This window comes from Camarhynchus parvulus, chromosome 10 (assembly GCF_901933205.1).
Source record: "Camarhynchus parvulus chromosome 10, STF_HiC, whole genome shotgun sequence".
Classification (NCBI taxonomy): domain Eukaryota; kingdom Metazoa; phylum Chordata; class Aves; order Passeriformes; family Thraupidae; genus Camarhynchus; species Camarhynchus parvulus.
Window position 1 is genome coordinate 3,467,155 of NC_044580.1, and position 135,640 is coordinate 3,602,794.

At 54.7% G+C, this 135,640-nt stretch overlaps 10 protein-coding genes across 14 annotated transcripts; 5 read left to right on the top strand and 5 right to left on the bottom strand.

Annotated features, from left to right (window-relative positions):
- Positions 1-6,712: 6,712 nt before the first annotated feature.
- On the top strand, positions 6,713-17,027 carry CSK (C-terminal Src kinase). Its single transcript, XM_030955620.1, has 13 exons — positions 6,713-6,817; positions 11,276-11,352; positions 11,565-11,678; positions 12,121-12,233; positions 12,845-13,064; positions 13,329-13,422; positions 13,502-13,567; positions 13,692-13,791; positions 13,922-14,012; positions 14,682-14,755; positions 14,854-15,049; positions 15,887-15,973; positions 16,071-17,027. The coding sequence occupies exons 2-13, from the start codon at positions 11,338-11,340 to the stop codon at positions 16,251-16,253; spliced, it is 1,353 nt and encodes a 450-aa protein (XP_030811480.1). The 5' UTR covers positions 6,713-6,817; positions 11,276-11,337; the 3' UTR covers positions 16,254-17,027.
- A 7,001-nt stretch (positions 17,028-24,028) lies between these two features.
- On the top strand, positions 24,029-28,658 carry CPLX3 (complexin 3). Its single transcript, XM_030955420.1, has 4 exons — positions 24,029-24,362; positions 25,477-25,681; positions 26,059-26,146; positions 27,381-28,658. The coding sequence occupies exons 2-4, from the start codon at positions 25,521-25,523 to the stop codon at positions 27,603-27,605; spliced, it is 474 nt and encodes a 157-aa protein (XP_030811280.1). The 5' UTR covers positions 24,029-24,362; positions 25,477-25,520; the 3' UTR covers positions 27,606-28,658.
- Positions 28,659-33,335: 4,677 nt separating this feature from the next.
- On the bottom strand, positions 33,336-37,381 carry ULK3 (unc-51 like kinase 3). Of its 2 annotated transcripts, XM_030955297.1 has the most exons (16): positions 37,195-37,381; positions 36,775-36,915; positions 36,477-36,597; positions 36,269-36,373; positions 36,047-36,190; positions 35,884-35,966; positions 35,651-35,806; positions 35,472-35,577; positions 35,316-35,356; positions 35,125-35,227; positions 34,952-35,016; positions 34,756-34,834; positions 34,632-34,672; positions 34,504-34,551; positions 34,375-34,429; positions 33,336-34,219 (listed from the first exon to the last, which is right to left on the bottom strand). In XM_030955297.1, exons 1-16 carry the CDS (start codon positions 37,294-37,296, stop codon positions 34,203-34,205), a joined length of 1,407 nt encoding a protein of 468 aa, XP_030811157.1. In that variant the 5' UTR covers positions 37,297-37,381; the 3' UTR covers positions 33,336-34,202. The 2 variants fall into 2 exon arrangements, with proteins under 2 accessions (XP_030811157.1, XP_030811156.1); XM_030955296.1 differs by having other exon boundaries at positions 36,047-36,373.
- Positions 37,382-37,542: 161 nt separating this feature from the next.
- SCAMP2 (secretory carrier membrane protein 2) lies at positions 37,543-51,900 on the bottom strand. The gene is made up of 9 exons (XM_030955459.1): positions 51,766-51,900; positions 46,363-46,443; positions 45,361-45,450; positions 44,486-44,603; positions 43,716-43,844; positions 43,131-43,290; positions 42,527-42,628; positions 39,975-40,092; positions 37,543-38,932 (listed from the first exon to the last, which is right to left on the bottom strand). Exons 1-9 carry the CDS (start codon positions 51,820-51,822, stop codon positions 38,786-38,788), a joined length of 1,002 nt encoding a protein of 333 aa, XP_030811319.1. The 5' UTR covers positions 51,823-51,900; the 3' UTR covers positions 37,543-38,785.
- Positions 51,901-52,001: 101 nt separating this feature from the next.
- MPI (mannose phosphate isomerase) lies at positions 52,002-55,558 on the top strand. Its single transcript, XM_030955458.1, has 8 exons — positions 52,002-52,044; positions 52,355-52,482; positions 52,763-52,963; positions 53,044-53,185; positions 53,637-53,819; positions 53,917-54,090; positions 54,240-54,448; positions 54,796-55,558. Exons 1-8 carry the CDS (start codon positions 52,029-52,031, stop codon positions 55,012-55,014), a joined length of 1,272 nt encoding a protein of 423 aa, XP_030811318.1. The 5' UTR covers positions 52,002-52,028; the 3' UTR covers positions 55,015-55,558.
- Positions 55,510-59,308, bottom strand: FAM219B (family with sequence similarity 219 member B). The gene is made up of 6 exons (XM_030955460.1): positions 59,212-59,308; positions 57,496-57,598; positions 57,146-57,230; positions 56,740-56,817; positions 56,422-56,470; positions 55,510-56,270 (listed from the first exon to the last, which is right to left on the bottom strand). Exons 1-6 carry the CDS (start codon positions 59,299-59,301, stop codon positions 56,112-56,114), a joined length of 564 nt encoding a protein of 187 aa, XP_030811320.1. The 5' UTR covers positions 59,302-59,308; the 3' UTR covers positions 55,510-56,111.
- A 1,261-nt stretch (positions 59,309-60,569) lies between these two features.
- On the bottom strand, positions 60,570-66,172 carry LOC115907408 (cytochrome c oxidase subunit 5A, mitochondrial). The gene is made up of 5 exons (XM_030955299.1): positions 65,885-66,172; positions 63,007-63,123; positions 61,706-61,827; positions 61,233-61,355; positions 60,570-60,733 (listed from the first exon to the last, which is right to left on the bottom strand). The coding sequence occupies exons 1-4, from the start codon at positions 65,967-65,969 to the stop codon at positions 61,242-61,244; spliced, it is 438 nt and encodes a 145-aa protein (XP_030811159.1). The 5' UTR covers positions 65,970-66,172; the 3' UTR covers positions 60,570-60,733; positions 61,233-61,241.
- Positions 66,173-68,133: 1,961 nt separating this feature from the next.
- Positions 68,134-69,459, bottom strand: RPP25 (ribonuclease P and MRP subunit p25). The gene has a single exon (XM_030955427.1). It carries the CDS (start codon positions 69,152-69,154, stop codon positions 68,531-68,533), a length of 624 nt encoding a protein of 207 aa, XP_030811287.1. The 5' UTR covers positions 69,155-69,459; the 3' UTR covers positions 68,134-68,530.
- Positions 69,460-74,666: 5,207 nt separating this feature from the next.
- On the top strand, positions 74,667-81,940 carry SCAMP5 (secretory carrier membrane protein 5). Its single transcript, XM_030955586.1, has 7 exons — positions 74,667-74,800; positions 76,312-76,388; positions 76,638-76,766; positions 78,456-78,612; positions 79,266-79,367; positions 79,528-79,645; positions 79,754-81,940. Exons 2-7 carry the CDS (start codon positions 76,382-76,384, stop codon positions 79,946-79,948), a joined length of 708 nt encoding a protein of 235 aa, XP_030811446.1. The 5' UTR covers positions 74,667-74,800; positions 76,312-76,381; the 3' UTR covers positions 79,949-81,940.
- A 1,218-nt stretch (positions 81,941-83,158) lies between these two features.
- On the top strand, positions 83,159-96,595 carry PPCDC (phosphopantothenoylcysteine decarboxylase). 4 transcript variants are annotated; one of them, XM_030955363.1, is made up of 6 exons: positions 83,159-83,380; positions 84,851-85,015; positions 88,938-89,033; positions 91,292-91,420; positions 93,196-93,364; positions 95,998-96,595. In XM_030955363.1, exons 2-6 carry the CDS (start codon positions 84,863-84,865, stop codon positions 96,081-96,083), a joined length of 633 nt encoding a protein of 210 aa, XP_030811223.1. In that variant the 5' UTR covers positions 83,159-83,380; positions 84,851-84,862; the 3' UTR covers positions 96,084-96,595. The 4 variants fall into 4 exon arrangements, with proteins under 4 accessions (XP_030811223.1, XP_030811222.1, XP_030811224.1 ...); XM_030955362.1 differs by having other exon boundaries at positions 83,159-83,370; XM_030955364.1 differs by having other exon boundaries at positions 83,159-83,333.
- The last annotated feature ends 39,045 nt before the right edge of the window (positions 96,596-135,640 follow it).

The window sequence follows — 135,640 nt, forward strand, 5'->3', positions numbered from 1 at the left end:
CCACCATGGTCAGTGGTGGCCCTGGAGAACACAAGGGAGGACACAAAGAAGGACACAAGGGAGGATACAAGGAGGGACACAAGGGAGGATACAAGGAGGGACACAAGGGAGGATGCAAGGAGGCACACAAGGGAGGACACAAGGAAGGACACAAGGGAGGACACAAGGAAGGACACAAGGGAGGACACCTTCAGCCCTGGCTGCTGGGAAAGCCGAACTGCTGCTGTTCCGGCCTGGAACAAAGGTGTTTTCACGGCAGAAAAATAATGACACCCAGGAATTGCTCCAGCTCAAACCCAAGAGTTTACATTGGCTGCCAGTCAGCCCATGCCAGCAGAGCCAGATGCCTCCTTTTCCCCAGCTTTGCACGCAAAGCCACCCCAGCCAACCCTGGCACCTGGCAGCGATGATGACACGGGGACAGGCACCACCCCGGTGCAGCACACTCTGTCCTGCGCCCATGCCAGGGGAGGGTTCTGCCCCCACAGCCCCAGACCCCGAGCAGCAGGGCTGCAGCCAGAGCTCCTGCCATGTCCAAATGCCAATCACTCATCAGGCATTGCACAAAAGCTTCCCAGAAGAGGCAGAGATGAAAGCGCGGTGGGGAAGAGAACGGGGAAGCCGATTGCCCAAGACTTCGGGGAGATCCTGGCCTGTCCAGACCTGCTAAAGCAGCCTGGGGGAAAAGCAGTGACTCTGTGTGTCCAGGCCCTGCTTGGTCACCAGTTTGTGGTGGAACACCGAGGTGACACAGCCTCAGAGCCACCCAAATTCTTTGAGTCAGCACAAGCAGCTGTTGGCATCACACCAGCTTTGTCTTCCCCACTTAACATCATGATCCCAATATCGTAGGAAAAGTACTGGAGGGAAAGGTGCAAACCTGCTGCAGGCTACAAAACACATTGGAAAATACTTGGAAGGATGCTTTAGGAAAACCCATGAGGTTTACCAGCCAAATAACAGCTCCACCAACTATGACAAGGACCCAGGTCAATGCATCAGAGTCCCAAACCCATGTCCCACAAGGGACATCCCACAGGTCAAGGCACCAAAATCCCAAACCCACTTCCCACAAGGGACATCCCACAGGTCAATGCACCAGAATCCCAAACCCACTTCCCACAAGGGACATCCCAAAGCCAGTATTCCTTTGCTGCAGGCAAGGTGGTTCCATCCACTGGAGGTGCACCTCAGTGCCTAACCTGGTGACTCAGAAGAGCAGTGAGATTGCTGGGGACTCATCAGTGCCATGCTGTCCCCATGGAGTGGACTTGGCCCCGTGGGGACACGCGATGCTGTCCTCACTGTGGGACCACAGGCCTCGTTTGCTGCAGCCATTGCGTGACTCCCCTGCCCCAAAGGCTGGCTGGGTGTGCTGATAAGGCTGCAATAAGGAGGAGCAGATAGAAAGAACAGAGGGCAATTTTTTTTCTCCCTTTGCAGATGAGAGTTTTATGGTCTCGGGGCAGATAAGCAGCTTAATATTAACAACAGTGGTGTGGAACAGCCTCTTGCTGGTGGGAGGGCTCCCCAAGATCCATTCCTGGAGAGCTGAAGAAGTCACCTCTGTGTCAGGATGGAGCAGGGGAAGGGAAGAGGCTTGAGGGGAGAGGAATGGGCAGGCAAATTATCCTTCCTTTGTCTTCATGGGGCGTGAGGCAAAGCAGCCACTTTACAACTCCCTACCTACATTTAGCACCTCTCCCTTTCTTGATGCGGATGGAACCATACCATGGACCTGTGGAAGACCTTTCCAGCCATTCTGCAGAGGCAGGAGGGACCCCTGAGACCTTGGTCTGAAATCCCTGCGTGTTCACCACTCCTTGGATATCCCTTCCAACAGGCCAGACCCCAGGAGAGGCTCCAGCTTTCTTGCTGGGCTCCATAAAATCACAGCATGGAATCTCTTCAGCTGGAAGGGACCCCAAAGATCATCAGTCCAGCCCCTGCACAGAGACCCCAACAATCCCACCCTGCACCTCAGAGCACTGTCCAAACGTTCCTGGAGCTCTTGGGGCTGTGCCCATTCAGTGCCCCACCACCCTCTGGGTGAGCAACCTTTCCTGGTCTCCAGCCTGAGCCTCCCCTTTTCACCAGGGCTGCTGTGAAAGCCTCAGCAGCTCACAGGAGGTGAGAGGCTCCCATTGCCCTATCTCTGCCTGCCCCTAATGACCTTCCTCAATTAAGCCCTCCAATTACTGCCCGGGCAGTCTGCGAGCGCCACGGTTTCGTTACTGGAATCAGGGCGCTGATAAGCGAGGGCAGCTTTGATCACTCCATGGAAAATTGCTTTTATGGTTGGTTTTAAAGTGAGTCATGAGTCCAGCCACAGCAGCAGGGCTCCAGCTCCACTTCCAAATGCTTCCAGCACCCTCATTCCTGCAGGAAAAGCTCTGGGCAGACACAGGCTTCTCCCTCTGCCTGAGGCACCTGCCTGATGCCAGCACTCGGGCTGGTGGCATCTCCTCTCTGGGGAAATCAGTCCCTAGCCCCAAAATGGGCCAGAACAACCACTTGTGACTCTCCTGGGGGGAAGAGAGGAGTTGCTCTAACACCCAATAGCCCTCCCAATTAAAATTGAACCCTATATCTCTAATTTCTGTCCTTTGGCTCTTTGAGACCTGTTATCAGGAGCCATGTCCCCATGAGGATTAATAATTCTGTGTCTCACTTTTGCTGTTTGTCCCCTGCAGTAGTGACAGAGGAAAAACCCCCCAACACCATCCTTCTCTTTGTATCTCCACAGGCACAGAACTCCACACTGGTTTCTGCCTTTTGGGAGGAATAAAAATCCCTGCTCAGCCTCCCTGAGCAGCTTTAGGGGTGCTGGAGCTGGTGGGTGAGGAAGCTGCTGGTTCTCCAACCCATCCAGGTTGGACCTGCGGGTGCAGCAGAGCTGGATCCAAAGGAGCTGGGCACATTAAACCCAGCACGTGGCTCTGCTCCAGCAGCGCTCCCAGATCAGCCTGAACCCTTTTCCCTCCTGCCACCCTGCCCTCCCTCCTCCCTGGGGGAAGGAGGCAGAGTTTGGGCTGATCGATGCTCCCGTGCCATTCTCAAGGGTGATTCACAAGGCTCCTGTGAATCACAGGGCAGGAAAGAGGGCAGGCATGGAGTTTGTCCCCAGGCTGAGATGGGAGCAGCGGAGATGCAGAGATAGCTCCTCCCTGCACGCAAAGCCCTGCTCAGGAAAAGCCCTGGGATCCCAGGAATCCCCTCAAACCTGGCTGTACACCCACCCTGGAAGGATTTTCCATGGCCTGAGAGATGGGAGCACCAGGGGCCACCAGGTCCCACAAGCAGTGTGAGCCAAAAGCCTCTGGGATGGTGGATGCTCCCCAAACTCAGCAGGATGTGGAGAGCTGGGATGCACTCGGGGCTGGCTGTCCCCTGGGTGTCCCCAAGGCTGGCCCTGGTGGCCGCGTAGCAGTGGGAGGTGGGGTCACACAGAGCCAGCGTCCCCACCCTGCTGTCCAATTAAAAACATCCCGGAACGAGGGGAACGAGGGAGAGCCCTGATATGAGGCTGCCCCCCACACCCAGCGGGGTTTGGGGTTGGCATGGGGGAAGAGGCACCCCGAGAGGCAGGACTGGGAGGGAGGGAGCAGGATCCTAACCCACTGAAGCAGTCCCTGAACGCCCTCCGGTGGCACCTGTGACACAGCTCCGCCAGTGGCACCGAGGAGCGCCGGGCGTTACCGCTCACGGGGCACTTTTTGCCAAGAGGGACATTTGGGGAGGGGGATCTGTCGGAGACGGAGCCCTCTGCAGAGCGTCCCGCATTCCCCCAGAGCCCCCGGAGCGCTGGGAGCCGCAGAACCGGCCAAACCAAACCCGGCTCCCTCCGGGGCTTTTCCGGCTGCAAGGTGAATTCTGCAGGCTGGAACGAGCCGGGAGCTGCCGCGCTGGCTTTACTCGGCTGCTCGCAGCCACCGCCTGCGCTGTCTCGTACATCCCGGCAGGATCGCTTCCCTTTCCCTGCCCGCCCGCCTCATCCCGCCCTCGGACGCTCCGAGCTCCACAAGGAGCCCATCCAACCAGCCGGGGATGCAGAGCGACGGGGCAGGCGATTTTCCATCCTTCACTCCGCCGCGATTTCACTCTCAGTTCCTCCTTTGTTGCATTTTTCCCCCCTTTCCTTTATTTTCTGTTTCCCTGCCGGTCCCAGCCGGCTGAAGGGCCCCCTCTCCTGGAGATGGAGATGGAGATGATGGAGATGGAGATGATGGAGATGGAGATGTCCATCCCAGCCTCGCTGCCCGTGAATCCATCCTTCCCTTCCATCCAGGGCATCACCCACCCTCAAACCCAGACCCTTCCAGGGAAAAAATTCCAGCCGGGACTGGAATCCCGAAGGGCTCCAGAGGGGACTGAGCCCATCCGAGGTGGCCCCAGCCTCGGGAAGATGAGGAGCTTTGTCTGCTCCATCCACTGTCTGCACCTGGAACCTGGGCTGTGGAGGAGCCAGGTGGGACCAGCAGCCAGCTGGGATCTCTATGGCCACCACAGTGGTGGCATCTCCTGTGTGGAGGAGCCAGATGGCACCAGCACCCTCCCTGTGCCCCTGCACGGTCCAGCCTCAGCCTGATCCCCGCACCAGCCCTGGGGATGCTGAGGCTCTCGGGGCTTGCGGGGCAAGAAGAAACCTCGATGCCAAAGTATTTATTTCCCCGTTCCTGGGTCGGATGGACCGGGAGCACCCGGGGCTGGGCACCGTTCCCCACCGAGCTGGGTTCGTGCCCGGTTTTCCCGCACCGAGGAGGGGGCTCCAGGATCCAGCGGTGCCATAATGAGGACTTTTGTGGAATTCTGGTTCCCAGCCACCCCAAACAGGCCGAGACCGTGCAGGCAGAGCTGGGTGCGTGCAGGGCACAGCAGAACCGGGTGGGTGCGGGGCAGAACCGGGGCGGGGTGCGTGGCTCGGTGACCGCAAGTGCATTTCTGGTGCACTTTCAGCTGCTTTCAGTTCCTCCCAGAAGGAGCCTGGGAGAGGATGGAGCCCCTTCCACATCTTCCCGAGGCCGGAGGAACACTCCAGACACCGGGGGGAACTCGGGGCTAACCCCAGTAATGCGTCCCTGGATCTTTCCTGCATGCTGTTGAATCAAGGATGTGATTCCTAAAGATGGGCTGGGCTTTGCATCCCGCTCCCGCGGCTGCTGGGACCTCCCTGGTGCTGCACCCCGACTTTCCCTGTCCCCTGCGGTCCCTTTGTCCCCATGGAATCAGGGAATGGGTTGCGTTGGAAGGTACCTTAAAGATCACCTATTAATTCTATTAATTTATTCTCTATTATGATGTCATATCACGTCGTTATATGACATTATAATATGTTATGCTCTCTGATATGTTTATGTGATGTCATGCTATATATTATTACTTATTTGAGTAAGCTTATTGCATTATTGTTACTATTAATAACAATAATTCTACATATAATATCTCCTAGGATCACAGAATCAGGGAATGGGCTAGGTTGGAAGGGACCTTAAAGATATTCTTTTTTTTTTTTTTTTTTTTTTTTTTTTTTTTTTTTTTTTTTTTTTTTTTTTTTTTTTTTTTTTTTTTTTTTTTTTTTTTTTTTTTTTTTTTTTTTTTTTTTTTTTTTTTTTTTTTTTTTTTTTTATTATATTATATTATATTATATTATATTCTATTCTATTCTATTCTATTCTATTCTATTCTATTCTATTCATTATTATATTTTTCATTGTCATTTGACCATTTTAACGTTATTTATTGTAGACTTTGTAACACTTTTTATTCTTTTACTGCCACTTTAGCATCATTTCAGTACTACTTTGGACCCATGTGAGCACACACCGGGCAGAAACCGCGGGGTCGGTCCCGCTGCCCGTGCTGCTCCTGATGCGGGTCCCGTTCCCAGTGCGGATCCCGGTGCCGGTGTCGTTCCGGTGCGGGTCCCTTTACCGGTCCCCGTGCGGGCGCCGGTGGCAGTCCCGTTGCCCGTGCGGGTCCCGCTCCCCGTGCTGTTCCCGCTGCCGTTGCCGGGCCTGTTCCATTCCCGGTCGCGGTGCGGGTCCGGCTCCCGCTGCCGCTCCCGTTTTTGTTCCCGGTGCGGGGGCCGTTCCCATTGCCGGTGCAGTGGGAACAAACCTCTGGCCCACTAGTAGGTCCCACCACCCGATGCCGGTCCCGGTGCCTGTGGGGATGCCAGTACCGACGGGGGTCCCGGTGCTGCTGCCGCTGCCGTTCCCAGTGCGGCTCCCGTTCCCGGTGCGTGTCCCGTTCCCTGTGCGTGTCCCGTCCGCGGTGCGGATCCCGCCGTCCCCGCTGTCCCCGCTGTCCCCGCCGTTCCCGCTCTCGTTCCCGCTGTCCGTCCTGCTGTCCCGCTGTCGGTCCCTCTGTTCCCTCTGTTCCCGCTGTCCCTCTGTCCCCGCTGTCGGTCCCTCTGTCCCCGCTGTCCCCGCTTTGTGGCACTGCCGGCGGTGACCGCCAGGTGGCGCCGCGCGCCTCCCGCTGCCCTCGCCCCGCCGCCGGCGCGGTGCTCTCGGCGCATGCGCGCTGCGCTCGGGGCGCTCCGGTTCCGGGCGCCGCTCCCTCCGTCCCTCCTTCCTTCCCTCCCTCCCTCGGTCCGTCCCTCCGGCCCCGCCGCCCCGGGACCCCCGCGCCCCGCCCGCCCCGCGCCCCCCGTACCCGCCGCGCTGGGCCCCGCCGCGCTCCGGCGGCGGCGGCGGCTCCGGCTTCCCCGCCCCTTCCGCCCCCCGCGCCCCCCCGCCGGCCCAGCCGAGCCCGGAGGCCCCGGCGGCGCCGCATGGAGCAGCCGGCGGCGGGCTGAGCCCCTGCCCGCACGGAGGTGAGTCACTGACGGCGGCGCCGGGAGCGGGGAACCAGCGGGGCGCGGACAATGGGCCGGGGGGGGCGCGGGTCCGGCCCCGCCTGACCCCCGGTGACCCCGCACGGCCGCTCCCGCCCCGCCGCAGTCCCCGGGGACCCCGCACCCCATTCCGTTCCGCGGGGGCACGGAGAGCGACCCCCGGCACAGCGAGGGATGCTGCGGGGGTCCGAGCCCGCCGGGGGTACCACCTCCCCCTGCCGCTGCATCCCCATCCCGTACAAAGGCCCGCGGGCTCAGCCCGGCTGCTCGCAGGGCTTGGCGGCGCCTTGTTGGGTTGAATGTTTGAAAATTTGGGGCTTTTTTTTGTTGTTGTTTTTTGTTGGGTTTTGGGGGGGGGGTTTGTTGGTTTTTTTGGGTTTTTTGTTTTTTTTTTTTTTTGGGCAATAAGGCGGCGGCGGGTTATTTATAGCCGCGGCTGTTGCTCGTTGGTTTAGCGAGAGCGAAAGGGGTTGTGCCATCGGGCGGAAAAAAAATTAAAAAAGTCCCCCTGAAAAATCAAAAAGTCCCAAAAAAAAAAAAAAAAAGGCGAATGGGAGGTGTGAGGGCTGGGGAGAGGGAGGAGGAGGAGGATGGCAGCCTTCCTCCCGGGACAGGGGTTTGTTCCCACTGGACCCACGCAGGAGCACGGCCCCATCCTGGCGAGGCAGGGAGTGTCCCGAGAGGTCCCCGGAGGGATGCGGGAGCTTTTGGGAGCATCCCCATCCTCCCTCGTGGGAGTGCTGGAGCCGTGGGGTAACCCCTGCCAAGGCAGGGAGTTTTGGGGAGTTTTGGGGCGCCTCTTTGCCCTTTGACAGCTGCCTGCCCCCAGCATTTCGGTTTTGAGTGGGTGTTTGCCAAAAAAAACCCTTCCGCGCCCCACTCCACATCCTGTCCCTGTCCCCAGGTGACAGCAGCTGGGAAAGGGGACATTGGGGTGATTTCTGGTGGAAAGTCACCCTGGTGAGGTTTGTGTAGGGTAAAGGAGGACCAGGAAATCCTCTTTGCAACGTGGGGCTGGGAGCAGCTTCTCTCCAGGCCTCCCCCTGTCCCCCAGGTGCCTCCAGTTCTCTGACCAGCAGCATCTTCTCTTTCTCTTCTAAAAGAATTTCAAAACCCCCTGAAAAAGAAGCTCCTTCCCCCCCTTTTTTGCAGCAGGGCACCCGGCCGGGGCTGGTTTGGGGGAGCAGCTCCGAAACGCTGTGATCTGGCGGGCGAGATGAAGGAGGAACATTTTTCTTTCGATTAGAGTAATCGTAGGTGTTCATTGTAATAACAGCAGATAACATCTTTCAGAGGCTGGGAGGATGTTGTCTGGTTTGGGGTGGCTTTGGGATTTTTTTTTTCCTTTGGTTGTTTTTTGAAGTTTAAAGGACTTCATTGGGAGGTGGATGCACAGGAGGGGTGGGTGTGGGTGACACCCACACACCTGTTCCCGTTGGGAATGAGGCTTCTGTGCCATCAAACTTCATTTCAACGGAGTCATCCTGGTGCTGGGCAGGTGCTGCCCCCTCCCCTGCTTGGGCTTGACCCTGAGATGCAGCATCCTTCACCCTGCCCACCCCGTGGTGATGGTGCTCCCGTGGAGGTCCCAAACTCCTCTTCCAACCTGCCCATGGCTCTGGCACAACTGGATTTTATTTTGATTCATGAGAGGAACGCTGTCCCCAGCTCATTTCCCAGTGCCCTTTGGATTCTCAGAGGTGTTGGCTGTACCTGCCCTGCCCGGCTCCTGGCTGCCAGGCCGGCCTTCCCACGGGGAAATGCAGGAGCAGGGCCGTGGGGATGGACCTGGGGGATGAGATCCATCCCTGGGGGATGAGATCCATCCCTGGGGCTCCTGCACCCAGGATGCTCCACTGGGCAAACAAGGGAGCTGGGTTTTGGTTCATCTGAGCACATCCTGAGCCCCACTTTGGGGTCTTGCAGAAGGAACAAACCCTGGCCTGGCAGGGCTGGGAACAGCCAAACCCAGCGCTGGGCTCTGCCCAATCAGCCAGGCTGCTCCCTGGCTAATTTTTTTAATGGTTATTAATTTCTTTCATGTGCTGCTGCACATCCTGCTGGAGGAGAGCAGGGGCGATGCCCGTGGTTTCCCGGCAGGCACAGGATGCTGCTTTGAAGCTGTGGATCCCCTCGGGCAGCATCTCCAGGTCCTTCTCCCAGGCCAGCATCCCCAGGGATGCGCGGGGCGGGCGGATGCGGGCGCGGGGCCGGGGCTGGCCCGGGTGACGCGGGCAGGAACCGCTGGATGTCACATGGGGCCTTCGGGGGGCTGCTTTGGCAGCTGCCCCGTGTGGTTTCCTCCTCCTCTTCCTCGGAAAGTCTCGGCTTCGAGGCAGAAATGAGGTGACAATTAAAAAGAGACTGAGGCTCAGAGGAGGAAGGCCTGTGTCGGGCTGAGGGGCAACCCCCGGTGTTGGAACCACCTCCCTCTTTAAAACTGAAAGGCAGATTTATTGTGTGTAATTATAACAATGCCACAGTCCTGTGCCATGAATATCCACGATCTGGGAAGATAAAAAAGCCTGGGCTGGCTGCAGTGTGTTCTTGGTGGGGTTTGCTCAGGCAGTTTCCTTTTTAGCTGGGAAAAAAAATTCTCTTTATGAAGGCAGGCTATGAATTTTGTATCCTTGCTGCATTTATCAAATATAAATGCTGGTGACATCCGTGAGCTGAAAGCCCAAACAAGCGGCCTTTGGGACTGGGAGGATTCAGCTCCTGCGCGGGGTGGGAAACGCGGGGTGAGCCTTTGGGCATCCCTTGCACTGGCTCCAGGGTTTTCCAGCGGGTGGAAAGCTCCATCCTGCTGATTTTGGGCTGTTTGGAAACAAGGCCTGGCCGGTGGGAAGCGCTGACTCAGGGCTTTGGGCTGGAGCTCTCCTTGAGCAACAGCCTGTGCTCGCTGTCCCACGGGACCCTGCTTGGGGAACAGGGCTGAGAGCCCCAGCCATGGGAAATCCCCTCCTTAAACCTCCTTCCAGGCTTCAGCTAAATCCCTCCACAGCCTAGAGAGTGGAGTTTATTCCCTGGATTTCTGGTGCTGCGTTTCAGAGCGGTGGGATCCAGACCCATGGCTGAAATCTTTGTTGCATGCCAGGTGTAAATCCAAAATTTAAGCAAAAATCAGCTTGGAACGGGAGGGGTTGGAGCTGGGAACATTCTGGGTTCGCAGTTGTGGATCCCAGCTGGTGCTCCCCAGCCCAGAATTGCCCTGCTCTGCCCTCCCCTGGATCCTGGCACTCCTGGCAGTGTCCCCAAGGTGCCACCAGGCTGGGTTTGGGTGCCATCTCCAGCTTTCCTCGGGCTGGCTGGCAAAGAAACCCACCCAGCACTGCGGTGATGGAAACCCCTGAGGTGCCCAGACTCTGGTTTTGGGGTGAGCACCCCAGCCTCCATTTCTGCCAAAAGCAGAGGGCCGTGTGCCGTGTCCCCGCGCTGGGGAAGGTGACAGAGGTGCTGGGGGGGCAGCGTGACGCCTTTTCCGGAAGGCTGCGGGCACGTGGTGGAAACAGGGCCACGTTCTCACCGAGCTCTTCCTCCCGCAGCTCTGCCCCTTATCTCCTTCCTCCTCCTTGCCCCTCGTTTCACTTCCTCCTTCCCAAAATACTGCCAGGCCTGACTGACGCCACGCCAGGGGAGGGGATGAATTCAACAATATTGGGGTGGGTTTTTGGGGTCGCTCTGTCTGTGTCCCTCTGTGTGCCCCCCAGCCTGGCACGACCCCGGTGCCCCAGCCCAAGAAAGCCTGGTTTGATTGTGGGGCTGGTGACTTCATCCCGTGCCGGGGGCTGGAGCGGCAGGAATAAAGCTGGGTTTGTTCCCCTCCCTCCCACACAGCCGTCCCAGAGCACAGCACCCCCGGGCAGCACATCCCCCTGGGCTTCAGGAGCTGCACGTTCCACAGTCCCAGTGGTTTCCATGCTGCAGGGAGCAGATTTGGTTTATTTCTTTTGGATCCCAGGCCTGGGAAGCTCTCAGGGCTGGATGTTTCCATGTGTGGGTCACCAGGGAGAGCAGGGCTCTGGCTGTGTAGCCTGGGAGAGGAGTGGGATGGACTTCTGGAGGTCATCTCTGTTCCCTTCCCTTCTCTGGGCATCTCCACGCTGCACTGGACTTTTCCTTGGTGCAGATGCTGCACTCAAAAACTCAGTTCTTAAGAAGCTGGATCCATGCAAATGCCTCCTAGTCCAGGTGAGCAGCTGCTCCCACCCCAACTGCAGGGGCTGAGCGGGCCCGGAGCTCCCACTTCCACCTCAGTTTGGGGATATTTTGGATGCAGGACCTGTTCTTGGAGGGAGAAGAGATGCTCACCTGGCCTGGGAGAATCTTTGGGGGAGTGCTGCATCCTCCTCTCACCTCATTCACGCCGTGCCCTGTTCTCAGCTGTGCCTCGTTCCTGCCGTGCCCCGTTCTCAGCCATCCTTTCCCCCCGTGCAGGTCTCATGGTACCAAGTGACGTGTCCCCCCTGTGAGAGTCGCTCCCCCAACCTCCTGAGAAGATGTCAGGGATGCAGGTAAGCTCTGGATGAGGAGAGGCAGGCATGGAGCCGTCCATGAGGCTGGCTCATCCATCCATGGAGCCGTGCAGAGGTGGCCCCAGCGCTCGGGAGGGACGTGGGGACACGTGGTTTAAATAGACCCCCTTTGGGTTCCCGAGGGTCAGGGGGTGCCAGGGGTGGGTGGCACGCTCGGGCAGGGCTCTGATGGCACTCCCTGCTCCTGCCAGGCCGTGTGGCCATCCGGTACAGAATGTATCGCCAAGTACAACTTCCACGGTACCGCCGAGCAGGACCTGCCCTTCAGCAAAGGAGACGTCCTCACCATCGTCGCTGTCACCAAGGTGAGCTGTCCCCTTTCCCTGTCCCTGCACCCCCTGACACATGCCAGTGGCAGCCCTTGGTCCTGCCAGTCCCTCTGGGTGTGAATCTGGCCGGGAGCTTGGTTAATTAATTCATGGCCTCGTTAGTTAAGGTTTCTCCAAAAGGCGAGTGCCTCCCGGGAGGTGGAGGAGGGATGGGAGAGGCGGCGGTGCTGGGCTCCTCTCTGGCGAAGGAAAAGAGGGGCTCAGGGTTTGGGGGGGCTCTGGGATGCCTGGCAGGTTGGGAGGGGGGGTCACAGTGAGCCCTGTAGGGCCACCAGCACCGGGGCTTGGTGGTCCCAGACCGACCCCAATGCCCTGCTCATCCCATCCTCCCTGCTGCCAGCAAGGGGAACCCCCAGAGGGCTCCTCAGGTGGGATGCAGGGACCATGGGCTCGTCGTGACATCCTGCTGTCCCCACAGGATCCCAACTGGTACAAGGCGAAGAACAAGGTGGGCAGGGAGGGCATCATTCCTGCTAACTACGTGCAGAAGCGGGAAGGGGTCAAAGCTGGCATCAAGCTCAGCCTCATGCCGTGAGTACCCAGACAGGGCTCTGGGGCTGCAGCATCCCTGTGGCCAGAGCTGTGTCCCAACAGAGGGACATTCCTCACAGGGCACAGTGTGGATTTGGGATTGGGATTTACTGCTGAGGAGAGCTCTTGAGTGTTTTGAGAGCTGCCTGCATGGCTGGCAAGGTGATTCCATAGTTGGGTTGTGTTTTAAATTGCTTTTTTTTTTACCCAAGGCTGGGGTTAGGGTTAGGCTAACCTGGGGTTTGATAAAGGCTGCTGGGAGGAAGAGGGAAGGTTGAAATGGGGTCTGTAGAGGAGGGATGGGAGACATGCAGGTTTGATGTTCCTGCTGCATCCCAGAGCTGTCAGTGACTCCCAGGCTGGAGGAGGAACCTCCTGGGAGCGTGCAGAGGGACAGAGTCCCAGCTGGGCCAGGAAGAGGGGAGCAGGAGGAGGGGAGCAGGATGCCATGGAAGGAGCTGTGTCCCAGGGTGGGTGGGGACAGCGAGGAGCAGCCCCGTGACCGTGAGGAGCACCGTCCCCACGCAGGCAGGGCCAAAAGCTGCTGCACAGCCAAGCACAGCCCCACAGGGGTGCAGGCAGCCCTCAGCCCGCCCTGCACGGCCCTGCAGGTGGTTCCACGGGAAGATCACGCGGGAGCAGGCGGAGAGGCTGCTGTACCCCCCCGAGACGGGGCTGTTCCTGGTGCGGGAGAGCACCAACTACCCCGGGGACTACACGCTGTGCGTTAGCTGCGAGGGCAAGGTGGAGCACTACCGCATCATCTACTCCTCCAGCAAGCTCAGCATCGATGAGGAGGTCTACTTTGAGAACCTCATGCAGCTGGTGGAGGTGAGGCCACCGCTGGAATGCCCTGTGGGGACATCAGAGCTTGTGGGGTTGCAGGGCTGGGGGGCGGTGGGTGCTCCTCCTTCTCTGCTGGGGTGGGGATGCTGGGGACAGAGGGAGGAGGAGGAGGAGGGACCAGAGCTCTCGGCCGCCACCAGGCCTGTCCGTGGCCTCGTGCTGCCACCTGGTGGGACCTCAGAGCCCGGCAGCACCGGGTGTCCCCCACCCCGTGCCGGGTGTCACCCGCGCTGCGCTGTGTGCCCCCAGCATTACACCACGGACGCAGACGGGCTCTGCACCCGCCTCATCAAACCCAAGCTGATGGAGGGCACGGTGGCAGCACAGGACGAGTTCTCCCGCAGTGAGTGGCCGTGGCACCCCCTCCCCTGCCCCTGGGCACCCCCCAGCACTCCCTCACTCCCCCTTCTCCCCCCGTGCAGGCGGCTGGGCCCTCAACATGAAGGACCTCAAGTTGCTACAGATTATTGGCAAAGGGGAATTCGGAGGTGAGCCCGCTGTCCCCAGCCTGTGGTGGCCCTGAATGGTGGGGGGGCTCCTGTGGTGCTGTGGGGCCCCAGGAGGCTGGGATGCTTCCCAGTGCCTCCTGTGCCCGTCTCTCCTGGCCTGCAGACGTGATGCTGGGGGATTACCGGGGGAACAAAGTCGCCGTGAAGTGCATTAAAAACGACGCCACAGCGCAGGCCTTCCTGGCGGAGGCGTCCGTCATGACGTGAGTGTCACCCTCACTGGGGGGGCAGCGTGAGGGAGGGGGCACCTCTGTCCCTGCCAACAGCGCTGGATGGCCCCTGACACCCCTGTTGTCCCCAAACCCCTGCCCTGAGCCCTCCTGTGCCGTGCAGGCAGCTCCGACACAGCAACCTGGTGCAGCTGCTGGGGGTGATTGTGGAGGAGAAGAGTGGCCTTTACATCGTCACCGAGTACATGGCCAAGGTGAGACCCCCCCCACGCAGCCACCTGCCCTCCCCCTCTGTCCCCTTGTCCCCCCCACGCTCCTGGGGCTTCACCCTGGCACGGCTGGGTCATGCAAGCTTGGGCTGCATCTCGCTGGGGACACGGGGGGCTGCAGGTGGCATGTCCCTTGTCCCATGTTGGCTCCCAGCGGGGGTGGCATCCCCAGATCTGCCCCTTGAGGGAGGGACATCATCCTTGTGTCCTGCCCCTCCTTTAAAGGACATCTCCTCTGGTCCTGCCCCATCCTAAAGGAACATCATCCTTGTGTCCTGCCCCATGAGGGAGGGACATCATCCTTGTGTCCTGCACCTCGTTTGAAGGGACATCTCCCTTGGTCCTGCCCCATAGGGAGGGACATCATTCCTGAGTCCTGCCCTATCTTAAAGGGACATCATCTCCAGATCTGCCCCATCTTAAAGGGACATCATCCCTGGATCCCGCCCCATGAGGGAGGGACATCATCCCCTGGATCCTATCCCACAAGAGAGGGACATCCTCCCTGGGTCCTGCCCTATCTTAAAGAGACATCTCCCCTGGGCCTGTCCCACAAGGGAGGGGTGTCATCCCCTTGTCCTGCCCTGTGAGAGAGGGGCAGCAGGGGGGCTGCTGGCCCTGCTGACCCCTCTCTCTGCCCATCCCTGCCTCCAGGGCAGCCTAGTAGACTACCTGCGGTCGCGCGGGCGGTCGGTGCTCGGGGCAGACTGTCTGCTCAAGTTCTCCTTGTAAGTACCAGGCAAGGCCATGCCCACCCCCCTGACCCGCCCCACCCGTGCTTTGGGGCCACTCTGCGAACCCCCTTTGTGCCTCCCACCCCTCCCAGAGATGTCTGTGAAGCCATGGAGTACCTGGAGGCCAACAACTTCGTGCACCGGGACCTGGCGGCCAGGAACGTGCTGGTCTCGGAGGACAACATCGCCAAGGTCAGCGACTTCGGGCTCACCAAGGAAGCCTCCTCCACACAGGACACAGGCAAGCTGCCTGTCAAGTGGACAGCACCAGAAGCACTTAGAGAAAAGGTGGGTGAGCAGAGCAGAGGGGAGGCTTGGGTGTGGTGGAAGCTGCAGGAAGGGGGAGCATTCCAGGCTGTCCCAGAGATGGTGCTTGAGTGCCTGTCTGACCCCCAGAGCAGCTGCCCTGAGGGTGGGGAAGATCCCTTGCCACCCTTGGTCCTGTGATGTGTGCTGGGATAGCTGGCCAAGCCCTGTCTCCACAAATGAAAAACATTCCACCAGGTAATTGGAAGGAAATATTAAATGCTGATTGAATTAAAGAAGTATAGTTGCACCATGAGGTCTGATTTTTAAATATGCTGTGGAAGGGAGTAACATCTTTAATTAAAGATCCATCTTTTTTTGTATCATTAAATTTGACCCAATAGGTCATGTACATAGAGCCAAGGATCTCTAATTCTTGAGGCTCAGAAGATGCCTTGGGAAGGTGAGGAGCCCACTCTTCCCATGCATCCACAAGATTATTTGGGGATGATCCCATAAATGTTCCTGATACAGCATTTTGAATATCTTTTGGGATTGGCCAGACATCTACTGGCACATCAACCAAACAGGTGGAAAATGGTTTCTTGGGGGCCACGTTGGACAAACATATGGTATCTAAACCTGAAGCATTAGCTAAAGTCACCCAAACATTTGTTTTAGGTTGGCAAATCTGCATGGCTAAAATCAAGCAAAGCAGAAAAGCATAAGAATAACTTTCGATTGAGCTCCATATTTTTCTTTAACTCTTATCCAACACAAGAATTCTCTAACACTACTGATTCCCACACCCAAAGTCCACAATCTTCTGTGGAGCTGTAGATCCCACACCCTTGCCTGAGCCTGCTTCTCCCCCTGCAGAAATTCTCCACCAAGTCGGACGTGTGGAGCTTCGGGATCCTCCTCTGGGAAATCTACTCCTTCGGGCGAGTGCCTTATCCGAGAATTGTGAGTGATGAGCACCCCCAGGGGCTGGATTTTGTGGGGGGAGCTGAGCCCAGATTTTTGGGGAGAGCCCCTCCCTGACACCCTGAATTCCCCACAGCCCCTGAAGGACGTGGTGCCCCGCGTGGAGAAGGGCTACAAGATGGATGCTCCGGACGGGTGTCCGGCCGTCGTCTACGAGGTGATGAAGAAGTGCTGGACGCTGGACCCCGGCCACCGGCCGTCCTTCCACCAGCTCCGTGAACAGCTAGTGCATATCAAAGAGAAGGAGCTCTACCTGTGAGGGGGGGCTCTGCCACCCCACAGCCGCAGGGGACCCACGCTGAGGGGGGGAACCGGGGTGTGCTCAGCCCCCCTGCCCCACCACAGCACCAGGAGGGAGCCCCGGGGGTGTGGTGCCCCCCTCCAATTCCCCCGGTTGCTTCCAAACTTCCAAATCTGTCAGTTTGGTTTTTTTTTTATTTTCCAGGTTTGGGTTTTTTGTTTTCATTTTTGTCTCCCATGCTGTTTTGTTTTTTTTTTTTTAATTTTTGTGGGGTATTTTTGTTATTTTCTCAGTTTTGGGGGGAGCGTTTATTGTTTTGGGTTTCTTTTGGTTTTTGTTTTTTTGTCGTTGTTTTTTTATTGTTTCGAGCAAGGGCCCAGCTGAGCGTTGGGCATTTTACTAAAGTACGAATCTTATTTTTTAATGTAATTAAAAGAAGAAAAAAAAAAAAAAAAAAAAAAAAGAAAGAAAGAAAGAGAGAAGAAGGTTGTTCAAAGGAGAATAATAATAAATAAACCAATGAAACGGACACATGAAAAGGAAACCCCCAGCGACAGAAGTGATGGTTGACGGGGAGACGCTGGACTCGCCACCCAGTCGGGAGAGCGCGGCCGTGTCCCCGCCAGACGCTTTTTCTTTTTTGGGTTGTTTTGCTTTAAACTCGTTGCAATGTTTGCATGCTGTCTCCAGAGGCCTTTTTTTCCAGTCCTGTCCAGTGCTTTATTCTCATGTAATGCTACCGACTGTGAGATTAAAAACTGTAATAAAAAACCATTCCATACGGACGCGGCACACCCCGCCTCGGCCCCCCTCTGTTGCCAGCGGCTCCGGGGGTCCCCTGGCAGGGGAAAAAGCGGGGGTGGACCCCTCATCTCCTCCCCAAATCAGTGAGGATGAGCAGCCTGGGCAGCACTTGGCTCCATCCTGCCTGTTGAGATCTGGCTGTGACAGGGATGAAGTGATGCCAAAGCTCCCCTTTAGTCCAGGCTTTACTTTTTACTTTCTGATGCTTTGGGGCTGATTATTGAACCTCGCTGCTTTCCCTGCTTATCCCACCTGTGCAGGTGAGACTCCGATGTCCCGGGCCCCGTCCCCACGGTTGGAATCCCTGGAGGGAGCCGGGTGGAGGTGGCGTCTGGCGGGTTTAGAATAGTTCCGCTCCTCCGCAGGGAATTATTCAGCGTTAAACGGCGCGGAGCAGCGGCTCTGCCGGCTGCCGGCTTGGCAAGCCCCGGGCGGGAGCTCTCCGCCTGCTTCGGGCCGGGATCGAGACCGAGATTCCTCTTGGAGCGGGGTTAAAGGGGAAAAAAAGGGAGTGGTGGGACACGGGCACAGCTCAGGGGTGTGGGATGGAGCTTGCAGAGGGGAGATTTGCTGCTGACCCCATTCCCTGAGACCTCAGGGTGTCAGGAGGGGATGGGATGGGGATGAGGGATGTGCTGGAGCTCCTCTGTGTGGGGTTTCCTCTCCCCTGGACTGACCCCCCTCCTCTTGTCCACGTCCCCCCCCCCCGTTCCTGCCAGTGCTCCAGCAGGGCCCAGCCCGATAAGCAGCTTTACTTTTTGGGCTTATGAAGATTAAAGTCATTTACAGGCAAAGCCTGCAAGAAACGGCTTTGGGAATGGAGAGAAATACCCAGAACCTTCACGTGATGGGAGACAGCAGGGAGGGCTCTGCTCCTGTCCCCCACTGTGTCCTCCCCTTGCCCTGGGTTACTGCCAGCTACTGCCAAAAAAGGGGAGGAAACTCACCCCAAAATTATTGAGATCTTCGATTATTTAGATTTTTGGTTTTCCTCCAAATGGCACCACACTTCCCATGTGGTCTCAGGGGTGGCGTTTGGTGCCTCAGCATCCTCTGGGATGTAGTTGAAGGATGCTGAGAGATCTGCTGGAAGAAACTGTGTTCTTCACTACAAATCAGGGAATTTAACCCTGATTTGCCGGGGTCCTGCCCCTACTGCCACCACCATGCCTCAGTTTCCCCACATGGAGTCTCTGGGTCTCTCTCACTCTGGGCCTGCAGCTGCTCATCCTGGATCCCTCCAGGGATTTATCCCAAGGGATTTTGGGGCTCTGTCCTTCAGGAGCAGCGTGGGCAGAGGGGACAGGCTGAGTGACACCCAGAGTGCTGGCTCACGTCACGTCCCCTTCCTCCTGCTCCTCCTCCTCCTCCCTCGGGCACCGAGTCGGGCACAGGGCCCGGCTGTGTCAGCTCCCATCCTGCCTCGAATCCCTGGTGTGAATCAGCGTGCAGGGCGTTATTCCCATGGCACACGGGGCCCTCTCCCCGCCGTGCCAGGAGGGAACACGGCGAAGGGAACAGGAACACGGGGTTTCAAAAAGCTCAAAAGGATTGAGCTTTTCAAAAAGGAAAATCCAGCTGGAACATCTCCTCTCCACACCACTCAGCTTGGGATCCCAGCTGGACAGGGCTGGGGACAGCTGGGGTTTGTTTGGGGTGTGGAAAGGGCCATTTCCAAAGCCACACATCCTTTGCTTTTCCATCCCTACCCATCACCTGCACCTCACATGGACTCCTGAGCCAAATTATCCTTTCCTGGCTCCCCCCTCTCCCTGCAGATCCTTTCTCTTCTCCATTAGGGAATATATAATTTTTCATATATACATTAGGGCTCCTTCTACGAGCTTTGGCCCTTCCCCATGTCCCCACACCCTGGCTGCCTTCTCCCCACTACCAACAGCGCTGCACAGAGCTTTCCTCACCCTAAACACCCAAAATCCCCTCAAAGGACCCCAATTCCTGCTGCACAGAACCTTCACCGCCCTAAACACCCAAAAATCCCCTCAAAGGACCCCAATTCCAGCTGCACAGAACCTTCACCGCCCTAAACACCCCAAAATCCCCTCAAAGGACCCCAATTCCAGCAGGCTCCTCATTCCCCCGGGTGGCAAAGCCTCCATCCCGAGCACAGGGGTGCAATGAGCCCCCACAAGCGCTCTCTCAGTGCTGCTTGGGGCTAATTAGCAGCTCTAATTAGGGCCCATCCTCACCATCCTCGGAGCACGGGCTTCCCAAGCGCTGGCATCCCTCCCCCTCCGCGATCGACTTTATCACCAGGACTATTTTTAGCGTGATGTACAAAGCCATTCCCATCACCGTTCCGTGCCGTTCACCTCTCCTCTCTCTCTTTCTCGCTCTATTTTTTTTGTGATTTTTTTAAAATGTTTTTGGTTTTGTTTTTTTTTCCTTCTGGGCACTCCAGGAATGAAGGCAAGGCTGGGAAGATCCCCCGTGGGAATGCTGCGTGTGTGTGCGGCCGTGTGTGTGCGAGCGCCTTTGCTCGGGGCTCGCTCTCCACCAGCGGCACGGAGCAGCACATGCTCGCCCCATGTGCCTGTTTACATGCTCTGTATGTCTGTCCGGCCGCATTTGTGTCACGGCTCGGCTGCAGACACCGCTGTGGGAGCCCCCCACCGCCGCCCCCAGCACCTCCCTCCTCTTCCTCACCTCGCACAGCCCCCACTTCCTCCCGGCGGGAATTGCAGCCGCTGATCTGCTGCTGGGAGCTGCTGCCCCTCCTGCTCTGGCAAAGCACTCGGGGCACCCCACAACTTCTCTGTGCCCTGGGGAGGGGCTGTGTGTCCTGTGGGACAGGACAGTTCCCACCCCAAACCACATCCCTTGGGACCAGGGCTCTGTCCTGTGTGACCAATCCTACACCAATCCAATCCTTCAGGATGGATGTTCTGGATGACAGGGCCATTCCCAACCCAAAACCCCATCCCTTGGGCCAGGCTGTTGTCTTCTCCCCCCCCCCCCTCAGGAGATTCTGGATACAGGAACACCACCCCAAATCCCCATCCCTGGGGCGGGGGTTGTGACCAATCCCCATCCCTTGGGACCAGGGCTCTGTCCTGTGTTACCAAACCCACCCAATCCCCATCCCTTGGGATGGATGTTCTGAATTATAAAACCATTCCCATCCCAAATCCCCATCCCTGGGATCAGGGGCTGTGTGTCCTGTGTGACCATTCCCACCCCACATCCCCATCCCTCAGGAGGGATGTTCTGGATGACAGGACCATTCTCATCCCACATCCCCATCCCTCAGGAGGGATGTTCTGGATGACAGGGCCATTCCCAACCCAAAACCCCCATCCCTGGGGATGGATATTCTGGATTATAAAACCATTCCCACCCCAAATCCCCATCTCTCAGGATGGATGTTCTGGATGACAGGACCATTCCCACCCCAAACCCCACCATGGTGACTCTGGGCAGCCCCGTGCTCAGTGACACAAAGATGAGAACAGGGAATTCTGAGGGAATTGGGGGGACACACCAGCAGCATTCCCCACTCCTGGCTTCCCTTCCCAGCAGCACTCAGGGGCTCCCAGGGGCTCTCCCAGGGCACCTCAAGATGAGGAGGGGTGCACTGGGATTTTTTCATCCTGTGGAGATGATGTTAGGCTTTGGGAACTCAGAGGCTTGGTTCTATAGGAGTGGGGAGGCTTTCCATGGGAATACCTCCCTAGGACAGGGAAATCTTTGGTTTCACTTCCATGACAAGCTGAGCTGCAGTCCCTCTTCTTCAGCCAAGGCAAATTCCAGCTTTATGGAGTTGAGTAAATGACAGAAACTATTTCATTTGGTAATTTACCACACCCTTATCCTAAAGTTTCTTTATTCCCTCTGTCAGTGACACGGCAGCACTTCGATCCCTCCAGAGGATCTCCAGCGGGGATCCCACTGAAGGGATGTTCTTCTCAAGACCTTCAGGATATTTTCCCTCAAACTCCTGCGAGCTGGTGGTCCCTAACAGCAGCGGGACTCTCTGCATTGATGTCCCCGGGGTGTCCCTGTCCCCATCCCAGGTGGCAGAGCGAAGGTGACCCTGCCCTGCGCCCGGGGTCAGAGCCGAGCGCGGCGGCACCCGAGGTGGCGGTGCCTGTCCCCATCAGCAGAAGTGGCAATCAGCTGCCAAGTGCCGGCCTGACTTCCCCACCAGCAGCAGCAGCAGCAGCAGCAGCAGCAGCAGCAGCAGCAGCAGTGGGCTGCCTGCCTGCTCTGGAAACGCCTTCTCATTTCCCTCCCGTGGCGGCTCCAGCGCGCACACACACGGCTTTCCAGGATTCCTTCACCTACTCCTATGGGGTCTCTAAAGGTTAAAAAAGGCTCATGTTCCCTGCATTTCAGGCTGACAAGGATCAGGCCTTCTGATGGCCTTATTGCCATGGCCCTGCAGGTCGAGGTCACTGAGCCTTCCCCTCTACAATCCACAGAACCAGCCACTCCTGGGCCATTTGTAGGCCTCTGGAGCATCCTCTGGAGCCCGGGCTGTGGTAACTGCGCCTTTGGAGCCAGTTACCTGGAAAGAAGAGCTGGAATGATCCCTCTCAGCATGGCAGAGGGAGCTGCTTGCTTCCAATTTAAATCAGGTGTCAACGCTGAGAGAGGATCCTCTTAACTTCCACCGTCTTGTCTGCGGCTGCGGCGGGGGGACGTCTCATCTCGCTGCCGTCTAATCCGTGGAGATGTGTGATATAGCATAAGCTAATATAATAGGTCATGCAAGGATTTACATCTCATTACGGCAGGTTAGAGTCCTGGCAGGAAGGATGACTCATCCTCACTTGAATATATTTCAGGGATGAGGAACGGTTCAGCTGCCCGAGGAAAGGCAAATGGGGAAATCAACCACCTCGCAGCGTCATTTCCCAGCTCACTGCACCCTCTGATTGTCCCCCCGGCTCTGCCTCCAGGTGGGCCACCGGCCTCTCCAGGAAAAGCTGAGGGGATGGCAGAGCTGCAAAACCTCTCTGGAGGTCTTTGCCTTTGCCTTTTGCTCCTTCCCTGTAAAACTCGGGCTGCAAGAGGCTGCGGCGTCCGAGCCGAGCGAGCATCCCCGGCACGAGGGGCAGGATCCGAGGCGCTGCCCGGCTTGTTTTCACCTACTTGCCTTGGCCCGGCGGTTCTGCTCGTCAGGAGCTGTTTGCTCTTAGTTCCTCAGACAGGGAGCCTCCGTGGGAGCTGACCCATCTAACCCAGCTGGAAAAAATCGGTCCTGACTTCCAGTCTCTTATTGTTAATGGATGCTCGCAGCGAAATCCAGAGTGAGCGGAGCTCCCAGGACCAGCCACGTCTGAAATCTGCTCTGAGCCCACACGAGGCTCGGGCCAGCACCCAGGGACACAACCAGGGGTGCTGGTCCTTCTCCCTGCCCCTCTTTCCAGCCAGACTGACAGCCAGAATGTGACCACGCTGCTGGCAATGGGACATCTGCGGGGTGCCCGGGGCTCCCAGCCTGTTTCTCAGCAAGGCTGTGCCAGCTCATTGTGGGTTAAAATTAATTTTCCATGGGTTCTCCATGGGAAAGCGCTTAGGAGAGCCTGCAGATCGGTGTGAAAAGCAAAAATCATCACTTCAAAAAGCTGTTGAGGCTCCTGAGCTGCCAGCTCGGGGTGAGCAGCAGGAGCAGGGGCACCTGCCTGGCGAGGGATGCTGGGGGTGATGCTGGAGTTGTGCCAAACAGAGGGACCTCCTTCACCCCAGCATCAGTTTGCACTGATTTGGGTGGACTCCAGGGAACTGCTGGCATCAATCAGGGGGCTCTGCTCTGCCAGGAGAGCCCTCAGCAGGACAAATCCCCCGTTGTCATCTCCAAGAGCGTGTCCCAGTCCCTAAGAGCAGCACACTGCCAAGCTGCTGGCCAGATTATTACCCTAGAAAAATGCATTATTTTTTAGTCTGTTTTCCTCTTAAGACATAATTTTACCTTGGGTGGGGGGATGGGAGGAGATGGGCCGATTCCCCCTCCCTCTGTCACTTTGTTCTGTCGCTTCACAGCTGTTCCATCATTTTAATCTGCAGAGATTGTCTTTATATTTCGGGAACGAAATGATTTCCCGCAAGCCGGGATTGGGGTTTGGATCTGCGCTCATTTTTCAGGAGCAGAGAAGAAAAAAGGGAGAAATGTCTGTTAAAGCCAGGCTGGCCATCTGGAAGGGAGGTGCATTGCTGATGCCATTAATTGCTCACTCCCCAAGGCCTGGAATGAGGCTGCAGTCAAAGGGAAGAGCAGGAGTGGGAGTGGGGCTGGAGAGAGCCAGGGAATGATGCAACACAATCAATGCCTGCTCCATCCTCCTCATTTAGGTGATCAATGAACGCCCTCGTGCCTGTGTTCTGGGGGCTGAGAGCAGTTTCAGTATTAATTAATATCATAAAATCACAGGATCACAGAATGGCTGGAGTCAGAAGGAGCCATAAAGCTCCTCCAAGCTCCAAGCCCTGCCATGGGCAGAGACACCTTCCACTACCCCAGGTTGCTCCAAGCCCTGTCCAGCCTGGCCTCAGACACTTCCAGACATGGGAATACTTCCAGGGATATCATTAACAGGATAGAGGGGAGGGAACTTTTGGGCACCAGCCCTTGGATGGATGAGCAAACAACAGTTGTGACTGGTGCTGGTACATATGGCTTGTTCCGAGCGTCAAGCCTGGCTTTTCCCCCTGCCAGACCCCAAGGACGGGGAACAGAGTGGGAGAAAGAGCTCTGGGTTGGGTTTGCTCCTCGGTGGGATGGAGCAGCCGGGAATCACGGAGGGAAGGGTGGTCGGGGGGCTCCCCGCAGCCCCCACCGTGCCTCCATCCACCCCGGTGTCCCCGGGGAGCTCTGGGGCTCCTGCTCCTTCCCGCGGGGGTGGTGGCACTCGCGGTGCCCCGGGGCGGGTCGGGACGGCGGCGGCTCCGCCCGGCGGAGGGCGGCGGGGCCGGGGGGAGGCGGCGGGGCCGGGGGGAGGCGGTGCCGCCGCCGCCGTGCAGGACCGGCACACACCGGAGCTGTGCGAGCCCCGGCGCTGCAGCGCCCGCTCCGCTCCCGGCCGGGACCGCTCCGCCATGGGCGGCCAGGCAGCGCGGCCCCGCTGACCCCGCACACTCCGACATCCCGGTACTCCCGGCATCCCGGCAGTTCGGCACTCCAGCATCCCGGCAACTCCGCTCTGCTGACCCCGGAGCTCCGGACTCCGCCGTCCCGGGAACTCTATTCCATTGAGCCCGACTCCTCCATCTCTCAGCACTCCGGCATCCCGGGAACTCCGTGCTCCACCGTGCCGGGAACTCCACTGCGCTGACCGCTGGTCCCGGCTCCTCGGGAATTCGGTACTCTGTCATCTCGGGAATTCATCTCCGCTGACCCCATCTGCTCCATAACCCCGTGCCCCAGCTCCCCGGGAACCCATCTCCCCGTCCCTGGCTCCTCCACCTCCCGGTACCCACCACCCCGGGCGCTCCCTTCTCCGCCATCCCGGCAATTCATCCCCGCCTGTCCCCTCTCCTCCGTGACCCCGGGGACTCAGCTCTGCTGACCCCGGCTCCTCATCACTCGGTATTCCGCCTCCCGGGAAATTAACTCTGCTGATCCCGGCTCCTCAGGAATTCGGTACCGTGTGAGCTTGGCTCTGCTGATCCCGCATCCTCCATAACCCCGTATCCCCGCTCCGCGCGAGCCCGACTCTGCTGACCGCGGCTCCTCCCCGGGATCTCATCTCCCCTGTCCCCACGTCCTCCTAACCCGGTGCCTTGCTCCCAGGAGCCCAGCTCCGCTCATCCCGGCCCATTCACCGCCCGGTGCCCCAGCTCCCCGGGCTCCAGCTGCCTCGGAGCTCACCGCCCCCCCACCCTGCCCAGCTCCCAGCACCCGTGCCCAGCTCGACTCCCGTGCTCCAGCTGCCTCGGAGCTCACCCCGGTGTCCCAGCTCCCCGGACTCCCGGTGCTCCAGCTGTCCCGGAGCTCATCCCGGTGTCCCAGCTCCCCGGACTCTCGGCGCTCCAGCTGTCCCGGAGCTCATCCCGGTGTCCCAGCTCCCCGGGCTCTCAGCGCTCCGGCTGTCCCGGAGCTCACCCCGGTGTCCCAGCTCCCCGGGCTCTCAGTGCTCCAGCTGTCCCGGAGCTCATCCCGGTGTCCCAGCTCCCCGGGTTCTCAGCGCTCCAGCTGTCCCGGAGCTCATCCCGGTGTCCCCAGCTGCTCCCTAACCCGGCGCTCCGGGTCTCCAGGAGCTCCCATCCACAGCATCCCGCAGATTCCTTGTCCCGGCTCTCCAGGAGCTCCCATCCATAGCATCCCGCTGATTCCCTATCCCGGCACCCCAGCACCGACCATTTCCCGGTTCCCTGGCGCTCCAGCTCATCCTTAGCCCCGTTCCTCGGGGGGTCCCCACATCCCACCCCCACCCTGCCCGGAGCCCCCCGGTGACCGCGGCTGTCCCGGCTGCAGATCCGCGCTGCCCCCCGGCCCCCGGGCCCCCCGGAGGTGCGGCCATGGCGTTCATGGTGAAGAGCATGGTGGGGGGGCAGCTGAAGAACCTCACGGGCGGCCTGGGCGGCGAGGAGAAGAGCGAGGGCGAGAAGTCTCCGGCCGAGGCGCAGGGCATGACCCGCGAGGAGTACGAGGAGTACCAGCGGCAGCTGGTGGAGGAGAAGTGAGTGCGGGCTGCACCGGCACCGGCACCGGCAGCGGCACGGGCACCGGCACCGGCACCGGCACGGGCTGAGCCCCGGGGTCCCTGCGGGAAGGGGGTGCTCCCGCTGCGCTCCCACATCCCGTGCATGGGAGATGGGGGCAGCCGGCGCTGGGGACAGCAGGACCGTGAGGGGGTTTGATGAGCCCCCTAATCCCTTAATCCGCTTCCTCGCCCGGGAGATGGGATTGTTTTCTCCTTCCAGGCTGCGCTGGGGGGAGGAAATTGTGGGAAAACGGGACTTTTCAGAGAAAATGGGGGGTGCTGAGGTTGGGAGGAAGAGCAAACCCCGGGATGGGGGACAGGGGCTGTTGGTGATTGCCCCGTGTGCTTCGCAGGATGGAGAGAGATGCTCAGTTTGCCCAGCGCAAGGCGGAGAGAGCCACGGTCAGGTCCCACTTCCGAGAAAAGTACAGGCTGCCCAAGGTACGGCTGCCCTGGAACGGGGCCACGAGGGGAGCCCAGATCCAGATGGAGCTCTGGAGGGAGGGGAAGGGACAAGGACTCCCTTGGCTGGCTAGGGTTTGAGCCTCAAAGCCCAAACACAAATAATTTCCCCTCAAAACCATCCTTCTTCCCAAACTTTGGCCACTTTCCTTCCCCCTGAGCACCACAGCCCACCAGCCCGAGTCATTGGGACTCCCAGCCTTGCTTGATCCCCTTCTCCCTCGCTTTTGCCCCCCAAAATCCAGCTGGGTGAGGGAAAACCACCTTCACCCCAGACTCCCTGGAGCTGGGAGTGCAGCCAGGGTTGCACCTTCCTGGCTGGATTAGCCAGCTCAGCTCCTCTCCCTGGATTATTTGGCGAACGTCTCCCCCCTAAACTCCGATTTTGGAATTTCCGCACGATGAACCATTCACCGAAAACAATTTAATCAAGGGATAATTCAGCCTTTCTTGGAATTGTCACAAGCTTCTCTCCCTCCAAACCCACCCTGTATTCAGGAAGAGTCGCTCAGTGGTGAATACCCCAAATTGGAGCTGGGCTAATATTAGTTCCGAAGGGTCAGCTAAGCCAAGTGAGATTGCTCTGATTGTGTGGTGTTGTTCAGGCAGCCTGGATTCACCCCCCTGCTTCCCACCCCCCTTTTACATCCGAAATAAACAGCTGGAGAATTTCTTTTACCCCCTGCCAAAAGCCAGAAAAGGCAGAAAAAGAAGAGATGGAGATTTTTTTTTAAACTCTCATGGAGAAACTGGGATTTGTTTGGATCTGGCCCCACCGTCCTTTCACTGCCTTCTCGTGCTTGAGATGTCCCTTCTCATCTTTTGACAAGTTTCTTCTGCTCATTACTGATCCCACTTGGCAGCCGGGCTGCCTCATCCCGAGTCTCCCCGTGGCTCCGGGCTCGGAGCTGATCCCGACCGCCGCTGGGAGCAGTCGTTAAGCATAAGCCCAGCTTAATTAGGCGCCTAACCCCCCGCAGTGCGAGCTGGAAACCAGTTTGTACCGGTGCCGCGCGTGGGTTTCCATCTCGCCTCTCGCTGTGAGTGCCCAGGCGCACCTCAGGCTGCATCAGCATCCCACCCCCACCCCCCGGGACCTTCCCACATGGTCCTGGAAGTGGGAGGACAGCCCCAAGCCCCCCCTGTGGCGCTTCCAGGAGCCCCCTTCCCGCTGTGCCATCCCCCCTCCTGACTCTCTCCCGACCCCTTCCAGAACGAGACGGATGACAACCAGATCCAGCTGGTGGGAGGCGACGTGGAGCTGCCCAAGGAGCTGGCCAAGATGATCGAGCAGGACAACGAGGAGGAGGAGGAGAAGAACTCGGTGATCGGCCAGCTCAGTAACATCCAGAACCTGGACCTTGATTCCTTGAAGGACAAAGCCTCGGCCACGCTAGAGGACCTGAAGCAATCGGCGGAGAAGTGCTCCGTGATGTGATGGGGCTGAGCAGGGAGGGGACGCAGCGCAGGCTCTGGCGGGGGCTGCTGCCTGCAGCGGGGACCCCAGCCACGCTGTCACCCTTGCCGTGTGTCACTGGGCTCCTCCTGAGCCGCCTGACCCCTCGAGCCCCTGACCCAGATGTCCCTGATGTGTGGCTTTCGTTTCGTTCTCCGGGCTGAGGTTAGAGCCAGGAGCCAGCATGTCCCCCCCGTACCCCACGGCCTCCCCCGTGCCCGGGCAGGGGGTGTCTGCAGGCAGAGCTGGGGAGGCGGCAGGAAGGAGAGTGACCTTGGAGTGTGCGTGACCTGGAATGTGATTGGAGTGACGGACCTTGGAGAGTGACTGACCTTGGGGTGTGAGTGACCTTGGGGTGTGACACTGGGACTCCCAGCCTTGCTTGATCCCCCTCTCCATCGCTTTCGCCCCCTAAATCCAGCTGGGTGAGGGTAAACCACCTTCACCCCAGACTAACCCTAACCCACACTGACCTTGCAGTGTGACTGACCTCGGGGTGTGACTGACCTGGGAGTGTGACTGACCTTGCAGCGGTGGCCCCACGCTGCGGCTCTGCCTCCACTCAGCCTCCCGGGAACGAGCAGGAGGCTCGGATTTGCCTCGCAAGGACGAGGCAGGGTGTGGAGCACCCCCCTCCCTGCATCCCATCCCCATCACCTGAGAAACAGCATCCCATCCCTGCCAGGAACACCAGCCCTGTGCCCTTGAGGGCCCCTCTGGAGGAGCCAGCCGGGAAGGACCTGCCATACGATCCCTGTGGGAAGGGGGGTGCTGAAGCCTGAATTGACACCAGAGAGGGACAAAAGCCCTCCCTGGTGCTGAGCTGAGCCCGCAGCAGCCCTTCCCCGGAGCAGTGGCGTCCCTCTCCTGGGATGGGATCCTGTCCTTGTTCCTTCCAGGAGAAGAACAAAGCCATGAGGGAATATCTCCCCGTCCTCCCGCTCGTCGTGCTGTAGTCGTGCCGTGCTCGGTTGAGTGTCCCTCCCTCCTGTGCTGTCCCTGTGCCATGGTACTGTTATAACCGGTGGAATAAATACCAGGAGATGTCTATGCATTTACTTTTCTCCCCCAGCTCTGTTTTCCTGGGCAAATTTTCCTATTTTCCTGGTTTTGGGAAAAAAAAATCCTATTTTCCTGGCAGCAGAATCCCAAAGAAAGCTCCTCTCCTGGCTGCACTCATATTTGGGACTAAGGGGATGCTATGAGCAGCTCATTGGCCACAGTCAGGTTTAAAGCAAACAAAATTCCCATTTTTCTGCAGGTTTTTTGGCTGTTTCAATACAAAACCTTAGAACACTCAGTCTCAGGGGCACTGCAGGATGCCCAGTGCACTGCTCCAAGTAAGGACACTCTGCAGGGATGAGCCTGAGCTCATGCAGGTGTGACCCAGCCCTGGTGACATCCCAGCAGGCAGGAGGCTCCTGTGGTGAGGCTTCCTGGAAAAACTTGGCATGGGCTGGGAATTTATCGCTCCAAATCCCGTGGGAGCTGATTAGCTGCAGTTTGGTTTTGCGAGGAAGGATGGGTCATCCAGGAAAACACAGGAGAGGGTGCTGGGAAACCGATATTATATTATTATTATTATTATTATTATTATTATTATTATTATTATTATTATTATTATTATTATTATTATTGGTGTTGGATCAAGCCATGCTGCACCAAGAGATTCCTTTCTGCCCCCAGCCCGCTGATAATCCTGTGCCAGGGCCAGGTAGTTCTGGGAAAATCCTGATGTCCATTCCCAAGAGGACAGACAGACAGACAGACAGACAGACAGAGGCAGCTCAGGCGTGGACACACATCCTGCCAGCCCTCCAGCCCCCGGGAGCAGGGGATTCCAGCAGCTCCAGGGACCTGTGCTCCCATCAGATCCCCAGCCCAGCGCTGGGAGCCGGGAGCCGCGAGAGGGGAGATCGGCTGGAGCAGCTTCAGCTCCGCAAGGAGATCATACCTGATGAGGATCAGCCCGAGCTGATCAAATCCCCCACCAGGAAAGGGATAGCAGGGAGCAGGCACGGCCGCAGCCCAGCCCTCGCTGCTTAAATCCCAGCCCCGAGGCTCAGCCCGAGGGAGAGAGCGGGATCCGGACCGGGGCGGGGAGCACGGGGCTGGGATGGAGGGGGGAGAGGCTGGGATGGGGGTGAGAGGTCGGGATGGAGGAAGGAGAGGATGGGATGGAGGAAGGAGAGGATGGGATGGAGGGGGAAGAGGCTGGGATGGGGGCAGTGGGGGCAGGTTCCCCCTCCTGCCCTTTCCCTGCCCACCAAGGATGCATCAATGCCCACACCACGGGAGAGCAGGATCCCAGCCGGAGCAGGGAAGCGCGGAGCAGGGGATGCAGCCCCGCGGTTCATCCCCCCAGAACCAGCCAGGATCCGCTCCCGCACCTTTTCCTGCCCCCTCCCCTTGCCCTGCCCCCCGTGCCCGACCCCTGCGCTGCGCTCGGCGCTCTCCCGGCCCACGTGAGGCGCGCAAAGGCCGCGTGAAGCTCAGCGGGTTTATTTTAGGAGGCACCATGACCCCCAGGCATGTGGAAAGGCAGGCAGGCAGCCCCCGCTGCCCCCGCCCCGCTCCCGAGACGTGTTAAGCCTCAGCAGAGCGTTCCCGGCAGAGCCGAGCGGCGGCAGCGCCGAGGATGCTGCTGCCCCTGCTGCCCCTGCTGTCCCTGCTGTCCCTGCTGCCATCGCTGGGTCACAGCCCGCACTGGGGAGGAGAGGCTGGGATGAGGGCGAGAGGTTGGGATGGAAGGAGGAGAGGCTGGGATGGAGGGAAGATGGGCTGGGATGGGGGGATGAGGCTGGGATGGAGGAAGGAGAGGTCGGGATGGAGGGATGAGTCTGGGATGGGGGGATGAGAGGCTGGGATGGAGGGATGAGAAGTCAGGATGGAGGGAGGAGAGGTGAGGATGGAGGAATGAGAGGCTGGGATGAAGAGAGGAGAGGCTGGGATGGAGGGAGGAGAGGTCAGGATGGAGGGATGAGTCTGGGATTGGGGGATGAGAGGTTGGGATGGAGGGATGAGAAGTCAGGATGGAGGGAGGAGAGGCTGGGATGGAAAGAAGAGAGGTGGGGATGGGGGTGAGAGGTTGGGATGGAGGTGAGAGGTTGGGATGGAGGGATGAGGTCAGAATGGGGGCAGCAGGGGCAGGCAGCCCCTCCTGCCTTTTCCCTGCCCACCAAGGGACGCATCCCAGTTTCCAGCAGTTCCTGCTGCTGTATCCTGAGCATCCCTGCACCCTCCGCACCGTACGACTGCTCCGGGCATCAACACGCAGGCTGAAAATCTTAAAGCAAAGAATAAGTGTGGATTAAAGCAGAAAATTGGTTTTTTCTCTCTTTTACAGGTCTTATATCATTTCCTCTCCTATGGGGCTGGGATTGGGATAGGTTTGTCCAAGCAAGCCCTTGCTGGTTGCTGGAAGACGCTGGCAGTAACGAATTTTGTCAATAAAATAAAATAACCTTTATTGATCAAATAACATAAATTTTACTGACAAAACTCCTGCCCTCCTGCACCAGCCCATTGCTCAGCTGGCTGCAGGATCTTCCTCCTTCCCAGTGGTGAGTGTGGGACGAGTGAGTGGTTTCCCCAATGGATAAAGCGTTAGATGAGCAATTGTTAAAGTGCTGAAACAAATGAGCTGCCACGGAAGGCTGGGGAATCTCCCTTCTCCTTTTTGCAGGCAATTAAACTTCCCTGAGAGCGGCTGTGGGAAGGGATGGCCCATCCATCCACCCACTGCTGGTCCAACAGCCAGGATTAATCCAGATTACAGAGCCCTGGGGAAGCCCAAGGCTGGCTGCACACACTGACCCAGCCCTCCCCAGCCCATCGTGTGCCTGGCCTCACGTCACCCCACGCGCTGGCACCGCCAGGGTGACAGCCCAGCTGCCACTCCCCACCTCTCTGGGTGACAATCTGGCCCCAAGAGCCACCCTGTGAGGGTGGGAGAGCCCTTTGGAAGGGCTGAGTGGTGGCAAGGATGGGACTGGAGGGGAGCAGCTCCTCCCTGAGCAGAAGAGTGACAAAGGCCACGCTGCCAGGCTGGACACTGCTCCCTTCATGCCACCCTCCTGTGGGAAATCCAGGACTCTTGGACAACTAATCTATATATACATATATAAATATATAAGTAGAATCCATTTCATGTTTATATTATGTATTTATTTATACATTTTAACTCTACCGTACACCCTGATCACACATTTCTTATTGGTGTCTTTGCTTGTCCGTGTATTCTGCATGCACTTCTCAGAATATGTGATTGGTTACAGTCCAGGTGGCTCACAGCTCTGTGTTACCTCTTTCTTGTAGTCTTGGAATTCAGTTTCTTTTCTTCTTTCTTATTTTAGCACAGTTTATATCTTAGTAACATTGATGAATTCTAGAGAGCCCTGAGAAAATCCTGGTAGGAGCAGTTACAAGCGAAACAACCGGTGCACCCTGTTGTCGCAGACATCTTTTCATGAAAAATCCTTTCCTTGGGATTTTTCCTCCTGAGAAGCTGAGAGGCCTCAGGAACAAAATGTAAACAATAATTATCTGCTGCTATGGAATGCAACAGGTAGATCTGTGATTGGTCTCATGTTAGTTTGTTTGTAATTAATGGCCAATCACAGTCAGCTGGCTCAGACTCTCTGTCCGAGACAGAAGCTTTGTTATCATTCTTTCCTTGCTATTCTTAGCTAGCCTTCTGATGAAACCTTTTCTTCTATTCTTTTAGTATAGTTTTAATGTAGTATATATATCATAAAACAATAAATCAAGCCCTCTGAAACACGGATTCAGATCCTTGTCTCTTCCCTCATCCAAGAACGCCTGTGAACACCGTCACACCCTGTCACTGCTCAGGCACATCGCTCACCTTCCCTCGGTGACATTTGGGCAGCCACAAACCCCGGTGCAGGTGACACTGACACCCACCCCGACCCCATCAGCCCCAGGGGAGCAGCCAGAGCCTTGTCCTGCTCCCAGGGCTGGGGGGGGCTGGGGCTGGGCCGTGCTGGCGGCCGAGCGTGAAGGCAGATGCGATTATCCGCGCCGGCTGCCGCAGCCGCCACGGGCTGGGGGAGGACACGGGCTGGGAAAGCACTTTAAAGCCTCAGGGTATAATCTCTGCTCTGAATAATAATGATAATAAGAGTAAAAAGAGATAAAAAAGAGTTAAAAAAGATACAGAAGTGCATCGTCGCATCTGCCCGGGAAGCTCCGCGCCGCTTTGAGCAAGGAGCAGCCGGCACTGGGTGGGATGTGGGGGGAGGCTGTCTTGGGAAGAGGCCGTGGCTCAGAATATCTGTGGGACACCCCAAAAATCCCCCTGTTGCTCGCCTCAGCCCTTCTGCTTTCCCTCATGGCCCAGCCCGGCCCTTCCTCACCCGCCACAAAAATCTATTGGAGAAAACAGGATTTTACGTAATGGTTCGTGTTGTTCTGCTCCGTGTTTTCCACACACACACACAAAAAAATAAAAAGATGGGAAGTGAAAACAAGGTCAAACCTTGCTTTGGCTGCCTCGTGTCCCTGGGGAGCACAGGAAGGGAGAGCACTGCTGGAGCAGAGGAGGGGACACCCCAGCTCTGCTCCTGGGGGAACAGGGACCAGGGTCTCCTGCCTGCCTCAATGGCTCCAGGACCCCAGGCAGCCTCTGGGTCCTGGGCTTGCCTGGGGACCCTTCTTAGGATTAAATCACAAACCCGAGTGCAGAGGAGGTGGAGAAATCAAAATTAAAGTTTATTAAAGACAATAAATTACATTCCCTTGAGATACAGTAGATTTTGAGACAAGTACCTTGTTTTGCAGGACAGGCAACATCAGCACCCTGTAACAATGACTTCTGGGAGCATGATTTGGATGTTGGGGGTGCCAGGGCCCTGAGGAGTGGAGCAGGGCAGGCAGGATGCTAAGAGTGTCTCCCTGAAGGTGACTGACTGCTGCTCGTGCCCAACTCAATCGGTCCCCGCTGAGCACTGCTCACGGTTGTGACACTGATGATGCAGCCAGTACCTGTCAGGCTCCAGGTTTAGGAAGGAAAAGCCTCATTCCCAGTGCTCCAGCAGCGAGAGGCAGGGAGGTATGGCCGGGCTGGGCCAGTGCAGTGGCTGCTGGGTGGAGGCTGGACGAGCAGCAGTGGATGCAGAGGTAGATGCTGGGCGAGCAAGGCACAGCGGAGCATCCCTGCCCACCCTCAGCTCCCGGCCGGATTTGTGGGCTCCCCCAGAATTTGGGAGGTGGAAGAACCACCCAGCTGAAAAAGCAGGGGGGATGTCCTGCCAGAGCCCAGTGCCAGGATAAAAATACCCTTCCCGTGGAGCCAGCGGAGGGAATTAGAGTGGAATAACCCGCCCGCTGTGCCAGGGGAGGCTGCGGCAGCAGACGGCCGAGGCAGGGCTGGCAGGGAAATGAGCCAGCGCCTGCGAGAGGGGCAGATGGCCCTGCTGACCCCCCCGGGGCTGGGATCCCGAGAGTGACCCCCCAGGAGGCACCCCTGGGGTGGGGGGACGGAAGCCAAAGCCTTCCCTTGGTGCTGGTGTCTCCTGCCAGGGCAGCGAGCAGCATCCCGCGGGGCAGCTCCGGGGGTCACTGCAAGGTACAGGCTGTGCCGGGGCACAGGGGGGCACTCACCGGGCTGCCCCCGCCCCTGCCACCCCCTGGGCAGGCTCCCGGGGGCACAGGGCCCGTGCTGGGTGGGGTTGGGATCAGCCTCGGGCTGGGGAATATTCCCCAGTCCCCGTGGCAAAGGGCGACTCACCGCTCCGGACGGACTCTGCCAGTGCCTCTTTGCCCATGGATTGTGCCTCCCGCATCTGCCAGGGGAGAGGGGGATTTTCCAGCCTCCATCCTCCCCCAGCACCCTCCAGAGCCCCCCCAGACATCATACCTTGATCTGATCCTTCAGGTACTCAGCTCGAGACATCAGGGTCTGGATCTGGTGGGGAGAGAGAGAGAGGACACAGTCCCTCGGGGCCAGGCCAGCGGGGACAGCAGTGTCCCAGGGTTGGCACTCACCTCTGCGTGGAGCAGCTCCCGCCGCCGTCCCGCTGGCTCCGCTGCAGGGGAAACGTGCCAGGGCATGAGGGACGGGAGCAGGACCCATCCTTGCCCTAAAAGCCCGGCCTCAGTCCCAACTCACCGGCCAGCAGCAGCAGCAGCTCCCCCAGGCTCTGCTGGTACAGCTCCAGGGCGTCACTGTCATCCCTGCCCTCCTCCTCCTGCAAGAGGCCCCGGGGGCTGGCTGTGGTTGGTGGGGTCCAGCAGCCCCCTCCCCACCAGGTCTGCACCTTCCCCTTCCCTCAAGGGGTGAGGGGACCCCCAGGGCCACCCCTCACCTTGGCAATGGCAGCTGAGGCCACTTCCAGCGCCGCGCAGAGCCGAGGTTTGTCCTTGGCCATCTCTGCAAGGGGACACGGGGATTGCCCAAAACCTCCACCCTTCAGCCCAAAACCCCACCACGGCCCCTGCCAGCTCTGACACCGGGGGATGGGCAGAAATCACTCACTACCTTTAAGGAGCTCTCTGGCCGGGTTTCCTTTCTCCAGGAGGTTCTTGTTGCTGGAGGTGACCAACACCTTCAGCTCCTCTGCTCTGGAGATGTACTGCCTCACCTGTGCACATTTTGGGGGTCAGGAGACCCCCGATACGGGGTGCAGAGGATAGGGGTGCTGCCCCCACCCCCCCAGGATTTTGGCTCACCTTGGCCCGGATGGCTTCTTTGCGCCGCATGTCGCTCTCATCTAAGGGGGAGAACAACCAAACACAGGGGTGGGTGGGCTAAAAAGTGGCCTCCCTTGGGGTGCTGCCCCCCCAGAAATACAGCCAGACCCCACACAGGCCCCAGGGGGGACTCACAGTGCAGTGCTGGCACGAAATACTCCAGGGCTTTGCGGTAGAGGGAGAAGGCAGCAGCGGCGTCTCCCTCCTGATCCTTCCTCACCGCCTCCACCACCAGGTCGGTCTGGGGGACACAGGGGGGGTCTCAGGGCTTGGAACGGCCCCGTTGCCAGGCAGCAGCCCCCAGCCCCGCTCACCGCCTTGCCCAGGCTCTCGGGGCCGGGCACGTGCTCCATGTCCACGAAGGGGTGGGCAAAGAAGCACTCGAAGGAGATGCGCTTCCGAGGGTCCCTCTCCAGCAGCTGTCCCAAGAGATCCCGGCATTCCAGAGAGAGCTGGGGCCGGCTGGGAAGCTAGGGAGGGAAGGGGCTGAGCTCACTGAAGGCTGTGAGACTCCCCCACAGCCCCATCCCATCCCACCCCATGTTACCTCCACAGCCCGGTCGCTGCGGATCTTCTCCTCCAGCTCGGCGAAGGAGCGGGAAGCGAAGGGCGGCTTCCCAAAAAGTGCTTCTGCAAGGAGAAAAGGGGAGATGGAGAGGGGGGAACCAGCCCTGAGTAGAGCCCCCTGGAGCAATAAAAGCCAAACCCACCATAAAGGATGACACCCACAGACCAGAGGTCTACGCGGGCGTCGTAGTGCTGCCGACACACCATCTCGGGGGCCATGTAGAGCGGGGAGCCACGCAGCACGTGCTTCTCGTCCCACGGGGACATGTACTGAGCAAAGCCGAAATCTGCCGGGCAGAGAGCTCGTGGGGGCACAGGGAGAAGGGATTTGCCCCCTGCCAGCCCCTGCCAGGGGCTGCTCTGACCTGCCAGCTTCAGCTGAGGGTTCTCCGGGGCGCTCAGGAGGATGTTCTGCGGCTTCAGGTCTAGGTGGGAGATGTTGTGGTCGTGGAGGAACTTCAGGGCACAGGCTGGGCGGGTGGATGGCCACGTGAGAGCACAGCCCTGCGCCCCAAAACCCTGGGGGAGGGTCCCCAGCAGAGGCAGGGTGGGAGCCAGGCGGGGTGGCCTCACCGAGCTGCTGCAGGAAGACGCGTGCCACCTTCTCAGGGAGCATCCGGCGCATCCGGATGAAGCGGGACAGGTCCCCCCCGGCACAGAACTCCATGATCAGGTAGATGTGGTCACTGTCCCACTGCGAGGCAATGAGACCCCGCCGTGCCACCCCAGCCAGTCCCACCCACACAGCTTCACCTGGACCAGTTTGCCCAGTTGCTGGCACCAAACCCCACGGACACACCCGTGGGAAGTGGGGATGGATCCAAGACGGAGTAGCTCTGGCTCAGAGCCCCCCGGGAAGCCTTCAGCCCACCTGGAAGTCCTTGAGCTCCACGATGTTGGGATGGCGGATCGTCTTGAGGATCTCGATCTCTGTCAGCAGGTTCTCCACCGATGCCCGGTTCAGGCTCCTCTTGTTGACACACTTGATGGCCACCACCTCACGTGTGTCCCTCTGTCAGGAGGGGGGGAAACGCTGGACCCCCACCCAAACAGCCACCGCGGGTGGGGAGTGAAGGGAAGGAACCCCTGCAAGGGGGTGGCAGGTGCCAGGCGAGGGCTATGGGGGTGGTAGCCCATGTGGAGGGCTGGAAAATGGGGGGGATACCCCATGTGGAGGGCTGGAAAATGGGGGGGATACCCCATGTGGAAGGCTGGAAAACGGGTGTCCCACACGAGTGGGGGGGCAGATTCAGGAGCAAAAAGGCGACCCCCGCGGCGGGCTCGGCCCTACCTTCCTGTAGGCCTTGTAGACGGTGGCGTAGGTGCCGGAGCCGAGGGGCTCGGTGAGGATGAACTCGTCGAGGCGCGGCGGGGCCCAGGCGGGCCCGGCCATGGCTCCTCCGGAGCCCCGGTCCCGGCACTCGGGGCCCGGGAGCCGCTTCCGCCTTCCCGGCGCGCCGCGGCACAGGCCACGCCCACAGCCACGCCCCCATATAACACAAGCCACGCCCACAGCAACCATGGCCACGCCCACGCATTTCATCTCCACGCCCTTGGCTCCACCTCGTCAATATTGGACACGCCCCCAACCCGCCAATCACAACAGGCCACGCCCCCCCGCCGCTGCACGGGCGCCGTGTCTGGACCACATGAACAATTTTTTATTAATAATTTTTTAAACATTAAAAGATCAGACGCAGGGGGAAAAAAATCCAATGATACAGGAGGAAAAGGGTGTAAAAATACCGATTTCTGTATCCCAGCGCCCCCCGCCGCCCCTCACCGGCACAGGAGGGCGGTCTGATACAACCCCAGCCCGGTAAAGGGGCACCGCAAAGCCAAATCTGCTTAATTAAACCCCCTCCCACCACCCAAACCACGGGGCTGAGGGAGGGAGAGGTGGGAACCTGCCTCCATCCGCCCTCTGCGCCCCAAGGGATATCCCATCTTGGGATGCAGCTGAACACACATGGAAACAGTTCCTTCCCAGCTAAAAAATAAAACTTAAACTCGTCGGGAGGAAGGCAGGGAGGAGCCTTCCCTGGAGAAAGACTCATTCGAGGTTAGCTGGAGAAGGGCGTCACAGGCACTGTGTGACCCGGCATCCTCAGCTGCCCCAAGCCTGAGCTGGGATCCAAACCAAAATCCCTTTTCCCCTCCCTCTCCTTGGTCTCAAGTCACTGAGAAGACTCCGCCTCCACCGATCCCTTCTCCCCCTCTCCGTGCCCAGGGCTGGCACCTGCAGGATCCTCCTGGAAGCAAGGGATGTGCCCTGGGGGGACCAGGGGAAACACATCCCCCCCCCACAAACTCCCCCCTGCTCCCAGATTTTCCTTCGTGGCTCTCAGGAAGCCCAGCAGTTATGAGGTCAAAATACAGCATTGTGTGAGTGTAATAAACCAAAAGTACAGTTTCTGTTCTTAAAATTAACGACATCAACTACATGCACGTTACAAAACCCTCCCGAAACAGCAGATAATCAAATTCTTCATAGCAAAGGCCAAGAGAAGAGAGAGTAAAATCAAAAACCTGCTTCCCCTCATCTTCCTGCTACAGACAGAGTGAGGGGAGGAAGAGACAAACACCTGGAAGGTCCTGGAGAGAGGAATATTTGCCTCAGAGAATGTCTTCCCCCATCTCCCCACACCCTAAAACAAGACAGGGAAAAGGAATCATCATCCAAACCGTAGCTCAGCTGAAGCCAAAAAAAAACCTCTTCTCATCAGGAGTGTCGGCATCACAGAGCTCACATGGTACCCCCAAAAAAAGTGCATTTTCAGAAAAAAAAAAAACAAAAACAAAAATAGAAGGTTGGGGAGATGAGGGCAGAGGAAACAAGAGGGAGGCAGCCCAGGAAGAAAGGCTGGATTTGCTGGGCAGGGTTAGTTCCCTCTGAAAGCACTCTGTGCAGCTGAGGAGGCTGCCCCAGCTGCTGCGTTCTGGAAGCTCCTGTTGGTGAGGATGCCTTGGGAAAACTCCTCCTGGGCCCTCTGGAAGCTGGCTCCTGTGCGCCGATACAGGGAATGCACCTGGGGACGACAGGGGAGGGAAAGAGGGATTGAAATCAGCCCGTGGCTGTGGGATTGCTGCACACACGCAGCTTGTCCTTGGCTAAGCAGCTCCCTGGACAGCTGCAGAGCATGGGCTGCAGCCAGTGGCTCCATGGCAGATTTCAGGAGAGCCTCATTTGCTGAAAAATGTGGAGCTCTCAGCAAAATTAGTGGTTTCAGTCCCAAAACTCCCCACACCATGATGGCTCAGGCTTAACTCAGTATTTACTGCAGGGCAGGACCTGAAGGTGCCAACAGCATCAGGTGTTTCCTTCAAGATAAAGCCAGGAGAGCAGAAGGAAGTACCAACAGAAAGAGGATGAGTCCAGCCTGTCCTTGGCTTCCCCCAAGCTCCATTTCTGCTGTTCCTGCAGAAATCCAGCCCTGCTGTTGGCAGGCAGGAGGAGGGAGGAGGGCTGGGTTTAGAACCAGTGGGAAGGCACTCACTGGGATCCCACCAGGCTTTGAAAGGCCCCACAATGCTGGGGGAGCAGTGACTGAAAATCCCTGGGTGCTGAACAGAGCCAAGGCCACCTCTGCTCTGCCAGCTCCAGGCATGACAAGGGGCAATGGCTTTAAACTGCCAGAGGGCAGGGTTACATGGGATACCTGGAAAAAAATCCTTCTCTGTGAGGGTGGGCAGGCCCTGGCACAGGTTGCCCAGAGAAGCTGTGGCTGCCCCTGGATCCCTGGAAATGTTCCAGGCCAGGTTGGACAGGGCTTGGAGCACCCTGGGATAGTGGAAAGCGTCCCTGCCTTTGGCAGGACGTAAGATGAGCTCCAAGGTCCCTTCCCAAATCATTTCATGATTCTATGACTCCAAAGGGAGGCTACTTCCCACTTCAAGACTGTCCAAAAAGTTTGGCATCACTGCAGGAGGCACAAGCAAAAACACTTTAATTAAAACCTCCTGACCCACCAATGCCCCCATCCCACCATCATTCCCAGGTGAGTGAAGGGAGGCATCAAACCCAGGAGCCCTGGGGGCAGCCTGAGCTCTGCTGGCCCCCGAGGAACTCACCTGCTTGAGGAGGAAGAGGGAGAGCACGGCGCAGAGCGTGAAGAAGGCTGCCACCACCATCATGATCACCACCACGGCCACGTTGCCGTGCACCTCCGACAGCGCCGCGATCCAGCCGCTGCCAGGGACAGGAGAGAGAGGGGCTGGGCATGGACAGCATTCCAGCACAGCTGGAGCACGGCAGGGAGCACAGCCAGCCGTGCTGCAGGGGAAGGTTACAGGGCAGCACAAAACCAAGCAGCTGTGGAAACGGGAGCCTGGAGCTCGTCCAGGCCTTTGTTTTGGGGATAGAGTTTCCATTAGCATTTTTAGAGGAGGATTGTGCTCATCCCACCCACATTCCAGCCCTGTGCCCTCCCCTCAGGCAGCAAAATCAATACCCTTGGCGCCAACAGTGACTTCCATGGGCACCTTCTCAAAATTCAGCCAAGTGGGGTAAAGATAGGCTGGAACAGCTGAACTGGGAGAGATCAGCTGGCAGGTCTGGAGCCTGGACATAAGTGTGACCCTGACAGGGATGAAAGGGTCGGGAGCAGGAGGGAGAGGCAGGAAGGGATGGAGGTGGTGAAACCCTGGCTGCTGTGGCTGCTCCATCCCTGGAAGTGCCCCAGGCCAGGCTGGATGGGGACTGGAGCAACCTGGGATAGTGGAAGGTGTCCCTGCCCATGGTCCTTCCAACCCAAAGCATTCTGTGATTCCACCATTCTAAGTTCCAGACACTGGGAGTTGTTGAAGGGAAGGGACAGGGAAAATTCACAGAGTTACCAGCACTTGGCTGTGGCTGAAAATACCAAGACACCTCACTCAGAACACCTTCCTGGGTGCTGGAGAAAGGAACCTTTCCAAGTGCTCCACCAACACACCGTGTGCCAGCAGCAGCAGGAGGGATGGGTCCCATCCCATGTGTGGCACCGCTCCTGGCAGCACAGTGAAGCAGAAAGGCACACCACACACTGCAGCCAAAAATACCCATGCTGGCTGGCAGCCGGGAACTGAGCAGAGAGCTGCAGGCAGCCTCTCCAGGGCAGACTGAACCCTCTCCCCATCCCCCGTGACTCGGGCAGGGGGGAGGCAGGGACAGCGCTGCCCACGGGCCCTTCTGCAGGCACAGGGCAGAAATAGACAGCAGCTCCTGCCTGGAGGCTGCCCTGGGACAGGCACCACGGGCTGCTGACCTTCCCTGAGCTCCCTGACTCCAGAACAGGCTGCTGACCTTCCCTTCCCGGAGCTCCCTGATTCCAGAATGGGAGCTGCTAACCTCACCCCGAGCTCCCTGATTCCAGAACAGGCTGCTGACCTTCCCCTGAGCTCCCTGATTCCAGAACAGGCTGCTAACCTTCCCTGAGCTCCAGAATGTACTGCCAACCTTCCCTGAGCTCCAGAACAGGCTGCTAACTTTCCCTGAGCTCCAGAACAGGCTGCTGACCTTCCCTGAGCTCCAGAATGTACTGCCAACCTTCCCTGAGCTCCAGAATGGACTGCTAACCTTCCCTGAGCTCCAGAACAGGCTGCCAACCTTCCCTGAGCTCCAGAACAGGCTGCTGACCTTCCCTGAGCTCCAGAATGTACTGCCAACCTTCTCTGAGCTCCAGAATGTACTGCCAACCTTCTCTGAGCTCCAGAATGGACTGCTAACCTTCCCTGAGCTCCAGAACATGCTGCTAACTTTCCCTGAGCTCCAGAACAGGCTGCTGACCTCCCCCTGAGCTCCAGAATGGACTGCCAACCTTCCCTGAGCTCCCTGACTCCAGAACAGCAGCTGCAGCAGGGGCAGCAAGGTGACAGGAAAGGCTGTGCTCTCCCTGCAGGGCACAGCTGCTGGCATGAGGCTGCTGGATCTGCTCCAAAAGCCCAAGCTCACCCTTCTGGACAATGTCACTGAGAAAGGGAGAGGCTAAAAGCCTCTCTGCTTATCTCAGCCCACCAAGCACACGCTCCAGAGGGATTCAGGAAGAGTTTGGGGACAGAGTTGGGGTGGTAGCAGCAGTATGAGGCTGAGCAGTACCCAGATTTCAGGTCAGAGATCCCTCAGCCCCACACTGCTGTCAGGGAAGGCTCCAGTTTGAACAAGGCAGATCTGGTTCACACCAGAGGAGCAAATATGATCTGTACTGAGTGAGGGAAAAGAGGCACAGAAGAGTTCTCAAAGAATCACAGAACAGTTTGGGTCAGAAGGGGCCTCCAAACTCATCACATTCCACCTCCCTGCCATGGGCAGGGACAATTCCCACTATGCCAGCGTGCTCCAAGTCCCATCCAACCCAGCCTTGGACACTGCCAGGGATCCAGGGGCAGCCACAGCTGCTCTGGGCACCCTGTGAGGGAAAGATTCCTGCCCAATATCCAGTAATTCACATCCTCCCCTTCACACACTGGGATTAGGATGGGAAGAGCAGAGAAGGGAGGCAGCTGAGACCTGCCATGAGCTGAGAGAGGAAAAACACAGCAGAAAGAACAGGCAGCTGTCAGAAGCAGGTCCCAAAGCTCCTGCCAGTCACAGCCCCAGTGAGAAAAAGGATGTGTGACATGGCAGGCAGCAAAGCCAAGCTCACCTGTCTCCCCAGCCAGGAATTCCAACAGCCTGGATGATGTAGATTGCTATTTGGCAGAAGAAGATGAAAAAGAAGACGAAGAAGCTGAAGGAGCTGTCAGACCTGCGAGAGAGATGGCAACAGGAGTGAAACCTGTGATCCTTGCACTGAGCCTCTGCTCTGAGAGGAGAGGAACAGCTTCAGTGAACTTCTTTCTCCAGGGAAGAGCTGTTGAGGGGAGGAATTTGGGCACCTAAATGTGTCCACTGCAGATGCAGTGCTCTGCCCAGAGCAAGATGGGGTGAAGGCAGCTCCCTCAACAAACACAGTGTGCTCGACATCAGTGTACCAAACAGTGTCTTAGGAATGAATAAAGTGAATAAAAAATGAATTCAAAGTGTCCTCTGTCTGCCTAGGCTTGGATTTCAGGATGAAAAAGGATCACCATAATTAAGTTCTATCAGACAGATCTAATATGTTTAGCAACACAGTGGTTTGGGTTTATCTAATGATGCAAAGAGCTGGAAAAATCCTGAGGGCAAAACACGATGGGAACAGATAAACCCAAAGCTCCTCCCACTAAGAGATACATCCCTGTTACAGAAAAAACCAACCCAGTACTTGCCTGAAAGCCTTGTAAATTGGTCGGTACCAACAGAGAAAGGCACAAGGGGTGAATAAAATTAACCACAGAATGGAGAGCCCAAAGTCCACTCCTCTGCTGTTGTCCACTGTGAACCACGCCAGGCAAGCCAGCAGGTTTAGGAGCAGGGTGATGGAATGCACTGTTTGGGGTGGGAGAGAGAGAAAAACAACATCAGCAAGCTCTTGGAAACTCCAAAGCATCTCCAGTGTCTCACTGAACACAGGGAGAGATGCAGAAATTAAGGTGACTTTGGGCCATCTCATTTCCCTGCCTCCCTCAGAAGGGAAACAGAGCTTGACCTAAGAAGCTCATCTGATCCTGCTGCTCACGGCCAAATCTTAAATAGGTGCTCAAGCCTCCATTAAACAATTAAAATTTTGTCATGAATGAGCTATTCCCAAAGCATAAACTCGAGGTTCTTCACATTTACCTTCATAAGTAAGAGGGAAACCTGACTTTAGCCTTGCAGACAACACCGACAGCATTTACAGTGTGACAGAGCTCAGCTTTGCACACAGAACCTCCTCCAAAAGAATTGTGACTGCAGGTGAGGCCATTACTTACACATCCACAAGTAATAGAGCATCTTGCATATCCGCTGGTAGTCAGCTGGGATGTCTGCAGAGAAGTCCTGATAGAAGCAGGGCTTGATGGGACACCTCTTGGGGAGAGGAGGCCAGTTGTTCTGCCTCGCTGTGGGAGGGAGGAAGGAGCAGCTCTTCACTTGCTCTTCTCTCATTCAAAGACTAATTCCCAGCTCAGAATTTCCAAGCAGTTGTTCAGCTATTGTTTAATTCATGCATTAAAACCTTGGCAGAGCCCAGGGGTTGGGCAGCTCCTACATCTGAGCAGGCAGCACAGCAGGAATGGGATAAACTGCTGGCACAGCAGCTGTGTGCAGGGGTTTTCCCTTGAAAAAGGCAGAATTCCCCTGCACTGGCCAAAGGGCCATCACAGCCACCATCACTCAGCCCTGCAAGCCCAGATTCAGCCACTTCAAACCAAGATTAGGGGAAAAATATTGGGTTCCTGTGGTTAAAAGAGTGTTGAGGCTGAGGAGAAGAGCTTTGCTGCTGTCAGTGAGAAGCCTCAGCGTGGCAGAGTCACTCACCAGCTCTGACACGGGCACACATCAGTGCTTGAGAGCTTTTGGTGGTGAAATGCAGCTGCTTGAGGGCAGGGACCCAGCAGAGCTGGCCTCCAGCATCCCACCTTCCCATCTTGGAAGCTGTGGGATGCCAGGCACTGTCCCAGAAGGGTTGCCACAGGGAGTTTTCCTGAAATCCTGGCAAACCAAGGGACCCAGGCTGCCCTGGGCAGGAGTCAGTACTCACGGTCGATGCTGGCTGCGTGGCTCTGCAGTTCCCTTTCCTTCTTCTCCAGCTCAGCTGCCTTCCTCTCTAGCTCTGCCTGCTGCTGGAGCAGCCCTGCCTGTGCTGCTGCAGCCACGGCCTGGGGAGGGGACAAACATCAGAGAGGTCAGCCCTGGCCTGCCCTGGGCTGTGGTGGCACCACTGGGTGCCAGGCTGGGAAGGAAGCAGGACATAGGGTGACATGAAAGCTCAGCCCCTGACACCTTGGGCACAGGGTGGCGTGAAAGCTCAGCCCCTGACATCTTGATTCTGCCACTGGAGGACAAAATCAAGTTATCCTACAGGAAGTTAGGGCTGGCAGGAGGAGCTTATCCACAGCTTCTTCTACCTCACACTTCACCTGACTGCTCTGAGCTCATCACTCCAGAGTGGTGAGCAGGGCTCCTGGGCTTACCAGGACAATCCCCTTCCCAGCTGCCTACCACACGTCTTAAGGATCACTTCTACCTGTTTTGTATTCTGAGAAATTATTCTTTCTCCCAGCTCTTTGGATGAGGTGGTGCTGGCAGCTGGGTACTTGCATTTATTCTCCTGGCACTGAGCGTGTCTGACCAGACACCAGAACTAAGCTAAAAGCATTAGCAGGATTCATTCCAGGATTTCCAGAGGGAAGCCAGAGCCAACAGGACACAACGCAAAGCAAGCTCTGCCACCAGAGGGACAGGGAAGGAGATAGAAGAAGAACTCTAGGCGCGTATTCCCTACAAAGATCTGCCTCAGAAATACAAGTTGAAAAGCCCACCTGCAGCTTCCCAGTGCCCACCCCAGGGAATGCTGTGCTCCCAGAGGCCCTGGGAGCTGGAGGAGGCTGGGAGGGCAGCCCAGAGGGGCTGTACCTGTGGTGTGGGCTCCACAGATGTCTGCAGCACAGCAGGCTGCGAGTGGCCCGAGGGCTGCACCGCCGGCGTCGTCCGCGCCGCATTCGTCTGCGAGAGACAGGGGCCAGGAAAAACAGGGCAGGAGAAACACAAAGGGCTCTTGGTGAATTGTTTAAAGCACAAATCTCGCCTTCCTGCCCTCCTTCTCCCACCTGGCTCATGGCAGCAGCCAGGGAATAAGAGTGAGGCTCTCCCAGCCATCCCTCAGTGGCCAGGGCAGCTCAGCTCCCAGCCCAGGGAGGAAATAAATGCTACAGTGCCCTGGCCACAAACCATCTTCCCCTTCACACTTCACGGGGCTTCCCTGGGAGCCAGCAGCCAGCTGGAGAGGAGCTGTTCCATGCCTGTGGAGAGCTCCAGCTGGGAGCTCATTACTGCTCCAGTGCAGGAGCAATTTCCCTCTCCTGCACACCATGAGCCACATCCACGGGGAAATCTAGAGTTGTGCTGTGATGGCCCCAATGAGGGGAGAGAATGATGCACCTGACTCCATTGATATTAGAAGGTTAATTCATTACTTTATTATACTATATTATTCTATAAATCTAAAACTGAATCTGCCCAGCACTCACTCTGCACACACTGCTTACCTTGCCCTGTATCTCATGACTGTCATTCAACAGCCCTGACACACACACACACACTCTTGGCCCTGATAGCCAAGGAAACAAAACACCATCACTTTGGGTAAAAAAATCTCTATGTTGTATTCTACTTCTGCACAAACACAGGGAGAAAAAATGATAAGATTTGTGTTTTCTTTCTCTGAGGTTCAGAGAATGTGAGCCCCAGAAATATTCTTGGGAAGAATTGTGCTTTGCTTTTCTCTGTGAAGAGAAATGTGGGGCTACAGAAATCAGCCGTGAATTCCTCTTTTTTTAAGCTGCACCTATCAAGGGACCTTCTACACCACTAAAAGCAGCACCAGGCACACAGAGCACAAGGACACGTGGCACTTACCCGCTGGGAGCTCTCAGAAAAGGGGTTGAATTCATCCAAGCCACTTTGGCTGGTGTTTGTGAGCTGTGTCACCGAGGGGTCCTGCAGGGACAGAGCACAAGGAGAAATCAGCACTGGATATGGGCTATCACCACTGATAGCACTGAATTGTTCAGTTTGGAAAAGGCCTTTAAGAACACCAAGTCCATCTTATCCATGCTGCCTGCTTTCCATCTGCTTGGTAGCTGGGAATTTGAGGGCGTGAAACATATCCCTGCCACAGGGAGATGGCCCTGGCTGGCATGGAATTTAAATATCCAAGGAGATGACTACCAGCAAGGCAAGACTTGTCAGAAGAAATAATCTCCTGTTCAGCCAAGAGGGATGTCTGAACAACCACAACTTGCTTTTGGCACAGGAATACCTTGTGCAGGTTACTTCTGCTCACCTACAGCGAGTTATTCCTAATTTCCAGGGATTTGGATTCATCCACCCATGGTCAGGATGCTGCTGGGCCTCACAAAGCAAGCATGGAGCCACATAAAATGAGGTTTTAGACACAGCTGATCGTGGCTGAGAGAGGCTGGCAAGCTAAAATGCCGATGATTGCTCTGGATAAGTGAAACACTCAGGAAAATTGAGCTGGAGGTGTGACACCAATTATTTTAGGAGGTTTTAATGCTGCTGGCATAACAGCTCTCACTTCCACTCGCAGCACCTCCCACTCGTCTTTTAAACATCCTCTGATGTTTTAAAACAGGCTCTGTGCACTTCAGAACACCTCCCTCCCCTCACCTGCAGGGTTTTTACACAGCTGTTTTTATCTCCTCTTTTCCACCTACTCCTTTGCAAGCAGAGGTTCCTCTTGGGCAGCCAAGTGCCACCCTCTGGAGAACTCTTCTCCCACTTATCCCAGCAACGAGGCCCTTTTTGAACTCGGAAATCCTCCCGGCCTGGCAACCCGAGAGCTGGGCGGGGCTCAGAAAATTAAAAAGTGGCTTCTCCTCCCTCCCTGAGCACCTCGTGCGTCCAGACCAGCCCTTCTAATTTGGTGCTCCACGGGGGGAGAAGGAACCGAGGCTGCCCCGGGGCGTGCGGGGCTGACGGAGCCGGGGCACGGAGGAAAATCCCTCTGGAGCCATTCCCGAGTGTGAAAAATGCCTTTTTTCTGATTGGTTTTTCGCAAATATTAAAATTAATATTATATGTGTCATGTTAGAAAGTTATGCTGCATTAATTTTCTTAAGTAGTGGGTTAAATATAGTTTTAGGTTACAACATAATGTTAAAATAGAAACTATGCTATGTAGGATACTTTTTTTAAAGAGAGGACTCCTAGCGAGACAGCAGCCACAGGACACCTAAATCTTTCAGAAAAAAAGAATTTATTGCCCTCTTATCAGAAGAAACGAACTTCTTCCTGCCTTGCTCAGCCCTGAGATGCCGTCAGGATTCAGAGGAAGAAGCTGACACCGACCAGACAGAATCCTGTGTTTGAATGGAATTTATGCATCATGTATGAGGTGTATGAATATGCAACAGGTTATTGTTTTTAAGGGTTAATCCTGTTAATGTGTGTCCTTTTTCGGGCTTATGCTGACCAGAAAAAGGCACCCAGACATCCATAACTCTTTGTTTCTATTGTCTCATATTGTCCTAATTCAAACTGTACAACATTTTTATTACTCTAATTATATCGCTATTTTTATAACCATTTTATTACTATTAAACTTTTAAAATTTTAAAAAGAAGCGATTGGCGTTTTTCACACGGGGCTCTAGCGCAGCCTGGTGCTGAGCAGGAGGCACAGGGAGCAGTTAATGAGTAACTGCAGAGCTCCTGCAGGGCAGGCACTCCCCACCAACAGGTCACACTCGTTTGTGAATCACCTCTCATTCTCCGATGCTGCTGCTCGGGGAAGTTCAGCTCCCCAGCGAGGAAAGGCTGCAACAAGTGGGAAGAAGCAGCAGGACTGCCAGGCCGCAGATAAAAAGGGCTTTTATTTAATTCCTGACTCCTCTGGAATCTCCAGCTGTGCAGAGATAAGGGCTGTCAGCACAAGTTTACACTTCCCCTCACGCACAGCAGCGCTGCCCATCAGCACAAACCCTTTAGTCCAGACTAAAGTCCAGCAGAAAACAACTGCACAAGGAAGGGAAACTCCCTTCAAGGTGTGGGAAGCGGAAAGTGAGAGCTGCACAACCCTCCAGAGACCCTGGGTGGGCAGGCTGGGAACAAGGAAAAATGCTACAGTACCACCATGAAATACACATTTTACTTCCCTTGGCTCATCTGCACCCAAAAGAAAGCTGGAGGCTCTCCAAGGGCAGGGAGAGCAGCACCACGGCTCCAGCTGCACCACAGTTTGATTCCCAAGGTAGACAAGCTGTCATCTCACTGCACAGCTTTAAAAAAATCACTTAATTAGGCTGTAAGGCCAAGGCTGAACTTGCCTGCTATTGTGCAAGCGTGTCTAAAATAGGAACCCAAAGAGCAGGGAATTTGCAACAAAGCTGAAGTGTTCGGACACGTGCCTGGGGAGGGCAGGAAGGAAAGCAGAGGGTGAAACACGGGCAGCAGCTCCTGTGAGCCTGGAGCAGGCAGCGAGGGATGAGGGAGCACCAGGAATGCAGAGATCAGCGAGGAGCTGCCCACAAACTTCATGTTTTACAGCTATTTTCTGCCAGCCAGCAGCAAAAGGCAGCTGACCCTCTCAGAAACAAGCCTTAGAAAGGAGCAGGAGACAAAGATTTAATTCAGAACCTCTTGGAGCCACAATAAGGGCGACAAGCCACAAAGCTTGTGCTCACAGATCAACAATTGGCTCGGCCTTCAGGGTGCCACGGGCAGATCCCATTTGCTGCCCTTCCAACCATCACTTCCTCGAGTGCCAGGGATGTGTGATGCTGTTTTTCATGGCTTCAGATGCCCCCAGCACAGAATAACTCCACATCTGGACCAAACTGCACTGCCAGGAATATTAAAACTATTTTCAAACGCAGCTTTAATGCAAATACAAAGTTGCTGTCATGCTGCTGAAAGGTTTGGGTACAACAGGTTTGTGCAAGGAATTCTATTTTTCCTTTTCTTTCTCTTCTCACAGATTAAAGAAACAAAATGAGAGGCCTCTCTAAATGAGATCAAGGAAAAAGAGCTCAACCTAGAATCACCTGGAACTTAACACAGTTGTCAAAATATCACAGTATTGCCCCAAATATAACCAGTCCTGTAGACTGAGGGTGCTGCCACTGCCTGGGAAATGCACTGAGAGAAATCTTGAGGATTTTGTTTTTGATATCTCTGGAAAGGACGGAACTTTCCAGCTCTGTCTGAAGCTGGAATCAAAGTTTTGGAGGCAGCTGCCACTTCCAGCAGGTTACTAGATAAAGGAAGGAAGTTAATCATCTCTCATTAACTGGTAACAATAAGTAACAGAGCAGCCAGAGATATTTTTAACAGGACCAAAGCAGCTTATTTCACACAAAGCTTGAAGAACATCATGAACAAAGCCGCCTGAAAAGGCAGAAACCCTGGTCACACCAGGATTTGAGGAGGATGAAGCAGTGAACTGGGAGCTCCAGCAAGGAGGGACAACCCTGGTGCTGTGGCAGGAGAGATCCACGGGCTGGGACACTGTCAGTGGGACACTGTCACCCCAGCACAGAGCCAGCACCTGGATCCAGCCCCTGGCAGGGAACAGGCTGTCCCACAGGCTGGGATTCCATTTCAAACCTGACCAACGAGGCTCCAGGAAGCAGCAGTCAAAAATTCCTCTCAACCAGCAGCTGGGGACTGGGGAATTTTTCTTGGGAAAAAAAAAAAAAAGGTAAGACAAAAACTTGCAGTCCCAAGAGGAGGGTACAGAACCTTCCACAAGGACCAGATGAGCTGCAAAGAGCTCTCACAGGGGAATCCACGGTGGGACATGTGTCAATCCTTGTTAAGTGAGCCAGACATGGGAGTTACTGCCTGGAAATCACCTTCAACCTTTTTTTGTTTGATCAGTGAATAAAGAGTGAGCACAGCCCTGTTCTGCCAGATACCAGGAGAGCTTTAATGTGCACAAAGCAGCTGAAGGGAGATGACAAGAAAGATGGAGACAGACTTTTTACAAGGGCCCAAAGTGACAGGAGAACAGAGAATGGCTTCAAACTGACAGAGATTAGATTGGATATTAGGAAATTCTTCCCTGTGAAGGTGGGGAGGCCCTGGTACAAGGTGCCCAGAGAAGTTTTGGCTATCCCTGAATCCCTGGAAATGTTTCAGGCCAGGTTGGACGGGGCTTGGAGCGGCCTGGGACAGTGGAAGTGTCCCTGCCCGTGGCAGAGGGTGGGACTGGATAAGCTTTAATTTCCCTTCTAACCCAAACCACTCTGTGATTCTAGGAATATTTACTTCCTCAAAGCCAAAGCAACAAATCCCATGTCCATGAACAGCAATATATTCCACTCCCCAGAAGGAACATCAGAGGAACACGATCATCCCAACTCTTCCCATTCCTGAGTCACGGGACCGTGTCAAAATGAAAGCGAGGAAGAAGAGAAAGAATTTTTTCACTCTGATTCCTCAAAAGACTCAGCTCTATCAACAAACAACTTCTGTTTGGCTCAGCCCTGAGATCCAAGGTCAGGAAAGCAGTCTTTCCTGTGCTCACATCCCAGGCAGGCAGCAGAGGTGAGGCTGGGCACCAGACCCTGACTGTCACACCACGGCACAGGGCCGTGCCAGGCCAGCTCCCTGCATCGGTGACCCCAATTTCCAGAGGTTAATCCCAGAGAGGAGAAACCCAGCGAGCACACACCAAGTCCTCAGTGACCTTAACAGCAATCCTCTGCTTTGAGCCACGAAATCCACAGCTGTGCCACGGGAACTCACTTCAAAGCTGAACCGCCTTAAAAACAAGCCCAGAGAGACACAGCGGACAACCAGCCCGGCACGCAGCACGGCCCAGAGAGCTCCAGCGATGGATTATTTTGAATAAGCCCTCAGAGCAGGCATTCCCAGCTGTGTGGGAGAGCCCCCCTCGAGGTGAGAGCAGCCGAGTGCGGGGACACAGCGGGAGGGACCCGGGGGGGGCACAGCGCTGCGGAAGGGGTTCGGGACCCCCGGCCGTGGCGGCGCGGGGAGCTGGGGAAGGAGCTGCAGAGAGGGGAGGAGATGGGACCGTGACCCGCGGGCAGACGGGAGTGCAGGGACCGGGAGCGGGACCTCGGGCTCGGGTCCAGGCCGCCCTCAGGGCCGGGGGTCGCGGCCGCCTCACGCCCCCCTGGTCCCGCCCCCTCTCTCTGATTGGCCGAGGCGCGGAGGAGCGGCTCCGCCATTGGCCGGCGGCGCTTCACTCAGTGCCACGTCCCGGCGTGCGGGGCACGGGGGCCCCGGCCGGGCCGGGCCGCGCCGGGGGAGGCCGCCCGCAACCCGCGCCCACCTGGAAGGGGTTGATGTCCACCGGGTCGGCGAACGGGTTGGTGTCGAAGCCCGACATGGGCGCGGTCCGCTCCTGCTCCGCTCCCGCCGCCGCCGCTCCTGGCGCTTCCGGGGCACCCGCGTGACCGGGAGCCGCGTGACGTCACGGCGGCGCGCTCAGCTCGCGCGGGGTTAACCCGGTGGGCGTGGCCGCGTGACGTCAGGCGCGGCGGCGGCGTGGGGGGGGGCGGTGAGGGAGGGGGCCAGGTCCTGCCCGGCCGAGCCATGGCGGAGATCCGCGGTGAGCGGGGCACGGGCACCGGGCACCACCGCCCGCCCGCCCGGGGATGGGCTCCGCGATGGGACACCGGGACCCCCTCGGGGACCCCCCAGCGCGATGGGGAGGAGGGCCCGTGAGTCGCGCCCCCAGCCCGGGCACCCCCAGATCGCCGTGTGATGGTTGAAAATCGTCCGTACAGTGTCCCCTGCCAAGGCCGTGGTGCTCTCCCTCTCTGACATCCTGTCACCTGCCCCGCGGGCTCTGTGCGTGTCCGGGAGGGTTTCCGGGCGTTCTTTCTGTGCCCCGCTAACACTTGACTTCCCTCCCGCAGTGTTCCCCCTGTCCTGCGTGGTGCAGAACTATTCCTGGGGGAAGGTGGGCCTGGAGAGCGAGGTGGCCAAGCTGGTGGCCAGCGGCGACCCCCTGGTCCAGATCCAGCCTGACCAGCCCTACGCTGAGGTGAGTGTGTCTCTGTGTCCATTCTGTCCGTGTGTCCATCCATGTGTTCATCCCACCCCGCGGCCGTGGTGGCTCTCACCATCCTGTGTCCTGCCGGGACACGATGCTGCCCCTCAGCTGTCCCGTGTCCCCTGGGGGGTGCCTGGCTTGCAGGGAAGCCCGGCATGACTCAGCCCCCGAGGGAACTGCCAGGGATCACCTCCCTGGAAAAGCCCAAGTCATCCGTGCTGGCTGCCCGGCTCGGCTCGGCGTGCCAGCTGTGTGTGTTGGTGTCTGGCAGCTGTGGATGGGCACACATCCCCGGGGCGATGCCCTCATCCGGGATAACCGCATCCCCCAAAAGACCCTGGGCCAGTGGATCGCCGACAACCCCGCCTGCCTGGGGGCCAAGGTGAAGGATGCCTTCCAGGGACACCTGCCCTTCCTGTTCAAGGTGCTGTCGGTCAACACCGCCCTGTCTGTCCAAGCACACCCCAACAAGGTAGGGAGAGCCTGACATGGGCAGCCCAGCTGGGCCCCGTGTCCTGGGGAGCTCAGGCAGCTCCTGTCCCCTCTCTGCAGGAGCTGGCAGCGAAGCTCCACGCCCAGTTCCCTGAGCACTATCCCGATGCCAACCACAAGCCCGAAATGGCCATCGCCCTCACCCCCTTCGAGGGCATGTGTGGCTTCCGGCCCGTGGAGGAGATTGTCTCCTTCCTCCAGAGTAAGGGTGGAGGAGGGGGCATGGTCAGACCCTGGGGTGGGGATGGTGGCCATGTTCCCTTGGGATGGGCTTTGGGGTGTGGATGGTGGCCATGCTCCCTTGGGATGGGCTTCAGGATGGGGATGGTGGCTCTGTTCCCTTGGAATGAGGTTTGGCGTGGGGATGGGGGCTATGCTCCCTTGGGATGGAGTTTGGGGTGGGAATGAGGGCCCTGCTCCCTTGGGATGGGGCTTGGGGTGGGGATGGTGGCCCTGCTCCCTTGGGATGGGGCTTGGGGTGGGGATGGGGGCTGTGCTCCCTTGGGATGGGGTTCAGGGTGCGGGCAGCACTCCCAGGGATGGGATTTGCTGTGGGGATGGTGACTCTGCTCTCCTGGGATGGGGGTGCTGCTCCTGGCCGGGGCTGCTCTCCCCTGGCCTGGGGCCGGCTCTCAGTGGCGCTGGCCCCACAGATGTCCCCGAGCTGCGGGCCCTGATCGGGGAGGTGGCCGCGGAGCAGCTGGAGCGCAGCGGCAGTGATGACCCGCGCGGGGTCTCGGCCGCGCTCCGCGTGTGCTTCACCCGCCTCATGAAGAGCGAGAAGAAGTTCTTCGTGGACCAGCTGAACATGCTGGTGAAGAGGATCTCCCAGGAAGGTGGGTGCTGGCTGTGACACCCCAAACCAGTTCGGGGGGCTGTGTTTGGGGAGAGGCTGAGGCTCTCCCCACACTGGGCCTGGTCTGTCCTGCGCAGCGGCGGAAGGGAAGGACACGTCGGGCAGCAACGGGGAGCTGCTCCTGAGGCTGCACTCCCAGTACCCGGGGGACATCGGCTGCTTCACCATTTATTTCCTGAACCTGGTGAGGCTGGAGCCAGGGGAGGCCATGTTCCTGGGAGCCAACGAGCCCCACGCCTACCTGCACGGAGGTGAGCGTCAGGGGGGCTCTCCTAGCCCGGCATCCTGCAAGGCTATGGGGACAGGAGGAGGGGCTGGGCTGGGCTGGGCTGGGCCGGGGCTGGTCCGAGGGCTGGGCTGAGGGCTGGGCTGGGCTGACGGCACTGCCCCGTGCCCACAGACTGCGTGGAGGTGATGGCGTGCTCGGACAACACGGTGCGTGCCGGGCTAACGCCCAAATTCATTGATGTGCTCACCTTGTGTGAGATGCTCAACTACACACCAGCACCCAGCAGCTCCAAGATCCTCCCGGCAGTGCAGAGCCAGCTCGATCCTCACGTCTACCTCTATGACCCACCCGTGCCAGACTTCACCATCATGAGGATAGAGGTGAGAGGTGACAGCTCCGTGCTGGGGACACCGGGTGGGACACACCAGCGCTGGCTGGAGCTCGCTCACCTGTGTAATCAGTGTCCTGGCAAGGTGGGAGGGATGTTTGGGCATAATGGGGTGCTGGTCTCTTTATCCTTCCCTGGAGCTTGTTCACCTTCTCCAGCAGCTCTGGGCAGAGAGAGAACCAGGAAGAGGTCTTGGGTGCCCTCAGCCAAGCTGAGGTCTCCAGGCTTGGGCTGCTGCAGGCACAGCAAAGGGGTGGGAGTGGGGACAAGCCCCTTCCAGCTCTGCAGAGAGGAGGAAAGCTGAGGGACACTCCAGCACAGTGACATTTCCTTTGGCAGATCCCTGCCTCCATCAAGCTGTACCTCATCTCTGCCATGGACTCTGCCAGCATCCTGCTGGTGATCCAAGGGACAGCCGTGGGCACCTCCACAGCAGCAGCCTCCGAGATGTCCCTGCGCCGCGGCTCCGTGCTCTTCATCTCGGCCAACGAGAGCATCTCCCTGCACCTCTCCTCACCCGATGGGATGCTGCTCTTCCGAGCCTGCTGCCTCCTCTGAGCAGCGCCTGGGACACTTCCACCGCGACACTCCATGTTTGAGTAGATAGAAACTGCTGTGGGCAAAGTCTTCTCGCTTGAAAGGTCTCCCTCCACCTGTTAAACCCCCAAAGCAGCCCTGAGGTATAGAAAGAGCAGTTCCGTGGATCGACTCCTTGGAGGTGGTGCAGACCACAGGCTTTCTGCTGCTTCTGGTGGGCTCTTCCCAAGCCTGGCCAGTGTCCCCCTTCCCTGGCTGTAAAAGGGGTCTGCCTAGGGGATGATGGAGCAGGAGAGCCTCTGCTGCTGTGAATAAAGAAGTGACTTTGTCCCTGGCGAAGGGCAGCGTGGTGGAGGGAGCAGGAGGATGGAGGGGGACAGAGAGGCTGGGAGCAGCTCCAGCATCCCCCCAACGCTGGCTGTGATTCCCCCCCTTGCTCCTCAGGCACAGGAAAAGAGTAAAATGTGATGAGAGAACACAGGAGTCCCCCTCACAGCACCAGCACCCCTTCTGAGTAATGAGATCCAGTTTATTAAGTGCTCCCTTTTACAAGTAAGATACAAAAACAAACAAACATGCCCCCCACCCAACCAGTTCATGTCTCTTGACATGAAATATTTAAATAAGGTTTCTGTATAAGAAGCTGATTGTCCTCTATGTCATAGAGCAGGACCATGGTTTAAGGCAGCGTTTATGGTTTGCAGCCGGGAGGCTCTCCAGCCCCCCAAATCCAAGCCCTGTGCAGAGCTGGGATGGGGGGCCTGGGCTGTGCCTCACCTGCATTAAAGCAGCGTTGAGGAGAATGGGAATAAGCCATTAGCTCCAACCCCAGAAACTCCCAATTCCTTCCCTTTATACCCCTGTGGAGGTGCCAGGCCCTGCCTGTCCTCTCTTCCCACCCCAGCCAAGTGCCAGGTCCCATGCAGGTCACCAAAATGTCACTGTGCCACCTCCCCCTGATATTGCTGAGTGTAATGAGAAGTCTTTTGGAGTCAGTTGGTCTCTGCCACGAGCAGCATCGTTCAGTCCTTGTGTCACCGTCCTGGCGTGGGACCTGGACACCACCAGCCATCCCACGGGACAAAGAAAGTGCTGGATTTTGACCTGTTTTTGTGCAGCTACTGGATCACACAGGAGAGATTTTCTCCAAAACAACAGGGGCAAGAAGAGGAGGCAGCAGGTTTTGGGGGTATGAGATCCAGGTCTTCATCATCGGGGACCTCATCGAGGTGGTACCCGTCCTGCAGCAGCTGCCGGCTCAGGTCCTGGGTCACCTGCTGCAGGGGACAAAGCAGAGCTCTGCAGGATGGACACACATCCACGCCCTGGGGGGTGATGCTTCCAGCCCCAGCCAGAGCCTCGAGGGGTCAGGGGGACAAGGGAGCCCCTGGGGACCCCACAGTGTCACAGTCAGAGCCCCGCACTTGCCTCAGCGGAGGAGTATCCCGAGGAACACCTGGATCCTGGCTCCCCGTCACTGAGGGGAGAAAGAAACAGAGCTGGCCAGGAAATGGGGGCTTTAGGGTGCAGATAAGGGGAATTTGAGGGGGAAAAGGAGCTGGCAGTGCCACCCCAAGGGGTATTTGAAATCTGGGACAGCAGGAGCGTTTCACTGCCCTGAGGTGCCCAGTGCCATCAGGGATGCTCTACAAGTGACAAGGAAAATCAAGCTTCCCAAAAAGCCATCTGGGAGCACCCCCAACCTCAAAATCGTGGGATATTTACCAAAAATCCTGGGCTATTCACCTGTCTGAGTCGAGGGAGACCAGGTTTTCATCAGCTGTCTGGCTGAGCGCTGTGTAGCCCTTGTTGAACTTCACAGACCTGGCAGGAAACGCAGGAGGGAGACCAGCACAGATGTTTCATGTGCAAACACATCTATGGAGCTGACAGGATGAGAAACCAGGGCAGGAATCCCATTCCTTCCCACCCAGGCCCTGTCCAGGGTGGCCAGCATACCCAAATAAATCCATACCAGCAAATCATCCCCAAAATAGAGAGAACAGCAGTATATTTTAATATACTGGGTGTTCCTGGCCAAACAGAGCCAGCAGAATAAGGTCCCAAACTCTTCTTTTTAATCCTCTGAGTTTCTCAGTCTCCCCAAGAAAAGTGCAAAAGGCATTTTGAAAAGAGGAGGAGGGGATCAGACCTTTTAGGAGTTGGTTTCAGGGCAGTGGGTGCCCCCAGCAGCCCCTGCCTTCGCAGCGCTGCCTTTGCCAGCTCCCGCTGCCTCTCTGCAAGCCAAGCACAGGGACACAGAGAAAAATCCCCAAGTGCTCCCAAAGGGGTTCTTCTTCTGGGGAATGGGTGAGGAGAGTGGTGCAGGTGAGCCTGGGTGCAGTGCAGTGCTTTCCCAAAGGCATCCCTATGGGGTTTTAATGGGGTTTTATAAAGGTTTTATCCCACCAAGGAATAAAAGGGCTTTTGGTAACCCCAGCTCTGGGAGAGAGGTGGAAATGACACCCAAAATCCCAGCAGAGTGCACCAAGCATCACTTACTCAGCTTGGCCTGGATGGAGGGAGGTTTGCTCATGATGTATGGACCTCTTTTCTCCACCACATCTGTCCCTTTGTTCAGCCTCTTCTTTTCAGCCCAAATCAGCTAAAAAAAGAGTGGAAGAATCATTTAGCACCTCTCCACAGGGATGAAGTAAAGCAGAGTCACCTCAGAGCATCTGATCCTTCCTGGGAGCTCAAGGTCAGCAGGGAAATCTGTCCCCAGGGAAATCTGTCCCCAGGGACAGCTCCTCCTCCCCAGCCCGGGAGGAGGGAGAGGAAAAGGAATAAGCAGATCTGATAGCAGATGAGAGGATTATTTGGGAATGGTGATGCTAATTCAAAGCACAGGTAGTCACCATCAGCTCCTGTGCAAACCTGGCTGCAGTAATACTTGGGAGAAGGTGGTAGAGGAGATTTCCTGAGAGGTTAATAAAATAGAAATGTAAGGATTGTGTATTTTAATTTGGGGTTTCCAAGCTTCTCCTTTTATCCAATTATTGTCAAGGAGAACCTACGCTCCTAAGGACAAGGGGGAGGGAAAAACCTCCACAAACACAAGAAGTAATGAAGAAAATAGAGGGAAAATCAGAGAGAGTTGGCACAGGAGGGACATGGAATTAAAGGAACACAGCAGAGGACTGGGAATGGTGATTGGAGAGCACAGCCAGGATTAGCCTCAGTGTCTTAAGCTGGAATTAGCAGGACAGAGCTTTACAGTGGGAATGACCAGGCAGGCAGTGCCCCCCCAGATCCCTCTGGATGTGCCATACCCTTTCCTAGCCAGCTGATGCTGTGCTGATACACCTCTGTGTGTGTACATATATATATATTTATTTTATATTTATACTTATACACTGTATACAGTACTGTGCCTCCCTGTCTGCAGCTCTGAGAGATGAACTGTCCCACTGTATTGCTCCTATACTGCCCCACGCACCTACCCCACACTGCCCCATGGACATACCCCAGCCCCATAACCCCTGTGCACACACCCCACACTGCCCTACAAATAACCCCAGCCCCATAACCCCTGTGCACACACCCCACACTGCCCTACAGACACCCCCAGCCCCATAACCTCTGTGCACACACCCCACACTGCCCTACAAATAACCCCAGCCCCATGCACACACCCCACACTGCCCCATGGACATACCCCAGCCCTATACCCCCTGTGCACACACCCTATAGCACCCTACAATAGCTGCCATCCCTATACCACCCCCGTGCACACACCCCACACTGCCCCATGGACATACCGAATACACCACCCCTGTTCACATACCCCACACTGCACCACGCTCTCCTCAGCCCCATAGCCCCATACAGATATCCCACACAGCCCCATGCAGATATCCCACACAGCCCCATAGCCCCACGCAGATATCCCACACAGCCCCACAGCCCCATGCAATATCCCACACAGCCCCATACAGATACCCCACACAGCCCCACGCAGATATCCCACACAGCCACACAGCCCCGTGCAAATATCCCACACAGCCCCATAGCCCCGTGCATATCCCCCACAGCCCCATGCAATATCCCACACAGCCCCATGCAGATACCCCACACAGCCCCATGCAGATACCCCACACAGCCCCATAGCCCCGTGCAATATCCCACACAGCCCCATAACCCCACGCACATACCCCTTCCAGCCCCACGCTCGCCTCCCAGCCCCGCAGCCCCAGCAGGCCCGTACACCGCACGTACCCCCGGGCCCCGCCGGCTGCCGGCTCCGCTGGCAGCGGCACCGGGACCGGCACCGGGACCTGGCCCGGCTCCGCCGCCGCCCGTCGCCATAGCCGCCCCTGGCCCCGCCCCATGGCCCGCCCGCCAATGGCAGCGCGGGGCCGGCGGGGTTCAGCCAATGGGAGGCGGGGAAAGGGCGCGCCCCTCTGCCGCGCATGCGGGGTGGGACAGGACGGGACCGCGGGACGGGACTGCGGGTTGGGACACCCGGACGGGACAAAGAGACGGGAGATGGGACTGCGGGACAGGACCATGGATTGAAAATTGAAATAGGAGTCTTGTCGAGCCAGGTCCCATAAGCTCTTGGAAGTCTATTTCACACCCAAGATAGCTCAGCTACTTTTGGAGGTCTAAAATCAGCAGGATGGCTTCTGTTGCAGTGTTGGAAACAAAAAGGTTTTAATAAAAGGCAAAATAACAAACTCTTTACAGAGAAAAACCAAGCCAGGTGCAAGAGGTTCTTGCCCCAGATAAAACATCTCACAAAAAACCATTTGTTTGTTCTCTTCTTTTTCTAGTTAATTGCTCAGGAGGGACTTTTCGGCTCCTGTCCCATTGGCTATCCTTAAGTTTGAGGTGAAGTCCCCCAAGCCTATGAGATGCCTTTTTCACCTAATTGAGGAGAGAAACTTCTGGGTTTCTTTCCTTTTTGAAGGGGACAGAGGATGGTTTTGTCACTCCGTCAACAGGGGACACATTCCTGTATCTCTCACCCTTTCTATACATCTAAAAAGAAAGAGGAGAAAGAACAGGAACTGAAAAAGTCTTACAATGGATGACACAGCAGGATGGCACAGGACTGTGGGACACAACAGCAGGGCATCCTGCCCTGCACAGCTCTTGCCCCGAGCCCGCTGTGCAGAAACAAATTCCTGTTTTCCCAAAAAATTCCCCTCTTCTAGGAGGAAAATAACAGAATTAAGATATTTCCCTTCTCCGCCCACTCACTTCTGTTGGTTTACTTTCTTTCCCAACCCCTTGCCTGGGCCAGAGCTGAGTGGAAACAGGGACAGTATCCACCCCAGAACAGATCCCCTCCCTGGTGAGGACACGACCCTTGCAAACAGGAGCCCCCAACCCACATCAGAGGCTTTGGACATGATTTCAGGGAAATGCCTCCTCCCCAAAGCTGTGCATACAGGAACCATGCTCTCCACACAACTCCTGCTCGTCCCCTGCCAGAGCCACGTGCTTGGGAAGGCTCTGGGCATGAGCTTTGAAGAGAAAGCAACAATTTAGAAGCTCCTACGAGCACATTTATGGTTTGTTCCTTCTTTTTCCCTACAAAAGCAACAGGAAATGATCACACGAGGCACTGGTACCACATGAGTCAAACCAGTTTTTCCTTTATTAGGCCCAACTCCACAGCACTTCCACTGTGACTCAATAAAGGAAGAAGTTATGTCAAGTAAGATTTGAAGTTTGTCTCTCCAACTGACGGTGTACAATCTGGTAGCATCAGCAGAACGCTTGAATGATCCACCTGGCATAGAAAATAACAGGGGAAAAATAAAAAAAAGCCATTAAAGAAGCAGCCTAGAAGCTCCACAAAGTTTCCATGAGGTCCCAAATGAGTTCTTTTCATCCCTTTTACCTTCAAAGCCTTGTTTAACCATGCTCAGCTCAAAAATGCAGGTACTGCATTCCCAGCACAGCTGATTCAGGACCCCTGGCACCAAGACATTGTATCCCAGGGCAAGGAGGAGGAAAAGGACTTAAAATATCCAGAATCATGCACTGTTTGCAGCAGTCTGACACACAGTATCCTATTCTAGGCATAATATTTAAAAAAAGAGTATGACACTGGTCATCTCCTGAGGAAACTGAGTTAAGAGGCTTCACTTCCATGAGGATTTTTATTTAGGGCTTTATTTTAGTCTGGGATTAGGGCACATTAGGTTTTGCCTATGCTGTCTTTGCCAAGGGGTTTGGTGTACAGGACTCCCGTGCCAAGAGTCTGGGAAAGCAACACCAAATCTTACCAACAAGGTTTATGCTTTGTCCAGGCCCAGTTCCTCTGGAGTGGAGATTCCAAGTTCACTCAAAGTTGGTCTAAGCTCCTGGATAACGTAAGGATAGATTTCCTTGTGGGGTCCTGCCTTGTCCTGGAAAAAAAAAAAAAAAAAACAACCAAAAAACAAAGAATGGAGTTACTTCAAAACACACATTTCCAAAGCCTCCCTCTCCTGCCTGTGGCAGAGCAGAGCTCCTGGCCTCTAGGGCTGAAATAAAAGTCCTGGCTTCTCTGAACTCCCTGGCCAGGCTGGATTCAGGTTGCAAGGAGCTGGTTTCAGGTGATCCCCAAGAGAGCTTTCTGAATTACTTCTCTCAGTTCCCCAAGAAACCAGCAAGCCTCGTGCTCATCATGGAGCCACTGATGGTGGTTTCCCTTTGCAGCAGGGAAAACTGCCCTGCTGGCAGGCTCTGGCCATGGGAACAGGGCAGTTCCACCCACCTTTACAACCTCCAGGATGCGGACAGCGCTGGCAAAGTCGTTTAACCGTCTGCAGGCCCTCAGAGCCGCGTCGATGATCTTGGGCTCTGGGACCAGGTCGTAGCCCACCAGTGTGTTGATGCCTGTGGAGGCAAGGAAACACCAAGGAGAACTTGGAACCAGCTTGTCATCATCTCAAAAGGAGCCCCTTGCTGTCTGCTCCCTTCCTTCTGACAGAAAAACTCAGCACCTCATCAGGCAGGTGCTGCTGGAAGGATCCCTCTGGCTGCAATTATCTGCTATGAAATCACATTTTTAGGGCATAATTGGCCTTAAAAGATGAACTCTACCACTGCATTGCTCCTATACTACCCCACACTGCCCCATGGACCTATCCCAGCCCCATAACCCCTGTGCACACACCCCACACTGCCCTACAGACACCCCCAGCCCCATAACCCCTGTGCACACACCCCACACTGCCCTACAGATACCTTCAGTCCTATACCACCCCAAGAAATGGGGTAAGTTTAATAAAACTTGGCAATTCCACAGCAAAAAACTGGAGACAGCCACACAAAAAGTCTGCAGGGAGTTATGGCCAAGCCATTAGCCAAAGTCCAAAGAAAAATGAGCACAGCAGAGCTCAAAAACATTATCCTTGGAGCAAATGCTACTGTCCCTCTCATGCAGGTGTTAAAATCATAAAATCATGGAATGATTTGGGTTGGAAGGACCTCAGAGATCATCTAGCCCACCATTCTGTCATGGGCAGGTGTCACAGACATATTTTATGAAAAATCCTTTTGCTAAGATTTTTCTCCTGAGAAGCTGAGAGGCCTCAGGATGTAAACAATAATTATCTGCTGCTGTGGAATGCAACAGGTGCATCTTTGATTGGTCTCATGTGGTTGTTTTTAATTAATGACCAATCCCAGTCTGGCTGTTTCAGACTCTCTGGTCAGTCACAAGATTTTATTACCATTCCTTTTCTTTTCCTCGCTAGCTTTCTGATGAAATCCTTTCTTCTATTCTTTTAGTATAGTTTTAGTATATAATTTTCTTTTAATATAATATATATCATAAAATAATAAATCAACCTTCTGAAACATAAAGTCAAGATTCTCATCTCTTCTCTCTTCCTAAGACCCCTACAAACACCACCACAGGCAAGGACACCTTCCACTAGACCAGGTTACTCCAAGCCCTGGCCTTGGACACTTCCAGGGATGAGGAGTCCACAGAACACCAACTAAAGTTGTTATTTCTGGTCAGAAAACTTCTATTTACTCCAGGTTATGCCTCCCTGGTCTCCAACTTACCTTTCCTGAGCTCCCAGGCATCAATATCTGGCTTGTTGAAATATGTCACCCAGCGAGCATCGAATTCTTCATCTGACTCTTGTGACCCGTGAGAGTAGCAGCGGGCAGGAAGCACAGCTGAGTGCAGGAAAAAAGGAACAAACTTGGAGCAAAAGGAACATAACACTGCTTCAGGCCTGACCAAGAGGCCAGAAGCCATCAAATATGGATTGCCTTTGTTACAGTCAGTCATTGATGAGCCCTGGGTGGATGTAACTTATTAAATATCTTATTAAATATCGTGGTTTATGTTGTAGCAAAGTGTCTGCTTTTTTCCATATCAGATTTCCAAAGTGTTCCCAGAGCAGTGGTCAGAGCAGGGCAAAGACACACAAAAACCTACTCTGGATACCAGTCCTGAAGAGGTTTTCTGGCATTCCTTCTTCTGTAAAATACAGGAATTCTTCCTCTTCCCACAGCCAAGTGAGACTGAGAAGCTTTAACATGCACATTCCTCACCAACAAAATTCCATGCAATTCCTAGAGAGGCTCTCAAAAGCAAAGGGATGAGAGATATTCCTTCCAACAGAAGGGCTGGAGGAGGAAAAAAAAAGATCACAAGATATCTATCCAAGAGAAAACTATCCAAGAGAAAAACCCCTGGATCTCAAGGTTGCAATTGCATTAATATTTGATAACTAATCACAAAAGCAGATTGTATGCTAATGCACAAATTAGTCTGACAGGATCACTGTTTCTTCACTCAGCACTATCACAAATTTCAGTTTTTTGGATGAACCTGTCTTTCTTTACCCCACAAAGGTTGGAACAGTTTTCTAAGGGAACTAAACTGAAGGACCACAAGCCTGGTGCTTCCTTTCCCCACTGCTAATCTCACTCCACTAATATTTGCAGAGAGGTCACACACCAGATACGACCCTGGAGCTCAAAGCTCTGCTTCACACAAGTCAAATTTAGCTCCTGACTTTTTCTTTCTTAACCCAGCATGAACCACTCACAGTGATCAACTACAGGGTTTTATTTAAAAACAAAACAGAAAAACCCAACCCCACAACTGGGCTGTATTTTTGCTAATATACTTCTCTTTGGTTTCACTAATGGCAGCCTAATTAGCAGGCAATTTGCTTTTTTAACAAAATTTAACCTGGTGCAACATTTCAGCTGCAATACTGGTTTATGCAATGGAAGCATGAAAATAGCTTTATTTATTTTAGCTATGGAAAAGTAAACAACAGGCCAAGACAGAATTAAAACGCTCTTTTGGTTCCTTTTAGGGAATTTCCCCAGCTCCAAAGCAGACCTTTGACCCTGTCTCTGCAACAAATCACCTGCACAGCTGAGCTCAGAGCAAGAGCAGGGCTCTGGAAATGCTCCTGCTCCCAGGACACTGCTGAAAACCCTCCAGGTTTCAGCTGGCTGAAGGAGAATCCTTATTCTTCCTACACACAAAAAAAACCCAAACAAAAAAAATCCTACAGAGAAACAGCAAATCTCAGCTGGAGAAAAGCCTAAATTGAAGCACTCAAATACCATCTTTAAGTCAAAATCTGAAGTCTTTCCTCAACAAAACCATTCCCTGGATGCAGGAGGCAAATACAGACCATAAGAATTTAAGCTCTGGCTTTCCAGGGTGTGTTTCTCAATTGCTGCTATGTTTCTTTTCCACATTAATGTTTATTTCTGTGTCTGCAGAGTCCCTGTGGCCTGAGTTTCAGCAGGGTCCATCAAGGTCACTGTCACACACATGACGTGTGTGTGACAGCCAACCTATCCAGGCAGAGATTCCCAGCCCAAGGAAGAACCAAAGGGCAAGCACCTTTGCTTTAAAGTGAACTTAATAGGAATTAAGCCTAAAATCACCTAATATAACACAAAAACATGTTAAAGCTTCTCTGTGAGGGCCAGAATTGGGCAGTTTTCTCCAGTAATGAGCACAGAAGAAAAGCACATGTGAAGAAAAACATTAATTTACTGAAAATCTGAGAACGAGGAGCCCAGGGGAGGTTTTGCAGCCACAGAACCCTGCTGCAAAAGGGTGGCAGCAGTGTTAAGTGGGGTGTTTGAAACGCAAGAGCTTGGAAAAGAAGAACACAGAGCCTCCTGGAAACAAGGCCCAGGAGCAGCCGGGGTTCAGCAAATCAAAGGAACAGCGAGCAAAGACTTTAGTGGATTTAAAATAACAAAAGATCAAAGGTGTTGAGCAGCGCCTAAGAAATCCTGTGCTTATTATTTCAAAAGACGCAGTGACAGGCTCCTTAAGGCAGCTGTTTAACTCACACGTGCCGCAGCAGAGGCACACACAAAGTCTCCGAGCATAAGTGTCTGTTAATTAGGTATTAATTGCGACGCAGAAGATAATTAGCTATTAATTGCGATGCACAGGCAGTATGTTCTCTGCAGCCTCCGTCTTCCAGCCCTGCCACCCTGGCTACCATCACAGAACGCTGCCTGGGGCTGGTCCTCCTACTCTCCCTATTAACTGGAGCGTTAATATAATAAATAAAATTAATTGGGATGTTAATTAGGATGGTGAGGGCTGGCGCGGAGCTGCAGCGGAGCGGGGCTGGCCGGCGCCCCGGCGCTGCGGAGGTCACCGCCGCCCTCCATCAATGTCACCTTGGCGGGGGGCGCAGGGAAAGCGCCGCCACCCCTCGCTGCAGCCCCCGGGCGGTGCCCGGTGCCCGCTGAGGCGGTGCCGGCGGGGGGGTCCCGGTGGACCGGCGGGGGTGGCGGGGGTGGCGGGGGGGCGGGGGCGGCCCGCGCTAGGCCGCGGGGTCACCGCAAGGACGCGCCGGGCCTCGCGGCCTCGCTCCCCGCCGCGCCGGGAAGCCGGACGCCAACCGCGGCGGGAGCGACGGAGACGAGTGCGGCCGCTCACCTGCTGGGCCGGCGGGCCGGCGGACGGCGGCGCGGAGGCCGGAGACGGCGCAGCGGCGGAGGAGAGAGGCGCTGGCGGCCAGCATGGCGGCGGGCTGTGAAGGGGGAGACAGCACCAGCAACCGGGGGGCGCGCGCCGCTGGCTCCCGCACCGCACCGGGAAGGAGGGACGGAGGTGAGGGCCGGGGGGCCGCTGAGGCGGGTACGGCGGCGCGGCGGGGACGGGCCGGCAGCGTGGAAGGGCGGGAGGCCGCGGGGACGCGCTGGCGGCGCGGCGGGGATGGACGGGAGGCGCGGCGGGGCGGGACCGCCGCCATCTTGGGGCGGGGCCGGCCGCCATTTTGTGCGTGAGGGGGGCGGCCATGGGGGTCCTTCAGGTCACTGAGGCGGTTTTCAGGAGTGTTTGAGCTCGTTTATGAGGGGTTCGGGCTCACTTTGGAGGGGTTCAGGTTGCTGCTGTCTCCATTTAGCCGAGCCCGCGCAGCCCCAGCGCAGCCTCCCCGTCCCTGTCAATGGACAGCCGCCGCACTCGGTCCCTGTGAGGGGAATGGGCTCGCACCGGCTCAGTTGCCAGCTCCGCAGTTCTCTGAGAGTGTCCCTGTCCCCTCAGCGGGGGCTGCTGCCCTCAGCCGCCGTCGCACCGGCCTGGGCACGAAATCGCTCCAAAACTCGTCCCTGGGGCTGTGCCTTAGCAGTGCTGCACAAAACCACAAAACCATCGTGATTATTCCACTCACCATGTTCCCCGGTATCATCATCCTGTTTTAATTTTTTTTTTCAGTAATTTTTTTATTATTTTCTCATGCAGGAAGCCATTACCCAGCAAAGCAATGAGGGTAAGATCCCCAGTGCTGCCTCTGTGATTGGAAACTACCTGCCTATGAAATCCAATAAAAACATCTTGCGAGTTAACAAAATAAGGAGAAATAAGTGGGTTTTATAATTTTTTCCCCTTGCTCAGAGAAATGTGAGGTGCCAGCAGTGGAGGTGAAGGGCTATAAGTGTTTAACTGTGTGGCTCTCATAGTCTTCTGGCTCTGATCAGGGTGTTTACGGAGGCATTTATTAATTACAGCGTTTTAAATTATTTTATTAGTGATTTTTGATGCATTTGGGGTAGGTGCCTGTACCTAGTGCTACTTGTGTGGGGTGGAGGGTTGATCCTGAATGGGGTCTGCACTGGAGAAAGGAACTGGGAAGAGCTGGATGGGACAGAGCCCAGAGATTTACCATCCCCAAACCCACCAAAAAATGATCATTAACATAAAAAAATCAGTTGGAAATTAATGTTCGAGTGAAGGGAATCAATCTGCAGTAGGACAGATAAGCACGAGCCTCTGGCCCGAGGAGCAGCTGCCTGCTGAGGGAGATAACAAGGTCACTGCCTCACAAAACAGCCCCTGCTTCCTCCTCTTCCTCCTCCTCTCCTTTCATTCCCGCTCCCAGCCAAGCAAGCTTTTGACAAAGAGAGAGCGCTGACTGTCCCTGTAGAGCGGGAGTGAGGCAGGGAGATAAGGCAGCTGCAGCCAGAGAATCCCTCACATGTGGATTTTGGGAAGGGTTTGCTCTTAATACTGATTAATTCATCCCGCAGTGCTGCTGGGCGCTGGGCAGAGGGGACCTGGTGGATCAGGGCTTGGCATCCCATAACCTGTCCCCCAAATCTCCCCTGTCCCCACTGGAACTGGGGCTTTGCCAGGTGCTGCTGTGCTGGCACAGGAGACCCCAATCCCATTCTTCCAAGGGACAGAGTTTGGCTGGGATTCCCTTGTTGTGAGCTGGCAGCAGCCTTCACTGTGCTGATCCATGCCACAGCCAGCAGCCAAGATGATCCCCCCATTTTCCCACAGACATATCTCAACTATTTCTAAAGAGCTTTTATTTTCCATTCATTTCTCTTTATCCCCTGGAAGTAGCAGGGATTTTGCTCCAAAGCATTTGGCAGCCAAGGCATGACCCCAAAACCTCCTCATCCTGTGCTGGGCGTTGCATCCAGTCACAATAACCCCCCACCCAACACTTCCACTGCCTCCAGCTCCCCGCACCGTGGTTTCCCCCCACTCCAGACCAGAGTATCTGATGTGAGTTGTTTTATTTCCTTGTGCTGTCCCACAGGCAGGCAGCACAGTGCAGTGCTTGGATCTGGGGATGCAGGAGGGAGCACCCCCTGTGCTTGTTTTTTTTGGGATGAATCACGGCCTCACAGGATGCTGAGCCTGGCTTTAATGACTCCAACAGCTCCTCAGCAGCAGGTTTGATAATGAAGGTTTTATTCCAACAAGCCTGGGGCAAACCCATCTCTCCTGATGGATGAGGCATTGCAGTGGGGAACGGTTGTGGTGGTCCAGGCACCCCTCGGCTGCTCTGGCTCCCTGGGAGTCACTGCAGGATGTGGCTGGTGGTCACAGTGTCCCTGGGTGGCTGAATTAGAGGTCACCAGCTCCCCCCCCCACATGCTCACCTGCTTCAATCCATAACCAAGACATGGTGGGTTTAACCCTCACGCCAAATCTGGGGACCCCCATCCACAGGGGTCACGGAGCAGCAAGTGAGGACAGGTCAGGGGCAGCCTGCAGCCCACCAGTGACCCCGGAATGAGTGGCTATTCCTGCCTCCATACCTGGCAGGTGGGGTGGGAGGCACTGGGGTCAGGGGACCTGCTGGCCAGCGGTGGTCCCCGTGCCCCTGGGGCTGTCAGACACCTGTACCTGCAGCTTCTTGGGCAGCAGCTCCTCGCAGGGAGGCGGCAGCGGCCGCTTCAGCCCCTTGCTGGAGGATCCCAATGTGTCTTCTCCCGCCTCGTGCCGGGGCTCGGGGGGCTGGTATCCCGTCTGGTTGGGATCCAGGGGGTCCCGGGAGAGCAGGATGCAGATGGAGGGGACGTTCTTGTGGACAGTCAGGTTCTGTGCGGGGCCGTGGGGCGGCGGGTCCTGGCTCTCCCAGACCTCCAGCACGGTTTTGTAGCGTACCTTGGTGACCTGGTGGAGCCCTCCCAGCTTGCGCTTCATGATCTCCACGCAGGTGATGGTCTTGGTGACCGCCCTGCCGCAGCCGCTGAACACGATCTGCCGCCTGCCCTTCAGCTCCATCTGGGCCATGGCGAAGTTCATCAGGTTCCTGATCTTGCTGCCCTCCTTCACTTTCATCTCCACCACGTCCGGGGGCAGGTCTGGGAAGGGTAATGGCATCTCCTCCTCTGAGGTCCTCACCTTTCGGAAGTTCTCCATCCTGGACTGGGCAAGGGGCTTGGCTCTCCCTCCTTCAGCAGCCATCCTTCACCTCTTCCCGGTGGATGCACACAGGCTCCTAGCCCCCCACGACCATAGCAGGGCTGACCTCGCTGCCCTCCAGCCCAGCCCTGCGTGCTGCAACCACCAGTCCCCTCTCCTCGGCTCTCCGGGGGCTGGCAGTGGGCTCGGTGGTAGTGCCAGAGGCTGTCTCCTGTGGGAGACAGGGCTGCAGGATCCCCTGGGTGCTCCCAGTTGTTCCCAGCAGGGATAACAGCCGGCTTCAGCTCTCGGTGACGCTTGGGCTCCTCCGCTCCCACTGCAGCACTCGCTTCTGCTGCTCTTTGCTTCATTCTGGACTTCAGCAGCCCCCAGAGCTGTTCTGTGTAATTAGCAGATCCTCCCCCTCTCCCTCCCCTTCCTCCCCTCCTCCTCCTCCTCCTCCCCTGCTCAGCCGCCCATCCCAGCACCCAGCTCCTGCCTTCATCCCTGCCAGGCAAAGGGAAGGGCAGGGAACCCGGCTCTCTGTCCCGGAACAGAGAAGGGAAGGAGGGGACGGTGGAAGGCAGAGGGAGAAGCTCACTCTTGCCTTCATAATGTTCCCAAAGTCCTGCCCCCTTAAAGAGAACCTGGTCCCTTCTCTCGGCGCTCGCTCCTCTCAAGGACACCCTCTGCTAACTGCAAATGTCACCCTGCCTGCCTGCCCTGCAGCATTCCCAGAGGGATGCGGAATCCCGGCCACGCTGTGTCCAGGGATGGCACGAAGATGCAGCAGGTACTTCGGGAAGTACTTTGGAGTCTGAGCTCGACCCTTATTAGCCATGAGAGAAGCCACTGGAGCCCGCAGCCAGGAGAAAGCCTGGCAGATGGCATTGAGTGTGAATTGAGTGTGCCAGGGCTCTGCTCCCCCCAGCACCCTGCAGCCTCAGCCCCGGCTCTGCCGGCAGGGAAATCTCTCAATTCCCAAAGCTCCGAGGAGCAGATGCCGTGGCAGAGCTGGTTTTCACGGGCAATTTCTCTCCCTCTCCCCTGCTCCTCCTCCTTCTCTATCCCTCTCCCCACTGCTCTCCCAGTCCCTGTCCCTCATTCACCTCCCAGTGTCGAGCTGCCCACTCTGGGCTCACCATTACATGTACTGGCAACAAATTTCAGAAAATCCCTGTTGCAGGCTAGGAGATGTCCCCTTCCTGCCCCCAATCCCTTCCTGGAGCAGAGGCGACGACGTCCCTGCCCCAGGCTGGCCCTCTGCCCGCCCCTGTCACCTGCCTGTCCCCTCCCGCCCTGCTGGCCAGGGGATCATTGCACAGTGGAAAGACATGTGAGTATTGACTTGCAGTCAAATCTTATCGGCCTCTGGAGGCCCCTGGATTGGTTTCACTCCTAGCAGGGCTTGAAAAAAAAAAAAAACAAACCATAAATAAATCGATCTCCCATGTCCGTGGAGGTGAAGGCAGGATGTGGCTGTCACCTCCTATCCAGGGAGGATGCCACATCCCTGTGGTTCCCAAAGCAGCTTTCTGTGGATCCCACTGCCTAAATGGGGGTAGATTTTGGACACCCCCCCAATCCAAACACTGGACTGGGGTCTGGGTGGGTCTGTGGGATGGGATGGGATGGGATGGGATGGGATGGGATGGGATGGGATCCTCCATGCACAAGCAGTGTGCTGGAAAACCCCTGTAGGTGCAGAGCACTGTTTCCCAATCTGTCTAACCCTCCCTGGGGCTCCTTGGGCACACAGAGGGAAACTGAGGTAGGGCAGGCAATGCTCCCAGGCTCACCCCCAGCACCAGATCCAGGCTTTGAGCATTCCCAACTCCCTTGTGGTGCTCTGCAGTAGTGAGCAAACCTATTCCCTGTGCTCCCACTGTGAATTCCTCACTGCTATGAGACAAAACAATGACATTTCTCCACCTTTCAATTTGACAATTCATGGAATCTGTGCAGAAGCCACTTGGTTCCTTCCTTGGGCAGGCAGGGATGAATTAAACCCATCAGGGAAAGCCCTGCCTTCAAAATGTGCTAAACCCCTGAGGAAATAATGGGGAGGGATTTTAGTGACTGAGAAATCCCTCAGGGTCATTATCCACATAGCCTGGGAGGGTTACATGGACACGGAGGGCTGACAGCTCCAGGGCTCTGGGCAAGCCACGTGAGTCCCTGGTGCTGCCTGAAGCATCCAGCCCTTCTTTCCTGGCCCAGAACCAGCTCCTGCCTCCCGTGGCCCATTTTCCATGGCATCGTGGCGCTTCCCCACCATCGGATGATGGAAGCAGCAGCAGCTTCTCCCCCCCTCCATCACTAATTGCTGCTTAATGAACTCTGCCTATCACAGCCTCCGAAATGGAGGCAGGAGAGGTGCAATCACAGAAAGGCTTGCAGAGGGTGCATTCCCCCCAAGGCCAAGGCTGTGCTGGGAGCAGGGAGGGCATTAACGACAGGCATTATTTTCCCTCTGCAGCGCTTAAAATGTAAATGAAATTCATTATTAGCAACTCCATTGCTAATTACCATCTGAAGCTATTCATTAGCCTGTCAGCTTATTTGTTGGAGGACAGCAGAGTGAATGGGTTACTCCAAGCCAAGGAATAGCTGAAATGAGCTCAGTGGGGTGGGAGAGGAAAAGCAGGGATGGGAGACAAAGGCACAGACAGCTCCAGCCATAGGGGGTCAGGCAAACAAAAGCTGGAAAAGAGAATGAGGAGTCCTTTTTAAAATGGAGAAGAAGCAAATGGGAAAGGCAGGAGTGATGAAAAAATAAGAGTAAAGGAATTACACACTGAGTATTTTCCATCTGTCCTTCTTGAGCAGCCACTGTGGTTACAGTAGGACCCACCCCCAGGGAGTGGTTTCTGCTTCCCCTTTCCCATTACAGTTTCTCTCTGAGCATTCCAATGCCATCCCAACCCCAAGCCAGAGGACTTCCAAATCCCTGTGGGACCCTCTTGCCTGGTCCCAACCCCACAGGAGGTTGGAAGAGCTGCTTGGGACAGCAGCCAAGAGGAGAGCTGGTGGTGGCAAGAATGGAGAGGGCTGCTGGACACAGCACGGAGCCCAGACAAACCTGGGAAAATGGGGAAAAAAACCCAGAAACATATTCCTAACAGAGACCAGGGCAGCTGGAGAGGAGCAGTAACTTGAGCCCCTGTCCTCCACCTGCCCTCTCCATATTTTCTTTCATGCAAGGTGGCCCTGCTTGGGAACAGGACGGAAAGTGGGAGCATCCGATACAAGGAAAGTCTGGGTGCCATTGCCCATCTCTGCGTCACATCGGCGCGGCTCAGGTCTCAGCCTCTCATCACGTTGCACTCAGCAGCAGGCTGATGCCAGGGTGGATTGTAACCCTGGCAAAAGGGGTGCAGAGGGACCTCCAGGATGCCACAGCAGCAGGGATCCCCTGTCCCCACCCCAATCACGGTCCTGGAGCTGCTGCTTCCCAGGAGCAGCCCCCTGAGGATGCAGCCCAGGGTGCAGGGGCTGTGCCAAGATGCCAGAGGAACCCTTGGAGCATCCTGGGGTGGCACCAGCTCTCTGCTGAGGTCTTATCCCTGCCGTAAGCAGAAAATTACAGAGCTCAAGATAATCCTCATTTTGAATAGCCCGACAGTAAAAGAAAAGGGAAAAATCCCTTCCATAAGACAAATCCCTTTGCAGAGCTCCAGCATGATAAGCAGAGGGATGTTGTAAGGACCCTGAGGGCATTAATAAACCTGAATGTTCCTCACCAACCCCACCTGGGACCCCAATTCCCCCCTCACCCATGGCCCAGGAGCTCCTTTTAAGCTCAAACCAAGGGTCTCAGTCCTAGTCTCAGCTATGTCAGGACTGGTCTCTGGGTCAGCTGCAGCTGGTCTGGACTCCAACCGACAGACTGATGCTAAACTGGACCTGTGGATTGATTTCCTTGGATTTGAACCTGTTTTCTTGCTGGGAATTTGCTACTTTTCTTTGGCCTTGTCCTTCCTCCCCAGCCTGCCCTGCTTAGGGAGTGTGGGATGGGCAGGGATGTTCTTCCCCCTGTTATCCTTTGGCTCTGCAGGCATTCCCTGGGAAGGAGGGGAGCACACATCCATTTGATCCCTGAATATCCCTGGCTGGAAAATCTGCAGGCAGACAGGAATGTGGTAGTGCCAAGGGCAAGGATCAGCTCTGTAGGTGACCATTCCCAAAGCCTTAGTGGCATGGGAAGGTGCTGAGGCAGCAGAGATGCAGATGGGGAGGAAATTTAGGTGTGAGAAAGCTTGGAGAGAAAGAAAGAAATAAAGGACAAGAATCCAGCCCCAAATCTGCAGTGTGCTCAGTGCCCACAGGCAGAGCCAGAGCAGCTCTCCAAGGCACTGAGCATCCCCAGTGCTTGGCAGGAGTTGGAATCCATGATCCCATCCCTCCCCACCTTTCCTTCCCTGCTGCTGGGCAGGACATGGAGCTGGGTGTGCAGGGGTCCCTGCTCTCTGAGGGGATCAGCTCAGGCTCCAAGACCCAGAGAGGGGTCAGAGTGGACAGCTGGGCCCCCTGCTATGGGGTCATCTGTGGCACGCTGGTTTTCCTGCTTCTCTCTATTTTACCATCTGTGAAGCAGGCATTTTCCCTGATTCTGCCAGGCTTCCTTCCTTGCATCCCCACAGCAACGCTTTTCCCCTGCCGAAGGGATTTGGCCACCAGGGCTCACTGGTGTAAAGAGATTTTGCTGCTTCCTTACCCAGCTGTTCTCATCTTCCCCTGGTGGGATGTTGTCCTTGCTGCCCCTCTGTGACCTTCGAGGCTGGACCCTGGGAAGGGAGGATGATTTAGCTGTCAAAAAAAAATAATTTTCACAACATTTCACTGATATTCTCACAAGCTCTAAGGCAGGAGTGCACTGAGAACAAGGGACACAGCCTATGGAGCTCTCAGGCTGATTTGGGATTTATATCCCTGTCCTGTCTGTAAATCAGTCCAGTCCCTTCCCCTGCCCTCCACATCCCAACCTTGGCATCACTGGCAAAAGCAATTAACATGTCCTCTGCCCTTTATGCAAGCCATTCATTAATTACTGCTCCCAGAATGAAGCACATCAGGGTATGGACATGGAGTACCCCCAACTTGGCACTGCTGGGGGGGAGCTGCTGGTTTCCCATTGCCTCCTGGATAGAGGGAGCCTGTGTGCTGTGCCAGGGGCTGTCCCCAAGAGCCCCTGCCCTTCTGAGGGCGGTCTTCTACCCACATAATGCTTGCCATACCCTGGGTAGGGGTCACTGCACCCCTGCCCCACAGAGCCCCCATTCCTGTAAAGTCCCCCAAGCCCCATAGAACACTCCCAGCCCCATGGAGCCCTGAGCCCTATAGAGCCCCCCAAGCCCCATAGAGCACTCCCAGCCCCATGGAGTCCTCAGCCTGATAGGGCCCCCCAGGCCCCATAGAGCACTCCCAGCCCCATGGAACCCCCAGCCCTATATAGCCCTCCATAAAGGCCCCGCCCCCTTCCATAGGCCCCGCCTTTTCCCCATGGCCCCGCCCCTCCATCCGGCGGCATCAGGACCCTGGACAGCGGCAGGCGCTCTCGCGAGATCCCGGCGCTGCCCATAGCCCGGGTGGCGGCGGCGCCGCAGTCTCGCGAGAGCGCAGTCGCTGCGGCAGGAGCAGCACCGGGCGGGCGGGCGGCCGCCGCCACCCGCCGGGGACCGGAGGGGACGGGACGGGTCACGCCACGTGGTGAGTCCCGGGAGTGTGGAGAGGGGAAACGCCTCGGCGTGAGGGCTCTGGATGCTGCCCCCGAGGGGGCTGACCGCCCTTTGCACCGACCTCCCTCTCTGCATCCTCTTGCGGGGGGGGATGCGCGGCGTGGGGAGAGCCGCGGTGACCCTGCACATGCGTGGGTGCACCGGGGACCGAGCGGGGCTTGGGCCGCCCTTCTCCCCGATCCAGGCCGCTGCTGGGAGGCTGCGCCGGCTTTGAGGTGGGGATGCGTGGGGCACGCAGCCCTTCACGCGTGGAAACGCAGAGGCAGCGATGCCGAGCCCTGCCTGCCCTCCCCAAACGCACCCCGCGCACCAGAGGGGTTTCTTCTCGGTGCCATCACCTGTGCGATCCCCCGTCCTTTTTCCATCCACTCCACCATATTCCGAATTTTGCAAAAAAACCCCACCCGAATGTCTCGCTGTCCCGGTGCTTTCCCCCACGGTGGCGGGGCCGGGGGGTGCCGGGCCGTGTGTCCCCGCTCCCGGCACACGTGGGTAGGGCCGGGTGAGCGTCACCGCGCCCGAGGAGCTCGTATTTATAGCACTGGCGGGATGGAAGCATCCGGGGGCTGCCGGCGGATGTCGGGCACGGCGAGCGCAGGGGGGTGCGAAAAGACCCCTAGACAGAGCCCCCAAATCCCCCCAGGAGCCCCAGGCACAAACTGCCGGGACCCCCTGTCCTGGGAAATGTGTTGGTCGCTGCCTGGATAGCTGGGAAAGGGCAAAACATGCAGGCAGGTTGCGGGGATACGCCATCTTCACCCTTCTGTTTAAAACCTCAGGTAATAATTTTTTGCTTTAATTCGCCGTAATTTTCACATCTGGCACAGAGCTGAGCATGGAATGGTCTGGGATGGTCCTGGGATGCCGAGCTCCCCCCCTTTCCCACCTGCATGCTCTGCGATGAGGTGCCAAATGACATGAGTAATTGTTAAGCCAGGCACTCAAGTGACTCATTAGTGACAATCGCCACTGATTTATTTTTTTTTCCAGCTGGTTTCTCTGCTCTGATTTTCTGCTCCCTTTTTGGGCTTGTTTTTGGCTTAGGCTTGCAGAGATGGCAGCTACGAGGCCGCCAGGTAGTCCCCTGTGCTGGAATTCAGCAAAAAATAACAACAATTATACATTTTTTTAATTAATTATTTTGGGGCCAGGTCATGAACTTTAAGGTTTCAAACTGCCCACAACCACCTCCTTTCCCTGCTGCCCTACCTGGCCCTCTCCTGGATGTAGGTCAGTTGGGAGTGGGAGGCCCCACATCACTGGATCCTCTCGTAATCTTCTGCCTTAACTGGCACATAAGCCTGAGCCAGAGGAGCCAGGATTTATCAGCCAGGTGCCAGCCTGCATGTGATAGTCCAGAGTGTCACAGAAGTGAAGCCAACTGCTGTCCTTGAGTTGTTTGGGAATGGGGGGGAAGGTGAAGGCTTTTGCAGACGTCCCTGACCACTTCAATCAACCTTTTTTTCTCTCGTTCTCCTCCAGCTTTGCTGAAGCTCCCACGTTTTTCCCAAGTATTTTTCCCGAGGAGCAGAGAGGCTGAGCGTGTGCCAGCATGGCAGGTACGGGGGCCTCTGGAGATCCTTGTGGGGCCATAATGTCACCTTGTTAGTCACCAGTGGGGTGGTGGGTGTCCATGGCTGCAGGATCTGTGTGGCCAGTGAGGGCTGAATTTGATTCTTTTGGGTGAGTTGGTGGCAGTTTCCATGGGAAATCTTTAACTCCTGTATAAAATTTGACTGTTCTTGGGGTCATTTAGGAAGCCTCCTGGTTTTTGTTCAGCCTGACACCAGTGAAACTTTCCCTTGCAGAAAAGGTGAACAACTTCCCTCCCCTGCCCAAGTTCATCCCCCTGAAGCCATGTTTCTACCAGGACTTCGATGCGGAGATCCCGCCGCAGCACCGCACCATGGCCAAGCGGCTTTACTACCTCTGGATGCGTGAGTGGCCCTGTGGGAATGGCTCCAGTGGGATCTGTTTGCCTCTCCAAAGGCTGCTCCTCTGGGAGCTGCCAGCTGAAAGGGCAGGGCAAGGTCAGGGGAAGCCCTTCTCCCCCTCCAGGCCTCGGTGTCTCCTGTTAAAAGTCAGGAATGAGAGGTGGGCTGCAGCATCCCATGGATCCCAGCCCTTCCAGCCTCCAGGATGGAGCTGTGCAGCTGGCTCAGTGTCCCAGGGTCACTGGTGGTGCTGTTGATGTCCTGCTGTAAGGAGGAGACAGCTCAGACTGGAGGGTTGGTGTGCCTGCTCCCCAAAACGTGGAGCTTGAGGCTTCCTGGAGCTTGCCTGTTCCTCTTGCATGCCTCTGTGTGCCGTGCTGTGCTAACAGAGCTGTCACCAGCTTCCAGCTCTTCCAGCTATCCTGGATCTCTCTTCTTCACCAAACATGGGCAGGGAACAGAGCCAGAGGGACAGGTCACACCCCAGCATAGGTGGAAATGTGCACAGCTCAGGGCAAGTTGGCACCAGCATTTCATTTCCTTCTAGAAGAACTCAGTTCCTTATCAGGCATTTCCCCTGAACTTTGGAAGCAGCAGTGCCCAGGGAGTGCCCTGTGCTTTAGGGGCAGGTTAGGACGAGCTGAGCTAACACCACAGAGGTTGTGGTGTGTTCCTGCTTTTGCCATGGCACCAGGCTGGCATCCCTGGGGCTGTGTCCCATCAGGAGGGTGACCCTGGGGTAGCTTCATCATGTCAGGAGGGTTTAAGGCATGGGAGGAAAAAAGCTGTGCTTCCCTGGGGAAGCTCTCTTGGGGGTGTTCAGTTCCCTCCCCATCCCAAACAGGATGTTCTTCCTCTTAATGTAGCAGACCTTGGTCCTTGCTCCTCAGCACCAGCACCACCTCCTAGAGCCAGTCACTGTCCCTTGGGTTTTGCCTCTGGAGCTCCTCTCTGGGTCATTTTCTCCCCAGCAGCCCCTCAGACACCCAGCACAGAGTGGCTGGAAGGTCCCTCATGTCCTTTAGGGCAGCTGAGCTCCTTGCCTTGCCAGCTGCAGCTCTCAGGCAGGCGGTGGTGGGAGGGCTCTCGTTCTCGTCGAAATAATGAATCATTCTCCGAACTCGGAGGCGTCAGAATGCAGCTGAGCCTTCTCTGCTTTGTCCTGTGTCTGCTGAGCTGGGACTCATAGTCAGAGCCCTTGTGTGCCCTGATCCCAAGCAGGGGTGGGTGAGGGAAATGTGTCACCCCCTGAACCGGCGAGGCAGGGTCAGGAGTTCAGGATTTGGGCTCTCAGTGGGGCTCGGGGAGCTCCTGCACAAGCTCCTTCAGCAAAGATGTATCTGGAGCAAGCAAAAAACTTCACCACAATTCCTCCAGTTTCCTTCTGTTAGTGGAAATGTGTCCTGGCTCAATAGGAGCGGGAGGATGCGACTCCTGCCAATCTTCAGAGCCCAGGAACTGCTTAGGGAATTACAACTCTGAGTGATACATTGATTTTCCTCCTGTTACACTCAGCTGAGGCCTGACCCCCTTCGGCCCAGCCAGCCTGGGAATGTGCTCCCAGCTTAATTGAAGGGAAATCCAGCTAGGGCAGGACTCTGAGGCCACGTCCCTGGGGTTGGGGTCCTTGGTGTCTCAGTGCCACCCTTGCATCCGTGCTACTCTGCTCTGTGTGTGTGTGTGTGTTTGCAGTGAACAGCATCACCTTGGCGGTGAATCTCGTGGGCTGCCTCGCGTGGCTCATTGGAGGCGGCGGAGCTGTAAATTTTGGACTGGCAATTCTCTGGCTCATTCTCTTTACGCCCTGCTCCTATGTCTGCTGGTTTAGACCTATTTACAAAGCTTTCAAGTAAGTGGTCGCACCTGAGCCTGGCTTCTTTCTGCCTTGTTTTCCTTCGTAAACGGTCAGTGTTTAGCTTGGGGCGTTGCCTGACTAATTGGGGGAATTCCTTTCTGTGCAGCCCTTTAGCTTTACTTTCTAACCTTCAAAACCAGAGTGTTTGGGATTTCCTGGGGGGCCAAACCCCCGATCAGGTGTTGTAAGGACACTTTCCTTGTGCCTCTGTGCAGTGGCGGGGGACAGTGGTGAGGATGCAGCTGGGCTGCCGCTTTCCCTCTCATCCCTGAGGCATCTGTTATATTTTTCCACAAATTCTCGAGGTGTTTGTACGGATTACCCATGGTGCTGAGGTCAGTCCCCAGATCTAGAGAACTAGGGGTGTATTTATTCCCCATGTGGGGTGGTGTGAGCTGAGAGCTGTGTCCCAACACAGACGTCCTCAAGCCCATTTGACTGAGCCATAGGGAGTGTCTGGTGCCCCGTGGCTTTCCCAGGTGCCCCTTGACTACCTCCAGCCTCTTGCAGTTTCTCCTTTGCCTTTAATTTTTCTTTCCATCACTCTCCTGCTGAACCACGGCCAGGTCTGATACGTTGGAGCATCTCCCTTCCCATGGAGTGCAGTGGGGATGGAGGTGCAGGCGTGACTGAACCTTCTCTTGCAGGACAGACAGTTCCTTCAGCTTCATGGCCTTCTTCTTCACCTTCATGGCCCAGCTGGTGATCAGCATTATCCAGGCAGTGGGGATCCCTGGATGGGGGGTCTGGTAAGGAAAATGCTGCTGTGTTGGGTACAAGGGTGGTCACTGTGGTGTTTTAGCGTCCTTACTGGTTCTCTCCTTGGTGAAGATGGTTTGAGGAGCTGGGAGGGCTGCTGGCAGTCTGGGAGAGCTGGTGAATGAACCAGTTGTTTCCATCTCCTTGCAGTGGCTGGATTGCAGCGATTTCCTTCTTTGGGACCAACGTGGGCTCAGCTGTGGTGATGCTGATCCCCACCGTGCTCTTCACAGCCATGGCAGTCTTCTCCTTCATTGCTCTCACCATGGTATGGCAGGAAGAACAGGGGTTGCACATGGCTTTGGGTGGCCCTCCTGCCACCCCGGGAGCTCCGTGCCGGCCGCGGGCGCTCAGCCCCTCTGGATTTTCCCTGCAGGTGCACAAGTTTTACCGGGGCAGCGGCGGGAGCTTCAGCAAAGCGCAGGAGGAGTGGACCACGGGGGCCTGGAAGAATCCCCACGTGCAGCAGGCGGCGCAGAACGCGGCCATGGGGGCGGCGCAGGGCGCCATGATGCAGCACGAGACGCAGTACTCGGCCACCCCCAACTACACCTACTCCAACGAGATGTGAGCAGCAGCTGGACTCTGTCCTCGGGAGGAAGAGCTGGGGGGGAAAAAGGGAGGAGGAAGCCTGAGCCGAGTTTCTGCAGCTGTCTCAGAAAGTCAGAGTGTACCATAATGGTGGTTCTTTTCCCGTCTTTGTAACGAGATCCTTTGGGATTTTTTTCTTTCCTTTTTTTTTTTTTTTCCTGTTTTTCTTGTCTTGAGCTCTTCTTTTCTCCTTTCTTTTTCATTCTGAAGAGGCCGTGAGTTGACCTGCAGGGCTCTTGTTGTGCGTGGTAGTCAGTGTCCGTTCACGTGTCTTCTTTTTCCCTGTGGAATAGTGTACGGTGGTGGTTTTTTAATTACTGTGGTGATAGGTGTATGTTAGAACCTCATCAGCCAAAAGCCCCCCCATGCCCCCAAAAAGGGAAAAAGAGCAACCAGCACCCATCTTCCCTCTTGGAATAAGCCCCAAACCTCGGGTTTTTGACGTGTGTGAGTTTTCTCTTTCAGTTGGTAGTGTCCAGCCACTTGCCACTGTCTCAGCAAGGGCAAGCAATCCTGGGAATTCTCCTTTTTTCTTTTGCTTTTTAACTAGCAGGTGGCTGGCTGATTTAGGATTAAAAAGAAAAAAAAAGAAAAAAAAAAGAAAAAAAGGGAAAAAAATATAAGAAACCCTCAATCCTGCTGTTGATATGCTGGAAGCCAAGAGATTCCTAATCTACACCCTGGCTCAGGATCTGCAACTTCTCTCAGTGTGTGGTGTTGTGAGTAGTTTACACTTCAACGTGGAGGACCAGTGTGTGTGTGTGCACGTGTGTGTGTGTGTTGGGGAGCAAGGACAGGTTTTCCCTGTGGGATACAACCATCCCATTCCAGATTCTGCATCCTGAGTCTGTTTTTTTTTAAGGCTTCTGTTCTGAAAAGCAGCTGTAAAAGCGACAGAGCATTCCTCAGAGGACTGACCCTTGGGCAAGGCTGCGGGTCAAATCTTGCCACCCCGAATCCCAGCACATCCAAGCAGTCTCCCTGCTCATGGAAATAGCCAGGCCAAGGTTTGTCCCCGTTAGTTTTGGAGGTTTGTGCTAATTAAGTCTCTTAAGGAAACCTCCAGGCTGGAAGGAAGGACTCCTGCTCACTTGCACTCCTGAAAAGCCTGGTGAGATGTGGCCCTGTGTTTTCCTGGTGCAGAAGTCCCTGTCAGGCCCAAATCCCTGCCCAATTTGGGGATGTTTGACATTAAATAATGATCCTGCACCCTAGCAGGAGGCAGCTGAGCTCAGACCAACACTTCTTGGGGAAGGTGACTGGCACAGCCTAGACAAGATTATGAGTGGGAGCATAAATGGGATGGATGCTGCAGGGCAGGAGTAGGGAAAGCTACTTCTCTGAGATGCTTTTCAACTCTAAATGCACTTTAAATAAGCCAAATTTTTCTCCAAGTCCTCGAAAAGCAGCCCAAACAGAATCCAATCCAGCCCTTTGGCTCCAGTATCTCCTGCCTGGCACAGGGAAGGAGCTCAGTGTGCCACCAGCCAGGACTGTGCGAGTCCCCAGCCCTGTATCTGTCCCCTCCAGCCCTCCAGTGATGCTTGGATGTGACCTCTACCCCTGAGAATCACCCCAAAAAGGACCTTCTCTTCTCCAGCAAAGCACACCAAGACTAGTTTCCTTTTTAAGGGTGTCACTCCAGTCATTCTGCAATAGGCAGTCGTCTCTTGACCAGACTAAAATGCAGCTACTGATAAAATGCCTGTCTCTGTGTGTGTGTGTATATATTTATGTATAAAATGTCAGGAGAAAAGTAATCCTTTGCTAAGCCTATTATGTACTTAATCAGGTTTAAATATTGTGCAATCCATTTCTAGCTCGCCTAAAACTTACTCTGCCAAACCACGTGCTCTGTCATCCGTGTCTGAGAAATGATGGATTAAGTGACTTCACCTCTTGCATTGACAATAAGATGCATCAATAATAACTGTAACGAGCTGTAACTAACAGACATTGCTTCAGCACCTAACCCTCCTCTCCGATGTGTCTCCTGAGTGTGTGAGCACTGAAACGTTGTCCCTGTGGCTCCAGCCAGGTGGGAAACTCGACCCCTCGTTCTCACCTTGGTTATTTGTAAGCTGTCCCTCCTCCAGGTGGGGCTGATGTGGGTGTGATCAAAGCGTGGTGCTCCTGAAGCCCACGGGGTGGGAGAGATGGGCTGTTCCTGCTGCTGGGCAAGAGGCCTCTCACAGAACACACCTGGGCTTCTCCTGAGGTGTCCCTGTCGCCTTCTACATCCTGCAGTCAGCAGGGCACAGCTCTCTCTGCCTCTTGCTGTCCTTGCTGCTTGTTTGTAGCCAATATCAGAGGGATGTCCAAATAACTGCTGCTTTTGAGCTGGATCTGCACAGGGCTGGGCACCACAGGCTGCCCCAGGTCGGTCATGCCCACATAATCATGGGATGGTTTAGGGGGGAAGGGACCTTACAGCTCCTCTAGCAGGGACACCTTCCACTGTCCCAGGCTGCTCCAAACCCCATCCAGCCTGGCCCTGGACACTTCCAGGGATCCACGGGCAGCCATAGGGGACCCTCTGCCAGGGCACAATTCCTTCCCAGTATCTCACCTCACCCTGCCCTCTGGCATGGGAAGCCATTCCCCTCATCCTGTCTGGGCCTCAGACAATGAATACTCGGCCATTTAATCCACTTTCCCCTGCCAGCTCTGTGTGGCTGCCCTGAATCCCATAGGAAAGGTTTCACTCCTTATCTCTAGCACTTTCCTAGGCTCAGATATCACCCCTGTCACTTGAGGGGCCCTCAGACCCTCTCCTCGACCCCGTTCCCCCGAGTTTCTTTGGCTTTTGTTACATTCCAAAACCTTGCCACAAGCCACAATCCCAGTTAAGACTGCTTCCTGAGCAGCCTGAAGCCACCCGCCCTTGGCGAGATCCCCCGCGTGAGCACTACTGGGGCACAGAGTGGCACAGAGCCCTCCCGGGTGGCAGCACAGCCGCCATAACCCGGGACGGGGCCGTGAGGGTCCGCCATGACACCCTTTCCTCCTGCTGGCCGCGCTTGCACACCAATCAGCGCCGCGGGCGGGAGCGGCGCGCACCAATCAGCGCCGAGGGCGGGAGCGGCGCGCACCAATCAGCGCCGTGCGTGCGCCGGTTCCCGGCACCCCGCAGTTCCGGTCCGCCCGCTGGCCGCGGCCCCGCTCCCCTCGCGGCCCCGGTCCCCGCGGCCCCGGTCCCCTCACGGCCCCGCTCCCCTCGCGGCCCTGCCCGGAGCGGTGTCGGGGCGCTGTTTGTCACCTCCTGGGGGCCCCTGCGGCTTCTCGGTGCTGGCGTGCGGCCTTTTGGAGTCGTTTTCAGCACCGCTACCGCATTAAAAGTCGATTTAATTAACCCTTAAGGGCCTGTAAGTTGCTTGTTTTCTGGTGGCTGCTTCCCCACAGGTGTGTTTGGGTAAGAGGAAAGCGCGGCCCCGCAGTTTTTTTATCGTTAGGTTACATATATTATTATACATACAGCTTTTTACTATAATATTTTGCCGTTATTTTATTTTTTACCACGATTGTGCTGTTTTTGCCGCTATTTTTACATTTGTACTACTTAAAAATTTCACCTTTTTACCATTGGTTTACCGTATTTATTATTCTTTTACCATTTTAAAAATTGTTCTATAATTTTATCATTTTTATCCTTTTTATCATTACTCTGTAATTTATAAGAATTTTGAAAGTTTCCTACTTAAAAATTTATGTTTTAATACCCAGGCTTTAATTTGTAGATGCTTCGGTGGTATTAATTGTGGACGTTTTGGAAACATCCTAAGGGTGCTTTAAGTAGATAATAATTTTAATTATTTATAAATGATCATCATAATTATCTGATTTTAATTAGATGTAGATAAATATGCAAAGCATGGTGGTAGCATTAAAATCTCTCAGCCAATGTCCTGCCACCTCTTAATTACCCCTGCTAATCAGCAAAGCTGAAATTGGGTTTTTAGTGGAACGTGTCCCTGCCCATGACAGGGAGTGGGATTTGTTCACTTTCATTTATTTTCCAACCCAAACCAGGCTGTGACCCTGTGAAATTCCTCTCTCCAACCTGCAAGCTGCTCCCAAAAATCAGGACAGCCTGTGTCCATCTTCTTCTTTCCACCCAAAGTGATTCCAAACAGTTGGAACAACAAGGACATCACTAAAATGGAACGAGCTTTACTGGTTGCAGTGATTTTTCAGGAACTGAATTTGCTCTTTGCTGCTTAATCATTAATTGATTATATTTGAGTTACTTGTGTCAGTTTCCCCACCAAAACATTAATTTCTGTTTTTTATCAGTGTGGCAGCAGCATAGGGAGGCCAGGAGGAAGCAGCAGACCTGAATTAGAGCTGCTAGGGAATTATTTGTAGTGCTGCTGTTAATATTTAGGGACACAGTGAGAAACAAGATGGTTGTGCATGCAGTGAGGCCCCACAGTTTTAATTATTAAGACATCCCTGTGCATTTATTAATCACCAGAGAGTACAGAGGGAAAGCATCTCAGCAGGGGTTTGTTTGCCTTTAGAGAACTTGCTGTAAGATTTTATCCCAAATTGATTTATTTATCTGCCCTAAATTCTGGACCATGTTCAACATTTGGGAGTCTTCATTTTGGAGGGCATGAACTTTACCAGGGCACTTTTGTGGCCTCTCTGCTCAAGTTCTGGGAGTCTTGTTTCCCAGTATCTGTGAGAAAAACGTAATTAAACATTGAGCTGCCCTTAAAGTTCTGCTGGTGCTTGAAATCCCTGTGGGATGGGGGATGACCCAGAGCCATCCCATATTCCTGGGTCCTGCAGAGTCCAGGTCAGATCCCCCTCTGTTGGGAATGTGTTGGGGTTGGAGGCTCTGTTAGCCCAGTGTCTTTGTTTCCCTGTACCTGCACAGCTGGATTGGAGCATGGAGCCCATCTTCCTGCCAGAGCCTGGCATTCCTGCAGGAAACAGCTCATCTGTGGCACAGGAAAAATTCCATGTGCTGCTGGGAGTGACTGGAAGCGTGGCTGCCCTCAAGCTGCCCCTGCTGGTGGCAGAATTGCTGAAAATCCCTGGGGTGAGTGAATCTCTTGGTGGAGCTTTGTGAAGTTGGAGTTACCCTGGTTTTGGGGAGTGATCACGTGCCTTCTGCTGAAATAACAAGTTCCTCCTTGGGGGCCACTTAGTTCAAAAATGTCTGTGAGGAGGATTCCACCTGTTTTAAAAATTTTTAATTTTTTTCCTTTCTTCTTTCTTACCATTTCATACTTGAAACAATCTTTGCTTTGGGTATTTTTTTTCTGGAGTTTGTCCTTGTCAGACAAGTTCTCAGATGCGGTTGCAGACAGGGGTGATGCTTCTGAAACTTGAAATCTCCAGGGTATTGCAGTTTTCCAGGGGTGGGATATGGCTTTTCCAAGTGTGATCCAGAAAGGGAAAACAGACTACTTTGTAAAACCAGAAATGGAGAACACAAGCTGCTATATGTGTTTCTGTAGTATTTTTTTTACTATTTGTTGTCTGGAGTAACAGAGGTGCCCAGCAGGGGCCACTGGTGCCTGATCAGGGAGGGAAATGTGCTATTTTTGCTGTAGGATGAAATTTAACATAGAAAGCTTTTAGGATTTTAGAAAAGGAAGGAATATTTTGGAGCAGTGAAAGAAAAAAGTGGCAGGGGCAAGAAGGGTGCACTGAAATCTGCAGATTTATTGATGAGATTGCTGCTTGAATTTCCTTTGGGAGGCTGTACCTCGTGGGTGTCTTGAGCAGAGGCAGAGGAGGTGCTGGTTTATCTCGTTGGTGTTGTCACCCGAGGTGGAAAGGGAGCTGGAGGTGAGGCAAAGGGAGGCCTCAGTTAATTTATGACTTGGCCTGATGTGATTAGTGAGGTCAAAGGTCCCAGCCTGAAATAAGAAGGACAAAGAAAAATGACATTAAGGAATGGGGTGACCAGCCCAGAGCCAGAGATCTTCTAATCCTCTCCCTCTTGAATTAACTTGGCCGTTGTCCATTTTCCTTTGCTCCTGAAGCTTTCTGTCACCTGCATCCTTCTGTGCAGGTGACAGGCAGAATGCAAATTCCTACCAGACCCGTGGTAGGAACGTGGCTCAAGCCCTTTGCTTCTCTCTGAGTGTTTGTTTCATAATTAAAAGCTGCAGACAGCTGGACTCAAACTCTCTGTGCAGCCCCAGAGGTCTGTGACATCCAGTGCAGATTGTGACCACTGGTTTTAGGGCAGAAAAAGCAAAAGTGAGACATCCAGGAATTTATAAAAGCTTAATAATCAAAGTTATTTACTAATTTCTGCTGTGATTTCAAGGCCTGCTGAGTCAGTGTGACTTTCCCATGGCATTTATTGATCCTGCACCAGGCTGTTGCATCAATTCCTTTACTGCTGGAGCAGAACTTTACAAAGCAGGCAGGGCAGGAGCAGAATATGGCTTTGATACCACAGGAGATGTGGTCACAGGCTTGCAACCAGAGTGGTTAGTTTAAATTGGTGTTTTGCCTGAAATGGTCTGTGGTGAACGACTTGGCAGAGTGATTTTGCTGCGCATTAAACTTTAACACTTCCTCAGGGGTGCCAGTGGATGTGACAGCTCACTGCCTTTTGCTTGAATTGTCCTTGACTCGTCCTGGAAGTGTCCAAGGCCAGGTTGGATGGGACTTGGAGCTCCCTGGGATAGTGGAAGGTGTCCCTGCCCATGGCAGGGGGTGGCATTGGAATATCTTTAATTTCCTTTCCAATCCAAACCAGTCTGTGATCCTAGGTTAAAGAAGGGCAAGGACAGACTTTTTGGCGGGCAGAATGTTTTGCTCTTGAAGCTCCAGGATGTCACCTGGACTTCAGGTTTAAATCACACCCTGTCAGTTCATTGTGCAGCTGCCAGGCAGCCTCTGCCTCAGCCTGTAGGTGCCATTTAACAGAGGAGCTCGTGTGCTCAGGCTGTCTGGAAAGATTTTGCTGTCAGACCTAAGAAAACCATTAAAAAAATAAAATAACCACGTGCACCTCCTTACCCTGAGCACAAAGGGCTGTGCCAGGAGAATCCTCTATCAGAGATCAGCAGTGTTGCCTGAACATAGGCTGTGTGGTAAAGTTTGTTTTGGAGATTTGGCTTAAGCCAAAGACCTTTAACTAATCTAAACTGTCTCCAGTGAGGGAGTTTGAGTGTGGCCAAACTGCCTTTGCTGTTGAACATATCCACAGGCAAACAGAGGGTGTGCCAGGTAAATAGAATAAACTGTGCAGGCTGAGAACACTGGGCTCTTCCCATTCTAGCTGGAGGGACTTGCTGAGAACAAGGGAACCAGGAGCCCACCCCAGCAGAAAATCTTCATTAGGGAGAATATTTAACTCACAGAACAACTTTCTTGGGGGCTGGTGAGATTTCAGCCACCAGCACTCAGATTCCTTCAACATCCCTCTGGAATGTTCTAGCCTGGAATGGTTGAATGCAGTGCTCGACAGCCAGAACTCTTGCCTAGTTGTGGGCTTATGCTTGGAAGAAATAAATATTTTTTTTCAATGGCAGCATTTCAGAGAGCAGCCATCTCCTTCAAACTGCACAGTGGCCTTCAAACCCCCCAAATAAATAAATAAATTTTTTGCAGACTGAGGTTAACACCTTGCCCGAAGCCTGCGGCGCAGCGGAGCGGCGATAGCACCTTTGTGGGTGTCGCTGCTTGGCTCGAGCAGCTTCCTGTGGGGTGAGGTTAGCATGGAAATAATACAGTTAGCTAATGCCTGGGAGTGTGATCTTCATGCTCAAAAACACTATGAACACCTGGCATTCCCAGTCAGGGGTGTTTCAAGAAAAACAAACATTTAGAAGAGGCAGAAAAGCAAATGTACAGTACCAAAAATGTGTCGTGCAGCTGTATTATCCTGTCACTTTTCCTTCAGAAATTGGGGGAAATTACCAGTGGGCACAATATGCCGAGGCTGGGATTTTCCACTGCTCCCAGCTGTTATCCCAGTCTCATAGGATGCATGGAGCCAACACTGCCTCGTTCCCAGTGGAATAAATGGTGCTGGGAGCTGGATTCATGTGCTCTGTCACATCACTGCTGCTGTTGCAGAGAATTTCTTGGAGCATGGAGGTTTTCAGCAGTTGATTGTAGCAAGGAGTGCACACACCAAGCACCTCCTCAGTTTTCTACCTCAAGGCACTCTTTTCCAGCAGGAGGGAGCTGCTGGTGGGGCTGATTTCTCCCCATCTCACTGTCAGATCAACAGAACCATGCAGTGGGTTCTGGGAGTTGCTGGAAGGAGCAGGTAGTGGCCAATACCATGGTAAAGGGGTATTTTTCACTGTAATCAGCAGCCTGAGGTTCATCTTCCTCATTACCAGTCTTCAGAGTGCTTCATCCATGTGTTTTGATGTTGATGGGTTTTAGGAAGATCCTTGGGAGGAATTCAGCTGGAAATTCAGCTCCATGTCCCACATGGGCAGTCAGGGCATGCAGAGCTGACGCTGGCTGACCCTGGTATGTGGAGGACACCTCTGGTTCACTGCCTGTAGCAGGAGCTGTTGGCAACGTTTATCAGAGCTGCAGGACACATAGAAAACACACAGGGAAAAGGCCCCTTTTCCACTTGGGAAGATTTCTGCAGGAGGAAACAAGAGGCTCACCTTAGCACCTTTTGTAAGTGTGTACCAGATAAACACCTGAAGGATGGGATAGGCTGTCCCCAATAAATGAAGGTGCCAGTGGCTTTGCAGGTTTATCTGGGATTTCAGAGAGAACCCTCCTGTGTTCACCCAGTCATAGCACAGAAACCCTGTGCTATGGACACAGCTGCACAGAGGTTTTCCCTTGTGCTTGGCAGGTGAGGATCTGCCTGTTTTAGGTAGACATGAAATGAGTTTCTGGTTCCTGCAGATGCCTGTGGTGGCCTGGCCTTTCAGCTATGAACAGGGGAGGTTCTCTGAGAAGCCACAAAACCTTCAAAATTGTCCTCAAGTCTAACCAGTGGTCTTTTTCTTTCTGCTTAGCTCGAAGTGAAGGTGGTCACTACTGAGAGAGCAAAACATTTCTACAATGCCCAGGAGATTCCTGTGACCCTCTATGGTGATGAAGAGGAGTGGCAGGTGAGTTGTCCTTGCAAATAGAAGCATTCCTCTTACGTTTTCTTGCAAGAAATCACACTTAATTATTTTTTAAACCTGAGCCAAGACTCACCCCTTGGTCTAGTAATATTTGTTTGGAATGTGGCTTTTGAAGAATGTGCTGTAAAGGAGGAGGAAGAGAGAGGCTGCCCTGATGCAGTGCAGGATTTTGTCCTGCAGCAGGCAGGGAGGGCAGAGTGGTCTCTCTCCACCCTGGGCTCAGCTACTCTGAGTGTCAGGAAATGTCAAGACAGCCACTGCAGAGCCATGGTGAGCAAGTTTGGTGCTTGTCATGAGTCATACTTGTCATGCAGGCTGCAGCTTCATTCTCCTTAGCTCAGCTGTCAGGGCTGTGAACATCTCTGCTCCCTGTGAAACGGCTTTTTCTCCTGACTGCAGTTTTACTGACACACTTTGAGAGTCTTTGAGTATGAAGAGGTTCGTTGTACAAGCATCAAGATTTGTTTTCCCATACATTTCATCCCTGCTTTGCAGTGCTGATCTGAGCACAAGGTGCTCTCTCCTTACCCCTATTCCTGCTCACATGTGAGCATCACTTTTAAGTGGACACACAAACACCAATGGTAATGGCCAGGAAGCTTTCTGGCTGGTCCCAGGGATTGGTGGTACCTACTGGATCCCAAGGTGCTACAGCCTCAGGCAGTTATTTCTGAGGAGCCCTCAGTGGGGTGATAGAAGAGCTGCAGGTCAGGCTTTGAGGTCTGCTGGCACACTGGAGAGCAGGCGCGGAGCCCTTGTGGTGGGAAATAATCACAGAATGGTTTGGGTTGGAAGGGACCTCAAACTCATCCAGTTCTACCCTCTGCCATGGGCAGGGACACCTTCCACTATCCCAGGTTGCTCCAAGCCCCATCCGACCTGGCCTGGAGCGTTTCCAGGGATGGGGCAGCCACAGATTCTCTGGGCAACCTGTGCCAGGTCCTCAGCACCCTCACAGGGAACAATTTCTTCCACTATCCCATCTAACCCTGCCCTCTGGCAGCTGGAAGCCATTTCCCCTTGTTCTGTTGCTCTAGGTCCTTTTAAATAGCCTCCCTCCATCTTGCTGGCTCCTTCAGGCACTGGAAGGACACAATAAGGTCATCCCAAAGCCTTCCTTCTCTTCTCCAGGCTGAGCACTGCCAGCTCTGTCAGCCTTTTCCTCATGGGAGAGCTGCTCCATCCCTCTGATCAGCTTGATGGCCTCCTCTGGGCTCAGTGTGACAGCCTGCTCAGCTTCTCTTTGTGAGATCCTTCACTCTGACAATAATATGGCCAGAAAGGACAGAAGTGAGTGGAGGAGGTGGAAAGGTGTTCAGGAAGCCCCAGCTTTTCAGGTGCTGCCTTTTTGTTGTGGCTTCCCGTGACTCAGAGGAGGAGCAGTTTGTGGCCCTGACACAGCCCATGCTGGCCTGTGGTTGGGTTTCCTCTGGGGAATAAGCACCTGATGCTCTTTGCTGCTTCTCAGGGCTCTTTCCCAGTTAACTGAGGTCTTAAAACCAGGGTTCTCTTGAGCAATTCAGGGCTTTAGAGAAAACAAAAATAATCACTCAAGAGTGTGTCAAGGAGAAGCTGTGGCTGCCCCATCCCTGGAAGTGTTCAGGGGTGGGATGAGGCTTGGAACAACCTGGTCAAGTGGAAGATGTCCCTGCCCATGGGACAAGGTGAGCTTTAAGGTCCCTCCCAGGCCAAACCATTCTGTGACTCAGAGAGCCAAGAGAGAAGTGCCAAACTGGATAAACCTCATCCATCATGGAGAAAGGCAACAGAACACTGTTCCCTGCAGGACTTAGGAGGGTTCTCTTTGCTGCTTTCAGTGTGAGTAGTGTTGTGCATCCTAATTAAAAGTGACATGTTCAGTTAGGGGTCTGTACCTCATGAGAAGCCATTGGGCAGCTTCACATCAATGTGGAACTTATGAATCACATGGATTCCCCAGGAAATGTACCCCTGGTTGTGGCCTGCCTGGCTCAGCTGGCTGAGGGATGGAGCTCTTAGGAATAATTACAAAGCTAAGGAATGCCATGGATGGGGACAGCTCTTTGCTGTGAGGTAAAACCTGTGGTTGTCACATGTGGGAATTTCTTGTGGGGAAAGGATCTCCCCATCCTCGGATCTGCTGCTGTCCCTTAAATTCCATAAGCATAATCCTATAGGAATTCCATCAGGAATTGTGTTTCCTGGGTGGGATGGATGAGGTGTGTGAGGGTTTGGTGCTGCCCTCCTCATGTCCCCCACAGCTGTGGAAGGGCCGCTCGGACCCCGTCCTGCACATTGAGCTCCGGCGCTGGGCTGACCTCATGGTGGTGGCACCTCTGGATGCCAACACACTGGCAAAGGTCGCCAATGGCATCTGTGACAACCTGCTGGTGAGTATCCAGGCTCTGCCTGCCACTGCTGCCACCCCTCAGCACTGCCCGACCTTGCCTCCATGGAACCTTGGTGCTTCTGCAGCATCACCAGCAGTGGGATTTGCACATTCTGCTCCCCTTTCATCTGCTTGTCTCTCTCTTCCCCAGCATGGTTCCCCTGCTCCTTCTCCTTCCTTCTCTGAAATCTGCTCCCCTTTCATCTCCTTGTCTCTCCTCCCCAGCATGGTTCCTCTGCTCCTTCTCTTTCCTTCCCTGAAATCTGTTCCCACTCCTCAATTCTCTCTGTCCCTCGTCTCATTTCCCAGCCCTGCTTTGTGTTCCCTGCTTTTTCTGGAGGGTGGTATTTCTTTCTGCCTCCGTCCTCTCTCTCTCTCACTCGTACACACAAACACACACTCACTCCCTTTTGAGTTTCTCTACATTTTTTTCAATGCAATCTGGAAAGACACCTGTGAGATCAGATAAAACTGTTTACTTCCTGCTACTTCACCACCTCCCTCACCTAACATAGCACAGACTTTCAGACATGCTCATGCCCACTTACCTCCCAGCCTCAGCTACAGAGGATTTTGCTTGTTCAGGCTTGTTTTTTGGTATTTAAAGGGCTCTTGAGGGTCTTCAGCCTAATCAAAAGTGTTTTTAAAGGGAGTGTGCTTCTTTGTTGGGCACTGGGGACCTTCAGTGGGGCTAAACAGTTTGTGGCCAGGCAGTAACCACACAAAAGATCTCAGGAAGCTGCAGATCTGTGTGACCTACAGCCTTTTGGGTAAGAAGTGCATATAAATGAACAAAATCCACCCAGAGCAGATCACTGGGGATCTGAGAGAAGCCCGAAAGAGCTGTAGGAGGTTCAAGCAATGTCTTGTCCTTCTGGGTCCCTTGTGGGTTTGCTGAGGGAAGAGCTCAGGATGGATGTCAGGGATGTGTGGCTTCACAGGCTCTTGCCAATCTTTGGAAGCCTTGTGAAGGGAAGAGGCAGCTCCAGGAAAGAGAAGTGAGTGCTGGAGGTGCTGGTTGGCAGTTCAGAACAGATTCCATCAGATTTCCTTGTGCTGGGGAGGGTTCAAGTCACAGGGTATCAAAAAGGATGGGCAGGGTTCCTGTAAGGACTCTGTGATCAGAGCTGCTCCCTTGGAAGCTCCTTTGTTTGAAATGCTGCAAGGCCTGGGGAATCCGATGGACACTGCACTAAGAACAGCCAGCATTATCTTTCCAAGGGGATGAGGTGATCCTGGGATATCTGGAAGCACACTGCTTCCAGGAGCTGCCAGGTGCCTTGTAACCTGCCAGCATCTCCTGCAGCAGCCCATATGTGCTCGTGCTCTCCTCTGTTGTATCCTGGAAGCAGCACTGCTTCCCTTACAGGGAGTTATGGATCCAGCTGGCATTTCATGTCAGAAAGACTCATTGCCAACTTTCAGTGTTCAGCTTTGTTATCTGAAGTGTTGCCCTGGGGGTGTCTTTGTAGTCAGTGAGATCTGTGGCCACCTCTCAGCTCTTCTGTGTCCCACACAGTCTGTACACATCCTCTTCCAGCTTGGTCTGCTCCAGCCTGGGCTGCTGGCTGGAGCAGGGTGGGATTCATCCTCTGCCTAGCCTCCCTCATCTTTCCTGCCTGTCAGAGATGAGCTTGGCTGGAATGTGCTACAAATTAATCTCAGCCCATGGGTTAATCCAGCTGCACTGACAAGACAACAGGCAGGCTGGAAAGGTGCAGCAAAGGGATGGGAAGGAGTGAGGAGATCCCAGCCCTGCCATGGCTTCTCCTGCAGACATGTGTGATCCGCGCGTGGGACCTGAGCAAGCCCCTGCTCTTCTGCCCAGCCATGAACACGGCCATGTGGGAGCATCCCATCACAGCTCGCCACGTGGAGCAGCTCAAGGCCTTTGGCTACACGGAGATCCCCTGTGTGGTGAAGAAACTGGTGTGTGGAGATGAAGGTCAGTCCTTTTCCTGGCTCCTGCCCCTTCCCCTGCCCTGTCCTGGAGGGATGTGCTGCCTTTTGCTGTGTGGCCACAGAGATGTTGAACTGCCACGGTTTGTACAAACAGCCTGAAGCTTTGCCCTGTGTTATCCCTCCTCATTAATTTTTTAAATAGCCTTAAGAGCTTCCAGCTGAGCCTGGTACTGAAGAAAGATGCTCATTCAGGAAGAGAGGAGATCAAAGAGAAGGAAGGTTCCTGTGGCAAGATTTACCAGCCTGGGATTTGGGTGTCCTGACTTTGCCCTCTGCTGGGACTGGGGGCTGTTTTCATTTCGCCTCAGTTCCTCAGCTCCATCATTGAGATTAAATCTTGTCCCGGAGTGCAGACAGTGAGAAAAGCCCTTTGCAGATGTGGCTGGGGGTGTAGCTGGACACACATTTAACATTTGTTGTTGTTGTTGCCTGGGTTACATTTTAGCCTCCCAAACGAGCTGTGATTTGGGGTTTCAACACCAGAGTTCTGTGAAGTGAAAGAGGGGTGTGGAGGAAGTGCAGACTGAATACATTTAGGTTGCAGTGCTAAGAAATAATGGTCTCATTTGAGTTTTAGTAGCTTGCTTTAAATTGAGGTATTTTGACTTTTGGGAAGGGTTTTGATACAAACCACTTGGATGAATGGATTTGCTTTTTTATTAAAATTTCATTGAGCAAATCTCTGTAAAACATGCCTTAGTTCCAGCCACAGCCTGGACCTACTTCTGTGTAACAGCCCTGGCTCCAGCAGGATTTTAACCACCCTCTCAGTCCAATAAACAGTCTGTGACAAAGTTAGGCTGTTAAAATGTCCCTTGCAATTAAATTCTAGGCCTGGCTTGGTTTTGGAATCCTTAGGTAGGTGCAATGCCTCCATGGCATTGCATTTTGGAACTGAAAACTAAAAAATATTTACAATTAGGTAAGTGTAGTCAAGTAACTGAGACATCAGTTGAAACATCCTAGATGATTAGCCTTCCACTGGGATTTGAGACACGATGACATCAAATTTCTTCATGTCCAGCTCAGCTGTCTCAGCTGTGAGAGCAAACTCCTGAAGGAGCTTGGAGGAGAGGGATGCAGGGATGGCAGGAGCAGCCTCATCTGACTGGACTCCACTTGTGCTCATGAGTCAATTCCAAACAAGATCTTCCTGATGGCAAACACCAGCGCTTCTCCTGGCAGCCTGTGGGGAGATTATGGCAGGGTGGCAGGGCACTAATGGATTCCATCTCTCTGAAGACCAAACTTGTCTCCACAACTGACTTTTTTTCACCCCTTCCCCTTTTCTCAGGCCTTTCACCCCACAGCCTCTTCCACACTCATTTTGGTTTTGTGGCTTCCATCCACGCAGGGGTTTCCCTGGTTTCCACACAAGCAGCATGTAGCAAAGCTCACACGTGTGGTGCAGGAGAGACTCAGTTTGCACCAGCTTTGTCTGTTGATGTTGTGGTTTGTTTTGCTCTAGGAGGTTTCTCTTCCTCACCCTGTGTGGTTGAGTCTCACCTGAAATGCACCAGATCCTTACTGCCCTCAAGTTTTATCTGATGAATTTTTCTCCTTTAGTAAAGTGTGAGTTTAGACAAAATCCAGCTAAAAGAGTTAGAATACCAAACTGAGTTTCTTGACTGGATAGTTTCCATACTGCCATTGTCTTCATCATCCTTGGCTGGATTTCTAGAGCCTGGCAGATTTCCACCTGTAGGCCTGAGCTGTTCTGTAAGAGTTTGCTTTGCTAAACCTCAAAATCCAGCACTGAATTGCCAGAGGTGTTGGAGTAGTGGATGGTGGGGGAAGAAAGCAGGCCTTGGAAGTGTTCTGGAAGGGTGTAGCTCTGCCAAAGCATGCAGAGGGAGTGTCTCTTGTCAGGTGCAGCTCTTCTCCCTGAGCTTAGGAGGGCAGAAGGGTCCAAATCTGCCTGCAGCTTGTCCACAGGATGCTCCAGACATCCTGGGATTTATAGGTCTGAAAAAGACGAAAACAGCATTTCCCAGAACTAATTTCTGCTGAGCGGTAATTTATGAGATCAATTAGCCAGCAGGATAAAATACCAAGAGAAACTCCTTTTCAGTCTTCTAAGAGACAAATACCTGTGGGAGAAGCATCTTTCCTCAGCTCCAGGCAAATTAGAAGAGTGAATGGCCTCAGTTGCCAGTGCTGAGTTGAGCACACAAGGTTAGACAAGATGATTTAATAATCTCAGGCTTTAAAATTCTGAACCTGAGTTTAAAACTTCTTCGAAGGAAAGCAGCAGCACAACATAGATTAGATGTTCATCTGGCAGATAACCAGGCCCAAAGGAAAAGCCTTTCCATTTTGTTCTGTCCAGCACTCAGCCTTCTCCAAGAGTTGCTCCCAGGATTCAGGCTGGTGGGAATCCACAGCAGCTTTCTCTAATGGAGGTCCTTTCTCACAGGCAGAGTCATGGGAGTGGTATGGATTTGTCAAGTCCTTTGTGTAGGCAAAAACTATTTCAGAAAGATTCTGAAACCACACAATTTTGAATTGAAATACACCCTGGAGAAAGGAGGTGAGATAGGGAATTTTGCTCCACACACTTTCTTTAGGTTGCCCCCACCCTGGATTTCACCATGTGGTTTTGCTCTTGCCCTGCAGGCCGAGGTGCCATGGCAGAAGTGTGGACCATCGTGGAAAGAGTTAAAAGGATCCTTGAAGAACGGGATGTGCCAAGGCAGAGCTGATGTTTTGGCATGTAAATGGTGGTTTTGTGCCTTCCTGATGGTTTGGAGATAAAGCCAGCAGGAAGCTGGGCTCAGCTGCCCTGGTACCATGGCATGCATACCTTTAGCTGCTCTCCAACAGCAGGAGCCAACGGTTGTCTTCCAGTTGGTGCCAAACTGAAATGTGGTACCTCACCACAGACTTTCAAAAACCAGAGCCAAGAATGTGCTGCTTTAGTGTGGAAAACCCTCTGGTATTTTGGGAGTAACTGTTCCTGAGGCTGCTCAGCCCCCAGTGCTTCACACCTGCTCTGTTCTGGGCAGGCTGCAGAAGGTGTTTGAGCTCCTGTGGTTCTAAAGAGGAAAAGGCCCTGCAAATTCTGGTGCAGGGTAATTGCAGTCCCTTCTAGCAAGTGTCTTCTGGACCATTCCTGCTCTCCATAGCTGTGCTGGCTGCATGTTCCTCCCAGCAGGAGTCACTGTCCAAACAGATTTTCCCTCTGGGAACTTAATAAAAAAGAGTTTTTAATCCTTCCCCTGATGAGTTGGCTCTTGTAAGTGCTTTGGCCAGTATCTTTGCTAAGTTGTGTCTGCTTAGGGTTTTTATCAGAGAAAAAATTGGCTGAAAGGAGCTCTGCAGTCCTTTTGCCCTTTTGCAGCTGTTTGGAGAGGGATGCAGGTATCAACCTCATTCCAAAGTGCCTCCTGCCTGAGCATCTGGGTGCCCCAGCCAGGAAACAAGCAGGCCAGACCCTCATGGAAAGCCAAGGCTGCGTGTTTCCCATGGGAATGAAGTGAAACTTCACTTTAATGACCTTTTCAGCTTGAAAATTTATTGCCTGGCATGAATAAATTGGGAAATCCTGTGCCCTTGCGGGCCAGACCAGGAAGGGCTCCCCCAGTCCATCCTTTCTTGGGAACATGATCTTGCTCCTGAGGGGACTGGGAGCTGTGGAACATACTGCTCCAGCAGAGCACTGCTGACATACAGAGTTCATTTTTGACTAAACCCAAACAAATTTGAGGCCTTGGGTACAGCATGTGCATCCTGCCAGTGAGGGAAACCTCCAGCCTGCTATGCATGAGGGAAGAGGTCACTAGGTTAGGTTTGCTTAACTTACCCATCCCACACAAATAAAACCTCTGAACCGTCCCTGTTTTGGCTCTTCCACTGACAGAAATCCACGTTGTCACAATTTCTGAGAAGGATCTTGGTGTGAGCAGAGCTTGTGGCTCACATAGAGGGCTGGAGTGGTGGTGTGGCTGTGACTTCTGCATTTTGCCAGGATTTATGGAGTGACCTGCATCATTTGCTCATGTTCTCAGCCTCTCAGAGGAGGCTTAAGCCTTAAGTGAGCTCCCTTAAGCTCACTGACAGTAGCAGAGATGTTTCTGGCTTCCATGACTTCTGATGTGAATGGTGTTTCTTCTGCTCACAGGACAATGTGTGTTTTGGCTGCTACAACTGGCACTTGTCCTTGGGATCTGTCATAGCTATCTCCTGTGCCTGGAGTTGTTTATCCTTCCTCCTGTTCCCTGACTTGGCAGCACAGAAAATCCAACAGAGATTCCTCTATCCCAGGGCAAAACACCACATTCCTGATAAGAGCCTTCCTCTCTTCCAAGCCTGCTTTGCTGCCTTCAGCTGCTCCAGAAATGTTGACAAGTGATCTTCTGCACAATTGCTGTGCTTTTTCATTGGCAGCAGGTTGTGATAGCTTTCCAGACTGGGATAAACCTGTGCCCAAACCACCTTTCCTTCAGGGCAAATAGAAGAAACAGTTAAGCTCCTTCTGGGAGGCAGGAGCAGCTTCCAGCCTGGCACAGGTAGAGGTCCCCACACGTGGCCAGGGAGACGCAGCAGCCCTTAGGCAGGAGCTGCTCCCTGTGGAAAAGGAGCAGGGATAGAACTGGGGAAAGCCCTGTCTGCTTGAGGAGGTGACTTTGGGACAGTGTTATTGTAGGATGAGGCTTGGGTGGTGATGGAGGACCTGATTCCAAACAGGGGCTCTGTGCCAGCTTGGGCAATAGGCACTGCCAGACTCTCCTTAGTCAGTGAGGTCACCAAGAGGTGTTGAGGGATGGATCCCTCAGGGCATTCAGGCTTCCACCTCCATTCCTCACGGCTCTATGTGTGACCCAGGTTCACAGGGCAGGCCCAAGACACTTCCCATGAGCTTTTTCTTTTCCTTCAGCTCTTCTTTTTGAGCCACATGCTGATTTTTTGTTTCGCTTTCCCATGAAACTGTGGGATGACTGAGGCAGCACTCCCATGAATCCTGCTGTGTTGCAATTTCATTCATCCTGCTTAAAACTGTTTCTCTCAGCATGGCTTGGGAGTGATAAAGAGCCAGGACAAAAGCTGAGCAAAGGGAGCAGCCCACCTCCTTTCCTGGACTTGCACATGCCTCTCATCCCTGGCTCTGGCTGCTTCCCCCCATCCCAAACTCCATGGGATTCCTTTGCTGCTTGGATTTGGGGAGCACCAGAGGAGGATGGAGATGCTGTGGTGCTCTTTTGGTCTGGCTTTGATCAGTAGTTGACTCCCCAGCCTGACTTGGGATGGGAATTGCATCATCTCACCTGCCTGTTCCATCCCACTCCTCCATCTTGGGAGCCTACAGCAGGAAAAGAACATCTGAAAAAAGTGACAAACCTCTCCACATTGAGCCTTTGAGCAGTGGTGTCTCTGTGGTGCACCTGGTGCAGTGGCTTTGCACCCCAGGGCTCCGGATTTGACACCTCTACCCCCTGGGCATGGGGATGCCACCCACTCCAGATCCCCAAAGCACGTGAGGTGGCAGGAAGTGGCTTTGTCCCCAGCCACAGCCCAGCCAGGCACTGAGGGAGGCCAGGGGTTGCCACAGGGTGACAGATCAGCAGTGGCAAGTGAGAACAGGAGGTGTTGGGAGGTTTTTTCCTTTCCTTGCACTGGCAGGGTTCAAAACAACACCATGAGACACAGATCTTCCTCCTGTAAGAGGAGTGACAGTGGAAAAGGGACATGATCCAAAGGGATAGTGGTGGTTCCAACCTCTGCCCTCATGTTTTGCTTTCCATGTGCTTAATTCTTTTGTCTGGCCAGCCCTCCTGACTTGGGAGATGCTGGGAAGCAGCTGCATGACCCTGACTGGTGATAAGGTGGTTGCCAAAAGACCAGCAGGGCTGGGCACAGACTCCTTGGCACCAGCAACACAGATAGCTTAACTTTGGTGGGGCAACCTCCCAATTAAAATTTGCAGGTGCTGGGTTCTTCTCCTGGCCACCTGCCTCCGTGGGTACTTGAAAAATTGTTTCCAGGAGTAATTGAGCTTAATTAGAGCTTGAATTCTCTGGAGCTGGGATGCTCAGAGATGCACAGGGGACTGAAATAATCTGATGGGGCAGTTCCCTGCTAGGTCTCACTCTATCTGAGGTTTTATTAATGGGATCTCATGTTGTCCTTTAGATGGAGATGGAGTTTTTTCTCTGGGGATGCTGGCTTTGGTGTTGTACCTCACTTTTCTGACTCTCTGGGAAAATGGGATAAAGGGGATGCAATGACCAAAAAGCCTTTGTGCTGTCCAAGGAGATGGGGAATAAAGGTCACTTTAGTCATCACAGTAAAGATAAAATTAATATACTCTTGACCACAGGTTCCTGGGATCCTAAAGGGAAATGGGCTCTGCATGGAGACTCCTAAAATGGGGCTCAAAATCAGACTCCAGCAAGTGTGATCACAAAGACCCCTCAGTCTGAAATTGAGGAGTGCCTGGGTACTCCCTGTCCCATTGCTTTCAGCCCCTGGCATGTCATCATTGCCCACTGCCAGCTGTGGGGGGAGAGCACCCCAGTGACTCTTTGTCCCTCTGGTCCCACAGGAGTATCCAGAAAATTCCCCCCCATCCTTCTTCCAGCACTGGGTGAGCATGCCAGGAGAGGCAGTGCCAAAACAAGCTGGGGGAGGGCCAGCACAGCGATAAAAGCTTTATAAAAGTATTTATTCCTCCGTGGCTCCTTGGATGGCTGGAAGAGCCTTTCCCCAGGAGAGCTGTACCCCCAAGAGCAGCCTGAGCCCCCAGGCCTGGCTCTGCTCTGTCTCGCTTGATTTCCACAGGGTGCTTGGGTGGTTTATAGTTTAGGAGAAATATGATTCATGAACTCCAGCGTGATAAGGATGAGGGAGGAAAGAAAAGCCACGTCAACCTGAAGGAATGTGGCTGGTAGAGAGCCCAGCCTGTGGCTGGCAAAAGCTCTGGGAGAGAGGATCAGGCATAAAAAGGGACAAGATGAGAACATGCGCCTGAAAAAATAGCTGAAAGCTTCCCATCCCTGCTTCAGGGGCTCTTGTCCCCCAAATGCACTGCAGCCTGAGGCCATGGGATGGCTCCAGATAAACTCCATGGACATGGGTCAGCCAGACTTCCTAACTGGGGATAATTGATGGCTCAAGCTGCTGTGTTTGCACTGGGCTGACTGTGCTCCCAAGGCTCCAGGCCACTGCTCTGCTTCCCTGAGGATCAGGAACCAGCCTGGGTTCTGGGAGCCGTGGCAGCCATCCCAAAGCAAGCTCCTGAGGGGAGCATTGTCCCTTTGTCCCCCTGCTCTGCTGGGCAGCTCCCTGTGCCTGCTGGGCACATGGCTTGGGCAGCCAATGCCATGCCGAGATTTCCTTCACCAGTGGGAATGAGGGTGGCAGGGAAAGCCCTGACCTGGTTCTTGCTGCCCCCTGTGCAAACACACCACGTTTGCCATCCTGGCAAACACAGCTCCTTTATAAAGGCAGCAAAATTTGGCTGTGATGAGAGAACACGGCCATTGTCAGAAAGAATTCCAGCTCTGGGATGTGCCAAGGCACACACAGGCAGACCTCTGCCCCCTGTTCCCATCCAGAATATCCTTCCTGAGGGCGGGGAGCTCCTGCTCTCCCAGCAGCATCCCCAGGGAGTCTGTATCCTGCATACCCTCGGGGTGAGTGTGCTCTGAGATGTGCAGGGTGGATGTTATTTACAGCAGCAGTTTTGATAGCAAATCGCTCTTGGTGCCGGGAAAAAGCTGCTGAGGTGCTGGCAGGGTGCGGGCAGGGTGCAGCCGGAGCACCCAGATGCCTGCAGCCCGGGTACCCCGCCAGTTGCCTCGGCACAAAGTCAATATTGACCCAAAGCAGAACAAAGCCCAGCGCGTCCCTCCAGCACCGCCTCTCTGGGCCGGCTCTTTAAAAGTAATCAGCATTAAATTATTGGGTCTGCTGGGGCTTTGTTGGAAGTCAAATACCTGGGAAAAGCCGTGGAGAAAGAGAGCTCCAGCTGCTCTGCTTCTTACTCCTCACCCTTCTCTCCCTCCCCTGACCCAGCATCCATCGTCTCCCAGAGCACCCATCCAAGCTGGATCACTGCAGGGAAGAGACATCACTTCACATCCCTGTCACATCCTCAGCTCCTCGGAGGGCACTGTCGTGCCAGAGCCGGGACATGGGAACTGGCAGCACCCCAGGGAAATAAAAACTGAAGTGCTTTGAAGGCTTGGCCTCCGAAGGGGGAGGGTGGTGGGGTAGCGGAGAGGAACCAAAACCCAGCGGCAGAGGAACAGGCGGAGGGCGAAGGGGAAGTGAAAGCAGCTGTGATTACTGAAAGCTCAGATGTGAAAGAGTGGGAGCACTATCTCTGGGGCTCTCACTTCCCTGTCTGTGCAGGTTTTCTTGGCTTGAGGCTATTTTTAACCCCGTTCCTGTCTTTGCTCATAAATTCCACCCTGGGGTGGGTGGGGAGGTGAGTGCCACATGTGCCACCAGATTTTGGAGTCTGGGGACTGCTGAGCATCTCTGTGTGGTGAGGTTTGGGGGGGGGTCACCCAGCACTCCTGGTCTGCTGAGTTTTGGGTCTGTTCCCTGCCAGGGATGCAGATATATCCAAGCTGCATCACCTCTCTCCATCCCCTTTCCATCCCATGGCACCCTGGGCTGTATCTGCATGTTTGGCCTCCAGATAAGGAGGTATTTTAGTCTTTTAAGCAGACTCACAAATATGTGGTCCCTGTCCCCAAATATTTTCTGCAGGACTGAGTACCTGGTGGTGGGGCAGCCTGTGGTGTTTGGGTACATCAAGCACCTCAGTAAAAGCCTTTTTAACGTGGAACACTGTCACCAGGGGTTGAAAGAGCTCCTAATCTGGTGTGAAGCAAGGGTTTTCTTTCTCAAAAACTAACTAGTGATGCTTCCTCTAAATGGTCCTTATCCCTGCAGCCTCCATGCTTAGTTTTGGTTAACAAAATTCTGCAGGGGTGTGGATTTAAGCGATTTAACAGCACTAATTAAAACCGTGCACACCCACACACACCCACACACACCCCACCCTTCCCCATCCCTGGAAAGAGTCAGCATAACTCAGCGGTGACCTCGGCTGGGCTGTGTGACTACTGTCCTCTGTGGGACCCCAAACCTGGGCCTAAAGTTAAGCCTGGGATTAGAGGCTGTGCTGAAGCCAGCAGGGCGAGTCCCTCCCTGTCCTGAATCAGCAGTGGCTGCACAGGGAAGCCCCAGAGCAGGCAGGAGGGAGTCTGGCAGCTCCTGGGGTGTTGGATGCTCCAAGGAGAGAGCTGGCCAAGGGTCCCCTGAGCTGCAGGGGACAGAAACCTCAGTGAAATTAACACCACTGCAACTTGGTTTTAACCCACTTAAACCTCTGTGCCTTGTCCTGTTGTGGAAGAAGCATCCTCATTCTCCCCCAAAATTCTCCCAGGGCTGTCTGCCTTCCTTTTAAAGCCTGGTTTTTCTCTTCCCTCTGCTCTTTGGATGCGGCTGGGTCGATTTACCGCAGTTTAAGGACGGTATAGTTTCCTCTATACCATCCTAAAATTCCATAATTAACAGGTCAATGCAGTCAGTCCTGTTCCAGGGATGGGGAGGGAGGCAGCTCCTGCTCCGTGCTGAGGACGGGATGCAGAAGTGTTAAAAACGGGATCACACTCCCGGTTGTAAAGTGATTTCAGCATTTATTTTAATAAAAATAAAGGCCTAAAGCAGAGGGGCCCGAGCAGGAGCGTTCCCTCGAGGATGCTGCAGCGCTGGGATTGCTCAGCAGTGATGGCCCCGGTGTTCCCGGTGGAGCAGCAGGGGTTCAGCGGGTCAGACACCCCTTTTTATCCTGTTTTTTGTCCCTTTGGATTGGTTTCTTTTTGGATCCTTCATTTGCATGAAGGTTTAAGGCGCTTGATTGGCCATTGCAGTTCTGTCCAGGCTGGCTCGTTTCGCTTGGGGGGTGGTGCACTTTACTGAGGTGTGTTATGGTACTTTTTATAACTACCCTTTTAACCCCTTTTACAATATAATAACCAAACTAACAGTACGTGTTTAACAATTATCAACTATTTTACAACAGTTTCTAACCTATTTTTAACAGAAGGAAACATCTGGGGACTTTCCATTTGAAATAAACCAACACAAGAAAGAAAGGATAATATAATTAAGTGGGGGAAGAGGCAGAAGAACAGTCACTCCCTGAAACCCAGCCCCTTTCATCCCGCAGGGAGATCACAGGCGAAGCTGGGTCAGATGTGCTGGAACACTTCCAGGCCTGGAGTGTTTAAATAGAAAGGTTATGTATTTGGGAGATTCATTTCATCTCTTAATTGGTTGTTTGTTTGTTTACATGACTCGGGAGCTCTTTTCTGGTGTTTGCTTTGCTGGCTCACTCAGCTGCTGAAAATCCCGGCCGGCCGCGTCCCCACCCGGCCAGTGGCGAGCACGGGGCTGTCCTTCGCTCCGGCTCCTCCCCATGACCCCTTCCCATGCTCCCGGAGCCAGCGGCCCTCCCGTGGAACCCAGGTGTGCCGCTGGGATGCTCCAGCTGAGGCTCCACCGTGCCAGCATCTCCTCTTCCCTTGTGGAAATCAGGAGATGGTGGGGATGGACCCCTCTGAGCCAGGATTTGAAGCTCTCCCTCTCCCGAGCATCCTCCCAGGCCCAGCAGAGGATGAGATGCAAAACGCCACGGGTTTGGGGTTGGTTTTCTCCCTGGTTTTGGTTCTCAGCTGGCTTCAGCCTGCACAAAATTTTGAAGCAAAATCAGCTTTCTCCTACCATGGCTCTGGAGAGGAGTTTTAGAAATACCTGGAGAAGTGCAACAGCTTCTCTCTCACCCTCCTCTCTTAGCTGTATATGCATTTTATGCTAATTTTCTCCTGGTTTTATCTCGGTTTATGTTAATTTCCCCGTATCCAGGCGTGCCCAGACAATGAGCACAAGGTGCCCTGGGGCTCTTTGGCCCAGCGGGTGTCCTGGTGGCAGATTGTCCCCTCCACCTCGTGCTTGGATGGGACAACCTCTTTCCATCCCCCTCCCTGGAGCCAGTGGATCTTTATCTCAGCCTGGCATCCATCCCTGGAGGGGAGAGGGGAAGCTGCTCCTGGTTGGGCAGATAAGGAGCAGCCACCCAGATGGATCAGTGGGATGACCTTGGGAGGAGCAGCCTCGGGGCGATGGGGAAGCCGACGATAAAGGAGGGCATCGTGCCCAAGATGAGCTGGCACCACCACCCTCGAAATGAGGGAAGTGTTTCCAAAACAGGCGGGCTGGCCCCAAAACACCTCCCAGCTCCTGCGGCTCTCCTGGAACTGATGTCAGCAGTGGCCACGTGTGTTTGGGAGGAGCTGATGGGCGTCAGTGCAGGAATGTGAGGAGCTGGGGCTTTTTTTCCCATGGGTTTTTGGGTTGCAAATGTGTTAACATCTGGTTTTGGTTTTTTTTTTTTTTTCTTTCCAAAATCAATCCCTTTCTCAATCGTTGCTGGATGCAGAGGAATACACATTGCTAAGAGCTAAATCAGAGCCTCTGCTCCTCCTCCTCCTCCTCTCTCCTTCCTCCCTTTGAAGTCTACATCAACACTGATAATTAAAACCACGTTGGGAGACGTTTATTGATTTATTCTCTGGAATTTCTTTTTCCTTCTGGACTTGTGAAATGCTGTCATGGAAAAGGACTTCTCCATGTGCTGCCCACACGTTTTTGTGGGGATATGATGGAGATTTTAGGGAAGGCACTGTGAAAAATGCCATTTGTTTTTGTTAAAATTTTAGAAGTTTAATAGTAATGAAAATAGTAATAACAATTAGGACAGCAAGAGACAATAAAAAGCAAAGAATTACGGGCATGGGGTGCCTGGCACTCTGCCACAAAGCACACTTTGCCAGCAAAGGATTACCCCTTAAAAGCAATAGCCTATTGCATATTCATAGATCTCATACATGATGCAAACATTCCTTTCAAACTAGGGGGTTTCTGCTTAATTTCAGCTTCCCCCGCATCTTGTAAATCGACCTTCTTGGTTCCTCGAAGTCTGAGCTTTCCTGATAAGGAGGCAATAATTCTTCTCTTGGGATCTTGGTGTCTGTTGCTGTTATCTCTATCCACATAGGATAATGTGAAGAATTTCTTGATTATCTTTTCCATTCCTTGAGCTAGGAATGGGAAAGTACACAAAATAATACAAAAAGTATCTTGCATCACATAGTTTCTATTTTAATATTATGCTATAGCCTAAAAACCATATTTACCACACTACTTAAAAGAGATTAATACAGCACTACTTAAAAGAGATTAATACAGCATAACTTTCCAACATAACACATCTAGTATTCATTTTAATATTTGCAAAGAGCCAGTCATATAATATGCATTTTTCACAGCACCAACTTACAACCATCCTAGTGATGGTGTCTCCAAGCTTTGAGGCTGTGAGAGCATCCTGTGCTGCCTCCCCAGTCTGTCCCCAACCCCTTGGAGTCAAATCCAGCAGGACACAGCCCCAGGCCATCCCCTGAGCCCCATGAGATGTTTGGAGCAGCAAGGAGGTCAGGAAAGCAGGAAGCCTCCAAGCTGGTGCTGGCCTGAGGTGGTAGGATGGGAGGACAAAAGGCTGTGGGGGATTTTTCCCTTTTGCTGCAGGGTGTTGGGGAAAAAAATGTGTCAGGATGTGGTGATGGGATTACCCAGCCAGGGCCACCGCTGGGTAATGGAGCCTTCTCCAAAAATTCATCATTGTTTGGGGCTGAAAATTCCTGCTGGGGCTAGAAGGCCCAAGCTGGAATTGTGAGCTGGGAATCACCTTCTGGAGAGCAGATGGGACCCTGCCCTGAGCATGGTTCTTCTGCTGGTGCTGAGCTTTGATGAGAAAGTGCTCAGTGGGTTTTGGGACTGTGGAGAACAACGAAGGCTCATCCAGGATTTTCCTGGGCTGGGATTTATGTATGCCACTGGCCAGCTGATGAAAAGTCTGGAAAACCCAGGACCTGCCATGTCTTGCAGAGCCACTGGCTTGGCGTAGGCAAAGCCCAAGCCACTAATTACCTGCCTGAGGACAAAAAACTTGTGGATTTGTGTTTTCTTAGTGTCTGATCCAAGGAGGTCCCCATGCAAGTGGCACCAAGAGTGCCCCAGGGAGATCTGGCGTCCTTCTGGAGAACATGCAAAGCAGGAAAAGCTTTGAAAGCCAAGAGAAGGAGGAAGAGATCCCTGAGTGTCACTGAGCATCTCCTCCAGGCCTGGCTGATGCAATGTGAGCCCTTCCAAAGGCTGAGAAGCCCTGGGAAGTCCCCAGGAACTTTGGTGGCATCAAGGCCAGCTGCCAACTGGGGCTGGGGAGTCCCCAGCCCAGGGGCAGATGCTGAACTGGAGCCAAGCTGTGGTTCCCTGTGGGAAGGGCTGATCCAGCTGCTGTGGATCAGATGGCATCAGATATCCCTGAGGGAGGGTCAGCCAGGAGTAAACCTCCTTTTAACAGGTTTCCATGAGCTGCAAGATGATGAGGACGTGGAGCTGGGTTGGGGAAGAGCAAGGCAGGGGGTCATTTCAGCCCTTACCCTGAGCAGCCACTCCTCTCCTCTCCCTGGCATGATAAAGCCATCCCTGAACTGGCAGTGGGGTTTATCCACCACCTCCTCATTCCCAGCCCTATTTCCTGTGGGTTTCCACAATAAAAACCCTGCTGAGGGAACTGGGGTCAGCCCCAACATCAGTGTCCCCGTAACAGAGGGATGGAAAAGGACAGATTGTGCATCCAAGCAGTCAGCTGGGGGATGTCCTGTCCCACACTGGGCTGGAGAAGGTCCTGCAGCCCCATCCAGGGATTCTGCAGCAGGCACAGCCAAGAGCCTCACTCATTTATTGTTATTTTCTTTTCCTTTGCAGGCACTGAAAATTGCTGCGTGGGAAGAGAGGTGTCTGAAGGTGATGAATGGCTTTGCTATGTTTGCCAAGGAGACGTTTTCCTTTGATGGGCACCAAAACACCTGGGCTTGCCCTTCCTGGCTGGAAGAGTGAAATTCCCTAAAACAGCTCAAAAATACAGGCCAAATCAGTAGTTTCAGGAGAAGAGGAAGGCTGGAGGTGCCATTGCAGAGGTGGGGAGAGGCCAGGCTCAGCAGTCTGAGGTATGTGATGTCCATGTGCTGCTTCTGTCCCAGCCAAGGGGATTTTCCAGTGACCTGGATGTGAGCAGGGCACACTCCATCCCTCCCACCAGTCCTGGCTCAGGGGAACTGGGTTAGATAAGCATCCCTGAGCCTGGAGGAGGAGAACCAGACTGGGATGGAGGCTCGCAGGTCCCAGGGATGCAGCACCCCAACCTCAGCTCCTTGGTTTGCGTGTTGAAGTCGGGGTTTTCCCATAACAGGAAGATTGTGGTGTTGCCTCTGCTTCCTTGGAGGAGGAGCATGTGGGCTGTGAATCATGCCTTGGATAGCAGGAGATCTTCAGGGCTTGCTCCCTGCTCCTCTAAACATCCATCCATCCATCCATCCATCCATCCATCCATCCATCCATCCATCCATCCATCCATCCATCCATCCATCCAAAGCCACCCCACCACACCAAACCCAGGTGCTCCCTGTCATCCCAAGCTCTCTGCCACTGCTGCTTTCCTCCCTGAGGGTGGCATCACAGGGATTTGGGGCTGTGGATGTTGGTGCACATCATTTATCCTGGTTTATCTGCTCTGCTTGGGATGTATTTTTACTTTCTTATGGTATTTCTGAGGAGCAGAACCCAGACAGCTGTTGGGCTGCAAAAACTTCAGTGATCTGGCATGGATGGATTTCTTCAGAGAAATATTTTTAAGCAGGGAAAAAAAAAGAGACATATTTATAATATTTATTTATTTTTAATAGCTTTCTTTTTGTTTTTTTAAACTTCTTAGCTGGTTCTTCAAGGCATTCCAGCCCCAGCAGCATCCCGTGGTGAGAAGTTCCCTGGATGAGCATGCAGCCTTAGCTCACCTCTGCCAGGGCAGGGACCTGGCACTGGAGCATCACCAGTAATTTTCCACCCGTCTCCACGCTGTGGAAATACACCCAGGCATGGAAAAAGCCTAGAAGGGAATAAAGACACTTGGCCAGTAGAGCTTGGCCAGCTCCCAGCTCAAGGAACAGCTTCAGGTTCATCCCCAGCTCTCCAGTGCTTGGCAGGCTTGGCTGTCTCAGCTCCTACAAACGGGACAGGCCAGCAATATTCCTGCCAAAAGCCCGGGTGCTCCTGCTCCAACAGCTCCCTGCACCCACGGGTTAGCTGCAAGACAAAAAGGGGGGAAAGTGGCCTTTTTCTGGGGTTTGGTTGGGATTTTTTCCTTCTCACCGCAGAGAAAAGGAGAAGGAAATACTTGGCACGGAGGGCGGAGCGCAGCGAGGGGGAGCTTGGGGACAGCGGGGATGTGGCAGTGGGAGGCGAGTGGGCCCTTTATGAGGCTCTAATTACTCCAGCCAAAACCCACATTAGCCTGATGAGTGAAAAGAGGTTTTTACGAGGGCAATAAGATGTCCCAGCCTGCCGGGGCGGTGATTGCCAGCCCGTGGCCTCGGGCTCTCCGAGGAGCCGCTGGTGCTCCTGCTGCAATTCGACTCCAGCTCGGCAAGAGGGTCCGGCCGTTTCCCAACCTCGCGGTGCTAATCCCTCTTACCTCAGTGGTGCAGCAATAACCCCAGGAGCCACCACCACCTCCCACTGCCGGCGGCTGCAGAGCACACCGTGTTCCCAGACAAGGCTCCTCACACCCTGCACAGCCCCAGCAAACAAGGGCGGCTTCCCAAATCCCACGAGGATTCTTCCCCCAGCAGCTTTCCTTGGAAAACACCCTCGAAGAGTCACTGTCCCAAGCCCACTTCCTTGAAAACTCAGGTTGCTGTGAAAATGGTGGTGAAATAGGCTGGGAAGGGGGCACCAAGGGCAGAGTGACCGAGGTCTGTGATATCCTCATGAGTCCACAGAAGATAAGTGATGAGAGGGTGATGACTCACTGCCTCTTGTACAAAATCCAATGCATCCAGCATGTCCAAAGATGTTTCACCATAGGATTTCTCCTGACAGGAGAGGATGAGGGTGGCTTCAAAAAGCAATTCCTGGAAGAGGAAGCCACCCAGGACACCAAGACCACTCACTCTGCTGGGTGTAGAAGCTCACTGAGGTCTGATCTGATGTTTTCCTGGGATCCTCTGCTTCAGCCGATGGTTGTGGAGGAAGGAAACCCATCAGCAAGGGTTGCTCCCACATCCAAGGGACAGGGAGTTCCTGGGGAGAGGCTGGCCAAGGGTTGGCCAAGCTGCAGGGTCAGGACTGGCAGGCCTGAGCAGAGGCAGGAGGGGGTTATTTGGAAGAGGTAGTTATGAAGGAAACAAGATATCTGCTTTCCTAAGGTGCCTGAAGGGAGCTGAAGACACCAGGATTTAGTCCCTGGGAAGAATGAGTCAGTCACAGGGGTGACCACAAGGATCTGTTATCACAAGGATCTGTTATCGGTGGAAAATCTGTGTCATGAGGGCATCAAAACAGCTCCTTGTGTGCCAGAAAGAAGGGGGAAGGGGAGGAAAAGAGGACAAATATCCTCAGTGCCAGGCAAGGAGAGTTCTCTGTCCCCTAGCCCCTCTGGGATGGTGGAGGAGGGGGTTCAAAGCTCTGTGTCCTTCCATCTGAGAGCTTCTTCAGCCCATCCTGGCAGCCCAGGGGCTGGGGGAGCTGCGAGGGGAAGGTCTCACGCTGACAGCACCACGGAGCCAGAGCTGGGCCCAGTGTGTGTTACTCACCTTGAAACTATGTGAGTAAACAGAGAAGGCTCCTCTTCCTGGTCCCACCTGCAATTAGGCTGCAGACTGGAGCAGAGGAGCCTGAATCCACCCTGGCAGATCATGGGGATGCTCTGCTCTCTCCTCTGCTGAACCCTCAGGCCAAGCCACCCAGGAGAGGAGGATGATGAAGCTCCAGTTGGCCTCCTGGAGCATCCCCTCCTATATGGAGCTTCTTGGAGATGTCCCACCAGGAGGAAAACACCCGTTTCCCATCACTTCTGGTGTTTTTATATGGGAATAAATCACATGGGACTCAATTTTCTTCATGGTGGAAAAAGCCCATTCTTTATTCACATAACTCCCATTTATACAGTTTTACAGACCTCGTGTGTGACTCCAGTGGGTTAGTAGCTTTCTTGTCAATTATTGGTTAGTAACAAGTTGTTATTCTGTATTGATTAGTCACTCAAACCCCGGGGTGTACGGGGTGTACGTGCAGGAAAGCTGTTAGTGAGAGATACTTTTCATTTTTCTATCTAATGGTGTAAAAACAGTTTATACAGGTGCCAGTTGTTTTTCAGCCAGGAATAGATTGTTATGCTAACAAACTGCTCACAACAGGATTGCTTTCACATGGGAACTTGCAAAGTGCCTTAGAAGAAATGACAGACTAGCCAGAGCAGGCCTGATTTTATGAAGCCTTTGTTTATGATTTTTCTACATTACTGCAACATTTTTATAACTTGTATCACTATTTTTTGTTACTGAGCAGCAGCTACACTCGTGGCTCCCTGTGACATGGAGGAAGTGGAGCCAGCTGGGAAGAACCCAGTTGAGAGACTCAGCACCAGCCGGGAGGAAGAAGAGATGATCCCACAGGAAGGGACCTCCCTGCTGGCACAGCAAAAGCCTCTGAGCTCCAGGGATTTGGTGGCCACCACTGCAATCATGAGTCCCATTGGATCCTGACACCTTCCACTTTGGTCCTTGGGGTTCCCAGAGGGGCTTGGCTCTTCTCTGTGGAAAACCTTCATCCATCTTGGTGTCCTCTTCCCCACCAGTGCCTAGAGGAAGAGGAGGGACCACCCTGGACCATCCCCTAGAGGGAGGAGAGCAGCCTGCAGAGCAGCACTGGAGCCAGCCCAGGGCCAGGGAGTCTTGCAGAAGACTGAAGGGTTTCCAGGATTGACAGTGGTTTCTGCAGGCAGGAGAGGGAATAAAATGGTCAAATTGCTCACAATTCCATGCCTGTCCTCCCACACAGAGTAAAGGAATGCGGGAGATACCACAGCAATGCCATGCAAACACCCTGGAGAGGTGAACCTCCTCCTGACCCCAGCTAGGAGAGAAAAAAACTGTTTTAAAGACTTTTGGAGCATCTTGATGCATCCGTGGGAGGTTTGTGGGCACTGGATGTGTGGGAAGCAGCTGATGGGTCGATAGCCTGCAGGAACACCAAACACGTGGACATCAGAGATAACTGGTGGAGACAGTCCAGAGATGTTACAGAGACTGTAGCCATTCCCACACTGGGAATCATGTAGAAATAAATTCATTAACCATTCCAGACTTTAGGTACAGGCAGCAGCATCTGTGCTGGCACAGACACAGGGATTCTCTTTGGGAATAAGGCCACAGATGGGAAGAGAAGGGGAAGAAGGTGCATGTGTTGCTGAGGTTCAGACTGGGTGACCTCAACCAGAGCAGAAGCAAAGGGAGGAGGAAAAAAGAGGTAAGAAATGGCAGCTTCCTCAGGCTGATGCCTTGCAAGACTTACTCAGAGTTACATCATGGTGCTTATTAGGATGCAGATCCCTGAGAGCCAGGGCTCCAGAGCCTCTGGAAGGATCCCTGGAGATGTGGGCATCCCTGCCAGCAGCCTGGGCAGTAGGGATGGCACCCCACTCCCAGCTGTGCCACTGAGGCCAGCTTCCCAAACACGGGCACTGCTGCTGTCCCCACAGAGGGACTCAGCTTCGTTTGGGAGCCCAGGGAGGTGAGGGGTGTTTGGGCACGGGGCTGCCTCCTTTTAGTGCTCCTCCCGGTGTTCTGTGGCTGGGACTGCACAGCTGCTGCTGGCCAGAGCTTCCCTGAGTCGGCTGTCACCACACCCAAGGCTTTCCCAAGACCACAGGGCTATTCCTCAGCACACAGCACTAAGCAAGGTGTTTCCCTGCCCTGGCTGCTCTCCTCCTCTCAACCAGGAATGCTGGGGTGTCCCTGGAGGTGGCCAGGGAGCAAACCTGGGTAGGGCGCTGCTTCGCCCTGGAAGGGCAGGATGTGGAGGTGGGGTTCACAGGGGAATCCCAGCCCAGGAATCTCTGCTCCTGGGTGTGAGATTCCTGCTGAAGGTCTTCTCTCATGTCCCAGGATGCTCATGAGAAACTGTGCCGTGGGACTGGCCTGGATGTTCCATGGGTATCCATCCTTGGGTTTGGGGGTGTTTCCTTCCTGCAGGGAGCAGATGAGCCCCCCCAGTGCCTGCATCCTGCTTGCTGAGAGAGCAGGGAGCTTATCAGGAGCATCCCCAGTGCTGCCACCATGCCAGGACTTCCCACAGAGGAACATCCAAACGTGCCAAGCTTAGCAAGTCCAGCCAGGAATTCAGTGCTGGAGCCGTGGACTCCAGGCCTGTGTCCCGATGCACAAGTGGCTTTCCTCAGCTTTGGATGGGTTCCATCAGCCTGCAGGCTGCTCCAAGGAGCTTCTCCCTCCCTGCATCCTCCCCCAGGGTTTTGCAGGATTTCACGTCCTGTACTGGGAAACAAAAGCAAAAAGAAACACCACGGCTTTTTATAATGAAGTGCAGGAACGGCGTGTGAATGCCTGGGCAGTAATTCAAGTGGGGACATGGAGCTGGAAAGCTTTCAGCTCCCAAACTCAACCCAAGCCTTAGCACTTGGCTTTGTGCTGCTCATTCATCCACAGGGTTATTTTTGGATTCCACCTCCTGGGAGAACAGGATTAGTTTTGTTTTCAGTGTTCCTTGGAGAGCAGCTTGCTGAGGGAATGGCTTAGCAGAGAAAAACCCTCTTGGCTGGTGGGGTCTGCTCGATTCCATGATTCTGGGTGGGAATGTGATGATCTGTCATGTCCCTTGGGGATTTATTCCCACTCTGTTCTTGCTTGGGGCTTGGGTATCTCATTACCTACGGATAATTATCTAGAGATAATGAGGTACCTGCATCTCTGGGTTGCTGGGCCTTGTCTTTATTGCTTTCCTGGGGCAACAAGCAGAATAAGTTGGGATTTTTATTTATTTACCAATAACTGTAGGCCCTGGCAGGATCCAAATCGAAGTTTTGACGGAGATAAAGCTGGAAAAATGTTGGATGAGCAACCAGACTTGCCCATGCCATATTTTCTCAGAATCATAGAATGGTTTTGGTTGTAAGGGACTTTAAAAATCATCCAGTTCCAGACTTAATTTTCTCCTAGTTCAGCCTAAAAGGAGATCTTAGAAGAGAGGAGAGAATAGAAGGAGAATATCTCCCATAGAAGGAGATACAGAGCAAAGAGAGGTGGGAGAAGCTGTAAAGACCCACCCCAAAAATTCTTAGAGTGTGGGATCTGACTTCCAGGACAGGGGAAGATATGGGAGAGGGTATTTCAGAGGATATTTGGGTCACCTTTTCTCACTGCCAGCAGTCATTTGGAGGTTTGGAAGGAGCTGGCAGCTTCCAAGGCTTCAACTCCTTCTTGGCTCCAGAAGAAATGAGTGGGATGAGGAAACCTGGATCCCTCTCTTAACAATAATTGTACTTTAAATTTAACCACAATGGCAGCTGTTGGGAGCCCTCCCTATAATCCTCCTTAATCTTCCCCCCACCTCTCCATCCCTTCATCCCTCTTTTCCTCTGTCCCTCTCCTGCAGCAGGCTGTGCATTGGGACTGTCTGTACAGCTCTCTTATTCCAATTAGCTCGCTAATTAGAGCCTCATCAGGGGTGCTGCTGCCACCAAGGATGTCTCCAAGGCAAGAGCTGCTAACGAGGCTGGGAAGTCCCTGGCAGGAGCCCTGGGGATGGTGGGGTGGGATAAAGCTCCCTCTTGTCCTCTTGGACAGAGCAACAGATGCTGGTGTCCCAAATTCCTTGTGGTGGGGTGGAATTGGGGGATTTCTTGGGGGGGACCAAGGGGATTTGCCTTCATTCCGTTTATGGGATGTGTTTAATCTGTAGAGGAGGGCCCCATCCATCTCCCACTCCCCTCCAAATGGCTCCTGAGCCAAAGAAACCATCTCTGTCTTGTCTCTGCTGGATAATCTGGGGGACTGCCCGATGATTTGAGGTGTGGAGAGGGGTTCTCTGGTCCCTAGGAGCAAACCCAAGGTCATTTTGGAGGGCTGCTGTGTTTGAAACTAGGGAAGCTGCGGGGTTTGTGGCAGCAGGTGACCTTTAAATGGCACCTCTCCCTGTCACCAGGGGATCAGTTGAGTAGCTCATCTCTCCTGAACCTAAAGCATGACTTTATGGGGAAGCAAATCAAAGAGAAGAAAGGAAAAAAGGGGGGAAAGGAATGAAGGTAGATGTTCCTGGACAGATCTGCCACAGGCCTGTGAGCTGGGGACCACCCACCTTTCTCCATCACTCGAGCCCCTGGCCAGCATCACTCTGGGTTCTGCCCTCCTAGGGGGGGTTAAATCCTTCTGGGGGCTGAATTAGCACCGGGACAAATTGGGGAGCAAAAGCTGGGACAAGAACCGACTCTTTTTGGGGAATGGAGAGGTGGTGTGGCTGTGGAGCAGCAAGGAACTCCAAGTGCTGCCTGGATGCCCATAATCCCACCTGGAGCCCCCAGATCCCTGTGTCTGCCAGGGTGAACCCCAGGATGGGTGTCCCACAGGGACATGGAATTTGGGGACCCTGCAGGCAGTGACAGTGTGAAGCCTGCAGGTTTCCTGAGCACTTAGGGGGAGCCACAGCCCAGAAAACAAGAGATTGAACAGGGATGCTGAAAAGCCTCAAAGAGAGAATTGAAAACCACACGGCCAAAATTTGACTGAATCAGTCAAATCCTCACCTCCCCGGCAAGCCTGTGGGGATTCCCATCACTGGGTACCAAACAGAGAGGATGCTGATTGCTGGAGAGGCAAAAAGGGTGGGAATGGCCATGCCCTGAGTGGGAATCACCACCCACCTTTCCCCCAAAGACACACTCCCAAGTCTTTAAAATTTTATATAAAAATTAAAACAATTAAAGTTAAATAACGAGGATTTTTTTTTGAAGTTGGTGTCTCCTGTTCCAGCAGGTTTGATGCCTCAGCAAGGAGCAGCTCAGATCATCTGAGTCGCCAAGGCAGAGAGGAACCACACAGGGGGCTGAGAGAAGGAAATTCACAGGAGAAAGAACAAAACAGCAGGTATTTGCTGAGACAGCAGGTAGAAACTCCGCTCTCTGCACCAGAGAAATGTAAGATTGAGAAAATGCTGTTGCAATTTAGCTTTCAGAGTCCAGCTGGATGCCTGGCAGCAGGGATGTGGGCAAACCAGTATGAGGAAAGGTGTTTCTTGAGTAAAGTTATGTAAATGTACGAGCCAAGTCAAGCTTAAAGGGATTATCTGCCATTTTGAGGGAACTGTGATTCTGTTCAGTCAGGTCAACATTAACACTGATAATTTTAATGCCCATAACTCTAAATAACAACCTGTATTATCCACCCATTTGCTTGTTTTAATATATATTAACTATTCTGTGTTGCACACTAATCTATAACATTTCATAATTGAATGCAATAACTATTCTCTAATTGCATTACCATTTGACCAAAGAGAATATTAATGGCAGCACCTGATCGATGAGCTCCAGACAAAGCAGTGTGTGTAAACTTTGGAGCCAACGGACTGGGAATTCCACGCCTGCTCCTCCTAGATCCTTGTTTTCTTTGCTGCCGCCACAAAACTGCTATAAATTAAAGCTGTAAGTGGAAAATAATGCTTGTGAGGCCAAGGAAAGGAGAATTTAAACCCTGCTTTCTCGGTCTTTGTTCAATGAAGTAACGAAAAAGGGGAATTATTTCTTTTTCACTTAGAAATCTTTATTTCTCACTGCCTGAGGGAGCTGAGCTTCTGCCACTGCTTCACTCCACGGCCTTGGGCAACACACTTAATCTCCCAGGATCTGTGTCACTGGGTTAATCATATTTACGTGCCTTTTATGAGGGTTAATGATTAGTCTGGGAATGTTTGCGTGGACTTTTCCAGACGCGACTCCTTAGATAAACGCTCCGTGTTAATGCTCGTGGCTGGCAGGGGTTAAATGCAGGAGGAGGGGCTCTGCTTTGGGGTGGGGAGTGACTCTGAGGGGGCTCAGAAGCCATCCCCAGCCCACCCCAGGCGGTCCGCGGATCGCTGGCTCTGCAGACGGAATGGGAAAGCGATTTTTTTGTGGGTACAGGGAGTTGTGTCCGGCCAGAGCCGGACCTCCGGCCGCATCCCGGGAAGGCTCCTCTGTGCTCGGTAAAGGAGGAGCTCCTGTTTCACAGGAACCCCCACAATGCATGGGCTGCAATGGGGGATCCTCTTCATGGGGACTGCCGGTGTCACGAAATTAGGAAATAAAACTCCTTAACACCGGTGGAGGTGTAAGAAGCGCACGGTATTACCCACCCGGATACAGGGCGGGTGATTCCGCCTAAGGTGCACTCGTGGCTCGAGATGATACACGCCTTTATTAAGCGGCGCCAATTCGACAGAAAATGTTACATATGAAGGTCTTTGCTGTCAGGGTGAGCTGTGTGCGTGTTTTTGAACCATTTGTTACTCAGGCAGCCGTGGAGCCCCTAAACTGGATTGGGCGGCACGGAATTATTACCGATCCCTCGATGTCTCACAGCCACATCACCTTCCGTGAGCCGGGACTTCGCCGTCAACACCTGCACCGGGGGTCCCCTCGATGGGGGTCCTCTCTTATGGGGGTTCCTGTAATTGGGGGCACCTCCCTAATGGGCACTGCCTGTAAGTGAGGGGTCCTTCAGGGGTCCCTCCCTAATGGGGACTGCCTGTAACGAGAGTGCCCTTAACGTCGCTCCTCCCAAATGGGGTCGCCCCTTAGTGGGAGGGCAGTTCCTAATGGGTACTGCCTGAAATGGTGGCCCCTTCACTGGGGGCTCCACAAAATGGGGGTCCCCTTATAAGTCACCGTAAAATGAGGGCTGCCGTTAAAAACGCTTCCCTGCACACCGTGGGCTGCCCGTGCGGCGCCTCCTCTATAATGGGGTCTCTGTAACGGGGACCCCTCCGTGCAGCGGCTCCCGGGCTGCGGGTGACCCCCGTAACGCGGGGGGATGTTCCTGTCCCGAGAGACCCCGCTCCGAGCGCAGGGGCACAGCCCAGACCAGCTCAGCGCACATGTGGCTGGGCTGTCCTCTGCTGCGCCGTCCCGTCCCCTCCCCTCCTCCGGCCGGCCCACACGCACACCCAGCCCTCCTCCTCCTCCTCCTTCTCCACCTCCTCCTCCCACTTCCTCCGCACAAGGCGGGCTGCCGGCCGACCAGGGGCAGCGGCCCCCCCATTCCCCCGTCCGCGCCGAGCCCCCAGGCGAGCCCGTAGCGATGCGCCGGGGGAGGCACCGCGCCGCAGCCGCAGGTGAGTGCGGGCCCGGAGGGATGCGCGTCCCGCAGGAGCCGCGGGGCAGCGGAGGGATGCGGGGGCAGCGGGCCGGGGGGACCCCCAGCCAGCGCCGCGCCTGCCTTGGGCTCCCTGTGCGGCTGAAACCCTCGAGCGGGGGGAAGCCTTGCACTCCTTCCTCGGGATCGGCTGCTTCTCCTCGGGCCGTGCGAGGAAAAACGGGTTGCGGGCTCCGCATCCCGGGATTTTACCCATTTATGGGCACTTTGGATCATGCGGCTGATTCGCAGCGTGAGTGCGCTCAAGCTCCTGCCAGAGGTTTCTTTGGGGCTCGCCGGAGTGTTGCCCACCCTGATGCGGTGGCCGTGGCTGTGCGGAGGGGACAGAAGGACGGCCACGGCCACCCAGCCCTGCCACATCCACACCTCGTGTCCTGGCAAGGGCCTGCCAGCACCGAGGGGGTCCCAGCCGTGACCGTGGCCAGCCTTGGTGTGAGTGACATCGATGGGCCGGGATGGGATCAATGCCTTTTGGAGGGGTTTTAATTCCTCAGGGAAAAGGGGACGCAGTCACTGAGCCATTCTGGTGACTGCTCATTGCCCCGTGAAGTTTTGGGGTTTTCAAATAAAAGTGGGTGTTCCTTGGGGGAGAGGGGGGTTTCAGCTTGAATCGCAGACCAGCCGTGGCTCGGTGCATGCATTCCACAGGGATACTGCCTTAAAAAGCAGCGGGCTTGGTCCATGGGAAGGCTCCGGCTGGGCTTTTGCCCGCCTGGGAGAAGCTGGGGAGCTGCAAACTTTGTGGAAAAGGGACAAGATGTGGAATGAGAGAGCCGGGACCGCTGAGGCCGCTTGCTTGTTCCCTCAAATGCCCGAAGTTTGGGGGAGCGATGCCGGTGAGCTCATCCGAGCCCGCCGGCCATGGGAATGGTGACCTCCAGGGCAGGATCCCAAAGTCCCCGAGGTTGTGAAACCAGGATTGCAGCCGGCCGGGGGAATCCGCCTCCTTCCTGCTGGAGTGCGGGGAGAGCCCGGGACCCCCCCGTGCCGCAGCACCTCGGGGGGCTGGGCTTGCTGGGTGCCAGCGGCTCTAGGAGCTTTTATTGCTCGATTCCTGCGGCTTGGCCGCGAGCTGGCGGCTGCTTTTGGCGTCACGTGGCGATGGAGGAGGCGGGAGAGTGCGGAGAGAAGCTCCCGCTCCGGGCATCGCATCCCGGGGAGGAAATTCCGGGCAGCCAGCGTGCCCCGCTGATAACACCCACGGGCGCATTGCTGGCAGCTGTCGGGGCGAAAAGAGACGTGTGAGGTGTTCCCCACGGCCTTGGCAGGCCGGGGAGGAGCGGGAGCCCTCCCGTGTCCTTTGGACACCCAAAACACGGCAGATAAGGCTCCCCCCGGAGCTTATCAGGGAGGTTTCGCTGCTGCTGGCACGTGTTCCCTCTGAGCTTGGTTTTACTTTTACTCCCTCCCGGCCAAGCGGCCCCGTGTGGGGAAAAGTCCTGAGAAGAGAGAAGGGGTGGAAAAGGGAAAAGAACACTAAAAAAGAGGAATATGGGGTTGTGTTTATTCCACCCGCTGCTTTTGCCAGCTGTAGGGTTTCGGAATGACAGGCTGCATGTGTTGGGGTTCTTGCAAGCACCCCCCCTCCCCCAGCGCTGATTCCCACATGTCCCTCTCCTCCCCCGCTGGCTGGGACAGTCCCCGAGGGAAAAGGCTGATGGTGGCAGCAAAAGCAGAGCAGTTTTCCTGGCCTGGCACAGGTGTGGGGATGGCACAGGTTGGACAAAGTCCCTGTAGATTTCATGGAGAGAGGGGGCCCCTCTCCCGAATTTGGTTCATGAGCTCAGGCCTATCTGACAATCCCTGTGCCGGCTCCGGCCCTGCGCTGGGATCACTCGTCCTGCCCTGCAGCCCTCCAGCCAGAATTTCACTCGGAGCTGGGTGAAACAGGGCGGCTGCATCGTGCCCGGTGGCGTCACGCGATCCCGTGGTGGCAGCGGGGCCGGTGTCACAACGTCCCCACGGTTGCAGGGACATTGGGAGTTGCAGATTCCCGGGGCTTTGGGAAAGGGAAGCAGCAGTGGGGAAACATCGGGACTCACAAGATCCTGGATTTCTGTCCCAGCTTGTCCTCCCCTAACCTTGTCCCAGCTGGGAAGGGATCCCATGCCTGCATGGCCCCCCCAAGCAGCATCTCCCAGGGAGATGGATTGAAACACCACCCTCCCAAGAGATCCCTTTTGGAAGGAAAAGAACCCAGCTTGGGGTTTTCTTCAAATTTGCTTCCATTTGAAGGGAGCTGTTTTCCCTGGATCTAAGTGCTGGAAATTGAATTGGCACTGCCCATCTTGGGAATGACCCCAGGGACTTATCCTGAGGCTGAAACTGTTGGAAATGGTGTGGGGGAGCTGCTGCCAAGGGCGTGAGCAGGGAGGGAAGCACCGCGGCTCCCGTGGGGGTTTCCAGGGGATCCCAGGGGAGCAGTGTCCTTCCTGGGAAGAGATCAGTTGCTGGAGTTTGCATGAGAATCCCACCAGGAGGGCTCAGTGAGGGGTGCAGCCTCAGCTCTGCTGGTCTGGAGTGAGCTGGGGAGCTCTGGTCCCCTCCTGGCAAAGCTGCAGCAGCACCAGTGGCTCTCTCCCTTATCTCCCACACAAGTCTCCCTCCATATCTGCTCTGTTTCCCCTGCTGTTGATGTGGCTTTTATCTTATCTCCACGTGCTCTTCCTCCATTTCCTCCTTGGCTTCTCTGCTAACGCTGCCACAAAAGGAAAAAAACACCCAAAATGGAGGAGATCCTATTGCAGGGAGTCCATCCCTGGGCTTGGCGGTGCTGGGCCTTGCTGGGTGACAGGGGGTGACATTTGGCCATGCTGGGAGAGTGCTTAGTGAGGCTCAGGTTTGGCCTGGGGCTGCCTGGGGGATGTGCAGGATGCTCAGGTGATGCTGGGGGATGCTGGCTGATGGTCCAGCGGTGCTCTTGGTGCTCAGCTGATGGGCAGGTGTCTCAGTGGGATGCTCAGGAGACGCTGGGTGATGCCAGCTGATGCTCAGAGAACACTTGGGCTTCTTGGGACCCAGGGCTGTGCTGGGACAGGCTGCCAGCTCCACCTGCTGGCACCCACCTCCTGTCACTGCAGGCCAGCCCCACCCCACAGCAGCCCCAAATCCCCTGAGGGAGAGCCTGGGGGTAAAAACCTCACATTACTTTACAAAGTGATCCCGGGGATGGGAATTTTGGGCACTCTGGGTCTGTTGGCTCCTCACCCGAGCTGACCCAGCTTTGCTCCCCGCTGCCTGCAACAGATGCTCCTTGAGCTGTGGAACCAAAGCAGCCAGAGCTTTCCAGGGCTTTTCCAAGGAGATGGATGGAGAAATGCCCCACCAGCCTCCCAGGACTGCCCCCACTGGCAGGGAGGGCCGGATCCTGTGGAAAGGGGAGATCCCTGCACAATTAAAGCCCTCAGGACTGGCCACGATGTAGAATTGTAGAGCAGACTGTGCATCTGCAGTTAATGCTGCACACACAGGTGTTGGACCTGCAGTGACATTCCCCTGTGGAAATGGACTCAGATGTGCAGGGATTCCCCATCTTGATCTGAGGCCTGCCTGATGCACTAAAAGTTTGTCCTATGATTATCAGACATTATTATATTTATAGTTGTTTTATTTGTGTTTTCATCAAAAGTAACTCATTGGGAGACCGAATATTAGTCAAACAACTAATTGTTAGTTTCATTTTTTGCTAGGTTTATTTACTCTTTTTACCTGGGAAAAAAAAAGATGTGGGAAAAGCTTTTTTTTATTACAAAAGTGTAATTTTGTACCAGCCAAACTTAGCCTCAGAGTTCGTGCAAGGATTTATGCATATTTGGAACAAAAAAGATATGTACTAACCTTCCATGTTCTGTCTCAGAAGGCTTGGAATTTATGATGGTGAGGCTTCATTTTTCAGAGATATTTACAGGAGAACTGATCAATCTGGACAAAGTAATAGAAGAAAATGTCACATGACCTGCTGTCCCATTATATTGAAAACCACCACGGTGTGAGATCCGGAGCCAGCAGCAGCAGAAGAGAACTGATGGAATGTTTGAGTCGGGGGTGGTGTAAGAGGCTGGAATGTTCATGGTTAATGCCTCGAACAATGGAGCTTTTGCAGCAACTGCCCAAGTGCAGAGGGGCACACCCCCAGCGCAGGCTGCAGTTACCTGTTGGACAAGATAAGGGAAGAGGCTGATAAGAGACAAATCCTGCCAAGTGCCACCTTTAGCCTGCAGTTAGCCTACAGATATTCATCCCCTCTGATGGGCCATGATTGGCCTCTCAACTGCACCTACAGCCATTGTGTCACAAGCAAACAAATACACTGAGAGGTGTCCCGTGACCCACAACATTACATCATCCAGAGTAAAACTCCCTGTCCCAGGGGAAGTACCTGGCTGTTCCCACTGAGCCTGAACATTTTATTAACCCCTGGAACTTTGTGTTCCTGTGCTTCCCTCACCCCAGGTAGATCATTACCGTGCAATTGCAATCTCCCAGTCTTGTTGGAAGATCCATGGGTGATGGGATCTTTCTCCTCCTACACTTTCCTACCTTTTCTTTTCCTTAGGCATTTTTGAAGTATTATTTTTGTGTTTTTATATTGCTTTATTACAATAGATAATAACCAAACCAGCGCCACTGCAACTAACTTGTTCTAAAATAAACCTGATATTTATATATATGTATATATATATTTATAAACACCATTTAATCAGCATTGTTTCACTCTAATCAGCCCCAAGGGATCAATTAACAAGAGCCTGGGTTACCCTCATGTCGCAGCTGAGAGTGACACATGACACGACACTCGAAGTTCATGTGGCTACAGGAAATTTTTTTTTAATTGCAGTTCCCTTTATGCATTTTTAGAAAGCCCACACAGCTGGGCCCGATTGGCTGAGTTCAGTTACCACCCAGCTTGCTGGCGAATAGCTGTCTGCATCCCTAATGGCCCAGACTGGTTCCCCAACGGCCTAGAGTGTCGGGTTATAATTGGGGTTGTCTGTGACTGTGAGGCCTCCTGACCAGCTGTTAGCTGCCACAGTTCCCCCTTTCTTGTTTTTAAATACAAAGGCAGTATTTGTTGTCTTCTGCAGGACCCTTTGCAGACAGGATGACAAACACTGCACAATGTCCGAGATAATTGACACAAATAATAAGCCTAGGTCAGATGAGGCTCTGCATTCGTCTCGATAAGTCTAGCCTTACCAGTTGTTGTGTATCCCACATACCGTCAAAAGGATTTTTCAAGCATGTCCGAGAGCCATCAAGCACGGCTTATCAGGGTGATATGCTGCACACTATTCACGTTCATAATTACACAAAGAAAATTGCATCTGACTTGCTTACAAACTGTTAAACTTTAAAAACTATCATGCTTCTGCTTTTGATATGTCGCTGTTATATTTGCCCAATCATCAAAAAACCAAACAATATTAGAGGTAGTAGCAATTTCAATTGAATAGCTTAGAAAATATATAAAATCGGATACACTTGAAATATTGACAATATAATTTGGTTAAGAATAAGGGATAATTTGGTTCCAATAATAGCGCATAAGCAAAAAAATATAACTGCGTGGGGTACGGAGTGCAGGGTCCTTGGACCCTGCCACCTCACATACAAGCTTGTCTAGAGAAAATTCCCCCTTTTATGCCGTGTGTCAATGCCATCTCCTCCCATTTTTGATTCATCACACTTCTACCTCCGCCCTCATCACCACGTCACCACGTTTACCGGGCTCAACCGCTCTTTTAGGTGGTCACACCACTCCTTGGGGGTCGTCTCTGATGAAGGCCTCTTCTCTTCCTCAATGTCCTTTAATTCACCTTTGGGTTACTGTTGAAGACTGCATGCAAGATGTTTTCCATTACCATCTGTATGGCTGATTACCTTGTCAAGTGGGCAGTTTGCCTTATCTCTCTGAGTGACCACATTCACACCTCCCTCGGGAGGGGACATCTGCTGATAACAGACTATTGAATGTCACTGCATGACTGATAAGAACTACAGCATGCCATTGTGAGATGCTCCGCCCAGAGGGAGGAGCCAAGCATTGCTACCCAGATATACTCTGAGATTCTGAAACTCCAGCACGGCTTTTCACCACGGGATTCCCCAGAGGAACAGCAGCTGCCTCTTCCTCCTGGATCTTTAGAGGAAGAATACATCCTTCTCTACAGGACCCCCTTGCTCCAACAGAACCACAGGTGATACTTCAGGAGGGCTGCAGCCACATTTTCAATCAGACTACCACCAACACCCCACAGGGTGTCAGGTTGGGTTCTGACTCTGTCAGTGTTGTTCTAGTGGACTGCATTGTTTATTTTATTTTTTTTTCTTCCCTATTAAAGAACTGTTATTTCCTGCTCCCATATTTCTGCCTGAGAACCCCTTAATTTAAAATTATAGCAATTTGGAGGGGTGGGGAGGGTTTACATTCTCCATTTCAGGGGAGGATCCTGCCTTCCTTAGCAGACTCCTGTCTTTTCAAACCAAGACAGTTACACATGCGCACCAAGCTAGTATAATGTAAGCCAAAACTAACATAATATAATATTATATTTAAGCATCAAAGCAATAAATCTCATATAATTAACATTTTCCTGGGACCCAACCAGATTTTCGTTTCTTTCTGTTAATTTTTAGTAACTGTTATCTCTTGCTTTTTCCTGCCTTGAACATCTACAGGAAAGGGGGGGGGTGGAACCCCTCCTCTCCCTTTCTTTCTTGTCATTATACCTTTTAACTATTTTATTATTTCCAAAAATTAATTGCTGTTTCAATATTGATTCCTGTTTCAATTTTGTCAGCACAAATCATACCTATTTACCACATACACTAAAAGCAGCTTCCATGGTTGTGCCCAGTCCATACCTCTTACACCATGACAGTGAGGCTTGTAGAGCCTGTTCATAATATTTTATCCTGGTTTGCATGAAAAGAGGGTCCATACCTGTACAACAGCCTTTTCCTCCAATGAAACTTGCATCCCCATGTTCCAAGTGGGCAATTTTTCTATTTACAATGGTCTGGACTCTTTGCAGCTCTACTCACTCCTGGCAGCTCTGCCAGCTGCCTCTCTGCTGGGCTCCGTCTCCCCGCACTCAGCGCTGCAGGCTGCTGCCGATCATGTTGGGTATCACCACCTCCTGCAGTCAAGGTGCACACACGACACGACACTCGAGGTTCATGTGACAACAGCAAATTTTTGTTGCATGCAGTTCCCTTTTGTAAGAGACGGTCTGAAGTTTCTCTCATTTGCCTCACGACCTTCGCAAGGACAGAGACTCAGACCCTGAAGACCCCGACTGCAGTTGTGGCCTGGCTGAGGTGAATGCTTGCCAAGTGATTGTTTGCAGGTCTGCATGCTGTGCTGCCACGGTACACTGCTTTGGGCAGGGACTGGCAAGGAGCAGCTTGCTCTGTACACTTACACCTGCTTCATGGAGCAACCGGTCTCATCAGAATAGCCCAGATTTCCCCACCTCTTGGCCAGATGCCACTCACTTTAGACAAGGACTATAAAAAGTAACTTTCTGAGGTAACTTTGATGATTCCCCACGGAATGAAGATTAATCTATTGGCTGGACCACAAGGACTTTGTCTCTCCTTTGGTAGCTACACCCCTGCTTCTCACTCTCTCCCCTTTACTTTGTTTTCTTTATATGTCCCTCTGTGGCATAATTGTTGTTGGCCCTCAGTAAAGGTGCACTGCTGTGATTAAACTGAAAGTCCCCTGCTGTGCGTCTTTTGCACTCTGAGATCAGTAAAACGAACCATCATGATCCCTGCTTGTACTCGCGGATGGTGACACCTTTATATAGTTTCAGGAAGCCTGTGTGGTTGGTCCTGATTGGCTGAATTCAGTTACCACCCAGCTTACTGGCCAATAGCTGCCTGCCTCCCAACGGCCTACACTGGTTCCCGAACGGCCTAGACTGGTCAAGTTATCATTGGGGTTGTCTAGGCCTCCAGACCAGCTGTTAGCCACCACACTTTCACCTTCTGGGATGGCTTGTAGCCCTCTGTCACCCTGTGCCATCACAGGCTGCTGGCTGTGGGGACTTGCTTTGCTCATGGCTCATTCTCTCTCTTTTCCAGGCAGGCCAGCTCACCGCTCCCGTGGGGATACTGGCACCAAGGTATAAATGGCCTCCAAACGGTACTCACAGTCTGCAGGCCCCGTGATTCTTAAGAAGCTGCCTCGTCTGGCGCCCGCCCCCAGCTTCCTGCCCAGCAAAATCCCAGGCACATCCAGCCCCGTGCCCCACCCTGGCTCTGGAAACCATTTCAACTACAAGGGCTCCTACTTTGCCTGCCCGCTGCAGAGCCCCGAGGGCCCCGAGCAGCCCCCGGCTGGCTGGAGCCCCACGCCCGCCTACCTGCACTACAGCCCTGGTGCCCTGAGCCAGCCTGTGCCAGCCGAGGGGCCAGTGCTGGGCGTCCTGCTGTACCCACCAGAGAGCCTGGGCACCAGGCTGCAGCCCCCGGACACCCAGAAGAGCAAGGACACTCTGAGCCAGGAGCAGCTTATGGCCAGAAAGAAGCTGGACAGTCCCAGGTGCCCCTTGCCAGTGAAGAAGCCAGTAATGGTGAAGAGGGCAGCTCCTCTAGCAGTCCCCAAGCCTGTGTACGGAACTCCCGCCTCCCTCCTGGCTCCCAGGATGGCTCTGATACTGGGAGCACAAGCAGAGAGCCTGCAGCAGCGACCAGGGGAGGCAAACTGGGCCCTGCCTCCTGCCACCCACCCTCTACACCCCAGCGAGCCCCACAAGAGTGGTCCTGGTGCTGACCACAGCCTCCTGCCGCTGCCCTCCAGCCTGGCCCTGCCTTCCAGGGAGCAGCTGAGCTCCCCCGCTGCCTTACCCCACTACTGCATCACCTTTGATAAGTATGGGCCACCCCCCAGCACCCTGTTCCTGGAAGCAAGTTGTCCCTCTGCCCTGAGCCAGAAGAGGGTGCCGGAGGTCCCCAGCCTCAGCCTGGACCCCTGGCCCAAGCTCCAGCCACCTGACACCAGCCCAGGGATCCAGGAGAGGTCAGCAATGTGCTTCCCACCTCCCCCCTACCCACTGTCACCCCACAGATCTGGCCCCCTCTACCACTCCCCAGCTCCCACTGTGGGAGAGCCCAGTGCCCTGCCCAGCTTTGGCTACGTGGGAAGCAGGGAGCCCTTTCCCAGCACCTACCTCAAGCCCCAGGAGCCCAGGAGTTACTTTCCCAGCCCCTTGGAGCCCTGCGTGCCAAGGACAGCGGGTGCCAGGCTGGGGGTGGCACTCAGGGATGCTGAGGCAGCCAGGGATGCCGAGCTGCCCAGGAACAGCGGGTACCCAGGGTTTGCCCTCAGCCCGGGCGATGCATCCGTGTTCCACGGCTCCTTTCCTGAGCAGCACAGGGCGGGCAGCCCGCAGTGGGGAGCAGCACCGAGGCACAGCAGCGCTTTCCAGCCTGTCTGCACCTCAGAGAAGCTTTCTGGGGGCTCTGCTGGGCTCACTGAGACATTTCCTGAGAGAGGAGGGAGTTGGGAGAAACCCAGGCAAGAAGAGGAGGAGCCCCTGTACCCAGGGAGGAGGAACAGCAGCCCAGCCCCTCAGGACACCCCCCATGGGGGACCAGGACAAGGAGATGCCTGCAAGGTCATGGATCCAGCCAAGGAGCTCAGCTGCTCTTCTCCGTCCATGACCCCCATCAAAGGGCTGGAAGACCTGAGGGACACCAAGGCTTTGTCATCCTCCCCACCGATGCCTGTGATCCACAACGTCTTCAGCCTGGCACCTTACCAGGAGTACCTGGAGAAGGCCAAGGGCACAGACCCCATCCTGTTCTGCAGGAAGCATCTGTGGGAGGACTCCTCACCCCAAAACACGGGTGGCAGCCAGGAGCCTGCTGCCCTGACAGACGTCTCGGTGGTGCCCAGGTCAGGCAGTGATGCCGTGCAGAGCCAAGGGGAAAGCTGTTACAGGAGCATCCCTAAAAAGCCAAAGCCTGTGCCCCAAGAGCTGGAGTCTCAGGAGGGCAGCCCTGACAGGGTGGGCACCAAGGGGTCACCCCCTAAGGACATGGTGCTGGACCTTAGCTTCAAGAAGAGACGGGTAGAAGCTGGGGACACCCAGAGACCCCCTGGCTGTGCAGAGGGGACACTGGACCGAGAGGATAAGGAGGAGAAAGAAGCTGCAGGAGGGAAGGTGGGGTTGGGAGAGGAGGTGCAGCCCCAGGTGCCTGAGACAGACTCAGGGGACAGGAGCAGCTTCCAGAGCTCAGCCAACTTCATGTTCCAAAAATACAAGCTGCTGCCCTCCCTCCCGGGCAGCACAGAGCCCCCCCAGCAGGATGGCAGCTCTCAAGCCCCCCAGCCCAGCCCCCCAGCAGCACCCCCACTCCAGCTCCCCCAGCCTCCTCTCCATCCAGCAACCCCCCTTTGCCACCGCCTAGCCCCCAGCTCAGCATCATCCTAGCCCCAAACCCTGCCCAGACTGTGCTTCCCAAAGCCCCCTCCACTCCAGAGGAGGAGAAGGTGTTGGTGGTAAAGAAGGTTGGTATCCCCTCGGGGACCCCCTCGGGGCAGTACTTCAGCAGCCTGCACACCTTGCTCTGTGACACCATCTCGGGCTCGGTGTCCCGCTCCTCCCCGGAGCTCCTGCGGCAGTGGCTGAAGAAGGCTGAGCTGGCAGAAGAGCTGGGAGAGATGCCCAAATCCCTGCCCAGCCCCAAAGATGGCTCCAAGGCTCCCAGTGCTCAGAAGCCCAGCAATGGCAAGGAGATCTGGCTGGCTTTCCAGGACGTGGCCGCGCTCCTCACCAAGCTGCTCTCCCAGCTGAGGAGCTTCATGTCCGCTTGCCCTTTCCCGCACGTCGTCCGCGCAGGAGCCATCTTCATCCCCATCCATGTGGTGAAGGAGAAGCTCTTCCCAAAGCTGCCCGGGAGCTTTGTGGACCAAGTGCTGCAGAAGCACAAGGTGGAGCTGCGTCCCACCACCCTCTCAGAGGAGAGGCATCTGAGGGACCTGGAACTGAAGAGCTGCACCTCCCGCATGCTGAAGCTCCTGGCGATCAAGTGGCTTCCTGAAATCTACCCTGACCTGCTCAACCTCCACTGGCACAGCTCCATCCAGCAGCAGCTTGGTAGGTAGCCTGGCATCTCCTGGGGATGGGTCCCTGTAGCTGTCCCAGGGATGTTCCAGCTGCACCTGCCCTCCAGGTGCTGCTGTTCTTGGGGAGCATCCAAAGGTGCCTCAGCATCCCTGTCCTACTGAGGGTTCTACCCAGCTTTTCCTCTGTGGGTTGTGGAAGGGGAAAGTTTGAGCTGGAAGGGAGAAAACTCATCTTGGGCATATCAAGGAGGTTTCAGACAGTTCCAGGCCACCTCTGCCTATCCAAGGGCACAGTGTCAGACCTTTCACCCATGGCTGTCCCATCCAGCTGATGACTTCACTGCTATGTCCAGATAACATTTTGTTGCTGCTCAAGGCCATTAACAGCACCTTTATTTCTTCCAGATTCAAGCTCAGAGACTGGCCTGCAGCCTTCCAAGTAAGTAACTCCTCTTCCAAAGTGGGTTTTTAGGCATTTATGGGATTTGTTTGTCATTTTGTTGAGTATGTATGTGGATTTCATGTGATGATGAGCAGCTGGAGCTGGCTGGGGAGGCTCCGCTCCTGGGGCTGGGCTGGAGCTGGGAATATTCAGGATGTGGAGGTGTGCCCTCCCTAACCACTCCTTCCTCTCACAGGTAGCCCTGGCCTGGAGGCACTGATGGCAAAGCAACAGCCACAGAGAGATCAAGGAAAAGGAGCCACTGAGGAATGTGCCAAGGGCAACAGCCAAATGATGACAGGAATGGGAAGGTCCTGAATCCCCAGAGCCGAGGGTGCCGACACCACCAGCAGCCCTGCAGGCAGGTGCTCAGGTCCCACCGGCATCAGGATCGTCCAGGATGCTGATACCGTGGCAGGGACCCTCTGGGACACTGCTCAGGGTGGAGACCAGCTCAGGGGTGCTCCAGGAACACACAGGGATGCTGCTGGCAGGTTATCCGGGCCCGCGGGCATGGGCTCGAGCCCCTCACGGCAGCTGGAGCTGCTTTTCTTTGAATGGATCATCTGTCAGTGCATCTCCCAGCCTCCATCCATGATTGCCCTGGTGAGCTGAGAGGGAATGCCTGGAGTTCCAGTGGAGCTGGAGCAAGAGGAGCATGGAAATGGCCACAGCACCGTCCCCAGCCTTGGAAAAAGAGACTGCAGGGATGACATCCCACCTCCTCCTCTCTCCCCTGAATCCTCCTCCTGCTTTATCCATGCCTTTCCCAATAAACATCCCCTTCCTCTGTGATTTTCACCTTTAAAGTACCACCAAGACCTGGCACAACAGCAAGGGAGCAGTGACTTCCATAGTCCCAGGATTAAGTTGGTTTTGTCATAAATGAAGACGTTTTACAAATGTTCTGGATTAACCTTTATAAGGAGCTGCTGCCTTCAGGTCATGTGTTTTGGGTTGGTTTTTTCTTGAAATACAGTAATTTATACATGTCTTTTTATTTAAACTAAAAGGCTGCAAGAAACTCTTTAAAGAGACTCTTAAAGAAAAGAAAACCAAATCACTTCATGTCCCAGATCCTGTCCCAAAGGAGAACGTGGGAGATGCACATTTAGGGACCACCTTGGTGGACACTGAAAGGGCACAGAGGGGAATGATGCTGCCAGACCTTGGAAGGAGGGATCCTTTCATCTCAAAGGGTTATGGGCATGCCAGGAGGGATGTGGGCATGCCAGGACTAATGGACAGCCCCTCACCCTGGGGGGCTGCAGGCAGGGTACACAGCAGAGGCCTTAACAACTCATCACTCAGGTGTTCTTCAAACTGCTGCAGAGCACAGAGGAGAACAAAACAAGGGTTATTCTAATTTTTTATTTCACTACAGGGAATATTTATTTTGGGGTGGAGGGTGGGTAGGAATGACCCTACCCAAACTGTACTTACTTTAGCCAAAAGGTGTGTTTGCTACTGGGGGATTTCTGTGGGTGCCTTCTTGGTTTTCTGCAGGGATGGGGTGGCTGTGGGTGTGAGGGAGATGCTGCTGTTCTTCACACTCCCCCTCACCACTCCATGCCTGTGCACAGTGATTTGGAAAGCAGTGTTTGTTAATAACGTTGGTTTTGTACATATATAAGGTTCCAGGGAAGAAAGTTCCTTCCCTTTATTTAATTTTTTGTAAGAATATGAAGAGTTGCCTCACCTGGTTTAAATGAGTTTGGCTTGTTTCCAGACATGCCCTGCTTCTGTCTCTGCTTCCCAGCTTGGGCACAACGGGACCTTCCTGGGGCTGGAGGGTCCCCAGATCCCCCAGCCCATGCACTTGCTCTCTTCTCCCTGCAGCAAGCCACAAGTGCTGTGCCCAGCCCCTCTGTGCCATCACTGGGGGCTGGATCCAGTGTCCAGGATGCCACCACAGGAGCACATCCCAGCCTCCACAAACCCCATGGGTGACAGTCTGGGAAAAGGCTGCTGGTGGATGTCTGAGCATCAGAAACTGGGCAGGAGAGTCTGGGGTGCTCAGGGATGCAGCCTGGGCTGACCCCTGAGACCCCCCCGCCTTGTGAGCCTCCATCAGGCACAGAATCTGCCTGATCCCAAAGGCCAAATGCTGCAATCCACATTTGTCAGCCCCAGCTGGTGGAGCCCAGCAGGTGAACACTGCCACAACCTCACAAACGGGGAGTTTTGGGGAGCATCAGCAGGGTTTGGGGATCATCCTGCCTGGAGGGACAGCACAGGACACCCCTTCCTTCTGCTGCTGAGTGCTCCATGAGGAGCACAGGGAAGCTGAAACCTCTCCAGCTTCACCTGGGGGAGTGCAGATGAGTTTGTGTGTTAATTGGGAGCAGCTGGAACAGAGCCACCTCCTCCCCTGGGAAAGCAGATAAAAGCCAGGGCTTGGCTGGGCCTTGGTGCTCTCTCCTCCTGGGCTGCTGCCAGGTGAGGGGTGCTGGGGGGCCTGGCCCTCCCTGGGGAGGTTTCTGGGGATGAGGTGGCTGTTTGGGGCAGGGAATGTCTGAGCCCAGGGCTGTTACAACCCTGTGCTGCCCTGGGACCTTCCCAGGAGGTGCTGGGGCTTGGCACAGCCTTTCCTGAGCTGGGAGCCTGCTGGGGACAAGGGAGGGGTTTTAATAAGGAGCTCAGGGGATGGGAAGCTTGGGAATGGGGCAGGCACTGGGATGTGGGAGCTGCAGACTCACCCTCAATCTCCTGCTGTCCCTCTCCACAGCTGAGCTCTCGCCGTGGTCTCTCGAGAGGAGCCGAGGGGTCGGAGCACCAAGAGCCCCCCGGGCGCCGCTGGTGCCCTGCAGGCAGGAACGATGCTCCGTGCTGAGAGGGGAGGGGCTGCGGGCACAGCCCCGTGTCCTGCTGCCCGCGGGGCTGTCCCTGCCCGCAGCCTGTGCTGCAGAGCCCTCCTGCTGCTGGCCGTGTGTGTGTGTGCCACTGCTGTGCCCTACGGCCTGGCTGCTCTGGCTGCTGTCACCTGGGCTTCCCCGGGCTCAGCAGCCTCCCAGCCAGCGGTGGGTGACACCTGTGGGGACCTGCTCTCCTCGGGCTGCTTCCAGGGGATCCAGGGAGTTGTGACTGCTCAGGGACAGAGCCTGGGGACACGGATTGCGGCCACAGGGACATCTGGGACCTCCCTGCAGGGGCAGCCTCGCTCTGAGGACGGGGAAGGGCTCAGGCTGGGCGCATCAATGGCTGTCACACTGTCCCCCACACCGTGGCCTAGCAAAAGGGTGTCTGCTGCCTCAGCTCGTCCCTTCCAGCCTGAGGGTGTCCCCAGCCCTGGCTCCTGGGGTCACCTTGCTTGGGGGGCCCTCACAGAGCAGGACCAGGTGGTGCCACCCAGATGCCAGCAGTGACTGCAGCTGGTGGCCTGGGGCAGCCAGCGGGCACAGCAGAGCCCCAGAGCCCACAGAGGGGTTCTGAGGCCACCTCCAGAGCTGGGAGTGAGCCAGCTGCTGGGATCCCTGCCACCTCCCAGCTATGGCTGCAGCCTCCTGCCCTCCCCACAGCTGCTTCTGGCCTCTCTGCAGGGGTTGCAGTGACACAGGTGCCACCCAACCAACTGGTGCCACTCCGAGGGGCAGCTGTGGGGTCTCAGGTGCCACCCGATGTCCCCACATGGGCACTGATGGGTGCTGGCTCCTGGAGCCCCAGCCCAGCAGAGCAGGTGGTGGCCTCTGCTCTGCCAGCACAGGGGACACCCAGCTGGGCCCAGCTGAGCCCTGGCATGCTGGGGGTGTCCCCTGCCCTGGCACCAGGGGGCTCTGGGGCACTGCTGGCACTGCCCTGCCGGGGGCAGCTGCTCCCTTGGTGGACGCTGTGGTGGCCCAGGCTCCAGGAACTGGGCCTGGACTCCTGGATGATGTCCTGGCATCACTTCCTACCACTGCAGCAGCTCCTGCTGCCCACCATCAGCACCTGCTGGCTTCTTCCCTTCCCACGGTGGCATCTGGGGATCCTGCTGTCACCCTGGGGACACAGAGTGAGTGGCCTTGTCCACCTGCACAGCCCGTGTCCCCAGGAGCCTCCCCAGCACAGCCCAGGGCTCCCAGCCCTGCAGGTCCTACCGTGACTGGGATGGGCTCCACAGCCCCTGGTGTCACCCCAGAGCTTGGACAGACGTTTGTGACAGACGAATCCAGGCACAGCCAGCCCAGGACAGCATCAGTGGGAGCCGTTCCCACTCCAGCAGGAGCTCCAGGGCCCAGCTGTGCCAGCCCAGGCTCTGTGCCTCTCCCCTGCTCCACAGAGCCAGCTCTGCAGTGTGGCTCTGAGCCTGGGCACCTCACTGCCACCAGCAGCAGCGTGACCTCTCCATCCTGCCTGCTGAGCTCTCCTGGGGCTGGGCATGCAGCCAGCTCCCAGAGCCTGGCTGTGCCCTCAGCACTGACCCTCCATGCCCACGCCGTGTCCAGTGCCTCCAGCGCTTCCCAGAACTCCTCCACAGCCACGGAGCAGCTCCCTGCAGCCACCAGAGAGGCCTCCAGCCCAGCTGAGCTGGTGACAAAAGGCAGACCTGGCTCCACAGGGACAATACCCCCTGCATCCCACCCCTCCAGCCTGCCCTTGCCCACCCAGCCTGTGCATGTACTGCCCTTGCAATTCCGGCTGCTGGGCATCGCCTACGCCCCGGCTCTGGGCAGCAGGAATTCCCAGAGCTACCGGCAGCTGGAGGGGGATGTGACACTGATGGTGGGTGCTGCAGGTGCCTGGGACACATTTGGCACTTTGGGCTGTGGGGTGGTGCCAGAGCTTGCTGGGGGGAGAAGCCTGAGTGCTGCACCAGCCCTTGGCTGTTTGGGTGCCCACCTGAGCACCGTGGGGGTGGGCAAACCTCTGGCACTGCTCCACTGGAGCTTGGTTTGGGCTGGGACTGGGCTCCCCTCACCCCTGGGAGCCAGCAGGGCCCTGGCATAGGGTATTATCGCTGGGGTATTCCCTCCCAGGATGGGGGTGTCTGCTCTGGGTATCCCAGCTCATCCCCAGGCATTCCCAGAGGGCTGGCACTCCCTGGGCTGCCAGCGTGCCCTCCCCTGGGCAGCCTGAGCTGACTTCCCTCTATTGCCCACCTGCTCCTGCATTTCCTCTTCACATGGGGGAGCTTGGAAAACCTCCTCAATTAATTCCCAGGTGCTTCTTCCTTCCAGCTCAACCAGATGCTGTCCAGCTACGAGAGCTTCCTGCAGGCAAATGTCCTCGAGTTCATGTGAGTGTGCAGCTGCTCTGGAGGGCTGGGGTTTGTAGCAGCAGTGGCCTGAGGTAGCCACCCTGGCCTTAATGAGAGTCCTGAGTAGAAGAGCAGCTTGTTACATTTTGATAGAGATTTTCTGTTCCCTTGGGCAAGGTGCGTTCCAGAGAAATGGCTGCAGCCATAAACACCACGGGTGAATGTTTTTCCTTTGCCTCCCTGAAGGCTGGGAGGTGGGATGTTGGAGTCAATAGCTGATAAGGGCAGAAATGTTGTCTGCTTTAATGAATGTTTGGTGGTGGAGGCTGTTTTGGCTTTCCTCTTACATGTTCCTGAGACATTCTTCAACCTTTCCCATAGTAGAAACATAAATACTGGAGTGTGTGCAATAAAGATGGATCCTGCTGGATGAAGCAGTGGTCTCGATTTGTTTTTTTTCCAAGCTGCTGCAGGTTTGGCTTGGTGGGAAGGGTTTGCCCAGGAAAATGCTCCAGACAGGAGCATTGAGGGGCTTCACTCCCTCCCTGGTGTCATCATCCCGAGGGATCTCTGTCTGAATTCCTGGATAATCTCACCTGGACAAAAGCAGTAGGTGTGCTGCCCACTGTCTCCTGTCCCTCCAGGAATGGCTCCGTGGTGGTGAGAGGGGAGGTTCTGTTCCGGGGGGATGCTCCTGCTCCCACCAACTCCCACCTGATCCGCACAGTGGTCACAGAGGCAAGCAAGGGAAGGAGCATCTTCAGCTGGCAGCTGGAGCCCCAGTCTGTTCAGTCTGCTGGTGAGTGCTGAAGATCTTCCCACAGCAGGGCGCTGCTGCTGCCAGGTGCCCTTCTTGTGCCTCTCAGTTTGGGTTCCAGGCTTTTCCTTCACTGAACATCCCTGTGTAAAGCCACTGTAAGGATGTGGAGGGTGGTGGAGGGCACATCTGTAGCAGCTGGACCTGGGTGGGACAGGTCTTCTGCTCAGCTCCCTGGCCTCCCCTCTTTGCCCCAGCTCTGCTGTGCTGGGAAATGGTACATCCTGACCCCTTCCCACATCCAAAGGGATCCCTCCTCACTCAGCTGCCCTGCTGCTTTCTGCTTTTGGTGTGTGGCCATGGGTGAGCTCTGGGCTGAGCACAAGCCCCCAAGGAAGCTGCAGGAACAGGTCTGAGTGTAACTCTTCCCAACTCCCTTAGGCTTCAGCCTGGAGAACCTGGACCCAGAGAA

Bases quoted from the DNA above. Each gene is read 5' to 3' on its own strand.
- CPLX3 (XM_030955420.1), top strand. From the start codon at position 25,521: ATGGCGTTCATGGTGAAGAGCATGGTGGGGGGGCAGCTGAAGAACCTC. The intron at 25,682-26,058 runs GTGAGTGCGGGC...TGTGCTTCGCAG, and splicing joins CGGCAGCTGGTGGAGGAGAA to GATGGAGAGAGATGCTCAGT. The intron at 26,147-27,380 runs GTACGGCTGCCC...GACCCCTTCCAG, and splicing joins AAAAGTACAGGCTGCCCAAG to AACGAGACGGATGACAACCA.
- LOC115907408 (XM_030955299.1), bottom strand. From the start codon at position 65,969: ATGCTGGCCGCCAGCGCCTCTCTCCTCCGCCGCTGCGCCGTCTCCGGC. The intron at 61,828-63,006 runs GTAAGTTGGAGA...TTGCCTCCACAG, and splicing joins TGCCTGGGAGCTCAGGAAAG to GCATCAACACACTGGTGGGC. The intron at 61,356-61,705 runs GTGGGTGGAACT...TTTTTTTTCCAG, and splicing joins GCATCCTGGAGGTTGTAAAG to GACAAGGCAGGACCCCACAA.
- MPI (XM_030955458.1), top strand. The intron at 52,964-53,043 runs GTAGGGAGAGCC...CCCTCTCTGCAG, and splicing joins TCCAAGCACACCCCAACAAG to GAGCTGGCAGCGAAGCTCCA. The intron at 54,449-54,795 runs GTGAGAGGTGAC...TTCCTTTGGCAG, and splicing joins TCACCATCATGAGGATAGAG to ATCCCTGCCTCCATCAAGCT.
- RPP25 (XM_030955427.1), bottom strand. From the start codon at position 69,154: ATGGCTGCTGAAGGAGGGAGAGCCAAGCCCCTTGCCCAGTCCAGGATG.
- CSK (XM_030955620.1), top strand. The intron at 12,234-12,844 runs GTGAGTACCCAG...ACGGCCCTGCAG, and splicing joins ATCAAGCTCAGCCTCATGCC to GTGGTTCCACGGGAAGATCA. The intron at 13,792-13,921 runs GTGAGTGTCACC...TGTGCCGTGCAG, and splicing joins GCGGAGGCGTCCGTCATGAC to GCAGCTCCGACACAGCAACC.
- FAM219B (XM_030955460.1), bottom strand. From the start codon at position 59,301: ATGGCGACGGGCGGCGGCGGAGCCGGGCCAGGTCCCGGTGCCGGTCCC. The intron at 57,599-59,211 runs GTACGTGCGGTG...CTCTTTTTTTAG, and splicing joins GCAGCCGGCGGGGCCCGGGG to CTGATTTGGGCTGAAAAGAA. The intron at 57,231-57,495 runs GTAAGTGATGCT...CTTGGCTTGCAG, and splicing joins CTCCATCCAGGCCAAGCTGA to AGAGGCAGCGGGAGCTGGCA.
- SCAMP2 (XM_030955459.1), bottom strand. From the start codon at position 51,822: ATGTCGGGCTTCGACACCAACCCGTTCGCCGACCCGGTGGACATCAAC. The intron at 46,444-51,765 runs GTGGGCGCGGGT...CTGTCCCTGCAG, and splicing joins TGGACATCAACCCCTTCCAG to GACCCCTCGGTGACACAGCT. The intron at 43,291-43,715 runs GTAAGTAATGGC...CACCCCAAACAG, and splicing joins GCTCTATTACTTGTGGATGT to TGCATTCCATCACCCTGCTC.
- SCAMP5 (XM_030955586.1), top strand. The intron at 78,613-79,265 runs GTAAGTGGTCGC...CTTCTCTTGCAG, and splicing joins CCTATTTACAAAGCTTTCAA to GACAGACAGTTCCTTCAGCT. The intron at 79,646-79,753 runs GTATGGCAGGAA...TTTTCCCTGCAG, and splicing joins CCTTCATTGCTCTCACCATG to GTGCACAAGTTTTACCGGGG.
- ULK3 (XM_030955296.1), bottom strand. From the start codon at position 37,296: ATGGCCGGGCCCGCCTGGGCCCCGCCGCGCCTCGACGAGTTCATCCTC. The intron at 35,017-35,124 runs GTAGTGAGTGAT...GTCCCCTTGCAG, and splicing joins GGCCAGAGAGCTCCTTAAAG to AGATGGCCAAGGACAAACCT. The intron at 34,552-34,631 runs GTGAGTGCCAAC...TCTCCCCACCAG, and splicing joins GGGAGCTGCTCCACGCAGAG to ATCCAGACCCTGATGTCTCG.
- PPCDC (XM_030955363.1), top strand. From the start codon at position 84,863: ATGGAGCCCATCTTCCTGCCAGAGCCTGGCATTCCTGCAGGAAACAGC. The intron at 85,016-88,937 runs GTGAGTGAATCT...CTTTCTGCTTAG, and splicing joins AATTGCTGAAAATCCCTGGG to CTCGAAGTGAAGGTGGTCAC. The intron at 89,034-91,291 runs GTGAGTTGTCCT...TGTCCCCCACAG, and splicing joins GTGATGAAGAGGAGTGGCAG to CTGTGGAAGGGCCGCTCGGA.